Raw genomic sequence first — 144,179 nt, 5'->3', positions numbered from 1 at the left:
TCATCCCTTTTGTTTTAGCAGCTCTGTGCATGTGTGCACTAGGAACAGGCTCCTCCTGCTCCTCTGCCTCACTGACGTCAGACTCTGGAGGCTCTGGAGTCTACGCATCACTCCCAGATAGCCCTGGCCCCATCTCTGCCTCCGATGCAGATCTCTCGCCTGAGCCTTCCCCAGATTCCAGGATGGGCCCATGTTCCTCCCCAGCCTCCTCACTGTCCGACTCTGCTGCCAGCTCCACAGGCCACCAGCGGACCACAACAGAAAGGGAATGAATGGTGGAGGATTTACATTCCTTGCAGTCATCCGGTCATTAGCGCTCCCTCTGCAGAGGGACCAGATGACTGCAAGGAATAAAGATCCTTCCATCCTCCACCATGCAGTCACAACTGAAGAAGCTACTTGGATGAGAAATGAAACGACTCTCCAACGATAAACAATAAAAGTCCAGGTGCCTTTTGAAAAACACCTTTGGGACAACTGTGACCTGGATGACTGAGAATCTCCATAGACATTTTGCAGAGATTTCATTACCCAAACTTAACAGAGACGGAACATTTTCAGGAATCTTGTAAGACAGATTTTGATGCAAGGTCATAACAACCCATGATGCTTCCTCTTTTCCATCTGCATATTTCCAGCAACCCAGAGAAATTCTTGTAACTTAAAGGAGCAGGCAGGAGTAATCTATAGGGGGCAGAAGCTTAATTATACTGACCTTTTAAACCCAAGCTGGTATATAAAGAGCTATTTCACTGCTCTGTCATGGAGTTTGTATATATATTTAAAGACCAAGCTATGAATAGATGCTTTGTAGGAATGCACTCAGTGGTCAATTCACAGGGCTTCTTTCTGTGGGCCCTTTGAGAACTGTAGGAACTGGAAACAGGAGGTGAGAAGTATAGTAGGGGCTACCAAAGGTATGAATGGATGGTCACATCTGGGACCTGGGAAAGGAAGGGGTGATGGAAAAAAAGAAAAGAAAAAGAAGTTTGTTCCACAGATATCAATGATAAGCCAAGGACACAAAGTATCATTCAACTGGGAACATACCAGGGGTGAAATGCTCCCGGTTCAGACCGGATCGCCTGATCCGGTAGCGATGGCGGCGGGTGGTTTGGAGAACCAGTAGCAAAAATCACTGTGCACACACACACACACACATACCATGGCCAGCTGAGCCATGCAATCATCAGAGGCTTTTTAAAAAAAACTTTTAAAAGCATTTTTTCTACAAGCTCTTCGGCCGAAAAAAATGCTTTTAAAAGTAAAAAAAAAAAAAGCCTCTGATGATTGCGCAGCTCAGCTGGGATCGTCAGAGCATTAAAAATGCTTTTCTGATCATCCCAGCTGAGCTGCCTGATTGTCAGAGGCTTTTAAGAGCATTTTTTTCTGCAACCTCTTCGGCCAAAAGCCTTGGTAGTACAGTGGTTTAAAGCACCCTGTTATTAACACAGCTGCCTGCAATTTCTGCAGGTTCGAATCTCCCCAGGCTCAAGGTTGACTCAGCCTTCCATCCTTTCTAAGGTAGATTAAATGAGGACCCAGTTTGTGGGGGCAATAAGCTGACTTTGTATAAATATACAAAAGTATGAAAGCTATTGCTTAACGCACTGTAAGCCGCCCTGAGTCTTCGGAGAGGGTGGCATATAAATAAAAAAAAAAAATTTTTTTTTAAAAAGTAAAAAAAAAAAAAAGTTGGCCACGCCTACTCAGTCACATTACACCTCCCCCTCACAAGCCACAGCCACAGAACCGTGGTAGTAACAAATTTTACATTTCATCACTGAAACATACTTCCTTTGGATTTTATTTTATTTAAGACATGATACCTTTCTTCCATCATGGAACTCTGGATGAGCTCCATAGCAGAACCATGGAAAACAACAACAATATTCCTGAAGTTTATGCCACCAATTCTCATTCAACTTCACAACTGACCTCAGCCCCGCTAGGTAGACCAAACCAAGCAATCGACTTCACAAGAAAACTAGAACTACTTTTATTACTATGGGCTGGGTTAACAGAATATCGCAAGTGTGATTTATTCCTCCCCTCCCCTCCCCTACACACCATGTGAATTAGGGTGGTGGTCTTTTGTGCCTACCTTCTTCTTGTTTTGGATTTAAGCCAAAAAATTTCCCCTTCTTCCTCTGGTAACAGACCTGGTTTATCTCAATCAAGGTCAATTCTCTGTAACTGTAAATTTATTCCCAGAATAGATAGATAGATAGATAGATGATAGATAGATAGATAGATAGATAGATAGATAGATAGATAGATAGATAGATAGATAGATAGGAATATCTATCTCTATCTCTCTATCTCTATCTCTATCTATCTCTATCTCTATCTCTATCTCTATCTCTATCTTTCTATCTCTATCGATATCTATATCTATATTTCTATCTCTATCTCTATCGATATCTTTATCTATATCTATATCATCTAGATAGGTAGGTAGGTAGATAGATGATAGATAGATGATAGATAGATAGATAGATAGATAGATAGATAGATAGATAGATAGATAGATAGATAGATAGATAGATAGATAGATAGATAGAGGTGTGTGTGTGTTTGTGTGTGTTTGTGTGTATGTGTGTGTTCATGGAAGAATAGCATGTTCTTCCATTATTCCTTCCTGGCTTCCCACAATTCAATTGAGTCCCAAAATAAGATTTGTTCATGCTAAAGTATCTGACATTAAATTGGATTTATAGATTCAGAATTCAGAAACATCCACACAACCCATGTTGTGCCATGTGTAAGGATAATGTAAAATGTTAAGAGTGTCAACCCCACTAGCTAGACCAGACCAGGAAATCATTTCTACAGGAAGACTAAAACAATTTTTATTGAGATTATAACAACAGTATTTTGCAAGTCTCATTTTGCGACACCTTTTTTTCCCCTTCTGTGAATCAGGAAGGGATCTGCTTGATCCATTTCTGAATCTTATCTTGTTCTGGACATAAATGCTTCAGCCCCCTTTGGCCAAGCAACAGATCCTGTGTATTTGCATCAAGGTAATCTTTCTTCAGAGATTAGAGAAGCAGAGGTGATCGTAGCCAGGTAAAACCTCTTGTGTTAAATACGTGCCCAACATTTAGAAACTTCATCAGTTTTGCTATAGTCTACACAACTACTAGGTTATATTGTTCAAGCCATGAGAATGTAGTGCAAAGTTAAGGGAGTTAAATAGCATTATTATTATCTGTTCACAATAATGCGAGGTCACAGCTGCCAGTTATTAAGTGGTATTGGCCTTCGTATGCTTTGAGTTCTTCCCCAAAACCTAGGATGTTGTAATATATTAGCGTAAGCGTGGATCCAAGCCCTTTTGCAATTGACAGATGGAAATTTGGTTAAGGCACAGATTTTTCTAAGTTCCATCCAAGGTTGTTTTTTTTTTTGGTAGGGCAGCCAGTGTGCCGATAACCACTACAATCACCACAGCTGCCATCATCTTTCAATTTCAATTTTCAGATCTTGATACTTTGTGATTATTATTATTATTTTATTATTAGTATGCCAGTTCTCCTCCTCCTCCCGGTCTTCTTCCTTTCGTCTTTTTTAGGGATATTTTTTTTTAAGAAAAATCATTTATTGATTTATCTTGCATAAGTATAAATTACAACAAAAATAACAGACTGTGCAGCATTTGTAATCTACAGACTTAGATACACTCTTCCCAACCCTCAATACAAAAAGATTTCTTAGGAGTATGATTTATTATTGCACCCATTAATCTGTGGGGTACCTTCCTAAGGACAAAAATAAGTCTGGTAAAAGTCATATTTTTTTTAAAGTTATATTTTCTTTTAATACAAACATTTCATCTCTCATTAAACAGTGTGTCGTCTGGATACAATTTTTTGTGTGTCATAACATTTAAAACTTACCACCATATTCATTATTTATATCTATTCTTATATTCATACTAATACTTAACATACCTATTATTATAACATTTCTCTTCTTAACTTATTTAGCTTTGTAATACATTGCTTTCATATTTATTCCCTAACCATTGATAAAATAACTTCCATATATTATAATAATCAGATTCTTCCTTTCCTTTAATTGCAAGTGTTAATCTATTCATTTCTGCACATTCTAATATTTTCTTAATCACAGATCATTTTCATCTGTAGGAATCTTTTCGCTTTTCCAATTTTGTGCAAATACAATTCTAGCTGCAGTTATTACACGAATAATCAAATATATACTTTTTAGGGGTATTATTAAGGGTACACATTTTCCTGTCAGTCATGCCCAACTCCAGGGCACGATGCTCATCTGTATTTCTTGGCTGAGGAAGACAACATTGTCTAAAGACAATTTTTGTGGTCATCTGGACAGCATGGCTATACGCCAATAGAACACAGAATGCCATTAATGTCCTACTGAAGTGGTACTTATTTATCTACTCTCATTTGCATGCTTTTGAACTGCTAGTTGTGCAGGAGCTGAGGCCAATAATGGGAACTCACTCCATTGCCCAGGCTGTCAGCACACCAGCTGACAAGCTTAGTTTCTTTAACCCCTGAAACATTGTGCCCCCTGGATTATTATTATTACACCCCCTTTCATTCTTTTGCATCATCATCATCATCAAGATCACATGAAGTGTTAATACCACTTTATAATGCCTTGGTAAGACCACACTTGGAATCCTGCACCCAGTTTTGGTCGCCGCGATGTAAAAAAGATGCGGAGACTCTAGAAAGAGTGCAGAGAAGAGCAACAAAGATGATTAGGGGACTGGAGGCTAAAACATATGGAGAACGGTTGCAGGAACTGGGTGTGTCTAGTCTGATGAAAAGAAGGACTAGGGGAGACATGGTAGCAGTCTTCCAATATCTCTGGGGCTGCCCCAAAGAAGAGGGAGTCAAGCTATTCTCCAAAGCACCTGAGGGCAGGACAAGAAGCAATGGGTGGAAACTAATCAAGGAGAGAAGCAACTTAGAACTAAGGAGGAATTTCCTGACAGTTAGAACAATTGATTAGTGGAACAACTTGCCTCCAGAAATTGTGAATGCTCCAACACTGGAAATTTTTAAGAAGAGGTTGGATAACCATTTGTCTGAAGTGGTATAGGGTTTCCTGCCTGGGCAGGGGATTGGACTAGATGACCTCCAAGGTCCCTTCCAAATCTATTCTGTTCTGTTCTATCATCATCATCACCATCATTATCTTGTGACCTTTTTTACAATGATCTAAGCAATACCTAAGGTTTTGTGACAGATTTATCAAATCCAAATTCATAGTTTAACATACTTTTTTTTAAAAAAAGGAGTAGATTAAGGGATAGTTACCGAATCTTCAGGTGCTTCAGTTCAGATAAATGGATGGAATTATAATGTCACCTTGCAATCTAATTTCCCCATTTACTGTAAATTATCTTCATCATCATGTACTGCCGAACGAATGCGAGCATTTCCTTTCACTGCTAATAAGGCTCTTAAACTTGATCAGAGCAGATAAAGCGCTTCAGCCCAATAGTTGCAATCCTGTCCCAAAATTATTTTCCCATTCCCTTATTTGAAAATTAAATTTCCCATTTGAAATAGAAATTATTCTGAACCCCTTCCGCTATATCTGACAGTTTTTCAATGGGGAGAAATCAAGCATCTTGGGGGGAAAAAAAGATTAATCCCATTAGAGCCATTGTTTAATTCCTACCCTCAGGAATAAATCTCCCATTATTTTGTATTGTTAAAAATGGGTTTTAAATGAATACTATTGTACGGCTTCTTTACAACATAAAAGAATATTAACTATCTATTTTGCTAGGTGATCATAAGAGGGTAACATTGAAATCCAGTGATATCTTTCCTCCAAGATATCTTGGCTTACATATATATCACGATTAAAATTTTATTTTACATTTGTTTTTGTTTTTTTGTTTTTTAAAAAAACCTGGCATTAGGAAATCACAGGGGCTGTAACTAGACTGGGAAGTTGTAAGCAACTCTCAAAAGGCCGTCGCGGTGAACCATTTCCAAATTGCTACCATGAAAATTACAAGGATGTGCCCATTGAATCACCGGGAGTCAAACTGAATCAGAAGGGAAAATGTCAACGTTCCCTTTTATAAAGTAGGATTATTCATGCTTTCAGCACTCTTCAGCAAATTGTAGGAAATAAAGGTTTGGGATACATCATTCAGCAAGTTGGGAGCTGGTGAATTGCCAGTTCTCCACGGTGGGTGGGAAGAATCAAAGCAGAAGGAAACTTAGGGAGGAGGATTTTCCCCCTTCCTCCCCCCACACTCCAATGTGGAAATACGCACAGGTTGCATCTCGGTGCAAAAAACACCTTATAAGGTACAAAATGTTATGCAAAGTGTGAGTTTTGGCAGACGCCGCCTTGTTTCTCAGGGTAACCCATCAAGAGAAGAGTCAGAATGTCTAGGGCTTGGGAAGGAAGACAGAGGCAATATATTCTGAAGCTGATGTGACTTACTCTGAACAAGGAGAAAAAAAAAAAAACACATCGTCTGACTCAGCATACTGGGGTTTCCAGGACATCTTCTCCAGCCCTGTGAGTCAGAGCAAATGTGTTAAGGTTTCATGCAGGCTGCAATCCTAAATGGACGGAGAGGGCCTTTTGCTGATGATGTTTTGTGCGTTTCCAATCCGTGGACGTGATGGGAGAATTAGCAGAAGAGCAGAGTTGGAAGGGAGCTCGGGGGTTCTTCTATCTAGTCAAAGCTCATGCTTGAGCAGGAGGCTCTGTTGTCAGGCTTTGTTTTGAATCTTCCAAATCTATTTAGAAGAGGAAGAATGATCTGTTTGGGGTAGATAACCTTCCTTCCTTCCTTCCTTCCTTCCTTCCTTCCTTCCTTCCTTCCTTCCTTCCTTCCTTCCTTCCTTCCTTCCTTCCTTCCTCCCTCCCTCCCTCCCTCCCTCCCTTCCTTTGTTCCTCCCTTCCTTTGTTCTTTTGTTCTGTTCCTTTGTTCCTTCCTTCCAGGGGTGGGCTGTTGGGGGTTCGCAAGGGTTAGGGAGAACCTCTAGCTAAGATTCTGTGCAGTTCAGAGAACCCCCAAATCCCACTCCTGGCTGGCTCCTCCCATCCCGTCCCGCCCCGCCCTTCCCAGGTGCCCCCACGCGGCCTGTTTTGGATACAGGTAAGTGCAGTGCACATGCGGAGGCTCAGAGAGGGTGAAAAACACGCCTACCGGAAGTTCATGAAGGCCGGAAATGGGCCTGTTTCTGGCCTCCAGAAGGTCTCCGCAGCTTGGGGAGGCTATTTTCACCCCCACCCCAGGAGGTTAAAGAAAAGCCTCTGGAGCCTGGGGAGGGCAAAAACCCACCGTGGTGCAGGAGGCGGACTAGGCCATGCCTACCATGGCCACACAACTCAGCAACTGGGCAGAGAACCTCATGCTAAAATTTTTGAAGCCTACCCCTGCTTCCTCCTTAACTACGGTAATTGCATAGTTTTCATGTACTTTCCTTCTCAAAATTGACAATTCTGGGTCATTACAGCAGGAAAATTTGGCAACATCTTTGAAAAGGGTTCAGAGAGTACGAGAAGGTTGTACATCTGCCACTTAGGGCCTGCCTGTCCAATTCAAACATACTGAGCACACCAATTTAATAGTGCAGCAACTGCTTTAAAGTAATGTAACAATTCAGAACAAGAATCTGAGCTAAAAAAAAGAAGAAGAAGAAAACCTGATGGAATAATCCTTAGACGTTTACCAAGCTGGCAGGAATAGCCAACACTCCAGAAGATAGGCTCAAGATACAGAAGGATCTTGACAGACTTGAACATTGGGCGCTATCTAACAAAACGAAATTCAGTGGTGAAAAAAGTAAGGTTCTACATATAGGCAAGAAAAACAAAATGCACAGGTACTGTATATGTGGTACCTTGTTCAATAGTAATAACTGTGAGAGGGATCTTGGAGTCCTAGTGGACAACCATTTAAATATGAGCCAGCCGTGTGCAGCGGCTGCCAAAAAAGCCAACACAGTTCTGGGCTGCATAAACAGAGGGATAGAATCAAGATCAAGTGAAGTGTTAATACCACTTTATAAGGCCTTGGGAAGGCCACATTTGGAATACTGCATCCAGTTTTGGTCGCCACGATGTAAAAAAGATGTGGAGACTCTAGAAAGAGTGCAGAGAAGAGCAACAAAGATGATTAGGGGACTGGAGGCTAAAACATATGAAGAACGGTTGCAGGAACTGGGTATGTCTAGTTTAATGAAAAGAAGGTCTAGGGGAGACATGATAGCAGTCTTCCAATATCTCAGGGGCTGCCACAAAGAAGAGGGAGTCAAGCTATTCTCCAAAGCACCTGAAGGCAGGACAAGAAGCAACGAGTGGAAACTAATCAAGGAGAGGAGCAACCTGGAACTAAGGAGAAATTTCCTGACAGTTAGAACAATTAATCAGTGGAACAACTTGCCTTCAGAAGTTGTGAATGCTCCAACACTGGAAGCTTTTAAGAAGATGTTGGATAACCATTTGTCTGAAGTGGTGTAGGGTTTCCTGCCTAAGCAGGGGGTTGGACTAGAAGACTTCCAAGGTCCCTTCCCACTCTGTTATTCTATTCTATTCTGTTCTAGATTCTGGTGAAGATGATAGAAGTAGCAGAGATGGCAAAATTAATTTGTTTGCTTAGAGAAAGATCAATGACTACATTTATTAGTGACTGGAAACCACTTATGGACTTTTTTTTGTTAAAAAATAAAAATAAAAAAATGAACTGGTGATTTATGAATGTGATTATTATAAGGGACAGATTATGGAAAGAAGAAAATTATAATAGAACCTTAAAACAGAGAAAAAGATAAATTTACTTAAAGCTGCTGTTAACAAGATTAGTAGTCATCTATACTCTTTTTTCCTTTTTCTTTCTTCTCTATTTCTTTCTTTTACTTCCTTATTACTTTCCCTTATTCTTTTTTCTCTGTAGTTCAAGGTTTATAGTGTTTTTATTCTGTTGAAAACCTTTTTAATAATAAAATCTCAATGCAAGAAAAGAAAGTTACAAGATGCTATACCGATTTCTGTATGGATCATTTCTAATTCCTGCAGTGTAAGCTATAAATGTAACTTGGTATAGTAAATTTAAGTAATTTATACAATGTTTTTCTTTCTCATTTACAATTAGGGATAGTTTATGTTCTTGAGAAAAGTGCATTTCAGGATATTTCCATTGCCTACTCCTCCATTAGGAGCTAAATCTGTCTTTCCACATTGGGCATAAGCAGGTAGGACTCAAAAAGAGTTATTATATTCAGAAACTGGGAGGGCAGGATGTGAGTTTAGAATGTTTGCATAATTGTTTTTCTGTCACATGGCCAAATATTTCTCTAAAAGGATCACCTTGGTGTTGCCCCGTTTAACACCAATTTGGATGATGGCTAGTTCTCTGTAGCAACAGGTAAGCTGTTTGCATTTGAAACAACCCCTTTTAGTAATTTTTCCTCTGCAAGACATGGAAATCTTGAGCAAGACTCTGGATCATAAAAGCTTTTCCATTCCAACCAATCCGGGGGGAGGAGGAGGAGGAGGAGGAGGATGAAGACGAAGGTGAAGAAGAAGGAGGAGGAGGAAGACGAAGAAGGAGGAGAAGGAGGAGGAGGGGGAAGAGGAGGATGAAGATGAAGGAGGAGGAGGAGGAGGAGTGGGAGGAGGAGGAGGAGGAGGAGGAAGAGGAGTGGGAGGAGGAGGAGAATGAAGACAAAGATGAAGGCGAAGGAGGAGGAGAAAGAGGAAGATGAAGATGAAGATGAAGAAGAAGAAGAGGAGGAGAAGGAGGAAGATGAAGAAGGAGGAGGAGGAGGGTGAAGATGAAGATGAAGAAGGAGGAGGAGGAGGAGGAAGATGAAGACAAAGACAAAGAAGAAGAAGGAGGAGGAGAGGGAGAGCGAGGAGGATGAAGATGAAGGAGGAGGAGGAGGAGGAGGAGGAGGCGGAGAAGAGGAGGAGGAGGAAGAGGAATCCACTTGATGCTGCCCACCTTTAAACCACTCTGGGAGACTTACAAAACACCAAACAATTAAAAAGCTATGTGAGAAAAGCAAACAAACAACAAAACCAGACTGGAGCAAGAAAAAGAAGAAAGATGGTGAATCTGGGAAACCTCAAAAATTGCACCAACAACTATCATACAGCAAGGTGGGCATCAACCACAGAGAAGTTGCAGAGGAGAGCAACAAAGACGATTAGGGGTCTGGAGGCTAAAACATGAAGAACAGTTGCAAGAATTGGGTGTGTCTAGTCTAGTGAAAAGAAGGACTAGGGGAGACACGATAGCAGTCTTCCAATATTTGAGGATCTGCCACAAGGAAGAAGGGAGGAGGCAATATATTTTCCAAAACACTAGAAGGCAGGACAAGAAGCAATGGATGGCAACAAATCAAGGAGAGAAGCAATCTAGAACTAAGGAGAATTTCCCTAAAAGTGAGAACAATGAACTGATGGAAGAGCTTTCCTTCAGAAGTTGTGGATGCTCCAACACTGGACATTTTTAAGAAGAGATTGGAGAGCCATTTGTCTGAAATGGTGTTGGTCCCCTGCTTGAATAGAGGGTTGGGCTAGAAGACCTCCAAGGTTCCTTCAAACTCTAGTATTCTGTAACCACCTTAACACAAAGTCTGGAGAACAACCAGGGTTTTATGTTCCTTGAGAATGCCAATGGGGTAAAGGCCATCTGGATCTCAAGGGGAACCTCCTTCCAGAGAGCAGGCACAATGACAGCTTTCCTTGATTTCCCTTCTCTTTTGGTTGTTCTGTGTCAGGTTTATACCACCTTCCCCCTCCCTTTTTTTTTTCTGGAAAACGAACAATATTTCAAGAGGAGAAGGACAGCCCTTTAATCCAAATGGGTTTTCAATTTGGAGCAGTCTTAATAAAGAACATATTGAGCAGACCGTAAGCAGCCCAATAGTTCCACCCAGTGGCTTTTTTGGAAAAAAAAAAAGAGAGAGAGAGAGAAGGAGAATTTAACAGGTTAGCCCAAGAACTAGTGCTGGGGATAAATGGCCTTTGGATGTTTTACAAGAAAATTGTGGACAGGGAAATGAGCTGGAGGATTTATTTTTTCATATTTCTTCAGCAGAAGGAGGAATTTTCCAACATTTCTCAAGGGCAGGTCACTTCCTTAGTGGAAACAGCCACATCGTATTGCAAAACCCAAGGGGAGATGCTCCCTCCTGTTAGCTTTCCATGGATCGAATGGAAGGTTGGGAAACCAAGAAGGCTTAGTAGACAAACCACTGGAGAAATTATTGTATAAAGGAAGGCAAGGCAGCTGTGTAGTGGCACCTTGCCTATTGTATTGGCATTATTTTAATTCTGCTTTTTGTCAGGCCTGGAAGCCATCTTTTTCATGGATCTTCAGGCCTGCCACATTGACTACTGTGGGAAACTGGGAGTGGGGGGGTTGTATGGAGCCAGGGTGATATGTAGTCAAAATAACATTCCTTTCTCAGAAAGTCAAGGACATCTTGCCCTGCACCTGGACGATTGGAACTGGGACGCATCTCCAGTTGGGACGGTGCTTTGATTGGACCATGTGATGGACATGTGGGTGTTGGGCAGGGACTTGAACTTTCATTTGGATGGGGAAAACCTGGAAACGTTCAGATTCGGGTTTTCCCAGATGTGCCAATATGATATCTCTAATAAAATGGAACTTTGAGGAAACTCGAGCCTCGGAGTCTTCTTTCATTGGGGGTATTACTTGGAACTCTAACATTCACCCAAATCTCCTTTAAAATTCAACCAGCTCCCCAGATACCAGGATGCTGTCCGGGGTCCTGAGCCCCGAACATTGACCAGAAACCAGACAGCGTGAAGACTCAGGGAAGATGACATTTAGGTCTTGATTTATAGAGGCTTTATTATGTTATTTTGTGATTAATGTTCCAGGATTCACAGCTAAGATGGGAGGAGGCGTGTATGTACATTTCATAAAACAAAAAAAAAAGTCTTTTTTTATTAAATAAAAGTCTTCCAGGACTTCAGGAGTTGTCATAGAGAGGAGGGGATTATCTCCAAAGCACCAGAGGGCAGGACCAGAAGTAACAGGTGGAGAGATTGAACCTAGAAGTAAGACGTTTTCTGACAACGGAAACAATTAATCAACGAAACAGCTTGACTCCTGGAACTGTGGGTACTCCATCACTGGAGATTTTCAAAAACAGACTGGAAAACCGTTTGCCTGGGTTGTTATCCATTGTTGCCTTGAGTTATTTGTAAAAAAAAAAAAAAGGCAGAATACAAATAAATGAAATTAATAAATAAAAAATTAGTCCCCTGCCTTGAGGTTGGACTAGAAGAGCTCTTCCAGCCCTATGATTCTACGTTGTAAAATAAAATTAAAATGTTGGCCACTTTGCAACTACGTACGTTGTTATTGTTAGTTGTGAAGTCATGTCCGACTCATCGTGATCCCATGGACAACGTTCCTCCAGGCCTTCCTGTCCTCTACCATCCCCCGGAGTCCATTTAAGCTCACTCCTACTGCTTCAGGGACTCCATCCAGCCACTTTGTTCTCTGTCGTCCCATTCTTCTTTTGCTCTCAATCATTCCCAGTATTAGGCTTCTCATCTCCAGTGAGTCCTTCCTTCTCATTAGGTGGCCAAAGTATTTGAGTTTCCTCTTCAGGATCTGGCCTTCTAAAGAGCAGTCAGGGTTGATCTCCTCTAGGACTGACCGGTTTGATCGCCTTGCAGTCTAAGGGACTCACAAGAGTCTTCTCCAGCACCAGAGTTCAAAGGCCTCGATTCTTTGACGCTCAGCCTTCCTTATGGTCCAACTTTCACAGCCATACATTGCAACTGGGAAAACCATAGCCTTGACTATACGCACTTTTGTTGGCAGGGTGATGTCTCTGCTTTTTTAGTAAGCTATCTAGACTTACAATAGCTTTCCTACCCACGTAGGTACAAAACCATAATGCTTTGCCATGGGAAGGTCAGCCAAATTCTATTCTTCAAAGACCTGTTTGAAAATTCCAAAAGTCATTTCTCTTTCATCAAATTCTAATGAAAAACAGTAGGGGAAAATATATATATATGCCGGGAGAATTTTCTACATCGGGCAAGTGAAGTTTGAGTCGCAGCACGACCACAGCTACTCCTACAACTCCAAATGACACCTGCCGATTCAAGAGAGAACGCTGTTGAATTCAGTCTGATTTACTCCTCGACGACGGTTGAAATGTTTTTGTAGCCTTAATAGATATAGCTTTCTCCTCTTACTTTTCTTTCTCTTGATGCACTTTATTCTGAAATAAAGCCTGAAGAACCCTTAAAAACAGAGTATATGGATTAGAAATAAAATAAAAACTTCCCCCACGGTAACATTTACTCTTCAGATGTTTTTTAAAGATGGAAGACTGGCTTTTGGAAAAGAATGTGAAAGCCACATAAGAGTACAAAGAAAAGAATCAAGAGGAACTGTATTGATCTGGCAAAATGTGTTTTACATTTCCCTTATGTAATATTATTGAAGCGAAAGCAATTATATATTCGCTTCCAAGAGTACATAAAGGGAAGGGTACTGGAGATCAAAATATTTGCAGGTAGTTCTCAACTTACAACAGTCCGTTAACTGACTGTTCAAAATTGCAACGGCACTGAAAAAAAGGGAACGATGAACGTTTTTCACACTTTACGACCGTTGCAGCATCTCCATGGTCGCATGAGCTGGTTCATATTTATGACGGTTACAGTGTCCCGGGGTCATGTGATCCCCTTTTGTGAACTTTTGACAAGCAAAGTCTACGGAGAAGCCAGGTTTACTTAACAACTATCTCACTCACTTAACGAAGGCAATGATTCCATTAACAACCGTGGCAAGAAAAGCCGTAAAAATGAGAGAAAATTCACTTAAGAAATCGTCTCACTTAGCAACATAAAATTTGGCGCTCAATTGTGGTCATAAGTCGAGGACTATCTGTATTGGGAGTCCTTACCTCTCCCAAGCTAACACTGATTAAAATTGGCATAAAAAATAACATAGAGTATAAAGTCAAGAATGCTACCAATTCACGTATGGGGAAAGGTAACACAATCCTGCTTCCAAGATCATCCATGGGTGAAGGGATCAAAAACTGAAGATGATGCCCATAACCTAAGGAGGTAATGGACATAAGAAAGGGGTTAGGGCTTTGACTGCCGGTTCACAGTTGCCATGTTGGCATTTTGTGGGTGCCTGTGCCTGCTACTGAGATTTTAATCACAGAGACACCCAGTTTATTTATTTATTTTTGCTTGCTAGGAGCTAATATTAAAGACTTTGAACCGGTGATTTTTTTCAGAAAAGAACCCTTCGCAATCTTAGGAATAAAAAATATCCTTAATGAAAAAAGAGGAAGGAAGGAAGGAAGGAAGGAAGGAAGGAAGGAAGGGGGAGGGGGGACGAGGAGGGAGGGAGAAAGGATGGAAGGAAGGAAGGAAGGGAGGGAGGGAGGGAGGAAGAAAGGGAGGGAGGGAGGGAGGGAGGGAGGAGGGTTGGAGGGAGGGAGGAAGGGAGGAAGAAAGAAAGAGAGAGAGAGAAATGGAGAGATGGAGTGAGGGAGGAAGGGAGAAAGAAAGAAAGAAAGAAAGAAAGAAAGAAAGAAAGAAAGAAAGAAAGAAAGAAAGAAAGAAAGAAAGATGGAGGGAAGGAGGGAGGGAAGGAGGGAGGGAGGGGGAGGAGGAGGGAGGGAGGAAGGAAATAAGAAAGAGAGAGAGAGAGAGATGGAGGGAAGAGGAGAGGAGAGGAGAGGAGAGGAGAGGAGAGGAGAGGAGAGGAGAGAAAGGAAGGGAAGGGAAGGGAAGGGAAGGGAAGGGAAGGGAAGGGAAGAGAAGAGAAGAGAAGAGAAGAGGAGAGAAGAGAAGAGGAGAGAAGAAAAGAGAAGAGAAGAGGAGAGGAGAGAAGAGAAGAGAAGAGAAGAGAAGAGAAGAGAAGAGAAGAGAAGAGGAGAGAAGAAAAGAGAAGAGAAGAGGAGAGGAGAGAAGAGAAGAGAAGAGAAGAGAAGAGAAGAGAAGAGAAGAGAAGAGAAGAGAAGAGAAGAGAAGGAATTCACCCTCTCTTCTCTCTTCTCTTTCTTTCATAAATGCTCTGATTTTTTTTTTTTTTTTTTTACTACAGGATCGGGCCCTTTCTCTGAGGATCCAGACAGACTCATCCTGCCTTGGGTGCTCATTAGTGAAATGTTGTTGCTAGGACGCAGACCGGCCTTGTTCATTGGTTCCCAGGATACGTTTGGAACCAACCAGACGCCAGACGGTCTTGCTGGCTTTTACGCACACAGCAACAAGGTAGTGGTTCATTTTGAGCTTATAATAAGGCATTGATGATGACTCTCCCCGCTTCCCTTCCTCCGATTCCCCTTCTTTTATTTCTATTTTTAACTGGATAAACTAATTTGGTTGGCACACAGCCACATGTGCAGGCACATGTGAAGGAGGCTTGTTTGTGCATTCAGGCTTGCTCACATCGGGCAGAGGGAAGTTGTTGTACATTCCTAGGAAGGTGACAAGTTTGGAGGTGGGTGGGTGGGTGGGTGGGTTGGAAAATTTAGGAAGAAGGGTTCATTTGGATGGCTCCCACAAAGCGACTCTTTGAAGCTGCTATGCCAAGCAAGCAAAGACCCCACTTCTAAAAGGAAGTGGCTACATTATATTGAGGGATGCAGTGGCTCAGTGGCTAAGACACTGAGCTGGTCGATCGAAAGGTCGGCAGTTCAGCGGTTCGAATCCCTAGTGCCGTGTAACAGGGTGAGCTCCCGTTCCTTGTCCCAGCTTCTGCCAACCTAGCAGTTCGAAAGCACTTAAAAAATGCAAGTAGAAAAATAGGGACCACCTTTGGTGGGAAGGTTACAGCGTTCCGTGTGCCTCCGGTGTTTAGTCATGCCGGCCACATGACCATGGAGACGTCTTTGGACAGTGCTGGCTCTTCGGCTTTGAAACGGAAATGAGCACCGCCCCCTAGAGTCAGGAACGACTAGCACATATGTGCGAGGGGAACTTTTATCTTTACCTTTACATTATATTGAGGGTCACGGCTAACAGCTCCATGAGCCTGAAGAGTTTTGACATTGGGCTGCTCCATACACAACCCTCTTCGTGCTAATGAATGAAGCCTTGAAGCAAAAGAAGGAAACTTCGAGGCAACTTCAATCTCCTCTGTACTGCAAAACATTTGCAACGGGTGAGCATGTGCTCGCCCAAGCTGAATGGGTTTTTTTCCCCTCCGAGTAATTTCTCTTCAAAGTAGGAGGGTGATCTTACGTTAGCTAAGAATATAGTAATAGAAGACAGGAGGCTTTTGAGTCCTGTGCCTGTCTGGGGACTGCAGCTGGAAAGATATCTTAAATTCACTGTTCCTTCCCTTTCTGTAACGTTATTGTATTTCCCTTTAGGCAAATGTCTGCCAGGCATTTTCAACCCATCAGAAAAATAATCAGCAAAACTGAAGTCTGCTACGCGCTTCCATACCTGGGCTTGGTTAGAAAGGGTGGAAGCAATTGGCCGCTTTTGAATTTTGGAGAACTGCTTGGATGGGTGGGGGAATATTTATTAAAATGATTTGGAATGAGTGGCTCACAAGTTTTACTTCAATAAGCCAGGCTGAAAAACAATAATCAAACTGCCAAGAAGAGTGAGGAGGAAGAGGTCATAATAAACAACATAATAAACAAGGAAATCTTACTTCGGGTAAATTTGGGTATTTCCATTTTATACATAAATTTCAGCACATCTGTTTCTTTCATTTTTTTAAAAAATCATTTTAATAGCAATAGCAATAACACTTAGACTTATATACCACTTCACAGTGTTTTATAGCCCTCTCTAAGCAGTTTACAGAGTCAGCCTATTGTCCCCAACAATTTGGGTCCTCATTTTACTCAACCTTGAGTCAACCTTGAGCTGGTGAGATTCGAACTGCTGAAATGCATCCAGCAGTCAGCAGAAGTCTCCAGAAGCAGTACTGCATTCTAAGCACTGCGCCACCATGGCTCATAATCGTGTCCTGCTTTCCTCTGCGATGTAGCTCTGACTTCATTATACATAAAGTTTCGGGGTGTGTGGGGTGATGGCTCCATGGTTAAAGATGCTGAGCTTGTCAGCTTGGAAGATGACAACCTGGGTCACAGATCCAAGCGCCGTGCAACAGGGTGAGCTCCCATCACCTGTCACAGCTCTTGCCCACCTAGCAATTCGACGGCATGAAAATGCAAGTAGATAAATAGGTACCACTTTGATGGGAAGGTACCAGCATTCCATGTGCTTCAGTGTATCATCATGCTAACCACATGACCATGGAAATGTCTTCGGGCAATGCTGGCTCCCTTGGCTCACCGAGCCCCACCCTCAAGACTGGAGAGGGGAAATCTTTTCCTTTTCCTTTACACTCCCTTTTTTAGGACCCTGTAATCCCTTAATTTGGGGGTAGACTCATTGGATTGGATGGAGCTGAGCATTTATTGGGTGGATGCCCTTCCTTGCCTCAGATGGAGGCCAAGAAGAGCATCTTACCTTTACCTTTATACCAGTGGTGAAATCTGAACTGGTTTTCTACTGGTTCACTGGCTGCGCATGTGCACTGCAGGCATGCACAGTTTGCACCAAATGCATGTTGCGCGCGCATACACACTACACGTCAAAAGGAGGCTTGGAAAGGTAAGTAGAACAGCAGGGAGGGAGTGGGGAATCAGCTGCGGTGCGCGATCTTGGGAACCTTTTTAAAACTTTTTTAAAGCATTTTTTACTACCAGTTCGGGTGAATAGATAGTAAAAAATGCTTTAAAAAAGTAAAAAAAAAAGGTTCCGACGATCACAGTTGTGCCGCACGATCGTCCAAGCCTTCTTTTTTTACTTTTTTGAAGTATTTTTTTTTACTACCTATTTGCCCGAACTGGTAGTTTAAAAAATGCTTAAAAAGTAAAAAAAAAAAAAAAGTTCCGACGATCAGCTGAGTGATGCGCGATCATCGGAACTTTTTAAAAAACTTTTTAAAACATTTTAAACTACTGGTTCCGGAGAAGTGGTAGTAAAAAAATGCTTAAAAAGTTTTTTTTTAAAAAAAGGTTCCAACAATTGCGCTACGCTCAGCTGATCGTCGGAATTTTTTTTTTTACATTCTTTTACTACTGGTTTGGCAAACCAGTAGAATTTTTACTACCAGTTCAGGCGAACCGGCCCGAACCAGTAGCATTTCACCCCTGCTTTCTACGTAAAGTAAAATTATTCTAAAGTCAAAAATTAACTCCTGGTTAATTTTAAAAGTCTGAAACGGTTTTTCAGCTTCCCAGACTATCGTGAAGCACTGAAATGTCCTGTTGGTTTCCAATTTAAATCCTATCAAGTCTGATTCTACTTAGCTCTTTTGACATCAAGCAAAGTTAGTCACTTGCTGCGGTCATAGTTGAAGTTTCCTGTAAATGGAAGGAAGAACGTTATTTTGTTGGTGTTGATTAGAAATGTATGCTAGCAAACAATCCCTCCACCATAACTGAGTTTTGGTAGTTGTTGGTTGTTTTTTTTTTCCCTGATCCAATTACATTTCATGGAGCGATTCTAAGTCCAGGGAATCAGCCTCAAGGTTGAAATCCATTTTGTGAGCCTTGCCTCTTACTGGAAATTGCTGCTACGAGATAAGAAGAGGTGAAGTTTGGATTCAGAATGGAGGTAGGTGGATTATCAGGTTGCTGGTAAACAGAAGAGCAATTCAGACGATGCCAGCCTTCTTTTATTGCTTGTGGGGGCGGGGAGGCAGGGAGGGAGGGAAGGAAGGAAAAGGGTCACTTCCATGACATCATCATCAGTTATCAGCTCCAGCAGCTGTGATAATATATCTCAATGATAAAAGCTCTCCTTCCCCTTTTGTTCCAATTCATTATGAGTTAAGGTAGTCACTTTGCCCATGCGAAACCAAAGAGTATCAATATTTGCATAAAATCAAGGCACAAACATGCAAATTACTCTCCTGGACTTGATGTAAGTGATGTCCTAGGATTATAAATGTAGAACTTTGCACGGAGTTGAGATGATGTCGTATTTCACTTGGTCAACACTTGGGAGGGTCTGGAGCAGGGGTGAAATCTAAAATTTGTTACTACCGGTTCTGTGGGCATGGCTTGGTGGGGGGTGTGGGTGGTAATGTGACTGGGTGGATGTGGTCAACTTTTTTTTTTTTTTTTTACTTTTAAAAGCATTTTTTTCTACAACCTTAAGAGGTTGCAGAAAAAAATGCTTTTAGAAACCTCTGACAATCAGGCAACTCAGCTGGGATCACCAGAGGCTTTTAAAGGCATTTTTTTCCCTGAAGAGGTTGCAGAAAAAAATACTTTGAAAAGCCTCTGACAATCCCAGCTGAGCCGTGCGATCATCAGAGGCTGTTTTTTTTTTTTACTTTTAAAAGCATTTTTTTCTACAACCTTAAGAGGTTGCAGAAAAAAATGCTTTTAGAAACCTCTGACAATCAGGCAACTCAGCTGGGATTGCCAGAGGCTTTTAAAAGCATTTTTCCCCCCCTACAACCTCTTTGGCCGAAGAGGTTGCAGAAAAAAATGCTTTTAGAAGCCTCTGATGATCCCAGCTGAGCCGGGCGATCATCAGAGGCTGGGGTTTTTTTACTTTTAAAAGATTTTTTTCGGCCGAACTATGGCCCTTTTACTACCTATCACAGTTTCTGCTAATTTATATCGTGTAGGTGGGTTCAAATGAAAATCAATTCTGGGAGTTGAAGTCCACAGGTTGTAAAGGGGCCATAGTAGCCCATCCCTGCCCTACATGGTCACTCAACGATCTTTGCTTCTCTTCCTTCTATTTTTTCAATGGTCCCCAACCAGTGATGGGTTGCTACCGGTTCGGCCCAGATCAGGCGAATCTATAGTGGCAGCGGCGGGAGGCTCCGCCCACCTGCCCGGACATCTCTGTGCATGCACAAAAGTGTTGCACATGTGTGCATGCCCACGAGCAAACCGGTAGCAGCCGAAATTGAAACCCACTACTGTCCCCAACCATTTATTTATTTATTTATTTATTTATTTATTTATTTATTTATTTATTTATTCATATTTTGTCAAGTATGTATTTTATGACAGATACAAGTGTAAACATAATTATAAATACATGAAAAGGATACGAATAAAAGAAAACATTAGGACAGGGACGGAAGGCACGCTGGTGCTCTTATGCACGCCCCTTACAGACCACTTAGGAATGGGGTGAGGTCGACAGTAGACAGTCTAAGGTTAAAGTTTTGGGGGTTTGGGGAAGAAACCACAGAGTCAGGTAGTGCTTTCCAGGCAGTGGTGGGATTCAGCCGGTTCGCACCACTTCGGGAGAACCGGTTGTTAACTTTCTGAGCAGTTTGGTGAGCTGGTTGTTGGAAGAAATTATTAGGGCAGAGAACTGGTTGTTAAATTATTTGAATCCCACCACCGATTCCAGGCATTGACCACTCCGTTGCTGATGTCGTATTTTCTGCAGTCTAGTTTACATCAGTTTATCATGAGTTTGTATCTATTGTGTGCTCTTGTATTGTTTTGGTTGAAGCTGAAGTATTCATTGGCTGGTAGGACAAAGCAGCAGATGATTTTATGTACTAAACTTAGGTCAAGCCATGTCAAGTGATCTTGCAGAATTAGGAGGAATGGGGATTGGAGTCATTTTATTATTAGAAGAAGAAAGGAATAGCCACAACCAATAAGAAAAGATTTCCTTCCAACTCACTTGCTCAGGTTCACTTTGCCTTAGGTCACAGTGGTTTCCTTTGTCTTCTCGCAGAAGGAAGGTCACTAGACTGGAAGTGGAATCTGATTTTAATATTGATGGTGGGGAAAAAACCTTAATCGACAGAGCAGTTTAAAACGTTCAGGGCGAGCCACAAGATATTCACACCTTTGCTTTCCGACACCTTAGCTGCTCTGAATCCATCAACATCTTCTGCTTAGCAGCTGTCTCAGTTTGCCTAAAGACAGAGCTGTCCCTGATCGCTTTCTTAAATCAAGTTCCAGAGAGAAACACCGGAAGCAGGAAATACTGAGTTAAAACAAAGAGGGAAACTAAAAGTAAGCTCCAAATAATTAAACAATTCCTTTAATGTGGTTTTCTCTACATCCATAGGATGGACCGTTCTGAACATACATTTTGGCCGGCATGTTCTCTAGAAATTTTGGGAGTTAGGTCTCTTCCAAGTCCACCTACACAATATAATTTAGCAGAAACTGTTACAGCAGTACTTAAAGGAAATACATTTTGGAGATGCCTTGCGTCAGAGGGAAATGCTGTATTCCAATTGTTTCCGTTTCAACAGCTGCTACTCAGAGGTTGATTTAATAGCAGTTCCCCCCCAGCAATGAGTTCTAATGATGAATAAAATGTTCAATTCAATTTGGTCACCAAGATGGATGTTTGCTCTTAAAGAATATTCTTTCAGATAGACTTTCAAAGAGCCTTGAGGCAAGTCAAGCAATAGAGTTTGAAGAGGTCTCTCCAAAGAATAAGTGATAATCTCAGATTTTTAATTTCATTTCCAAGGCCTTTTCCCACACAAAGTTCTCACTGGAAAGCGGGTAGCTCCAAGGCTGAAAGAACTGGTTGATTCCCTTCAATAATTCAGGAGAGCTTCTTTGAAAATAGAAGGTCAACATAGTAGAAGTTCACCAAACAATCACTAATTGTGCAAACTTAGGAAACTGCCTTAAACCACGTCTGTCAAATCCCGGTCCGGGGTTTGCCTAACCTGGGGGGAGATGGGTGGTGGAATGAGCATTGCTGAAGGCGGCAGCCACGTCGACGAGAGGAGAGACCGAGTTGCTACAAGCTGCAACCTGGCTGCTGCATAGCCGACCAGGGCCACCGCACAGCTGATCGGGGACAGCACACCGGAAGCCGAGCTGACAACCGTCGCACAGTTGATTGAGGCCACCACGCAGCTGATTGGGGACTGCACGCTGAGAGCTGAGCAGCTGAGCTGCTGAGCCAATCAGGTGCCTCGATGTCCCAGAGCAGTGGTGGGATTCAAAAAGTTTTACTACCGGTTCTGTGGGTGTGGCTTGGTGAGTGTGGCTTGGTAAGTGTGGCAGTGGAAGGATACTGCCCATGTCCCCATTTCCTCCAGATCAGCTAGGACTTGGAAGGCAGAGAATAGATCAGTCAGAGGGGGTGGGGGAGCACAGGGAGGTCACACGCACATGTGCTGGAGGGGCAGGGGGGTCGCTTGCACATTTGTGGGGATGGGTGCACAGGGGGCATTGCATTATGTGTGTGGGCACACGCATGTGCCACCCCCCCATGCTTCCCACGCTTTTGGCACATGATGGCAAAAAGGTTAGCCATCACTGCTGTAGAGACTAAGACGAACACTGCTGGCATTTGAAAGTGTGTAGATGTGAGTAGATAAATAGGTACCACTTCGGTGGAAAAGTAACAGCATTCCATGTGCTTCAGCGTATAGTCTTGCTGGTCACATGACCACAGAAAGATCTTTGGATAATGCTGACTCCCTCGGATAGGAAATAGAGATGAGCACTGCCACCTGGAATTGGACTCGACTAGACAGGAGAAACCTTCTATCAGAGTTTGTTGTAGAAATCACACACAGCACACACAGATAACTGATTCAGCAGGATTCATTAACTTCTCTTTATATACATAATAACACATACAATACCAACAGCAGATTCTTCCATTGTGGTAGAGAGTTACAGGCAAAAAAAAAAAACACAGGCAGAGGAGAGAACAGCAGAGATGAGTTTCAGTTTCAATTCAGAGAGCAGACTAGTTTTGTTCCTTTTTGCCCAGACTCAGAGCTACAGAGCCACGCCCAGGCTCCTTCCAGTTTCAGTTTCCAAACAGTCCTCATTGGCTGACTTAGTTGCTATGCCTATTCGTTGGCTGACCTTGTTACCATGTTTCTGCCAGTCATGAATTCTCTGAAACCTTCACTTTACCTTTTAATTCTGAAGCAGCAGTCATAATGTAGGAGGTGAGTGTACTGCAGTATTTGTAACCAATCCTACCTCCAACCCTGCACATATTTCCAAGTTTCTGAACAGGAGACTCTTAACTGAAAGGAGAAAACTGTCAGACAGGTTTCATTGTAGTAGCTTGGGGAAATAGGAAAAGACTTTTGATATTTCATCTTGTCAAACCTATTTTGTGCTTAGGAAAAAAAAAAAATCTTGATCCGCACTCAAGGCAACCTTAGTACTAACAGGAGCTCTAATCTCAAATTTGAGCACTTCTGAGCCGTTGCTACATCCTGTCTCCGACGTGGCTATTTTGAAATGTTCAAAAAACTTTGTATACATTCCTTTCCTTTAAAAACATTTATAGTAGGCTGGTAATCTGATTCACTTGGGTTGCCAGTTACCAAAGGCCTAATGTGGAGCTTGAAGAGGGAAATTAGAATGATTTCTAATTTTGTACTTGGGGGTTGCACAGGAACCCTATGGATTGTACAAACACCAGGGATTGAGATCCTCCTCCTGGTCTCCTTGATGTCCTCTTATTGACGTGAGCCCTTAGGGCGTGATGAGCAAAAATCCTCAGTACCACAGGCAGGTCCTAGTTGACTCCAGAAGCCCCTCTGAAAGATGGAATACACAGTATACAGGGGTGGGTTTCAATAATTTTAGCAAGGGGTTCTCTACCCGGTTGCTGGGTAGGCATCGCCATGGTGGGCATGGCCTAGTCGGCCTCCTGCACCACCATGGGAGGGGATGCATTTTTGCCCTCCCTGGGCTTTGGAGGCTTTTCTCGAGCCTCCAGGAGGGCGAAAATGGCCTCCCCAGGCTCTGGAGGCCCTCTGGAGGCTGGAAACAGGCCCATTTCTGGCCTTCCCAAACTTCCAGTAGGCCCGTTTTTCACCCTCCCCGAGCCTCCGTGCCCTGCCCTTACCTGCATCCCAAACGGGCCGCGTGGGGACTCTTGGGAGGGGCAGGGTGGGGTGGGCGGGGCCATCCAGGAGTGGGAGGGTCTCTGAACTGCACAGAATCTTAGCTAGAGGTTCTCCTGAACCCCTGCGAACCCCCAACAGCCCAACCCTGACTGTATAAATGGTGTCTTCATGACGTCAGCTCAGTGTAATGTGAATCTCTTTAGGATAAGTACGTTGACCCACTGTTGGAAGCGTATTCTGGACCTCGAACCTCCGGATCTTGGAGACATGAAAAAAATACCCAGTTTCAGCCTCTTTCTTTATGCAGGCTGCTTAATTCTTTGGTTTTCTGAGGTGGGTATAATCAGATGATTGAATCGCTTTTAATTCTGCTTTGGAGGAAGACTCACTCAATTTAAGGAAAGAGCTGAAGTGCTCAAGGGTGGGTGTTGTACAGTCAGAGCTCTTTCATTCTTACAAAAATTACCAGGAGACTCATTCACATGTTCAGTCTATGTGCTAATTCGAGACTGCATTCATATCCCAGCCATGGTTATTTTTATCTTAGATTTTTTATTAAATTCATCCAGTTTTATGGGTGGGGGATGATGCCCTGAATCCTGAACTAATCCTAGATCCCAGGTTTCCCTAAGATATTTAAGGTGATGACTGAATTCATGGTTATAGTTATAGTTACACTATAACGAATCATAAAGTTACACTATAGTTACACTATAACACTATAGTAGTACACTATAACACTATTACACTATAACGAATCATAAATCAAACAAAAGGGCTGGATTCATACAGAAAGCCAAACTCCAAACAAACAAACCAGGTTTAAAACTAATCAAACTTCACATGCTGCTCAATTACAAAAGGTATATCTATAGGGGAGTCAAGCTATTTTCCTTTTTTAAAAAAAAAAAATTTTAATTAAGGTTTTATAAGTTAAATAAGAACACAAAACAAAAATACATACAAACATGGATACATTAAGACAATACAAAAGAAAAAAACAAACCAACACTAATTCAGTCCACTGATTGACTTCTGAAAGCTGTTCCATCGGTGGTTGTTTTCTATTTCGTCTATTTTTATCTATACATGTCTATTTTACATATTTACTTATGTAGACATTTGTACATATCCAAGTTTTCTTCTTTATGAAAATATCAATTACATTTATATAATATTTGAGGAGCTGCCACAGAGAGGAGGAGGGGGGTCAAGCTATTTTCCAAAGCACCCGAAGGCCAGACAAGGAATAATGGATGGAAATTGATCAAGGAGAGAGTCAACCTGGAAATAAGGAGAAGTTTCCTGACAGTGAGAACAATCAAACGATGGAACAGAAGTTGCCTTTGGAAGTTGTGGGAGCTTCATCGCTTGAGACTTTCAAGAAGGATTTGGACTGCCATTTGTCAGAAATGGTGTAGTTTCTTGCTTGGGCAGTGGGTTGGACATGACCTACAAGGTCCTTTCCAACTCTGTTACTCTCTGACTAGATTATTTCTGTACCCATACAATAGACTTCCACAGCAAGGTCTCCCAGTAGCCCCAAAGCCCCACCAGTATAATTATTTTGGATTCCCATCTTTGGCTAGGCAAATTCTCACTTAAACCACCTCCTCAAATCCTGATACTGTGGCATTGGTATAGAAGAGCGTGCTTCGACAATAACATACTTATTAAAATGTGAGTTTGCAAACTTAGGGGAAAACATAGTAAAAACCAGCAGAGTTTTCCATCTGCTTGGCTCAACCTTTAAAAGAGAGAGAGGGGGGAGGGGGTGGTGGTGGAAGAGGCCAACTTGCTATGGTTCTATATAAAAAAAATATGAGTTGTTAGAAAATAACACCAGGAGTGTGAGAAAGGGAGAGAGACATAATGAAAGAATCCGTCACTTGACATGCCAATTTTGTTTGTATAGACACAGCAGATGGCACACCAGTCTCAGTCAGGGTCTTACAAGACAATTTGGGAGGTGTGGGGAGGGGGGGAAGATTGGGGTTCTTTATGTTGCTGTTGAAGAACAGATTTTCTCCTGGAAGAACTCCAGGGTTGGGGTTTTCTTCATATCATTGGGTAGGAAAGCTGGAGGTGATGGAGAAGATCAGGGCACTTCCTTCTGAGTTAGGCTTATTATTTACTAGCTGGATACCCGTGCTTGGCTATTTATGACCATTTTTCACACTTACGACCATTGTAGTATCCCCATGGTCTTGACAGATTCTCTCTTTTTTTTAACAAAGTTTATTTACATTTTTAAAAATACAATACTTTACATATATACATGCAAGGTTATTGCAACTAACGTACACAAATCTGCGCCTATACCACTAATACAATCCATTTCATTTCTCTCTCTTTTCTTTCACCCAATTATACCATGAATTCCAACATTTGTAATAATCAGAATCTTTTTGGTTCCTAAGTCATTTCGTTAATCGGTCTGCCTCTGTGCATTCTGTATTTTCCAAATCAATTTATTTTCTGTGGGTATTAATTCGTTTTTCCATTCTTGTGCGCATAATATCCTAGCTGCAGTAGTGATGTGGAGGATCAAGTACCATTTTTCCTTAATTATTTTGTCTGGTTTCATTTCTAATAAAAAAAATCTCTGGTTTCAGCTCTATGTTATATCCTGTAATTTCCACTATCCAGTTCCGAACCTTGGACCAGTATTTGCCTGTTTTGGGGCACGTCCACCACTGGTGGTAGTACGTCCCACTACCATTCCCACACTTCCAGCATGCCGGAGAAACTCCCGGGAACATTCTTGCAATTCTTGACAGACTCTCATGGCCATCATCATCGACAAAGTATATCTGGAGAAATGAAGGCTGCTGCTGAGGCCCCGCCATGATACTTCCTATCCTGTGGTAGACCTGCCCCTGTACTTTGAATGTTGGCATATAAAATTTCCCTCCTTCACCTGTCTGGCTCCAGAAGATGTCATTTGGAACCATCCGTTGTTCTTCCGGGCAGCAGAAAGATAGTCTTTTCCCTTTAAGTGGTGTTACAGTAAAAGGAACAGATTCGTCTGAATTGAGGAGGTCAGGGTAAGAAGTGAGTTGGGGCTGGGACACTATGCTGGAGAAATTCGGCTCACAATCCGTTGGCTCAATGGTGGTTGGTGAATGAAACTCATAAGGGAATATCTCTCCCGCCGCCTTGAGTCTGTAAGCAGTTCCATAGGTGGAAGGCATAGACATTTTTGTGAGGTAGCGATGTTTAATACTGTAAGGAGCCCCAGACCGCTCCTGAGTGAACGTCTGCCAGTTTGAACTGAGGTAACGGAATGTGAGGCAAGTGGCAGTTGGAACAGAGTTCTTTTCAGGTGGGGATGGGGAGTAGAATGTCTAACTCCTTAGCATCAGAGCTTGTTAATATACTGTATATGAATATACTGTATATGAAATACTAATGATCTGATGGTCATTTCGAAAAATCCTTTCTTAGCGAGAATCTAGAAGCCAAGAGGAACATACCTGCCAAATTTCAAGTTTGTAGGCTTTACAGTTCTGGAGATTTTGTGATGAGTGAGTGGATTTCGCTTTTATATATATAGTTTTATTTACATTTCACATTTCTGAACTGCCCATTTCCTTCAAAGAAGGAACCTTGGGTGGTGTACAATAAGACATGAGAATATTAAAATTCCAGGCATTCCTTGATTTACAACAGTTCATTTTAGTGACCATTCAAAGACGCAGCGGCACTGAGAAATGTGACTTATGGCCATTTTTCACAGTTATGAAATGATATAAATTTTTAGCAAGGCAAGCATCATTAAACCCCATTAAAAATTAGTTGGCAACAGTGAAGGGAGAGTTCTCATGGAACCAACCGACCCCATGGCTGCATGTTCCTTGGCGCTCCTCCAGGGGTGGGCTTCAAAAATTTTAGCAAGGTGTTCTCTGCCCGGTTGCTGGGTGGGTATGGCCATGGTGGGTGTGGCCTAGTTGGCCTCCTGCACCGCAGTCGGTTTTTGCCCTCCCTGGGCTCCGGAGGCTTTTCTCCAGCCTCCGGAAGGGCGAAAATGGCCTCCCCAGGCTACAGAGGCCCTCTGGAGGCCAGAAATGCAACTGTTTCCGGCCTTCCCGAATTTCCGGCAGTTCCGTTTTTTGCCCTCCCCGAGTCTCCACGTGTGCCCTGCACTTCCCTGCATCCAAAATGGGCCACGTGGGGACTCCTGGCAGGGGCAGGATGGGGTGGGCGGGGCCATCCAGGAGTGGGATTTGGGGGTTCTCCAAACTGCACAGAATCTTAGCTAGAGGGTCTCCTGAACCCCTGCGAACCCCCAGCCGCCCTCCCCTGGGCTCTTGATGCAATGCCATATTTTAACCCTTTTTGGAAGGCCAGGAAAGTAGAGGACGGCTTCACCCCTGCGGGGAGGGGGGAATATTCCATAAGACAGGGCAACAGCAGAGAAGGACCCCATCAATCAAGAGTTCTGCAACATACCTTCTCCGTCTGGCCGGCTGGAACAGACTGATGTCCTTGAATGAAAAAAGGACATTTTCTTCCCGGCACACATGTAAAATCCTTGGCGTTAGACGAGAGTGAAGTGGCCACTTCAAACCACAAATGCCAGATGAGCCTCCAGAATATTTGCTTCTCTGCTTCCGCCATTTTGGAAGACAGCGACATATGTGATCTGCCTGACTGCCAAGTGCCACCTAAGTTTCCCTGCTGTCGTCATGTTGACAGAGCATCAAAATGCTTTGAAGCAAGTATTAGATTCTGTAATGTAATAAGGACCTAAAAATTACCATATCAGAGATACAAATATCGGTATTTGACAGGGAAGTGGAACAAACGATTGCAAGTTATATACAAATGAAGGCAAATTAGAGCAGAGGTGAAATTTGGGTATTGTGGTGGCGCAGTAGTTAGAATGTAGTATTGCGGGCTAAATTAGTTGACTGCCAGCAATTTGGCAGTTCGATCCTGATTGGCTCAAGGTTGACTCAGCCTTCTAGTCTTCCGAGGTCGGTAAAATGAGGACCCAGATTGTTGGGGGCAGGATACTGATTCTAAACTGCTTAGACTGGGCTGTAAAGAACTATGAAGTGGTATATACCGTGTTTTCCCGAAAATAAGACCCTGTCTTATATTTTTTTGAACCCTGAAATAAGCGCTTGGCCCTATTGTCATGCGCTCAAAAGCCCGATTGGGCTTATTATCAGGGGATGTCTTATTTTGGGGAAAAACAGGCTAAGTCTAAGAGCTATTGCCATCTTATAAAATGCTTACTAAAGGGGAGAAAGAGTAGGCTTCTATTCTTCTTGCAATAAAGAAGTGAAAGTTGGGTATGTGGGAAGAAGCATAAAAGTTGACTTATTAAAGTATTAAAAATAGGTGAAGTTTAAAGTAATATATAAAGGAAGGAGGAATATAACAGAAACAAGAACGGTTTGCAAGGACTGGATGCGATGAGTGAGTGAATGGTGTTGGTGTAAATTAGACTTGCTGCATTTTCTGTTTCTGTATCATTCCTTGATTTCTTCTGGCTACTTTTCTGCATTTTGCAGAAGGGTGTCGTGAGAATTTGCATAAGTACAAATTGGTGGCCTCATTTAGCAAACCATAGATTGAGATTTGGCTCGGTTATGCCACACGGCAGTCAGTCTTTCGTGTTACAGCAGTGCAACAGTAGGAAAAGATGCGGTTCCCGAAATGAAGGAAACTTTTCTTCATGCCTACAGAACAGCTGCAGGAGCTGGAACGAATAGGCCTCCCAACTTCAGATTTTCATGGCAAATCTTTCTCTAAAACTAGCAGGTCTTTAGAGCTCTGGGTGGCACAATCATTAGAATGCAGTATTGCAGGCTAACTCTGCCCACTGCCAGGAGTTCGATCCTGATTGGCTCAAGTTGACTCAGCCTTCCATCCTTTCCAGGTCAGTAACACGAGGACCCAGATTGTTGGGGTGCAATATGCTGACTCTGTAAACCACTTAGAGAGGGCTGAAAAGCAATATGAAATGCTATATATGTCTAAGTGCCATCTCTAAAAATATATAAATCAAATTAGAGCCTGGTAGTACAGTGGTCTAAAGCACCCTGTTATTAAGACCAGCTGCCTGCAATTACTGCAGGTTCGAATCTCGCCAGGCTCAAGGTTGACTCAGCCTTCCATCCTTTCTAAGGTAGGTAAATTGAGGACCCAGTTGTGGGGGCAATAAGCTGACTTTGTATAAATATACAAAAAGGATGAAGGCTATTGCTTAGCGCATTGTAAGCTGCCCTGAGTCTCCGGAGAAGGGTGGCATATAAATCAAATAAAAAAAAATTGAATTTAGTTCTGATTTATGGTACCTTTTAAAAATCTGGCCGTGAACTTACTCCCAATGGCTCAGATGGAAAGATCCATTGTGGCTTTCAGAACTGGGCATCCAAATTCCATTGACTTATCTTCCCCAATCAGCTGTTTCACTTATCAGTATTGATATCATATATTCTAGCATTTTTAAGGGCCACTTAAACAAAGCCCTAGTAACTGGGTCAGAGAAAGGAACGAGATCTCTGAACCAGTGAGAACAGTTACCATTGTTACCTGCCTTCACCACTGAGCCACGGTGGCGCAGTGGTTAGAGTGCAGTACTGCAGGTTACTTCTGCTGACTGCCGGCTGCCAACAATTTGGCAGTTCGAATCTCACCAGGCTCAAGGCTGACTCAACTTCCAACCTTCTGAGGTCGGTAAAAAGATCGATGGGGGCAATATGTTGAATCTGTAAACCACTTAGGGCTGTAAAACATTTTATGAAGTGGCGTAGAAGTCTAAATGCTGTGGCTATTCTGTACCAGCATTTGACATTCACGGATTCTCCTCTCCGCCCTGGCCCACCCATCTAAGTCAGTACACTGATAGCAATAAGGACTCAGCAGACAACTGGATGCAAAACATTATTTATTACTGGTATGTTCAAGGTCATCCTTCGACACAAAGCCGGTGGGGCAATTTCTGTTTTTGCCTGACTCCTTGAGCCATTACTGGACCAATTGGAATACATATACCATGCCAAGCAATAATAGTGACAAAAATACAGTGGATTCTTTGCAGCTTCGAGAACGCTCTGTATTGCACAAATCCATCTCATTATTCAAAAGCTAACACTGCAGGACTCTCCATATTTGTTTCATAAAGACATCATTAACCTTCCCTTAAACAGATGGGGGGGGGGGGAGAACACGAAGATCAAAATCACCTTTCAAAATCACTACGGTATTCAAACTATATTGATTGCAAAACTTTGCAGCAATGACAGGTTCAGATCCCTTCCATGCCCAGTCTTTGTACCACTCCTGAATGAAAGGCCTCGGTAATCTCACACTATTCCGAATCTTCAGCCCATTTTTGACAATTCAGATAGAAGACCTCTGGAACCAATGAATCACATTTGTAATTCAAATTGCTCGAGTTCCGCAACGTTGAGATGAAGAGAAGCCATTTTCCTACCGGTGAAAACCCATTTCATCCTTGTCCCGAAGGTGTTTTTTCAAAAGGCAACGGGACTTTCTTCCTTTTTTCCTTGAGGGCGTTTTGCCTCTCATCCAAGACGCTTTTTCAGTTCTGAAGAATGGAGGTGAATTCAGTCAGATCTGAAGAAGCTTCTGAGATGAGAAGCGAAACGTCCTCAAGGAAAAACAAAGGAAGTCCAGTTGCTGTTTGAAAAAGCATCTTTGGGACAACCAAGATGCTGGATGACTGAGAATCTTGGTAGTACAGTGGTCTAAAGCACTCTGTTATTAAGACCAGCTGCCTGCAATTACTGCAGGTTAGAATCTCGCCAGGCTCAAGGTTGACTCAGCCTTCCATCCTTTCTAAGGTAGGTAAATTGAGGACCCAGTTGTGGGGGCAATAAGCTGACTTTGTATAAATATACAAAAGGATGAAGGCTGTTGCTTAGCGCATTGTAAGCCGCCCTGAGTCTCCGGAGGGCGGCATATAAATCAAATAAAAAAAAAAAAAAAATCTCCATAGAGCAAGTGAAATCCGCCCCGGTTTTATCCAACTCGTCGAACCGGTAGTGCCAGCAGCAGGAGGCTCCGCCCACCTGCCAGGACGCCGTTACGTCCTGGTTTTTTACCATCTGCGCGTGCACGGGTTTTGCACATGTACAAAAGAGGCACATGTGTGCATAGCATGCGCACACATAGCACGCTCCCGTTCCCGAACTGGTAGCGAAGGTGAGTGGAGTTCACCACTGCCATAGAGATACCCATTGCATCCTTGCTTATAGACGGTATCCTCTGTACACAGAATTTAAGTCATCTTAACTTCCCAGGCACTTTTAAGTACAGGGATACTACCTTTTCAACTAATGACCCCTCATCCTGAATTAAGGGCAGGAGAACACTGGTCTTATTTTTTTTTGTGCACACCTTTGATCAGCAGAAAGGAGAACCTGCGAAACTTAGTACTATTCTGTGTCGAGGTTGGTAATAATGAAGGTGACATAGTTCAGCTTGGAACTGGACTTGAGATTGGAGAACCGAATCCCACCGTGGTCTTGAGCTACCTCTTTATTATGACTAACACAGACTTGGCCAACTGTTAAAATTCCTTAGATTGCTGCAGTTACTCATGGAAAAATCTTAATATCTTGGTTCTCAGACAAAGCCCAAGGAAGTTCGGGGGGGGGGGGGGAGAAGAATGCATTTGTGAATTGTATAAAGCTTTTAAAAAAAACAAAAATTGGAAAGCTAGCGATTAAATGAGTCATATCTTTAGAATGAAGCTTCTTAGTGACATTTCCTCAAATCTCTGAGTGGCTTGCCCCAATGAGTGTTTTACTCTAAGGAAAGGCTATCAATATTTGTAAAATAGTGGTAGAGAAAGAATGTGTGGTAGAAAAAAAAAACAGAGCTGCTTGATGAGAGAGGAAATATTTTCTGCCATCTTGCTGGAGATTTTTCTATTTCTTTTTTTTTCATTGTCTAGTTGACTGCCTTGATCTACTGATGCAAACATAAATGCCTTTATTTATTCATTCAACAAACACACACACACACATATATCAAATTTATATTTGCTGATAAAGAAATAAAGGAAGACTAGTATAGCTCTATTTCAAGCTATTTAGCTCTCATCAGCTAGCCATGCCCTTACTCGGATAAGCTAGCTGATGAGAGCTAAATAGCTTGAAATAGAGTTATACTAGTCTTCCTTTATTTATCAGCAAATATAAATTTTATACAAATAAACTATCAACCTCAGAACTCTCATGCAATATCGGCCAAACATTTGGGATGCTGGGGACTGTAATTCTAAAGCAGGGGTCGGCAACCCGGGGCTCTGGAGCCACACGCGATTCTTTCATCCCTCTGCTGTGGCTCCGTCGCCAGTCGGTGCCACAATTTTGAGAGGAGCTTCCGTTTTGGGGGTTGGGAAGCATAGTATGCCAGGAAGAGACTATGGCAAGGTGCGGATTTTCTGGCAGGCTCCACAATTGACAGAGCTTTCGGTTAGGAAAGATAGAGGGAAAAGGACGCTGCGCTAGGAGGAGACTCTATGGTGGGGGAACCGGACTTCTGGTCGGCTCCAGAATTGAACGGGGGGGCTTCCGGTTAGAACCTTTGTGGCTCTTGGGAGTGTTTAAGGTTGCCGACCCCTGATCTAAAGCATAGCAGGTTTCCCATTTCTATTTGAGTAACAAAGAGAGCCTTGAACCAATCAGATGTTAGCACCAGAGACCTATGGGAAAGCTTTTCCATTTGAACATCAAGTCATGAGCAACCGTCAAAAGCGGTGAAGCGGACTCTGTTTGTTCTAGCTTTAGATTTCAGATGGAAGACCAGCATGATGGAACAAGAGAGGCACTTTCCCCTTAACTCATACTTGTCTTTTGAGATGGCCAATTCCTGCTTCTGTTTAATATTCTGGACAGCCTAGTTTAGCTTTGAACATCTGTGGGGTCCCCCTCCCCCCTCTGTGTGTTTGTGTGTGTGTGTTAAGCATCTAATCCTTCAACTGAATTTCGCAACAACTCAAGCTGGGTACAGTTCTACTACTCCAAGTAGTCTTTATTTGCTGCAGAAAGGTATCAAATGTTTTGCCCTAAGTGGTCCCAAACTCCCTTTGGATGTACTCATAAACAGGGAAACTTTCAAAATATGCAAATCGCCCCATCACTAACACAATTAGAGGTAAGAACCCAATCTGGATGGGGAGGAACAGGCTCAAGCTCAACCCTTCCAAGACTGAGTGGCTGTGGCTCCCGGCATCCCGATATAGTCAGTTGACTCCATCACTGACTATTGGGGGCGAGTCATTGGCCCCCACAGAGAGGGCTCGCAATCTGGGAGTCCTCCTGGATATGCAGCTGTCCTTGGAGGAACATCTGACGGCTGTAACCAGGGGGACCTTTTGTCAGGTTCGCCTGATTCGCCAGTTGCGGCCCTTTCTTGATCGGGATTCCCTGTGCACAGTCACTCATGCCCTCGTCACCTCTCGCCTTGACTACTGCAACGCTCTCTACATGGGGCTCCCCTTGAGGAGCACCCGGAGGCTCCAGCTGGTCCAGAACGCAGCAGCGCGGGTAGTGACGGGAGCAGCATGGCGCTCCCATGTAACACCGCTCCTGCGCGAGCTGCACTGGCTCCCAGTTGTCTTCCGGGTGCGCTTCAAGGTGTTGGTTATCACCTTTAAAGCGCTCCATGGCATAGGGCCTAGCTATCTGCGAGACCGCCTGCTGCTACCGACGACCTCCCAGCGACCCGTGCGCTCCCACAGAGAGGGCCTCCTCGGGGTGCCATCAGCCAAACAATGCAGGCTGGTGACCCCCAGGGGGAGGGCCTTCTCTGTGGGGGCACCCACCCTCTGGAATCAGCTCCCCCCAGAGATAAGGAGAATCCAAGACCTCAGTGCCTTCCGTCGCGCCCTTAAAACCCATTTATTTAAACAAGCCGGGCTGGCTTAAGATGAAATTTTTAACTGTTTTTAAATGTTTTAAACGTTTTTAATTGGTAAATGAGTTTTAATTGGGCCAAATTTATATATCTTTTAATTGTTTTTAATATTTGTTCTGCATGTTTTTTTTAATCTGGCTGTACACCGCCCTGAGTCCTTAGGGAGAAGGGCGGTATAGAAATCCAATATAAAATAAATAAAATAAAAAATCTCTTTGCAGCGATTATCCCTGCAGGAAGCATTACAGAATGAACTTAACCACGATCCATTGGGTCTGGTTACATTTCAGGATGTGAATTCATTCCTAGGTGGTTTTACGCAGAAAGAAAGAAAAAAAAACACTACGTAAATCAACCGGAATGTTACACACAGACGTGTATACACAAACACACAGAGTAGACATCTGCACAGCGTTAAGATTGAATACGCATCGCCTTACATCTTTACTCAGCATTATAATCAGATAGTAAATCTAAAATTAGGCCTGGAAGTAAAATTCGATCAGCTTGAAAAGGATCCCTCCCTCCTTCCCTCCACCTGTGCCCCCTCCCCCCCCAAAAGGTCTAGGCCGATTCAGCAATTTACTCATACATCATTCATTCAGCGAGAAAAGGATGGAGAAAGGTGCTTTCTAAAAAGGAAATGGCTTTTCTGGATAAACGGGGGTTCTACCCAGCTCAAGTTGGCAGCTTCTTTTAGCTCAAAGTTCAAAGGCTTAGAGGCCGGAGGTTCTTCAGGCACCAATCTCCACGGTTCAAAACTGATAAAAAAGCTAATTTTGGGCTCGAAGTTTTCTTTGGCACGGACCCTTTGAGAAAAACGGATGTAAATAATGCCGATTCATCGATGCTGAAGACACGAATCCTGGCTCTCTCTTCAGAATTAGCGCCGTCATTTCTTTACCAACTTTTCTAAAACCTTCTGAACCTTCATTTGCAGTCTACGTCAAGGTCCTTGGGCCAGTATTGATCATCCATGTAGCAACTGTCATCGGTATCACCTTCCGGGATGCCGTCTGAAGGGCCCGTGGGGTGACTCGGCGTCAGGAGTTCCTCCCATTGAAACTCTACCAATCTGTAAAGCTCCATAGAAGCTTGAGCGTCTTCAACAGATGAATGCCCGCGTTTGCCAACCTGGGAGGCCAAAAACAAACAAATCCACAAAACTTTATAAGTAAAATCCTCCACTTAGAACCATCCGTTTACCCACCATTTGAAGTGACAATGGCACTGGAAAAAAATTAGGCTTTGGAGCAAAGGTAGTTTTAGCGATTCATCTGCTGGGTGATGAGATGACCTCTGCCTCCCAGCAAAACATTGCAGCAAACAGCAAACAGCCTGCTTTATTTCCATTTTCATTTTCAGCACACCTTGATTAGCACAAGAAAAAAAAAAATCTGATCCCAGCAATTTACCTCCTTGCCCGCGCAGCAATAGGCAATGGCAATCCCTGCAGCCTGAAACAGCCGAGAGTCGGGAGGCCGATCCAATGGACAATCAAGTTGTGCTAATTAGACTGTGCTGAAGCTGAAATAGGCTGTACGAGGATCCTCCTGAGCTCAGTTTTCACCGGCAAAGGGTTGCAGGAGGCCGTCGCAGCCAAAAACTAAGCTCTTTAGTCTGTTTTCTCTGGTAGAGCGCCCTCGACATGAGTGACGTTGAGCTGGCTGTGCCCACCCTGGCCATGCCCACTCCGCCCCACCCCCTGGGGGTCAAACACAACCTGATGTGGCCCTCAATGAAATCGAGTTTGACACCCGATATAGATATTAGATAGAAATCTAGATCGATCGATCATCTATCTATCTATCTATCTATCTATCTATCTATCTATCTATCTATCTATCTATCTATCTATCTATCTATCCATCTGCCTATCGTATATCAAATAATCTCTTATCACCCAGCAGATGGGTTTGGGCAAGATATACGCCCACACACATTTGCTAAACCCCGAGAGGTGACTGGGCAATCACAGCACGTAATTATGTTCATTAGGAACCAAGTGGCACTACAGGATATTCAAGGATCTCAAGGAATATCCCTTGAACTGCAAAAACAACCTTGCATCAAAATAACCCAAGACAAGGTGCGCTTAACAACTTTCAGATATAAGGCAACCGAATGATACTAGGGGTGGGTTTTTTTTGCAGGATAATTCTGCTTTTCAGCTCTTGAGGAAATGAAAGATGGCAAGTTACCTGAATGTTTTTGTGTAGCAGCTGATGAGCTAGGCTCTTGAGAGACATGCTTGGTTTCAGAGTTGATGCAATCTTCTTCTTCAGCAGAGGACACTGACTTGTATCACGCCTCCAGGCTCGGGGGGGAAAGTATTTTAAGGCTCGGAAATCATTGTGGAGAGCATGGCCCACAACTATTTTATCCTTCAAGATCTGTATGATCTAAGAAAGACAAAAAAGGTTAAAATTTGCCACAGTTGTTCAGGAAAGGACAACTGTAGGCTACTCAAACAGGCAGACCAATATCTATTTATCTGTTCGTCTGTCTATCTATATCAATATCAGTGCCATGCCCCTGTCGGAGTCTGAATCCAAAGGGGAAGAGGAACAGCTGACAGAGAGTGCTTTTAAATTTTATATGTTATGTTTTACCATGGCTGTTCACCGCCCTGAGTCCTGTTGCAGAAGGGTGGTATACAAATTAAATAAATAAATAAATAAATAAATAAATAAATAAATAAATAAATAAATAAATAAATAAATAATAATAATAATAATAATAATAATAATAGTATAATAGAGTGACTCCGTTGGCTGTGGAAGAAACTGGGGAAGTGCAAAGTCAGGCTGGGCAGATCAGGGGAGAGGTAGAACAAGGGAGAGGGGGTTCAGATGAAGACCAAGGCCCACCCTCTCCTCATCCTAGGCAGCGTAGGGAGGAACGGAGAAGAGAGCAACGTGGGTTGTGTGGCTTACGAGGGAGGAAAGGGCCCCGATCCTCTTTACAAGGCACAGCTGCTGATGGGAGTTTAAAAGTAGAGGCAAATGGGAGGACCGGTTGTCGGGAACGAACTCTGAGTTCATCTGGTGCTTATCTGAGTTCCTGGCATCCTCCCAACTGCTTTGATTTACTGCCGTGCTACTTCACTTCTGGAATTCCCTATTTTGCTTGCCCTGCTGGATTAATTACCTTGTCTTGCCTTGTGGGATTTTTAGTTGAAAGTTTTCTGTTTACGACGTTTGGGACTGAAGTATTGTCAGCCAAAGACTATTACAGGGGGGTGGAAGAGCTCTCTCCAGGCCGGAGAGTTGAAAGGAACATTGGGGGGCACAGTTAGTGATAATAAAGGGACTCATATCGGTTCTCTGGCTGTTGCCTTTGTGTCACACCTCGGGTCATCACAATCAATATATTTTTCATCATATCTATCATCTTCTATCAATATCTTTCTTTCATCGTATTTATCTATCATCTTCTCTCTTCTATTAATATCTATCATTATTTATCTATCAATAGCTGTTTTCATCATTCTCTGTCTATCATCATCTATCAACATCTATCATCGTATGTATGTATGTATGTATGTATGTATGTATGTATGTATGTATGTATCCATCCATCCATCCATCCATCCATCCATCCATCCATCCATCCATCCACCCTTTGATTTTTTCCAATTAATCTAAACATTTTTTATTTTCAAAAACAGATAGAAAACTTGTAGTGACACTTAAGGAAAACAATTCAAACCATGTCTAATTTCCTGCAACTCAACTGCTGAGCATCCACGAAAATGGATCCAACAATAGAACAAGTGAGAACAAGAAGAAATCAATAAAGTAATTGGGACCCTCAAGATATACAACGGTGCATAGTCTGTGAGGAGGAGAGCTGTAAAAAGGTTAAAACAAAAACTAAACAAAATTGATCAATGAGGACTTAAAATGCCCTAGCTTCTGAATTTTAACTGCTTCCTATTAAAAACAGACAAAAGGAAAATGAAGTAATAGGTGGATGGATGGATGTGACATGAAAAAAAAGCGGAATTGATCAAGCAGAAATGATAAGATCATCTTCACTCATAATCAAGAGAAGCTGATCAGGCATCAATCAATAATTTAGATATCTGAACCAACCAGACAACTGGGAATTCAGGATTTAGCGCCTTTCAACTCTACAGTGCTATGACTGTGGATACAAGTATTGTTGCTTGCCTATCATTCTGCACTTTCTTGCAGATTCTGGTTGAATTATTATTATGCATCTCTCAACCCTCACATTGTATGGATACTCCTAAATTAATCTCTTGCGCTTACCTCACCCTGCGCAATCCTGAAAGAAATTGCTTTTCTCATGTGCTTCCAGGTGATGCCACTCCAGCACGTCCTATAATCTACTATTGGACTTTCTGGAAGAATGTATTTGTCATAGATCACATCACCATCATAGCTCACCACCGTACAGCGTGCCAACTCGCTCGTCTTTCCGGAAGGACCCGTCCCTACCATTTCGCAGTCAATGGCCACACGCGTCATAGATTTCTGAGGCATCTGACACAGGAAGGGACTACTCCTTTTTCTGGGGGAGGCTAGCAGGTTCTGAAGACCTTGGGAAGATGATGGCTGCTTGGTTAGTTCCTCAGAGGAAATGGAGACAGCTTCACCAAATCTGAAAGAAGTCTCCTGAGTTGTCATCACATCCTTCTGCAAAACCTGGCTACTTCCGTTTTCCCAGGACGACGAGTCCTGCATCCCATCCATTTCAGAGACCTCTGTGGTTCTCACAAGATTTTTCTCCTGTGTTCTGGTGGCCAGGTGTCCATTCTGCTCCAGTGCTCTGCGCATCATGTAGCGCTGGTGCTTCCGGCTTTTCTTTTTGTCCTGAGTGCCAGCTTTGTCATCCCAACAAAGTTGATCGAGATTATGACTTAGGTCCCTTCCGGTATAGGGACATTTGACAATCGGAACAGTCATCATCTCCTGGCTACCTACCTGGTTGATCTTTTGGGGGCTAATCGCCCCTGGCACAGATTTGATGCTAGAGGACATCCTACCAAAAAAAAAAGAAAAAAAAAAGAGATGCGACCCAGTTAATAATGTGAATTGAGGAAAGCCCCTGGTCTGAAAATAAGAAAGTCGTCGGATTTTTTTAAAAAGGTGTTCTTTCTGCAAATGGGACAGAATGGATAAAAATCGATTTTTTAAACAAAAAAAATATCTATTTTTTAAATTTAAATCGTATTTTTTTAATTTAAATCGTATTTTTTTATTTTATTTTTTTTATTTTAATAAAATGCTTTTGGAGTAAAAATCTATATAAAGATAGTTTTCTATTTAAGATACATTAATAATTTAGTTTATTCAGCATGAAATGGAGCTTAGTTGTGTAGCATGAGGAGGCTGTATATTTTGCAATATTGGGACTGTCGCAGGGGTGAAATCTACTTACCTTCCTTACCAGTTCGGAAGCACATGCTCCGCGCATTCGCTTCATTCATGCGCATGTCACATGCATGTAAAAAAAGGTAAAAAAACATCACTTCCTGGTTAAAACCAGGAAGTAATGACACCCAGGCAGCGATCGCTACCGGATTGCCGAACCACAGGGAAAAATCGCTACCGGATCGAGTGATCTGGTCCGATCCGATACATTTCACCCCTGGACTGTCGGTGAGTCAACAGCAGATCAGAGGAGGAGCTGCTGTGGGAGAGAGATGACAGTTGCTCTTTAAATCGTGTTGATTTAAATCAAGCCTTTTTACTGGTGATTTAAATCATGATTTAAATCTAGTAAAAAGGCTTGATCCACCCTGAAATGGGAAGACATTGTTCATCTTTTCTATTGGGAATGAAGCATTGTGTCCATATTAGGAAGTCATGACTAGTCATACAACTTATTTAACCATTTCAATTAATGACTTCGCTGTTAAAAGCCATAGTATCATAAACTGTTAATGCTAGTTTGGAATATTTTTGTGTGGTTTATGCAGAACAAATCTACTCTGTTTAATTATCTTATAATTCACTGCAGTATGAGACTCCAGAAAATTGGTTTATTTAAGTGCTAGGTTGCCTTAAATAAGTAAAAATCTCCATAGTGACGAGAATAGTAATAATTTTCCAGCTCTTAAGAGAGATCAGAAAAGAGCATAAATGCACCTCCCAAGAGAAACACTCTATAAGTCTGAAAACTCCATAGGTAAAGACTAATTTGTTGGCAGTGACAACTTCCACCTCCTAAGGCAGAGGTCTTCAAACTTGGCAGCTTTAAGACTTGTGGACTTCAACTCCCAGAATTCTCCAGCCAGCATATCTTAGGACTCCTGCCCTAAGGTCTCTAATGCATGATAAACACTGCATTTAAAATATTAGAAAGGAAAAAAGAAGCAACAGTTAACACTCAAGACCTGTATCTTGTACAGGTTCAAAATAAGTTCTATCAAAAGCTTTTTAAGATTTATCACCAAGAATTTGGCTACAACGTGCAAAGTAAGTTACAAACCAACATAATTAGAGCCGTGGTGGTGCAGTGGTTAGAATGCAGTACTGCAGGCTAACTCACTGCTCACTCCAGAAGTTCGATCCCAACCGGCTCAAGGTTGACTCAGCCTTTTATCCTTCTGAGTTCGGTAAAATGAGGACAGTTTGTTGGGGGGAAGATACTGACTCCGTAAACCGCTTAGAGAGGGCTGGAAAGCACTATGAAGCGGTATACAAGTCTAAGTGCAAAGTGATATTGCTATGGCAAGCTAACTCTGCCTACTGCCAGCAGTTTGATCCTGACTGGCTCAAGGTTGACTCAGACTTTTATCCTTCTGAGGTCAGTAAAATGAGGACACAGTTTGTTGGGGACAAGAGGCTGACTCTGTAAACTGCTCAGAGAGGGTTGGAAAGCACTATGAAGTATACAAGTCTAAGTGCTATTGCTAAGTGCTATAACATCCTAAGGCCCAAAACTTTCATACCAATTTTGGACCTCTTTCCATTTCATGGGGGAGGGGGAGGTTTTAGCAAACAACAAAGAAACATTCCTATCCATACTGTTATCTTTTTTATAAGGGACCGGAGAAATAACTTGTAGATATCCGATGCTTCAGTTTACATCCAGAGCTGCTGCAAACCCATATATATATATATAGTACTTTCATACGATTTAAGCCAAACATTATGGTTTAAGATTACATCTGGAGCTGCTGCACACCTTGTGTAAGTACTTTCATACGATTTAAGCCAAACGTTATTTATGGTTTGCTAAGCAAAGATAACTGATTAGGTTTACACATGATAAAGTTGCTCTCAAGTCTACCTCAAACCAGGTGTCTGCATTATTTTCCAACTTCTGCAAATGTTGGACTTTTTAGTCTAGTCAAGTCGTGTTTCTCACCCTTGCCAACTTTTAAGATCTGTGGGCTTCAGTTCCCAGATACAATTCCTACAGTTGGGGAATTCTGAGAACTGAAGTCCACGCATCTTTTTTAAAAAAGTTTTTTATTTTTCAATTACAAACATAATTATTCCATCTGTCCATCTGCAGTGCCCATCTGGTTACAAACATCTCTGTGCAACCTCATTCACTATTTTCCATCTCATTCACATTCACATAACATTATTTCGCTAAGCTTAATATTATAGTATATCATACATTTAAACATTATAAAGCTCTCCATTCTTAATATCTTATAATAATAATACATTTTAACATTACATATCCTTATTCTCAATATATATTAACAATTTCCTTTTTATTTACATCTTTATCTTAATGTATTTTTACTTTCTCTTCAATCTTCATTTCCAAACTCCTTTTCTTCCCTCAGCCATTGATAAAATACATCCCATATCTTAAAGAGAAGCATTCCATGAGTTTTCGCCTTTGGCATCCAAGTAACAAGCCAGATCTCACTTTTCATTTCTTCTTTCGTTTTTCCCATCCTCCTATGACCAGGATCCTAGGCTACCACCCACCAATAGAATAGAATAACAGAGTTGGAAGGGAGCTCTGAGGTCTTCTAGTCCAACCCCCAATTTCTTCTGCAGAAAAAACAATTACTACCAACCTGCCTTCCATTGAGGACCTGTATACTGCACCAGTCAAAAAGAGGGCTGGGAAAATATTTACAGATGCCTGGCATTCTGGACATAAACTGTTTCGAACTCCTACCCTCAAAATGACACTATAGAGCACCGCACACCAGAACAACTAGACACAAGAACCGTTTTTTCCCGAACGCCATCACTCTGCTAAACAAATAATTCCCTCAACACTGTCAAACTATTCACTAAGTCTGCATTACTATTAATCTTCTCATCGTTCCTATCACCCATCTCCTCCCACTTATGACTGCATGACTGTACCTTTGTTGCTGGTATCCTTACGATTTATATCGACTGTTTCCTAGTATGATTTGATTGCTTATTTGTTCCCTATAACTATCACTAAGTGTTGTATCTCATGATTCTTGATGAACGTATTTTTTTATGTACACTGATAGCATATGCACCAAAGACAAATTCCTTGTGTGTCCAATCACACTTGGCCAATAAAGAATCTAATCTAATCTAATGTAATAAATTAGCACCCACCCCTTTCCTAGAGGAATGAAATATTATGGGAAATATTAAAAAGGCAGAATATTATGTTTCCTTGGACGAGAAATGGAGAAGCATGTTTTAAGGACGAAGCAGCTCCCATCTTCCTGCCCCCACCCTTTGTCAAGGGGCCAGAGGCAGAAACTCAATCTTTGTCAATAGACCATCATCTGCAACACAATAGGACCCATCTAGCAACAGAAACTCACCACATGGCACCTGGGAAGATTACATCAGCCAGCAAGGCTAGCTAAGACCCCCCACCCCCTGGGAGTCTGACAACCAATCAGGATACTCTTTCTGGGTCCCAGGAAGTTCAAAGCCAGAGAGGGCATAAAACCGGGGGACTCAATGCGTCTCATCCCTTTTTTCTATTCAGGAACTCAAACCATGTGATCCTGTCCACCATTAAACTATCTTTCCAAGCAGTCTCCATGTTTCCAGTGTCTTTTTCCCCACTTGGAGCTGAACCCAGAAGGCTATTTCTTCCTACACTAATCTAATCTACCACCAATAGCCTCCCACCGGCCAGTACGCTCCCATAGAGAGGGGCTCCTCCGGGTGCCGTCGGCCAAACAATGTCGACTGGTGGCCCCTAGGGGGAGAGCCTTCTCTGTGGGGGCACCTACGATTTGGAACGAGCTCCCCCCGGAGATACGTAGGATCCCGGATCTGCGCACCTTCTGCCGCGCGCTTAAGACTTTTCTATTTTATCAAGCTGGCCTGGCCTAAATCTTCCCCCTTTTTAAATGTGGAAATTTTAAATTTTTAAATTTTAAATTCGTCTTATTTATAGGGGTATGGGTAAGGCGTTTTAAATTGGGGAGCCATTTTAGATTTAATTCTGCTTTAAACGTATTTTAATTGTTTATATTGTATGTTTTTAATTTTGGCTGTTCACCGCCCCGAGTCCTTCGGGAGAGGGGGGCGGTATAAAAATCTAATAAATAAATAAAATAAATAATCTAATCTAATCTAATCTAATCTAATTCTAATTAATTCTAATTCTATTCTTTAAAAACTTCCAGTGTTGGAGCATTTACAAGTTGTTGCACTGATTTTACACTGGAATTTACAGACCACGATTGATGGGCTCTCAGAAATTAAGCCCAAGTCAACCCAAACCACCTTATCATGACTTACTTTAAGAAACAGAACAAAGGGGCTTTTCCAGATCCTGCTATATAAAGGGAGCTAATTGAAGTCTCAGCCTTTCCTGCGGGGTCTTTCCTTCCCTTATTCCAGGGCTGCCCCTTTCCTACCCAACAGCCCCAGAGCAACTTCCCCCAAACCCCCAAAATTTCTGATTCTCGAAACTTCTCCCCCTCCCCCCCCTCCGCCACGTCCGCAAATCAGCCCCCCCCCCCAATTAGCCTTACCTAGCTAAAGCCGGCTTCGCACGTGTCTTTCCCGGAAGCGGGAAAAAAAAAAAAAACTACTGCTCGTATCCGGACCGGGACGGCGTTGCCGGCCACGCCTCCTCCGACTTGATTGGCTGCTTTGGCAAAGAGAAGGCGGAGTTGATTTGCATCCTAAATCGCCCCCGCTCCCGCGGACTTTTTTTTTTTTAAAACAGATGACTCTTGCCTGCGCATGCTCACACGCGACTCGTGGTGCCTGGAATCGGTGGGGGGCGAAGCGTGGTTGTGCATTGCATCTTACAACTTTCTTTTCTTATTTTTTTTGTAGCTTGACTGCAACGTGTCTCTCTTTTTTTTTCTCTTTCTTTCTCTCTCTCTTTTTCTCTTTCTCTCTCTTTCTCTCTCTCTCTTTTTCTCTTTCCCTTTTTCTCTCTCTCTTTTTTCTCTCTTTCTCTTTCTCTCTTTTCTTTCTTTCTCTTTCTCTTTTTTCTTTCTTTTTCTCTTTCTCTTTTCTCTTTTTCTTTCTTTCTCTTGTTCTCTTTCTCTCTTTCTTTCTCTCTTTCTCTCTTTCTCTCTCATTTTCTTTCTCTCTCGTTCTTTCTCTTTCTCGTTCTTTTTCTTTCTCTTTCTCTTTTTCTCTTTCCCTTTTTCTCTCTTTCTCTCTTTTCTTTCTTTCTCTTTTTTCTCTCTTTTTCTCTTTCTCTCTCTCGTTCTTTCTCTTTCTCGTTCTCTTTTTCTCTTTCTTTCTCATTCTCTTTTTCTCTTTCTCTTTCGCTCTTTTCTCTCTTTTTTCTCTTTTTCTTTTTTTCTTTTTTCTTCTTTTTCTCTTTCTTTCTTGTTCTCTTTCTATCTTTTTTTCTTTCTCTTTCTCTCTCTCTCTCTCTCTCTCTCACACACACACACACACACAGAGCCTTGCGACGCCTGATAGGGCTGTAGGACTGCAGAAACAAAAGGATAATCATCAGCATCATTTTGATGGCATGTGTTGTGCAGTTAACGACGGCAACTTGTGACGTGCTAACTAAAGAAATTACAAGGAAATGGGGAGGGGAGAAATAGCAGGCATTTATGGGAGAGCATCGATGCCTCCGTGTCATCCTTTACGCACACACACACATACATGCATAAGCAAACTCACCCTTTAATAGGATTACTGTACCAGACGCCTAGAAAAAAAGGATGTGTCAGCCTTCCCTTTTCTGTCCTCCGGCAAGCAGAGCCTTGAATTATCATCCAGCTATTTTAAGCGTCTTGGGGTTTGTTTGTTTTTTATGGATTGTTTTCACTCACTCCAAGTTTTCACGGACAGCATGCCAAAGCTACGTAAGAGTACTAAGAAAAGAATCAAGAAAGGACATGTGTTGGAAATGTAACCAGATACCCAAGGACGTATTATCATATATGGTAGACATGTGTGAAAGCAAATATTGGAGAAAAATATATACACAGTTGGAGAAAACGTTAAAGCAACACAATAGACTTTTAAACCCGAAATATTTTTGCTAGGCATAATACCTGAAAAATATGATAAAGGGAACCTATACTTAATATGACCTGTCTTGGCAGCAGCAAGAATTGTATTTGCACAGTACTGAAAAAATGAGGAAATACAAATAGAGGATGATGTAATTAAAAAAAAAATAGATCGTGCAGAAATGGATAGATTGACACTAAAAATAAAAAAAAGATACAGAATACTTTTGAACATGGGACTTGTTTTATAAATGGTTGGATAGCAAAGGTAGAAATTAGGAGTGGGAAAAGTATTATTATATAAAAACAAATTGATCCAGACAGCACGCTGTTCACTAAGCACTTATGTATGTAATGTGAAAATATATCAATGAACTGTTAAAAAAAAAAGAGGACATGTATTGATGGGGCAAAATGTGTTTTACATTTCCCTTATGTAATATTATTGAAGCAAAAGTAATCATATATTCGCTTCCAAGAGTTCATAAATGGAAAGGGACTGGGGATCAAAATATTTGCAGTAGTTCTCGACTTACAACACTCCGTTTAGTGACCAAAGTTACAACAGCACTGAGAAAAGTGACATATGACCGTTTTTCACACTTTATGACCGTTGCACCGTCCCCACGATCGCGTGATCAAAATTCGGACGCTTGGCAACTGACTCACAGTTATGACCATTGAGGTTTCCTGGGGTCATGTGATCCCCTTTTTGCGACCTTCTGACAAGTAAAGTCCATGGGAAAAGCAGATTCACTTAACAACTGTGTTACTACTGTAACAACCACAGTGTTTCACTTAACAAATGTGGCAAGGAAAATCGTAAAACGGGGCAAAATTCCCTTAACACATGTCTCACTTAGCAACAAAAATTTTGGGCTCAGTTGTCATAAGTTGAGGACTATTGTGGTCTTGTAAATTGCCTCCTCCTTTTTTCCTCTGGCTGTCCCAACTAGATCTAGATTAGTTCATTGATTTTCTGATTCCAGCAATCCGCTACAATCTGGCTCTTTCAAATCTCAGATTGCTATAATCTGTAGATTCCAATACTCATTGTAGGTTTCTATAGTGAAATCTGGAAAGTGCCATTGTGGATTCTCTATTATTTACTGACCTATGTTCTTGAAAGTAAAGATGTGTTGGGAAAATATTGCGATTGAAAAAGCAGCCTTTCTGATCCTGGAAGAAAGGTAATTTCATATACATGTACGTGGTGGCTCAGCGGCTAAGACGCTGAGCTTGTCGATCAAAAGGTCGGCAGTTCAGCGGTTCGAATCCCTAGCGCTGCGTAACGGAGTGAGTTCCTGTGACTTGTTCCAGCTTCTGCCAACCTAGCAGTTCGAAAGCACATAAAAAAAATGCAAGTAGAAAAATAGGGACCACCTTTGGTGGGAAGGTAACAGCGTTCCGTGCGCCTTTGGCATTAAGTCATGCCGGCCACATGACCACAGAGATGTCTTCAGACAGTGCTGGCTCTTCAGCTTTGAAACGGTGATGAGCACCGCCCCCTAGAGTCGGGAACGACTAGCACATATGTGCGAGGGGAATCTTTACCCTTACGTCTAACTACATTTCCTTGCAGCTTTTTGCTGTCATTTTTGTGATAGGTGCCAAGAAAGGTAACTAGTGTGTCCTTCCCTTCTCCCCTTTGTTCTCTTTTTTTAATTGTCTCTGTCCTCCTTTGCCCGTTCAAGGTATCTGGTCACCCTACCTTCTCAGCTCTTTGTGTTTTGCCGAGACAACTGTGTGCCTGTGTGGACAACAGCACATAGCAGGCTGTCTCTTGCGAGAGCGACTTTCATTAGCAGCTTTCCCCCGTGTCACATGGAGTGGAAATTGGCTGCAGTTGCATGTATGAAGTCTTCCCAACTGTCTTCTCGGCTTCTCATCCCTTTCCTGAGGTCTGTTTGTAGGTTTCCAATCCGTGCGTGGCTCGCGTTTGAATGGCAGGCAACTGAGATAGGGTTTGTGGGTGCCACTGTCTGCTGAAAAGGGGAAAAAACAGAAAAACACAAGACAAGGAAACAAACAAAGGAAAAGGAAGAGCTGTCGGCCTCCCTTGCAAAAGAGAAACCGATTTGATGACCGATCTGATGAGGAGCTGCATCCTTCATTGTTGACTGGATCAACTTCCAATTTAGACTTACAGGAGTCTGTGCTTTTTTCCCTGCCAATTCCAACCCCCCCCAACAAACTAAGCAACAGCGATCTTCAGATCCTGGCTCAGAAAATTTTGGTTAATGTCGTTGCTCTTCCTCTCCGGGAGAAGCAGTAAGAAAGGAGACATTAGAAATCCCATGACATCTTCTCTGTTTATTTTGTAGAACCACGGCAAACTACAGGAGTGGCCAAAATTGTGGAAACCTTTTGGGAAAAGTTGTTATTTTCTAAAACTAGCTAATAACACCACTTTCTTTTTATTTGGAGGAGTACCCTAAAATTATAGATAAATGGAAAGATAATTTAATCAAGAATGTAGTGCAATAACTTTTATGAAGGATTTGCTATAAGAATAGCAGTTACAGTATAAAGAAGAAAAGTGAAACACGTTGAAAAAAACAAGATATACAAAAATTATCACCATAGAAAAATGAGATATACAAAAATTATCACCATGTCAGTTAATACTGAGTTGGGTAACCTTTAGCATGAATTACAGCTTTACAACGTCTTCCCATGGAGTGAACCAAGTCTTTTAGTTCTGCAGCTGTTATCATGTGAAACCAAGATTGAAGGATTGCTTCTATTAACTGGGTTTTATTGCTGGGTCGCTTCTGACTAACAAGTTTCTTTAGTCGGCTCCATAGATTTTCAATTGGGTGAAGGTCTGGGTTATTCCCAGGCCATTCCAGCAGTGGAATAGGAGTATCTTGAAACTCCAAAAAAAAAAAAAAAAAAAAAAAGTGGTGTTATTAGCCATCAAACCTCAAAAATACACTTTTCCCAAAAGGCCTAAATTTTGGCCTAAAACTATTGTATCCTATATAGGTAGTTCTCGACTAACAATCACAATTGATCCTAAAAAGTTCTGTTGCTAAGCAAGCAAGACAGCTGTGGAGTAAATTTTACGACCCTTTTACAATTTTTTTTTTTTGCCACGATTGTTAAGTGAATCTGAACTACAGAGGTTAGTAACTCAGCGGTAAAGTAAATCTGCCTTCCCCATTGACTTTATTTGTCAAAAACATCGCAAAAAGGTGATTGCATAACCCCGGGACACTGCAACCATCATAAATATGAGTCAGTGGCCATCTCTCCGAATTTTGATCATATGATCATGGAGATGCTGCAAGGGTCTTCAATGTGAAGGGTGGTCATAAGTCACTTTAATCAATGCCATTGTAACTTGGAACGGTCACTAAATAACCTGTTCTAAGTTGAGGCATACCTGCAGTCTACATTCACGCAACACGCTAATCGAGTCTGATAATTTGCAGAAAATTTGGTGAGTGAAAATCTTGGTTTGGGATGGAGAGCTTTGCAAACCTACTTTTTGTGTGTGTGTGTGGAGTGGGGGGAGTTAAGTTTACGATTCCATCCTCTGGAAAACAAATGAAGTGGTTTTAGAGGGTCTGTTGTGCAGCCAAAGATTCAGATCAGGGTTTCTTTTAGATTTATCATTTACATTGACCAGTAACAGCATTCAGGGAAATTCCAAAAAACCCAGCTTTTTTTCCCAGCCTTATAGGTGGGATCACGGCTTCCAAATACATATGATAACCTAAAACTGCAACTCATTTGTGAATGTCATATTCAACGACGTTTTTGTTTCTCCATTTACTGAGTTTATGCAAGAAAAACAAGCACCCGGAATTTGTCTTTTCTTCATGCCAGCCCTTTTTCTATTCGTTTTCCTGGTCACGTCTCATTAATCTTGGAAGAATCCCAGCATGGCAGCATTTTTAACTTGCATCTTTCCTTCTTGTCCTTCAACCCCCTGGAAGTCCAGGGCTGAAGAGAGAGATGGTAATTTGCACTCTCCTCTTGTGCAAATAAGATTTCTAACAAGGACAGGCTCCTGCTGGTTTCGTTGGTGATGGGCTGACAGGAAGACTGGCGGTTGCAAAGGGCTGTGAGGAGAACGGTGCCACCTGACCTGCTTCCTTCTCCTCTCCGCTCAGATACTGTACGGCAAGAGAGGAGTTTGCTGATGCACTGAACAAGGAAGCAGAGCTTTGGATAAAGTTTGGGACACCTTCGCACAAACCACGCATCAGGTTTAACTGGCACGTACCATGTTTCCACTAAAATAAGACCCTGTCTTATACTTTTTTGAACCCTGAAATAAGCTCTTGGCCTTATTGCCATGCACTCAAAAGCCCGATTGGGCTTATTATCAGGGGATGTCTTATTTTGGGGGAAACAGGGTAGTAACGGATGGAGTGTACTGTCCATATCCCGATTCCAGAAAAAATTCTGGTGGTTAGTTTTAGTCTTAAAACCGCCCGAAGACTGTTAACCCTAAGTTAACATTCTGACCAGCTCTGACACTTGAAAGCTTTACTGAAGCAGAAACAGAAATAGTTTTGAACATGGAACTTTTCTTTTTACCAATGGTTAACTAACAGAAACGGAGGTTAGAATCGAAAAAGATATTAAAAAATTTTTGTATTGAAAATTTTGTAAGAGGGATAAATTAGATTCTATTATTACTTTGCGATTAATATTGGTAAGTTTATTATGATTACGATTATGATTAATGTTGTATCTACGGTACTTAAAACTAACTGTGCCCAGACAACAAGCTATTCAGATATGGAACTTTTTATGTGTATTAAAAATGTATTAATAAAACATATTAAAAAAAAAAAAAAGCTTTACTGAAGCGAAGGGGTAAACCTAATTCTCTCCATCTGAGACAAAATCCTCACAAGACATTTTAAAAATGGGCTCTTTCTAATCTCTCTCTCCCTTTCCCCCTCCCTTTCTCTCCCCCTCCCTCTCCCTCCCCCTCTCTCCTTCCTTTTTAAGTGTCACCTCTGCAGATGAAAAGAAAATAGAAGAGAGTGAGCTGTGTACCGCGTTTCTCCGAAAATAAGACCTGTTTTATATTTTTTTTGAAACCTGAAATAAGCTCTTGGCCTTATTTTTGGGGAGGTCTTATTATTTTGGGGCGCATGGAGGAAACCAGAGGAAATGGCGGGGACTGGCTGCACATGTGTTTAAATATTTTCGGGGAGGGCTTATTTTCAGGGGGGGCATTTTAGTGCATGCACTCAAAAAACCCGATTGGGTTTATTATCAGGGGGTGTCTTATTTTTGGGGAAGCAGGGTAGCTATTTGTGGATTTATTTATTGCTCTGGTAGAAAAGAAGTGAGAACCCGAGGAAGGAAGTGTGCACTGCCCATATTCCTTTCAAGAAGGTGGGAGGACATTAAAAGTGACACAGTGATCCCAGACGGTGTGATGCTAGTGCGTAATGATGTATGACTTCATCAGGGAAGGGAGCAACCTGATCAACCATGTCCTGCAAACAAGGTTAGCCTTAATGTGCGCCATGCCTTAATTAGACCTCATATGACATTCTTAGTCTGTTTCGAGTTAACCCACCTTCGGGGTGTCCAATTTATTGAGCCATACAGTAAGGTATCTAATTAGGACACCAAAAGAAAATTAAACCCAATATTAATAAAGCTATCAAGATGTATGAAATCATCTGCTACATCTTACAATAGCACTTAGACTTATATACTATCCACAGTGCTTTACTGCCCTCTCTGAATGGTTTACAAAGTCAGCCTATTGCCCCCAACAATCAGGGTCCTCATTTTATTGTCCTCACAAAGATGAAAGACTGAGTCAACTTGAACCAGTTAGGATCGAACTCCCAGCAGTGGGCAGAGTTAGCCTGCAATACTGCATGCTAACCACTGCGCCACCACAGCTAAAGATACTTTAGTTGTATCTCCTGACGTATGCCTAAGCAACCTTTGAGATTCAGTCATGTTCACAGCTTGAGATGTTTAACAATGTAAAGCTCTTCCTGGAAGACCAGGTGAATCTTAACTAGAAAAGCATTTGCACAATTTTGCCTGGTGCTCCAACAGCACAGCTTCTTAGAAAAGGAAATGTTGGCTTCAGCGAATGAGGAGCATCACCAGAGGTGAGTTTCAGCAGGTTCTGACCAATTCTGGAGAACCGGTAGGGGAAATTTTGAGTAGTTTGGAGAACCGGTAAATACCACCTCTGACTGGCCCTGCCCCCATCTATTCTCTGCCTCCTGAGTCCCAGCTGATCGGGAGGATATGGGGATTTTGCAGTATCCTTCCCCTGCCATGCCCTCCAAGCCATGCCATGCCACGCCCACCAAGCCATGCCACGCCCACCAAGCCACATCCACAGAACCGATAGTAAAAAAAAATTGAAACCCACCACTGAGCATCACTCATTTCTCATATAGGCTACTGCAGTGCTCAGTTTATGTGGTAGCCCTTGAAGACTGCAAGTGGATACTGAAGCAGATTGAGTGATGATGTGTTTTATAAACTTTATTGTCTCAGTCTTACATTCACTGTACAGACTTCCGATTTCTTTTCGGATCCAGTGCAAAATAAGGGGCAGAGGCATGTCTTGTGGACAGTGCAGTCTTGAGGTCCACATTGAACTGACGTTAGCTGGAAGATATTGCAATGTCTTCTGTAGCCAGCAGAGAAAAGGCATTTCAAACCTGCCCTCCTATTGCTTTCCTTTCGAACAGCCACAAAAGCAACAGTGGAGGCGATTGGAAACAGTAAAATTCTTCAGCGCCCTCAAATACTTCATCCATCTTCTCGCCGGGTGGAAAACTAGGATGAAAGGAACCACTGCAGTCAATCCTTTTTGATTCATCACTGAGGCAGGGACCAGACCCCATAAGGCAGACTGCGACTTGTTGTCATGAGATGAGCTACAGAAACAACAAAATCACTAGTCTTCCATAAGGAGTCTGGCAGAGATGCGCAATGGGTCTGCAAGCATGAATTCACTCCCTGTGACATCTGTATTCCCAAAGTGTCAGCAGTCTTCCAGTATCTCAGGGGTTTCCACAAAGAAGAGAGGGAGTCAAGCTATTCTCCAAAGCACCTGAAGGCAAGACAAGAAGCAATGGATGGAAACTAATCAAGGAGAGAAGCAACCTAGGACTAAGGAGAAATTTCCTGACAGTTAGAACAATTAATCAGTGGAACAACTTGAATCCAGAAGTTGTGGATGCTCCAACACTGGAAGTTTTTAAGAAGAGGTTGGATAACCATTTGTCTGAAGTGGTGTACGGTTTCCTGCCTAAGCAGGGGATTGGACTAGAAGACCTTCAAGGTCTATTCTATTCTATTCTATTCTATTCTATTCTATTCTATTCTATTCCTATTCCTATTCCTATTCCTATTCCTATTCCTATTCCTATTTCTATTCTACCCTACCCTACCCTACCCTACCCTACCCTACCCTACTCTACATTCTATTCTATTCTATTCTATTCTATTCTATTCTATTCTATTCTATTCTATTCTATTCCTATTCCTATTCCTATTCCTATTCTATTCTATTCTATTCTATTCTATTCTATTCTATTCTATTCTATTCTATTCTATTCTATTCTATTCCTATTCCTATTCCTATTCCTATTCCTATTCCTATTCCTATTCCTATTCCTATTTCTATTCTACCCTACCCTACCCTACCCTACCCTACCCTACCCTACCCTACCCTACCCTACTCTACATTCTATTCTATTCTATTCTATTCTATTCTATTCTATTCTATTCTATTCTATTCTATTCTATTCTATTCTATTCCTATTCCTATTCCTATTCCTATTCCTATTCCTATTCCTATTCCTATTCCTATTCCTATTCCTATTATAATTTTCCACCCCACTCCACTCCATTACATGTTAGGCAGAGTGTATAAAATCATGAGGGTCAGGGAAGATGGCAAGAGAAAAATGTCTAAAGACTTTTTTAGCCATCTTGTAAAAGATTGGGTTTAACTGGGCACAACTGGGAGACTGTGAAAATTGCCTTCTTTAATTTTTAGAGCGAATTGGATTTTCATTTCAACAGTAAAGAAAGGCAGACAGCTGAGTAATGAGTGATAGAAGAGAAGGAGAATCTGCTAGCCTTGCCATTCTCTGACTTCAGCCTCTATTGTTTAAAGTCCAAGGTTTGCATTGAATGAATGAATGGCAGTTCATTTAATAAATGATGCTTAAACCTATCATGGATTAATATATTGTATGCTTAAAAGATGGGGTCTCCTCAGGCATTCCAGGCACAAGCATGATTGATTGTAAACCAGGGGTGTCAAACTTGCATTGTCACATCATCGTCACATGATGTATCACAACTTTTCCCTCCCTCCTTATGATTCTTATGATTCTTGATGAACGTATCTTTTCTTTTATGTACACTGAGAGCATATACACCAAGACAAATTCCTTGTGTATCCAATCACACTTGGCCAATAAAGAATTCTATTCTATTCTATTCTATTCCATTCTATTCTATTCTATTCTATTCTATTCTATTCTATTCTATTCTATTCTATTCTATTCTATTCTATTCTATTCTATTCTATTCTATTCTACTCTACTCTACTCTACTCTACTCTACTCTACTCTACTCTACTCTACTCTTATTCTTTGCTAAACCGGGGGTGGGCGTGGCCAGCGCATGTCACATTCAGCCCGTGGGCTGCAAGTTTGACCACCACCCCCCATTGTAAACCATGGTTTATGGCTCAGAATCATGAATCCCACCCAGCCAACTATGATTTATTCAGTTAGCCATGGTTGAATCTGACATGTTAATTCAGTTTCTCAAACAGTCTTGCCCCATTGCCTTAGGAAATTTTGGACTTGTTTTCAGCGGTTTCTACATATCCAACTTCTGAAATTCTTACAATCTTTCAAATATACAGGTAGTCCTCAACTTACAACAGTTCATTTAGTGACCATTCAAAGTTACAATGGCACTGAAAAAGCGATTTATGACCATTTCCCACAGTTATAATCTTCGTAGCATCCCCATGATCATGCGATCAAAATTCAGATGCTTGACAACTGACTCACATTTCTGACAGTTGCTTTGTGTGATTCTGGGGTTATGGGGGCGACTCGGCGCTCCCATGTAACACCCCTCCTGCGTGAGCTGCACTGGCTCCTGGTGGTTTTCCGGGTGCACTTTAAGGTATTGGTTACCACCTTTAGAGCGCTCCATTTATTTTATTATTTATTAGTCCAATTTATATGCCACCCTTCTCCGTAGACTCAGGGCAGCTTACAATGCATTATAGCAATAGCCTGCATACTTTTATGTATATACCTGCTTATTAGGCCTTTCTTTATTAGGGCTCCATGACTTAGGACCCGGGTATTTACGAGACCGCCTTCTGCCACCGATAGTCTCCCACCGACCAGTACGCTCTCACAGAGAGGGGCTCCTCAGGGTGCCGTCGGTGAAACAATGTCGACTGGCGGCCCCCAGGGGGAGAGTCTTCTCTGTGGGGGCACCTACCCTCTGGAATGAGCTGCTCCTGGAGATACGGCGGATCCCGGATCTTTGCACCTTTCACCATTCCCTAAAGACGTTTTTATTCCAGAAAGCCGGGCTGGCCTAACTCTTTTAAATTGTTTTAATTCTTAAATTGCTAATTATTGGTCTTAATATAGGGGTGTTTTAATTGTGGGCCAAATTAATTTAATTGGATATTAATACCGTTTTTAAATTTTGTATTTCTTGTGTTTTATCTGTTGGCTGTTCATCACCCCGAGTCCTTCGGGAGAAAGGCGGTATATAAATATAAACAAACAAACAAACAAACAAATAAATTCCCCTTTTGCGATCTTCTGACAAACAAAATCAATGGGGAAACCAGATTCATTTAACAACCAGGTAACTAACTCATCAACTGCAGTGATTCACTTAACAACTGTGGCAAGTTAGGTCATAAAATGGCTTAGGCCCGGGGTACTTGCAGGACCATCTCCAGCCGCTCTCCCACCATCTTATTTATTTATTTATTTGATTTATTTATTTATTTATTTATTTATTTATTTATTTGATTTATATGCCGCCCTTCTCCGGAGACTCAGGGCGGCTTACAATGCGTTAAGCAATAGCCTTCATACTTTTGTATTTTTATACAAAGTCAGCTTATTGCCCCCACAAACTGGGTCCTCATTTAACCTACCTTAGAAAGGATGGAAGGCTGAGTCAACCTTGAGCCTGGTAAAATTCGAACCTGCAGTAATTGCAGGCAGCTGTGTTAATAACAGGGTGCTTTAAACCACTGTACTACCAAGGCTCTTGTACCAAGGTCCTGTGCGCTCTCACAGAGTTGGCCTCCTCAGGGTGCCGTCGGCCAAACAATGTCGGCTGATGACCCCCAGGAAGAGAGCGTTCTCTGTGGGAGCCCCGACCCTCTGGAATGGATTGCCCACCGAGCTCAGGACAGCCTCCGACCTTCTTTCCTTCCGTCGCGAGCTGAAGACGTGGCTCTTTCGTCAACTCAACTGATCCGTTTGGGGGTACACTGTCATAATTTTAAACTGTTTTTAATAGGGTTGCTGATTTTAATTTTATTTCATTGTGATTTGTATTGGAATTTCTCATTTTGTAAGCCGCCTTGAGTCCCCAGGGAGAAAGGCAGCATATAAATCGCAATAATAAATAAATAAATAAATAAATAAATAAATAAATAAATAAATAAATAAATAAATAAAATGGGGCAAAAAACTCATTTAACAAATGTCTCACTTAACAAAGGAAAGTTTGGGCATGAATGTGATCATAGGTTGAGAACTTCCTGCATTGACTTTGGTCCCAAATTTTGCTGCCCTGAGAATTATGATCTCTCCAAATAGAAATGGATTTTTTGGGGGGTTACCTTTTCTTACAAACTCAGCATTTCCAGTTTTTCTTTTGATCTAGTTTTGAATGTTTTTTTTTCCATCCTCCAACATATAATTCTACATTCTTTTCCACCTTTTAAAAAAAAACACCACTAGCAGCTAGTCATTATGGCTTTTCCACCACCAAAGGGCATTTTATTCTCTGAAGAAACACGAAAGGTAATAATTGTCTTAAGAGCAATATCTCACTCTCTTCCCTTTTTCAATCTTTTCACAGCTATAAAAAAAAAATTGTCCTAAATCGTTTTGTTTTTTTTTTAAAGAAAAAAAATCTGAAACATTTTCATGGCCCTTGGTGTCAGCTAATTAATGCTCCCTTAATGACTAAATGGTTTAAACATTGCACAATAACTTCCCAGGAGGCCCTCAAAGGTCACTCTGATTCATAGCAAAACTCTTTTTTTTATTATTATTATGCATGTGGCAAAACCACAAGGTATAGGAGGGGAGACGTAATTATCCATATGTTATTCTTTTGGGAAAATGAAGGACAGGATTGGGCTGCCAAGCTGCTGTTAGGGGAAGCAACACCTGGTTTATATCGCAAAGCAAGATCTGTTAAAATGCATAATTGATGCATAGAAATAGATCACGACAGTCAAAACAAGTACAAACAAGTGGAATTAGCAAGAATGGCCTTTGTTTGGGGTTTGCTTACTGTTAATTCCAGTCTTTCTCACTGAAAAAAAAATATGCTTCATTAAAGAGTAGGATCTGTGAATTTAGCTGCTTGCAAGACAAAGATGGGTTGACATGCATTAAGCCATAGACTGCCTAATTTTCTGAATGTCACAGTTGGGCCATATGTTGCACAGAATGATGAGCCATGGTTTACAAAGCATGTTTAAGTTTACATGTTGTTCAGTTTAAGCTGTCTTGCTAAGCCGAAACCAATCACACCGGCACTTAACATTTTGTGTGTACTCAAGATGTTTGTTTATTAACCTTGATTTATAATTTAGCATTATGAGTGAGATAGTCTGTTACAGCTAGTTCAACGAACCACGATGAAAAAAAAAATATGAAGTTTATGAATTATCCAATTAAACCAAATTTAAAATAAATGATGGCCTAGGATAATTTGTGAGCTGAACTAACGATTTTTTTTTTTTAATTTTGATTTATATGCCGCCCTTCTCCGGAGACTCAGGGCGGCTTACAATGCGTTAAGCAATAGCCTTCATCCTTTTGTATATTTATACAAAGTCAGCTTATTGCCCCCACAAACTGGGTCCTCAATTTACCTACCTTAGAAAGGATGGAAGGTTGAGTCAACCTTGAGCCTGGTGAGATTCGAACTTACAGTAATTGCAGACAGGTGGTGTTAATCACAATGCTATCAGTCTGCTGAGCCACCAGAATTGATATACAGTTGTAGTATTCCCCACTCATGAACCAGATATGAGACTTAACATGCTGAAAGGCATAAGATGGCAATATAATTTTCCCTTTACAGCGTTAATTGTTCTGGATTTAATTTTATAGTGAAGAAAATAACACAATGACATTTTTAAATGATAAGCAATGATGTGGTTATACTGGTTGTCACATTGCACTAATCCATAATACTGCCTTACTGTGTTGTGTGAATCCAGTAATTTCAGTTTGTAAGGTGTGGTTTAAGTATATCATGTGAACACAACACTTTGTGGCTTTTTTGACACATGATGATTTTATTAAACATGATGTAAGATATCCTTACGATTTATATTGATTGTTTCCTAGTATGATTTGATTGCTTATTTGTACCCTATGACCAGGGGTGAAATTCAAAATTTTTCCCTACTGGTTCTGTGGGTGTGGCTTGGTGGACGTGGCAGGGGAAAGATATTGCAAAATCCCCATTCTCTCCCCATTCCTGGGGGAAGGATATTGCAAAATCTCCATTCCCACCCCACTCCTGGGGGAAGGATATTGCAAAATCTCCATTCCCACCCCACTCTGGGGCCAGCCAGAGGTGGTATTTGCTGGTTCTCCGAACTACTCAAAATTTCCGCTACCGGTTCCCCAGAACCTGTTAGAACCTGCTGGATTTCACCCCTGACTATGACTATCATTAAGTGTTGTACCTTATGATTCTTAACGAATGTATCTTTTCTTTTTATGTACACTGAGAGCCTATGCACCAAAGAGAAATTCTTTGTGTGTCCAATCACTCTTGGCCAATAAAGAATTCTATCTATCTATCTATCTATCTATCTATCTATCTATCTATCTATCTATCTATCTATCTACCTACCTACCTACCTACCTACCTATCTATCTATCTAACGCTAATCTATAAATTAGTGGCTATTGTTTAAAAAGTAATGGTAATTTCTAAAAGCTTTTTAAAAATATTTTGTACGTCCCCTTCATTGCAGTGGCATTCACTTAAATGGAAGACTAGATACAACTGTAATATGCTCATCCACATTTCTATATCAAATCACATTTATTACTGGGGAAAAAAATTGTAGCAGCACAGTATAACAATTGTCTTCATAAATGTCTGAATCCTGTCCAAGTAAGGTGTTTTATTCAAGAGGCAGCTGAAAAGCAATCTTCAAAAAGAACATTTTTTAAAAAAATCTACACTGAATTCCAAACTGCTTCATAGGGACGAGAGAAACATAATGTTATCTGGGTTGTGTGACCTGTTTTAACATGCTATCTGATTGAATAGACCAACCATTAGCCTCTTTTGTGTAAGGTGGTGTGTGCGTATGTGTGATTTTCTACTTTCTTTCACTTCTGGAGTTTTCAAGGTTTTTATCTGAGTCAAAAACAAAAGTGTCAGATGGAAGGAAGGCTTTTAAAGGGAAAGCCTTTTTTTTTTTTTTAATATAAATCATTTGTACAACTCCTGAGGTAAAAAATGGTTGCTAATGGCCAAACCTCTAATCAACTCTATTTAGGTGAAGGGAGTTGGCAAGGCAGACCCACAGCGAATTTTGATGTATGTCAGAATTATTCTTAATGGTAATGGCATGAGCTTTAACCAGTAGAGAGATTTTGGCTGAGGCATTTAGGAACAATTCTGATATACACAGAGTTGCCAATAGGCAGGCCTTGACATTCTGCGAATTGCATGTAGCACCTTTAAATCCCCTTTCAACAGCTCTTGGACACCTCTTCCCAAAAGATTGTGTTGCAAAATTGTGGCGAGCGTTGAACAATATCACATAAGAAAAATATCAAGAACCAGAGAAAAATGGGAATGAGGCTTGCTAAGCTTTTGATAGATTTAGCACAATTATTCATAACTATGCACTTTAAAAAACAAGTTTTTAAAAATATAAACATGGCCTTCTTAACTAAATTAGCTCTTGTGATATCTTTCTCTTTTTTAAAAAGACAATTTCATGATATTTTTCAATAAAGTAGCATTGTCATCTTATTTTCTTTAATTTAATAATAATAATACCGTACTGTAAGGTACTTTGGTCAATCAGCAATTGCTATATAATGTTTAATACACGATACAACATATAAATGATAAAGCTAGCTGTCTCTAAGTTTCTTTTATTCTATTAAGATTTAAAAAAATATTTTTTATACTTTAATTCACACTAGCAATAGAAGCTGATTCAAATTTCTGGAGCTGTGGTCAAACATGCATAGCAGTTCACACGACATGCTAAGCCACATATACATGCCAAACAAATGAAGGAGAAACCCGATCAAACTTAGCTTATTATGAGAATGCAACACTTTTATTTAACCTGATAGGCATTTTGTATGATTTCAGCTTTTGGCAATTAGCTTCAGGTTTGGGGAACTATAGCTATTGTTTTAGCATACTAGGTGAACCTATAGTTAGCAGTAAAAAAGGTAAAGGTAAAGATTCCCCTCGCACATATATGCTAGTCGTTCCCGACTCTAGTCATCCCTTTAGTTAGCAGTAATATGGTCTATTTGTTTGGCACAACTTGGTATATAAAGCCTGTGATCTGTTCTCTGGAGGTTAGGTTTCAGTAAATTACATGAGCCCAAGGATCAGCTTTAGCAAAGTTTCTTCAATCCATACAGACCCCCTCAAAAAGATAAACTCACTCGTGCAGCAGCTGCCAAAAAAGCCAACACAGTTCTAGGTTGCATAAACAGAGGGATAGACTCAAGATCACGTGAAGTGTTAATACCACTTTATAATGCCTTGGTAAGGCCACACTTGGAATACTGCATCCAGTTTTGGTTGCCACAATGTAAAAAAGATGTGGCGACTCTAGAAAGAGTGCAGAGAAGATCAATGGAGGCTAAAACATATGATGAACGGTTGCAGGAACTGGGTATGTCTAGTTTAATGAAAAGAAGGACTATGGGAGACATGATAGCAGTGTTCCAATATCTCAGGAGTTACCACAAAGAAGAGGGAGTCAAACTATTCTTCAAAGCACCTGAGGATAGGACAAGAAGCAATGGGTGGAAACTAATCAAGGAGAGAAGCAACCTAGAACTAAGGAGAAATTTCCTGACAGTCAGAACAATTAACCAATGGAAGAACTTGCCTCCAGAAGTTGTAAATTCTCCAACACTGGAAGTTTTTAAGAAGAGGTTGGATAACCATTTGTCTGAAGTGGTGTAGGGTTTCCTGCCTAAGCAGGGTATTGGACTAGAAGACCTCCAAGGTCCCTTCCAACTCTGTTATTCTATTCTATTCATGATATTTTACAACAATAAAGTATTGTCATCATCTTATTATTTTCTATTTAATGATAGAATATTATAAGTGACTTTTCATAAGTTAAATGAAATGAAATGTTTTGGGAGTTTTAATATTTGGGGAGAGAATTTGAGGTTTTATCAGCCTCTGGTGGGTGACATACTAATTCATAGGAGAGGACAACGAGTCAAACTTCAAACATAAAACACCGTTCAGATGAGAAGCAGGAGGGCTTAGAGATAGGCAATTGGTTTCAGCACCTGGACAGCTGCCCCAAATGTTGTACTGCACAATATAATTCATGTTGAATCTGATTTACGATAACACAACACGTAACATACTATGCCTACCCATCCCCCATATTACAGACAATGTGAAGGTCTGACTCATACAACAAAAAGAGACACACTGAACCCCAAATTTCCTCATCACATTGTAGCCTAATATATAAGCTGTGCAAGCCTATATACAAAGGCATGATATCCCTTCCTTGGCATGTCAAAATCAGTTGCTTGACTTTGGGCCAATCCCCAAGAGATGGTGAGTTCTAGTTCCACCTTAGGCATGAAAGCTGGATTGGTGACTTTGGGCCAGTCCCTATTTCTTTCAGCCCATACCAACTTCATAGGGTTGTTATTGTGGGGAAAATAAGAGGAGGGAGGAGTATTAGGTAAGTCAAGTTTTGCTTGATTTATTTTTTAAAAAAATAATAAAGGAAGGATATAAGTAAAGAAAAATAAATAAATAAATACTGATTTGACTTTAGTCCTTTTTTTTGTTTTGTTTTTTCATACAATACACTCTATTTAAATTACAGCTTTTCTACACCTGGCACCTACTCAAGTAGATTGGCCTCCACAAATTTTATATAAACTGCACTGAATGCAGTGGGACTGCCTTTAAGAATTGCTCCATGAATCATGCCGTTTTCTTACAGCCGTTATTTCCAGCGCACATTTTCTACTTGCAGAGTGGTAAATCAATCCAATCCTTTCCTTGATTTCCTTCTCAAGCTTGGGTCTGTTGTTTCAAATCAAAAGGAATACTGGAGGGATTTATTCCCCACCTGCTCAAATTTGTTTTCTAACCCACTTATTCTTATACAAAGAATATATCTGCATGTCTCTATCGATACATTCAAATGGCTTTAAATGGAAACCTTTTAAAGGAGCAGATTCCTCCTCTTTTGACATTTAATACTACTAACCACCATTTTCATTCCAGGTTTCTCATATTATTCACTTATTATTAATTTCTCTAAGATACTCTTCCAGCCTGCTATCATTTTCTGTAAGCATATATATGTGTGTTCAGTTTTCCGTTTCATCTCAGCCTATTTTCTTTCTCTCTCTTCCATATCAAAGCAGGAGAACAGCTGCTTGGCCATCTGTCCATATCCCAAACCTGGACCTGAATTATACAAAAGGTAGCCTCATGCACACAAATTCAATTTAAGGTTTTGATCCCTCCACTCGGTTCCTATCTTGACTTTTCATCAACCACCTGTTTCGCCAGAGCTCTGATTTATCAAAAGACTGTTTGAGAACAGAAGCGCCAAGCAAACAAAAACATTAGGCTTTCTTTCATTCTTTCTCTGCAAAACTTTGAGAAGAGATAGGGATTTTTTTTTTTTGAATAATAAGAGATTAAAGTTCTGGAAAGCATTGAAGGTATCAGAGCTGTCATTTTGATTCTGATTTTCCAATTTTTGTGACTTGGATTTCTGAATCGGACAAATCACGTTGATCCAACTTGGAAGATCAATTCAAGGGGAAGAAACCTTTCTGCTCATGTGTAAAACACAGTTGAATCATTAGTTTGATTCAGAAGCCAGGGATACAGTTCAACAAGTGGATTTGATGATTCCAATTTCTTCAGACCAAACCTCTCAATCAAACCTTTGCATAGATACACTCGCTGAAGTTCAATTTTTGTTTTCATGCAAGCAATGATCAAAACTGGCACATTCCTTCATCAATGAAGTGATGTTGATTTTTTTTAAAAAAAATTGATTTATATGCCGCCCTTCTCCGGAGACTCAGGGTGGCTTACAATGATCATCTAATGCTGCCCGATTGCTCATCCTACTCCCATAGGAGCACAGTTTCTCCGAGGTCATTCTCTGCTTTATCATACCATCCTATCCCATTGAAGAGAATAACGTTTTGCTGAATGAGCTGCACAAATTTAACTGTATAACAAATTAAGACGGAATGGCCAGTGTTCTTGTGTTTGTCTGGAGAGACAAACATCAAGGCCAATCCAGCAATGTGTGTGTATTCTCCCATCTGGCTTTTGTTGATGTTAGCTGTGGATGTTTGCCCACAGAATAAAGTGAAATGCCTGACGAGAGAGAAAGAGAGAGAGAGACAGAGACAGACAGAGACAGAGACAGAGACAGAGAGAGAGAGAGAGAGAGACACGCTGAGAGGGGACAATAGGCATTTAGAACTGGCTCTGCAAAGAGACAGGAAGTGAGAAGAACTATTACGGTTTGCAGGCTTCATTTAAGTTCATTTTTTCTTTCCTGGTTATTTTATTTTATTTTTTTAATCCCCAGCCTAGGACTTTCATTGTGCCTCTCTCTTCCGCCATTCTCAGAAACCTCTTTTCTCCCTTAATCAAAGCCAGATGTGGAATAATAACATCTCAAGATTTGGAGTAGGAGAGACTATGAATGCAGGCAATGTTCCAGCACAGGGGAAGGGAGCCTTGGCAGACGAAAGCTTCTTCTCTGGCAAATAATTAACATGATCATGTTTATGAATGCGGATCAGTAATTCCAGGTAAAGTCTCCAGCCACCCTAATGCAGAATAACAATGCCTCTGCCCTTGCCTGGGGAGTAACGTGCAGAGCAGAGGGCACCACCGATGCCAGCGTGTTCCTGACGTGACTCTAAAATGCCTCATTTCTCAATCCGGGCTTACGAGTGTATATTGTTTTTGTGTCCTTGAGAAGTGATTATTACACAAGCTGGCATTGTTAACTTGTGGCTTTTCATCAATCTCAGTGGAATTTCTCTGCGTGGGTTACTTTTTGTTTGTTTGTTTGTTTCCTTGAAACCATTTACGGCAAATTGGGTGATCTCCCTGCTTTTTTGTGATGCTTTGGGGGGGCAGGAAGATGAAATGCAAAAAAGGGAGTTTCCTTAATAGAGAGGTATAAGATTGTGCCGCTGCTGTTTCAGGCAAGTTGCAGAACATGTGTTTGCAAGCTTCCACAGGGGTACCCAGCAACAGCTTTGTCTTCTTTGCAAACATATGACATGCGATAGTCCATGTGTGTCACGTAGACTATTGTTTGGTTTAGATTTCCCAGACCGAATATAAAATGGACGTGACTCTAAGATGCCTCATTTCTCAATCCTATCTTAATGAAAAGAAGGACTAGGGAAGACATGATAGCAGTGTTCCAATATCTCAGGGGCTGCCCCAAAGAAGAGGGAGTCAAGTTATTCTCCAAAGCACCTGTGCAGGACAAGAAGTCCTGTCTTTCAGGACAAGAACAATGGGTGGAAACTAATCAAGGAGAGAAGCAACTTAGAACTAAGGAGAAATTTCCTGATAGTTAGAACAATTACTCAGTGGAACAACTTGAATCCAGAAGTAAATCTCTTCTTTTAAGAAGAGATTGGATAACCATTTGTCTGAAATGGTATAGGGTTTCCTGCCTAAGCAGGGGGTTGGACTAGAAGACCTCCAAGGTGCCTTCCAACTCTGTTATTCTATTGTTCTATTGTTCTATTCTATCATGAAGCTGAACAAGGACACAGTCTGCTTGCATTGGTACCTTCCCTGGTTCTTTGGATTCCTTGTCTCTTCATTTCCAAATATCCATTTCTTTCTTTCAGGTTCTTAACCTAGCCCAGAAGGCAAAGGGCGGCATTTTGTTATACCAAGGATTGCAAATATCTATGAAGATTTTCAGTCATCCGGGTCATGGTTAGTCCCAAAGGTGCTTTGTCAAAAGGCATCTTTGTTTTTCCTTAAAGACATTTCTCTTCTCACCCAAGAAGCTTCTTCAGTTCTGGCTGAATGGCGGCGGATGGAAGGATCAACAACCAGATGACAGCAAGGAATGTAAATCCTTCCATCCTCCACCCTTCAGTTGGAACTGAAGAAGCTTCTTGGATGAGACGCGAAACGTCTCCAAGGAAAAACAAAATCCAGCTGCCTTTTGACAAAGCACCTTTGGGACAACCAAAGATTACACTTAACTTGGACTTTGAGTGGAGGATTGTTTTCTTTTAAACAAATTAATGGATCCATAACAAAATTTTAATTCGATGAAATTCATTAGGGTTAATAAGTAGCTTTAGGAGCTGGTAGTTTGTTGCCAATTTTGCATGGTCTTGGAAATGAAGTAGAGTGGTTCCAAATAGTATTTATAAGAAGGATTGCCAAAAAAATTCCCCAGCTGTTGTCTATACTGGAAACTGAAAATCCATGTCCTAACAGGAAGAATGGCATCCAGCCCTCTCAATTCCTGACAAATAGAGGGGGAAGAAATGGAGGTAGAGACAGATTTGATTTTCCTGGGCTCCAAGATCACCACAGATGGGAACTGCAGCCAAGAAATTAAAAGATGCTTTCTCCTGGGGAGGAAAGCTATGGCAAATCTAGACAGCATACTAAAAAAGCAGAAACATCACCCTGCCAACAAAAATACATATAGTCAAGGCTATGGTTTTCCCAGTTGCAATGGATGGCTGTGAAAGTTGGACCATAAGGAAGGCTGAGCGCCAAAGAATTGAGGCCTTTGAACTCTGGTGCTGGAGAAGACTCCTGCGAGTCCCTTGGACTGCAAGGCCATCAAACCGGTCAGTTCTAGAGGAGATCAACCCTGACTGCTCTTTAGAAGGCCAGATCCTGAAGATAAAACTCAGATCCTTTGGCCACCTAATGAGAAGGAAGGACTCCCTGGAGAAAAGTCTAATGCTGGGAACGATTGAGGGCAAAAGAAGAAGGGGATGACAGAGAATGAGGTGGCTGGATGGAGTCACTGAAGCAGTCGGCATGAGCTTAAATGGACTTCAGAGGAGGAAAGGCGTGGAGGAAAGTTGTCCATGGGGTTGTGATGAGTTGGACACGACTTCACAACTAACAACAACAAAACAAGAAGAAGCAAACCCAACCCTGTTGACAACTGTCGACTCTTTACAGAGTGTGGATGTCTCTTTTTCCTTCTTTGACCCAGACACCCATATTCTGAACTAATTGTCCCACTGAAGATGGAAAGATCCCCCATATCCTCAACTGTTACTTGGAGTGACCAATTTCCATGGGATTTTCCCTCCACTCACACCTTTAACGAGCTTAATTCTTGGAAGAATAAATTGCAATTACAGCCCTTTCAGGAGCTTCATTATCACTCTGGCTTGGCCTTGTTTGACGAGGCCTTTTTATTGCCAAAGTTATTATACACAAAATGTACAGCTCCGAGCTGCAATTTCCTCTCTGTGGTGATAAGCTAGGGAGCACCCGCTGTTCAATAAATAGCTTTATAAAAAAAAAAAGTCTCCATCTAGGATAGGAGAAAGGAAGGCTAACTTGCCTTTGTTAATGAGATTAATTCTGATGACCCTAAAGGGAAAGGAAAGGACGCTGCATAAGAAGAGGGTTACAGATGGAGTTTGCATCAAGTCCCAACTCTTGCAAAAGAATTAGGCACTTTGACTTTCAAATCTCCTGCTTCTAGGATAATCTCTATTTGTCTGTCTGTCTGTGTATCATCATATAGCTATCTAGCTATCTAGTTTGATCTATCTATCTATCTATCTATCTATCTATCTATCTATCTATCATCTATCTATCTATCTGTCTATCATCCCTCATCTAACTATCATCTATCTATCATCTATTTATCATCTATCTATCATCTATTTATCATCTATCAATCTATCTATCTCTATCATCTATCTATGATCTATCTATATCTATCTATCAACTATCATCTATCTATCTATCTATTATCTATCTATCTATATCTATCTATCTATCTATCTATCTATCTATCTATCTATCTATCTATCTATCTATCTATCTATCTTCTATCTATATCTATCTATCTATCTATCATTCTATCTATCTATCTGTCTATCTATCTATCTTTCTATCTATCTATTATCTATCTATATCTATCTATCGTTCTATCTATTATCTATCTATCTATCTATCTATCTATCTATCTATCTATCTATCATTCTATCTATCTATCTGTCTATCTATCTATCTTTCTATCTATCGATCATCTATCTATCTATCTATCTATCTATCTATCTATCTATCTATCCTACTATCTATCCATTATCTGTCTGTCTGTCTGTCTGTCTGTCTGTCTGTCTATCATCTATCTGGCTATCTGGCTAGTTATCTGAATTGAAGCATCTCCACACATTGTTCAGCAATTGCTTCCTTCCATGCAAGATATGCAGGAACAACAAATGTTGAGTTATGTGAAGCCCATAACAGCACACACACCCAAAAATATCAGGATAGTGCGCACGTCTAAAATCATTAAGACCCAACTGAGTGCAATCCTGTAGATAGCTTACCTTGGCACAAAGTGCATGGAGCTCAGAGATGCTCAGTTCTGGCCAGGGGTGAAATCCAGCAGGTTCTGACAGGTTCTGGAGAACCAGTAGCAGAAATTTTGAGTAGTTCGGAGAACCGGCAAATACCACTTCTGGCTGGCCCCAGAGTGGGGTGGGAATGGAGATTTTGCAATATCCTTCCCCCAGGAGTGGGGAGGGAAAGGGGATTTTGCAGTATCCTTCCCACGCCCACCAAGCCACTCCCACAGAACCGGTGGTAAAAAAAATTGGATTTCACCATTGGTTCTGGCCAAGAGTGTCTCAAAACACAGGGGAGTTTTAATGACTAACCATCAGACAATCGAGAAGTCTCTTTTACCTTTTGGGTAGAAATAGTCTGAAATCCTATCAAACAAAATAAAGACAACCCGCTTTGGTTTCCATCTCTCACCATCGCATTTTTTCTCTCTCCTGGTCTATCACCAACATTAGTACAGCCAACGTGTGGTCCTCATTCATTTGCCAGAACACGGAGAAATATTATTTATTTCTGCACTGTGGAAAAAAAATCCTCCTGGGGTTTACTCTGCTGATGGGAGGCCTCCCTGAAGCCTCCTGGGAGCGAAAACGGGCCGCAGGGGACATGCCGCAACACCCCACACCCTGTTTTGGGCCTAGTAGGCCTGCCTGCACTTACCTGGGAGCCAAAATGGGGCGCGTGGGGACTTTTGGAAGGGGCGGGGTGGCAAGGGGTGGGGCCATCCAGCAATTTAATTACTGATTCGCCCAAACCGGCCCGAACCGGCTGAATCCCACTATTGATCCCCACCTCCAAAATGCTACTGATAGTTTATAGACAGTTTCCACCTGAGCTTCAAATAAGTTGCAATAGGTTCAGTTCATATCTCATGCTGCCAAAACTTTCCCAACTATGAGAGAGTCTGCCTGCTCTACCTCTGCATGAGTCAAAATTCTCTAGGTTTATTATCTTGTAATGGGAGAATCACTGTAGAACACAGTGGGGAGATACACAGGGGATTAATTCATCTGAGCAAAACGGACATTTCTATTGTTGAAGGGAAAAATATCTGTGTAAAAAAAAAAAACAAGCTTTAAATGCGTATCTGTAAAAAAAAAAACAATCGGCAAATGCATCTCTCCCCTTGCAATCATGGCAAGGCTGAATAAATTGCATTAATACACAGGTATTCATGGACGCATACACAACTGTGGAACCCTGTGCTGTTGGCAAGGAAACATCCCCTTCTTAGCAACACGGAGACACGCAAAATTTATCCACGTCGGCTGGAAGCGGAGTAGAAGATTTGAACGTACAACTGCACACACGAACACACGTACAGACCGTAAGAAGCTCTTTCAAAAGTACAAACTGCCTTTGCTAGTGAACTGGGATTCCATCTATTGTTTACAGGAGCTGATCAAGAGGAGCAGTGTGCAGGCCCATATCTGACCCGTAGACCTCACTTAAAATTGAATCGCTGTGGGGAGCCCTAGAACGGAGCTGAGAAAAGATGGAAATAGGAATGGCTATTCCGATCTACCCTTGCTCCAGAATCGCTTTCTAATTCAACATCCTGAGATTCAGAAGGTTGGGATGGAAGATCCAGGGGTGAGATGCTGGGGGTTCGGGAGAACCTCTAGTTAAGATTCTGTGCAGTTTGGAGAAACCCCCAAATCCCACTCGTGGCTGGCCCTTCCCACCCAATCCCGCTCCTCCCAGGAGTCCCCACATGGCCCGTTTTGGATGCAGGTAAGTGCAGGGCACTCACAGAGGCTTGGAGAGGGCGAAAAATGGGCCTACCAGAAGGCCTCCAGATGGCCTTCGGAGCCTGGGGAGATTGTTTTCACCCTCCCGAAGGCTCAAGAAAAGCCTCCGGAGCCCGGGGAGGGCAAAAACACCCCTACACACACTGTGGTGCAGGAGACCAACTAGGCCACGCCCATCCAGCAACCGGGCAGAGAACCCCTTGCTAAAATGTTTGAATCCCATCCCTGGGAAGATCCCTATACAAATCCCAAAGGTGCTTCTTCCAAAGGCAACCGGACTTTCTTTGTTTTTCCTCGACGACGTTTCCCTTCTCACCCCAGAATTTTCTTCAGTTCTGAACCTTCTGAGAACTGAAAAAGCTTCTCGGATGAAAGAAGCGGAACAAGGAAAACCCAAGAAAACCCAGTTGCCTTTGGAAGAGGCACCTTTGGGACAACCATGACCCGGATGACTGAGAATTTCCATACATGTCCCTATGAAAAGCACCCGAACCACACGGAAAGTTTTGAATTCCTAGGTGATTATTATGAGGCATTATTTCCCCCTCCCTCCCTCCCTCATTTATATTTCAACAATAAAACAGGTAAGTTTTTTCTTTTTCAAATTCATAGAGAACAATATAGCAAATGAATAAGGAGTGAGAACTGATGGAAAAATTTAGTTATGTATGTGTGTGTGTGTGTGTGTGTGTGTGTATATACATATACATACATACATACTATACATATATATACACACATATACACACACACACACACACACACACATACATATGATGTTCGTCCATCGTGTTCGAAGAGGACCTTGACATCTAACAGATTGTGGACTGTCCACGATGTGTCTACAGGTGGCTGGTAAGGCCTATACGGGCATGAGTCCTTCGGGAGAAGGGCAGTATAAAAATATAATAAAATCTAATAAAAGCCTTATACATATACACATACACATACACACACACACATACATACATATACACACATACATATACATACACACATACACACATACAAATACACACATACACATACATGCATATATACATATACACACATACATACATATATACACATACATATACACATACATACACACATACATATACACGCATACATACACACATGCATATACATATACATATACATACATACATATACACATACACATACATACACACATACATATACACACATACATACACACATACATATACACATATACACACACATACATATACACACATACACACATACATATACATATACACATACATACATACATACATACATATACACACATACACATACATACATACACACATATACATATACATACATACACACATACATACACACATACATATACACACATACATATACACATATACACACATACATATACACACATACACACATACATATACATATACACATACATACATACATACATACATACATACATACATACATGCACACATACATATTATAACCATATTGAATTCTCCTGTTAGTGCAATTTCGGGTTTTCAGTTTCAATGATATAGAATGTAAAGGATGTATGTTTGCGTTTTTATTTTTATAGTTATAACTGTACACTGAAGACGGCATTTAATTTCATTGTACCATGTGCAATGACAATAAAGTAAACTAAACTAAACCTACACATAAACACATACATACATACACATACACACATACATATACATATATACATACATACGACATACATACACAATCACTAAAATTTTCCATCAGTTGTCACTCCTGCATTCATTTGCCATATTGTTTTCTATGGATACTGCACTGTATATATTTATATTTGTATATCTATATCTGTAAGATATAAACTGATGCAGGAGTGATTTTATAAACCATTCTAAACCCAAACTAGAACTTGACATTTATAGTCCATCTTTTTTTCTGGGAACTCAAAATAGCCAATATAGAGAATGAATCTCTCTTCCTGTCACCCCACAGATATGAATAGCCACCCTATGAGAGACACTACGTAAACTCTGTGCCTGAGTAGTAATTTGAACCTTGGTCTCTCTGGTTCAAGTTGATAATTAGGATAATGGAATCAGTCAAGGTTAAAGTTAGCTAATTAGTTATTAGATCATTTGAACACTGACTGTGTGACATGTTTGAATGCCAGTCTGGGTCAATGAAAACTTGGTTTTAATCTCTATTTGGCCATTATCTCAGCTATAAATCTTGGTTTATAAACCGTAGTCTCTGTGCTCATGCAGCAGACTGAATTAAAACCAAGCCCAATCACCCAGTGGCTTTACACTTTGTGTGTATCAGATAAATATTTCTCAGCTGAATTTACATTACAAGATTGTTCTGAGAATAAAACTGCAGGGAAATAATGCGGAAGGAAAGAAAACTACAGAATGTTTTTCCCCCTCTAAATGCAATTAACAGTATATGTACCCAGTCTGGTTACAGCTGTAATCCTAAATACTTCTACTTAGGTACTAAGTACTTCTATTATACGCTATGGTATAGGGCAGTGATGGCTAACCTTTTTGCTGTTGCGTGCCAAAAGCGCAGGGAACATGGGGAGGTCACGCATGCCTGTGCCCACACCCATAATGCAATGCCCCACCCCCTGTGCATGTGTGTGTGGACCCCCGCACTCCCACTTTTGGCACGCAATCGCAAAAAGGTTACCGGTGGGCCTGGTGGGCCCGTTTTCTGCCCTCCCCAGGCTCCAGAGCCTTTCTAGGAGCCTGGGAAGGGCAAAAACGGCCTCCCCCACCCGCCCAGAGGCCCCCTGGAGGCCAGAAACAGCCCGTTTCCCAACTTCCGGTGGGACCGGAAGGCCTGAAAATCGGCTGGCCAGCATGCACATGCACACTGGAGCTCAGCTAGGGCAACCCTTACATGCCCACAAATATGGCTCCGCGTGCCACCTGTGGCACGCATGCCATAGGTTCACCATCACGGGTATAGGGTTTCTTGCTTGGGCACAGGGTTGGACTAGAAGACCTCCAGGGTCCCTTCCCACTCTGCTATTCTGTTACTAGTAAAAACCTCTCCTATTGTGCCATTTTGGAAAAAAAAAACAAAAACACAATTTTCTACACTGTTCAAAGGCAGACAGTTTCTGCAGACAGATAAACATTAGTTATAAACCGCAAGCTGTTAACGCTGGAATATATGAATTACATAGCACTGGGTTTTGAAATACTTAAAAAAAAAAAGAAAAAAGAAAAACAACAACCCTGCCACCCGTTACCGATTCTTCAATAGATATTCAACATCTAAATCCGCAGCAAAGAAATTTTTGAAATGTCTTTAAGGGGCCGATTCATTTCTGCTCTAGAATTTAACAGCCCAGCGGTGAAAGTTGTTATTCACCTGCATACCCATTAGAGGAATGAGTCATAGAAGTTAGCAGGGAGGAGGGGGGGGGGAAATAAAATTACTATGTTCTGACAGCAGCAGGGGCTCTCCATCCTTCACTTGACGCCTTATGCCACACTGGGCTAGAGGCACATGCTCTGTGACAGCCATCAAATATGACATTTAACGGCATCTCTTTTTCTTGTCACCTCTAGATGGACTGAAACGCTCTGGCGGGTCTTGGTAGAAAGAGCAGACGGGAAGGATTCTGAATCGGAAAGCTGAACCTTTGTCGTGGCACCGGGCATAGGTTGAGGTTCGGCTGCAGGGTTCAAACAAAGGAGACGACGGGGCAGGCTTTGTAAGCAGCGTAATTGCGGGATGAACCTGCTGTGAAATGAGTGGAGCCAGCCAGATGTGTGACTCAGGGCCTGTCTCCCATAGCATCTGCCTTGCCGATTCAATCTTGCAAGGTTGGCACGTTCTAGGCAGGGGTGGGTTCTAAAATTTCTTACTACCGGTTCTGCGGGCGTGGCTTATTTTGTGGGCGTGGTTTGATGGTCATGTGACAAACAATTCTTTAGGATTATTTTTTTTTTTAATTTGATTTATATGCCGCCCTTCTCCGGAGACTCAGGGCGGCTTACAATGCGTTAAGCAATAGCCTTCATACTTTTTTTTTTATTATTATTATTCAATTTATATCCCGCCCTTCTCCAAGTGGACTCAGGGCGGTGCACAGCCAAAACTAAAGCACATATCAATACAAAATTTAAAATTATTAAAAGAATTAAATAACTGTGGCCCCAAAATTTAAAACATTGAAAACTAAAACCCCTTTGACAATTTAAAAAGCTAAAAACTAAAAACTTTGTATATTTATACAAAGTCAGCTTATTGCCCCCACAAACTGGGTCCTCAATTTACCTACCTTAGAAAGGATGGAAGGCTGAGTCAACCTTGAGCCTGGGGAGATTCGAACTTGCAGTAATTGCAGGCAGCTGAATGTTAATAACAGACTATTAGTCTGCTGCACCACCAGGCTCTTTTTAGGTTCGATTTAGCAGAGGTACTGGTCTACCAGGCTTTTAACTGCTTGCAGAGCCGTACTGGTCTACCCATTTGTTCTTGGAGTGTTCTGGTCGCCCATTTGTTTTTGGAGCGCACTGGTCTACCACCACACTGCCTTTTACCACTGATCAGCTGTAGGGCGGCCCTTTGAAGCGCCGCGGCAAGAGTTTAAACAGTTTTTTGCCGCTCTGCCACCACCGAGAGCATCGGAAACCGCTTTTAGGCAGCTTGGCCTCAATTGCCAATCTACCACCACCAAGCGGTTTACAAGGAGCGGATGGGTTCTAGCCGATCAGTTGGGAGGCTTCTTGGCTTCTCAATTTAAAGCTATGGTGTCTTGTTTTTTTTCTCTCTTCTTTGTCAAGTGAGCCCTGATTTTTTCCTTCTAGCCGATCAGCTGGAACTCGGGAGGCAGCGAATAGATTGGGGCCAGGCCAGGCAGAGGTGTTATTTACCGGTTCTCCGAACTACTCAAAATTTCCACTACCAGTTCGCAAGAACCGGGGAGAACCGGTAGCAACCCACCACTGGTTCTAGGTTCCCTTTGATTAAACAATGTCAATCTGTTGGGACTCAGAAGCGTGGCTTCCCTATAGCAGCTTCCCTGCCCTCTGGAACAAGGTTTCCTCTGAGATCTGGATGACTCCCTTCTCTGTTGTTGCTTAGAAGATCCTGAAGATCTGGCACTTCCCCCCAGGCCTTCAGTGAGCCCTTTGCTTCATTGCACCTGCCGTCTTTTGTTTTTCATTTTTATTTTATTTTTTCTGTTCTACTGATTTTATTATCATTTTCTTTGATTGTGGTGGGGTCCCCAGAGTCATTGAGAATTGGGCAGCCTGCAAGATTAATAAATTATGATGGTTGGTTGGTTGCATCGTCAGCCAAACGTTTAGACTGGATTTTAACCACCTTTTGAGTCTTTCCCAAGAGCGAGGGAATAGACAGATGTTGTTGTTTGAAGGTGTGAAAAGTATTGCTATATTATTATTCAGGAAGCCTGGTTCTATAAACAATAGCTTAGCCCAATGTATGAACTCAGTCAAAAATCCCTCTGGTCCAACATGATTGATTTGAAAATTGCATACCTGGTGAGGTGTGATGGCAGGAGACTTAGATAACAGAATAACAGAGCTGGAAGAGACCTTGGGGTCTTCTAGACTAACCTCTTGCTCAAACAGGAGTCTCTATGCCATTCCAGACAAGTGACAATCCAGTCTCTTCTTAAAAGCCTCCAGTGATAGACCACCCATAACTTCTGAAGGCAAGCGTCCCACTGGTGAATTGTTCCCACTGTTAGAAAAACTTTAGGTTGCTTCTCTCCTTGTTTAGTTTCCATCCATTACTTCTTGTTTTCGCTTCAGGTGCTTTGGAAAATAGGTTGCCCCACCTCATTTTTGTGGCAGCCCTTCAAATATTGGAACATGCTTGTCATGCCACCCCTGGTGCTTCTTTTCACTGGACTAGACAAACCCAATGCCTGCCAACCATTCTTCATATGTTTTAGCCATCCAGCCCAGAGATGGGATTCAGCAGGTTCTGACCAGTTCTAGAGAACCGATAGCAGAATTTTTGAGTAGTTCAAAGAACTGGTAAATACACCTCTGACTGGCCCCGCCCACATCTATTCTCTGCCTCCCAGCTGATCGGGAGGAAATGGGGATTTTGCAGTAACCTTCCCCTGGAGTGGGGTGGGAATGGAGATTTTACAGTATCCTTCCCCTGCCACACCCACCAAGCCATGCCATGCCATGCCACGCCCACCAAGCCACGCCCACAGAACCGGTAGTAAAATATTTTGAATTCCACCACCGGTGCCTACCGTCCCTGTCTTACTGTCCCCATTTATCTGTATTTACTAATCATCTTGGTTGCTCTTTTTTTTTTCTTGTATTCTTTCCAGAGTCTCTACATCTTTTTTATAATATGGTGACCAAAAACGGGATAGTATATTCTAAGTATGGTCTTATTAAGGGCGTGTACTTTCAGATTTGCAAGATTTTGCTAATATAGCTTTGCAACAAAGTAGAATCTGCTTATCTGGTTGTGTTTCCTGTCTGGTCTACTTGGTAAGGCTGACATAAATCTTGCAAATGTTATCTGAAAGTACAGTTCTCTTGCTTTACAAGAAGAAGAAAGTATGGAGTGTCCTTTCTTGAGCCTCTTGCTCCACCTACTCTCCAGCGGAGGGCCATGCTGTCTCCTACCTGATTGTTCCCCTAGGCAGCATCTCTTCCCCCCATCTCCCAGGGTCTTTCTATCTACAGAAAGAGAGTCAACAGAATTCCTTGGGGTTGCAAAGGTCGAGAATGAAAAGATTCCTTTATGGCTCAAAGAAAAGCCCTAATGAGCAACTAGGGCTAGTAAAACATTTACAACATTAGAATCTCTAGGAATAAAGATGTTGGAACAGCACATTCCTAGAATCTCTAACGATAACAGATTTTGGAACACCACCTCGCATAAAAACAGAAATGCTAGGTTCCCTACAAATCAGGGCTGTCAAACTCACAATGATATGTTGTTGTCACATCACGTATCGCAACTTGTCTCCCCTTCACTAAAATGGGGGGGGGCGTGGCCAGTGCGTGACACAGCCAGCTTGTGGGCCACAATCGGTGCTTGGTGGGTGTGGCATGGCTTGGTGGGCGTGGCAGGGGAAGGATACTGTAAAATCTCCATTCCCACCCCACTCCAGGGGAAGGTTACTACAAAATTACCCCCATTTGGGGGTACACTGGTATAATTTTAAATCGTTTTTTAATTGGGTTACTGATTTTAATTTGGTATTGTATTGTGATTTGTATTGAAGTTGTCATTTTGTAAGCCGCCTTGAGTCCCTAGGGAGAAAGGCGGCATATAAATCGCAATAAATAAATAAATAAATAAATAAATAAATAAATAAATAAATAAATAAAATCCCCATTTCCTCCCGATCAGTCCGCAAGCTGGATGTGTCACGCACTGCTATAAATGCTTCCGATACTAACTCCAGTTATGGTTCTGTCCTTTACCAGGGAACATATCCAAGAAAAAACAAACAAACCAGCATTTAGTAGACATTTTGTTGATGGATCAAAGTTGCAACAAGGTAAAAGCAGCAATCCATAATTAGCAGTTTTGGAATCAGAACTCTCTTGAAAAAATCTGAAAGCTCGATCCCTTTGCTGCCTCGGAAGCCAAGTACTTAGAAAAAAAACCTTGCAGCTGCTCCCTCCTTGTCTGTTGCAAATTGCATTTGTTGATGCTCAGCTGGAGCTGAAGAGCTGCTTCTGTGTTGGGAAATAGTTCAATTAAATGAAATATTTCCTCAACGATTTAGTTAGAGATAAAACAAGGAAGAAAAACATCTCCCTTGAAACACCTGCCTGTTTACTAGTTTCTGGCGTGGCCAATGGCATAACACCAACCTACATATTATAGCGAGACACAGGTTAGCAAAGATTTACAGAATTAACCACAATGGTTTGTGTTCTCCCAAGCCAGCAATGGATCCAGTTGTGGACTCCAGATGTGGTCCAACTACTTCTAGCTTGTATTCACTATCTGGCCAATTGCCGTAGATTAGCAGCATCCGAAATATTGCTGGTTGTTTCCCTGTTGTAAGGTGTAAATCATGCGCTGTGGAGCTCACCCAACCCACAAACACAAAAGCAAACTAAATTATTATGAGGGACGCACGAGTACACGTCATGCAATGTGTGAACTCAATCTGAAAGACGATTCTCTAGGAGCTGCTACTTAGCTTTTGGGATCTTCTTCAAGTACTGATTTACTACAACAAGTTTCAGCAGACATGGTTACATTTCAAACTATAGGCTAGTTTGGAATCACAGAGTAACAATAGCATTTAGATTTATATAATACCCCATAGTGCTTTACAGCACTTTCTGGGTGGTTTACAGAGTCAGTATATCACCACCAACAATCTGGGTCCTCATTTTACCGACCTTGGAAGGATGGAAAGTTGAGTCAACCTTGAGCCCATCAGGATCGAACTCCTGGCTGTGGGTAGAATTAGCTTGCAATACCACATTCTAAACACTGCACCATCAGGGCTCCTGTGTAGAACAGACTATTAGGGCTACCAAGTCTGACTTTGCTTCCTGCAGGAATCTGGTCTAAAGCATCCTTGACAAAGGGAAAAAAGAGCTGTGGCTGACGCAGGTTAGAATGCAGTATTACAGGCTAATTCTGCCAACTGCCAGCAGTTTGATTCTGATGGCTTAAGGTTGATTGGAAAAGGGGGATGGGGTGGAGAAAGAAAGATTATAAATATAAATGTACAATTATGAAATGATAGATTGGGTAAAATGGGAAAGGAATTGAAAAGAAAGTATATATTATTAGAAAATTAGAGTTGCTCGGATACCAAATAAGGGAAATATTGCACAACAAAGGAGAGAGAAAGGAGAGAGGAGGAGAGGGAGAGAGGAGGAGAGAGGAATGGAAGAAAGGGGAAGGAGAGGAAGAAAGGATAGGGGACAAGAGTAGGAGAGAAGGTGAGAAAGGGGGAAAAGAGGGGAGGAGTGGGGGAGAGGAAGGGGAAATAGGGGAGGAGAGGAGAGGAGGAGGAAGAAAGTAGAAGAGGAGAGGAAGGAGGGAGGGAGGGAGGGGAAAGAAAGAAGAAAAAAATTTAAAAGCAATTAAAAGGGAGGTTAGACCAGCCCAGCCTGCTGGAATAAGAATGTTTTGAGGGCATTGTAAATGATTTTTCCTGTTTTAATTGCAATAATACACATGCTACCAACCGCTTTAAGCTCAATGCAAATCGTTCTAAACTTGACTGTAAAAAATATGATTTCTGTAATAAAGTTGTCAAACAGAATGGAATGTTCTACCTGTTTCAGTTGTTTCAGCTAAAAATTTTTACAGTTTCAATCACAAATTGACTTCCGTGGACCTTACATCATACTTAAGTGGTCAGTAGAGGGAACGTGCATAAGTGCACTAATGTGCCTATCGTCCCTCTCATTGTATTTTTATTTTTTTATTCTTCTTCTCATATATATTTATATGTGTATATGTGTGTGTGTGTGTGTGTGTGTGTGTGTAAAATTTATATTTGCTGATAAAGAAATAAATTTGTTATAAAATGGTTTGTCGTGAATGTATATAAACACACATAAAATGCAGTTTCATAATATATTCATTTTGGTAGCCCAGGAGCAACCTTAATGAATTCATTTGTATGTCTTACAATGTATATACCCTGTTTCACCGAAAATAAGACCCTAGCATGATTTTTTTCAGCATGCTCGTAATATAAGCCCTACTGCCTGCTGCCACCGACGACCTCCCATCGACCCGTGCGCTCCCACAGAGAGGGCCTCCTCAGGGTGCCATCAGCCAAACAGTGCAGGCTGGTGACCCCCAGGGGGAGGGCCTTCTCTGTGGGGGCACCTACCCTCTGGAATCAGTTGCCCCCAGAGATAAGGAGAATCCAAGACCTCGGTGCCTTCCGCCGTGCCCTTAAAACCTTCCTTTTCCAGCAAGCCGGGCTGGCCTAATTTTTTAAGTGTTTTTAAGTGTTTTGTTTATTGTTTTTAATTAATGGGGCCAAATTTATATATATATATATTTTAACTGTATTTTAATATTTGTACTTGATGTTTTTACTTGGCTGTTCACCACCCTGAGTCCTCAGGGAGAAGGGCGGTATACAAATTCAAAATAAAATAAAATAAATAAAATAAATACCACCCCCCAAAATAAGCCCCAGTTAAGATTGTTAGCCAAACAGATGCATTTAGTACTGTATTTCCCCAAAAATAAGTCTAACCAGAAAATAAGCCGTAATGTGACTTCTGGAGCAAAAATTAATATAAGACCTGGTCTTATTTGGGGGAAATATGGGTAGTATATCTGTTGTGGGAAACTGGATTCCTACACTCTGCTGCTCTATGCCCACATCACCAAATATAGGAGCTAGGTAGCTTCCTTCCTTCCTTCCTTCCTTCCTTCCTTCCTTCCTTCCTTCCTTCCTTCCTTCCTTCCTTCCTTCCTTCCTACATACTTACATACCTACATACTTACATACCTACATACCTACACTGTAGTTTGGTGCATTCTTCATCACGGCAGAAAAACCACATTGCCAATTTTCAGCAATCCTGGGGTAGAAGATTCCTCCAGGGACCACAGAAAAAATGATTGGAGGGCCACAGCTTACTGGCTCCTGCTGTAACCAGATCCAAGGCTCATTTTTCCTTGTAAGCCAAGATATTCCTTCCCTGCAGCGAAGCCTTCAGCTTTGCCTCCAAGTAGATACATGTTATTTTTTTTTTCCAAACGGTCCTTTCCAATTTCTCTTTTCTATAATATAAAAGCAAATCTTGAAAGGAAGAATGGGGGAAAACAGCTTGTGGCATGGTTGACGAAAAGAAACAGTAAAGGAATACACAAGAAGAGGAGACAAAATATAGTTTTTTTAAAAAAAGAAAAGAAAAGAAAGAAAAGCCCTATTTCCTTCTTTAAAAAAAAAAAAAAAGATTAAAAAGCAGCCAAAGTATTGAAGGGTAATTATCCCTTAGTTCCAGCTGAAATACAATTAAGACAGTTCTCAATGAGTCTCTGGGAGATTGTGGTTTACTAATTAACAAGCGGATATGCTATGGCCCCTGTCAGGGCAATTAAAGCATGAGACAGCTTCAGGACTTCTAATTACACATCAGACTATGACATGCGCAGCAAAACAAATTAACAAGGAAGCCTAGCTGACATTGGAAAGGGTTTATCTTGCAAGCGGGAAGATACCACTGACCAAGGACAAATGATGGGTGGGGAGGTGGAGCCAGAGGTAGCTCAAGGAGACACACAATGTCACCGCTGCAGATGTGATGCGTGCTGTGTGCTGAAGAGTGGATGTGGGAATTGGTTCATTCACGCTACACGTAGAGTGAAGTTGGTTGTCTCCCTCGCCCCCTCCCACCCCATAACCTCTCCACAAGGGATGAAAGGCTGAGGGAGAAGTCCATTAGTTCTACAGGTGACGGGGACTCTTTGGTGACCTTTGTCTCTTAATTGTACGGAAGCATCTAACCAAGCACTGCAGGTGCCTTTTCAGTAACCTCACCTTTTCTTCTGAAAGATTGGCTCCCAATGCTGAGGAATAGCAATAGCAACAGCACTTCGGCTTGTATACTGCCCTACAGTGTTTTACACATTCTCTGGACAGTTTACAATGTCAGCATATTTGCCTTCAACAATCTGGATCCTCGTTTACTGATCTCGGGAGGATGGAAGGCTGTCAAACCTCAGGATCGAACTCCAGGCTGAGGGCAGAGTTAGGCTGCAATATCGCATTCTAACCACTGACCCTCAGGCATCCTGGGTCCCTTCAGGAAATGGTGGAAGATATAATCAGATACATCTCTGTCCCTGCGGCTCAGGAGAGGTGGACACTGTGGGTCACATAGCAATAGCAATAGCACTTAGCTTTATATACCACTTCATAGAGCTTTACAGCCCTCCCTAAGCGGTTTACAGAGTCAGCCTATTGCCCCCAACAATCTGGGTCCTCATTTTACCCACCTCGGAAGGATGGAAGGCTGAGTCAACCTTGATCCGGTGAGATTTGAACGGACGAACTGCAGCTAGCAGTCAGCTGAAGTAGCCTGCAGTACTGCACTCTAACCACTGCGCCACCTCGGCTCTGTTAAGGAGCACATGCTCCTTAGATGTTCCTTCTACACAGAGATTAGGAAAACAACATATCCTGCCAATAACTGCTAGGTATTCTGGCTGTTCCGATATTACCTATCTTCAGTGGCTGCTTAAGGATGAACAGCCCATAACCACAATGCAGGTGGCCAGATTCTGCGCAGCAGAACTGGGGATTCATCGCAAACACGTGTCTTCTCCACCATAGTTATGTTATATAACAAATGTGGCAAACCCTCTGCACTGCTTAGCCTTTTCCCTTTTAGCATTGAACCTGCAACGGGCCATACAGTTTATGGATTGTAATTTTAGTATAGTTAAAGATAAAGGTTCCCCTCGCACATGTGTGCTAGTCGTTCCCAACTCTAGGGGCGGTGCTCATCTCCGTTTCAAAGCCGAAGAGCCAGTGCTGTCCGAAGACATCTCCATGGTCATGTGGCCAGCATGACTCAATGCTGAAGGAGCACAGAGCGCTGTTACCTTCCCACCAAAGTGGTCCCTATTTTTCTACTTGCATTTTTTACGTGCTTTCGAGGCACGTAAAAAAATGTCCCAGCTTCTACTAGATTGGCAGAAGCTCAGACAAGTAACGGGAGCTCACCCCATTACGTGGTGCTAGGGATTTGAACCGCTGAACTGCCGACCTTTCCATCGACAAGCTCAGCATCTTAGCCACTGAGCCACCACACCCCTTTTTGTAAAGACAGATCATGTATAATTGACAGACTGGATTTTATTATAGATTTTAGTTGTTATTTATTATTTTATACTAGAATTTTTTAATTGTATATTTACTGAGAGTTTTTATTGGTTCTGGTCTCTGGTCTAAGGCAGTGGTGGGTTGCTCTCGGTTCGGTCTGGTTCTATAGAACCGGTAGTAAAACTGGCGGGAGGCTCCGCCCACCTGCCACGATGTCATAACGGGTGATCTGCGCAGGTGCAGAAGCGCGTGCCTGCACGCTCCCGTTGCGAACCAGTAGTAAAGGTAAGTAGAACCCAACCCTGCTAAGACTGTAATAAACGGATTAATCAGATACATCTGGGAAGGTGCCAAGTTGTGATCTCTGCTTTGAATTCCTTAGCTACAGGGATAGTGCCATTCTCTTGCCCATGGAAAGTGTCTTCGTTGGAGTTCTCCGTTCCATACATCGCTTAGCAGCCATGGATGGGGAGCCATAACATTTCTACCTCTGGTAGGCACTGATGAACCACTTATCATTCTAATGATCCCCCCAGGACCATATTAGCAACACTCTGAGCCTCCTGTAACTTGACATCATTATTGATTATGGTCTGAGAAACTCTCTACATCACATCTGCCTTATCGTGCTGTCAACTTGCGAAAGTAAAATGGGTACGAAATCAAAGACTGATTCGATTGCCTTCTCCTACAGATGCTTGACCAGAGAGAGGGATATCATTAACAAAACATATGGGGTCTGATTCAAACAAATTCCCTAGAATAGTCAACCTAAAAGATAAGATGGGATATTCAGCTACGGAGCTTTTTTTCACTGCAGCCCAAACAGGTTGGGTCAATCTCTCTCTTTGGCCACTTCCCCTTGAAGTTGTCTTCCTCTTATTTCCGGTCCATTAGTGACATGGGCTTAATGTATCCATTTTGGTGTGAAAGGAACGTTTTCCTTCTTCTTCCAACATCCAAAGATGTGGAGACTGTAGAAAGAGTGCAGAGAAGAGCAACAAAGTCGATTAGGGGACTGGAGGCTAAAACATATGAAGAACGGTTGCAGGAACTGGGTATGTCTAGTTTAATGAAAAGAAGGACTAGGGGAGACATGATAGCAGTCTTCCAATATCTCAGGGGCTGCCACAAAGAAGAGGGAGTCAAGCAATGGGTGGAAACCAATCAAGGAGAGAAGCAACTTAGAACTAAGGAGAAATTTCCTGACAGTTAGAATAAAGTGGAATAACTTTCCTGCAGAAGTTGAAAATGCTACAACACTGGAAGTTTTTAAGAAGAGATTGAATAACTATTTGTCTGAAATGCAATAGGGTTTCCTGCCTAAGAAGGGGGTTGGACTAGAAGACCTCCAAGGTCCCTTCCAACTCTGTTTATTCTATTCTATTCTATTCTATTCTATTCTATTCTATTCTATTCTATTCTATTCTATTCTATTCTATTCTATTCTACTCTACTCTACTCTACTCTACTCTGTCCAAAGGCAGGGGTCAAGTATATAAGCATCTTCTTGGGCTTGGTTATCCATTGTCTCAATGTCATGCCAGGGAACTACAAGTGCTAAAAAAAAGAACAGAGATAGAGATCAAGAATGGGGATAGTTTATTTTCCTGCCCAAGTGATATTTCAATCTAGTATGGGAGAAAGACTCATCCCTTCAGATAAATCCACATCAAAGTGTCCTCTGCTTGACTGGAGGCAGTAGTTGCAAATGCAACAAAATTGGGAGCACTGCAAGGCAAGAGAAGGGCATCAAAATCTCATCAGGAGCGCCCTGGGGTCATTGACTCATAATTAAGAGCAGGCCATGAGGCAGTGCTAACCAAGTAACCACAACTGCTTTACACAAATTAGGGATGCCGCTGTGGGTTAATCGAATTCCTCGCTGACTAGGTGAACATTGTTGCACCAGGAATGGCTGCCAGAAAAGGATTTTAATCTATTGAATAAGGAAGGCGCAAACCCAGTAAATTGTTGCCCAACTGCTAAATATCAATAGACAAATCCATACTTCTTACTCTTCCTTCCTTTTATCTTTAACTCAAATTGAAACCTAATTGCTTCTCACATGCAAACTCCCACACTTAGCCCTGGAAAGGTTCAACAATGTCTATGGAGATTCTCAGTCATCCAGGTCATGGTTGTCTCAAAGGTGTTATTCAAGAGGCAACAGGACTTCCTTGTTTTTCTTTGAAGATGTTTCACTTCTCATCCAAGAAGCTTTTTCAGCTTTGACTGCATGGTAGGGGATGGAAAGTTTTATACTCCTTGCAGACAGCTGGTCGTTTGCATTCTTTTAGAGAATCCTTGAGGCCACCTGTAGGTTTATCTGTGTTGTCAGGGTCACCTGCGTAGTGCAAATTGTTGTGAAGCCTTCTTGGAACTGTCGAAAGGACTGTGTTGTAGACTGGAGAGAGATGATGTTGTATCCCTCCCCCTCTGTTGAGAGCGGGCTCATTTGGAGTTAAAGTTCAGTACTTGCAAATCTGATCTCTCCTGAGTTTGCTCAGCCTGCTTCCGAATGATGTTTATTCCAAGCGTTGTTTGCAGGGGTGGTCGCGGCGTCTTCTTCTGCTTAAAGCAGAAACGTCCCGGATCCAGAGCTCTGTCGGGCTTCCAGGGAGCTCTCACCCTTTGAGCCCCAGAATTGTTCCTGGGGCTCCTTGGGGAGCTCTACCTACGCCTGTCTGCTCTCTTCCTCCCCTTTTCCTGGGGAGAAAGTTTTCAAGCCGCTAGACAGCTAATTTGCGCTGTTCTAGCGGCTTTACGAGATCGCGGGGCTGGCGATCACAAAAGGAGCATCTTTGGCGCCTGCGGTGCCACCGCAAGTCCCATTTCCTAGCATCATTGCAGAGCTGTCTGTCCATCACGTCTCCACTCAGCTGTTTTGGCATGCATAGTTCTCAAATTCAGCCAACTGAGAGAACCTGTTTTTTTGTTTCTATCTTCCCCTCCACTGTGGCAGGAATAAGATCTTACATTCCGTGATTTATGCAGCCACTTTCAGGAATCCCTCTGATTGCCCATTTTCCAGAGTGATAAGCTTGCTCCCTGAAGCTGAAATCTAACTTGTGTCAGGGTTCCAAGTAATAGACCCATAGAAAGCAAAACTCGAGGCAAGTAGATTCCTCAAAGAATAGCTTTATTGGCTATAGCATATTGGCACGTATCTGGTGAAAACCGACTCTGAAGGTTCCTGCAGTTTTCACCTAATTAAAAGTAAATTAAAAAGTAAATGTACAGTATGATTGAAATTGAGTACATTGTTATCTTTATGGATATAAATCAATATTAGAATCCTGTGTATAAATGACAAATTGAAGTCAGGAAGAAAAATGGATATGTAAGAAATGTTTGCGGATGCGAAAATGTTGGAAAGAAGAAAATTGTAAAAAAAAAAATCTTTTTTGTTTTTAAAACAAACTGTTTAATAAAAAATTTTTTTTAAAAAAAAAGTAAATTGAGATAAGTCATATTCCAGAGAGTAAAGCAGATTCCAATTAAAGCTATAATGATCATTGTACAGAGGACCAAACATCTAGCAGTGTGCAACGCCATCAGTCCATGGCAAAGTCCATTCATAAAGAGAGAGAGAAAGAGAGAGAGAGAGAGAGAGAGAGAGAGAGAGAGAGAGAGAGACAGAGACAGAGACAGAGACAGAGACAGAGACAGAGACAGAGACAGAGACAGACAGACAGACAGACAGACAGACAGACAGATAGATAGATAGATAGATATTAGATGTAGAGAGATAGATGATAGATAGATAGATGATTGATAGATAGATAGATAGATAGATAGATAGAGATTAGATGTAGAGAGATAGATGATAGATAGATAGATAGATAGATAGATAGATAGATAGATAGATAGATAGATGATAGATAGATAGATAGATAGATAGATAGATAGATAGATAGATAGAGATTAGATGTAGAGAGATAGATGATAGATAGATAGATAGATAGATAATAGATAGATAGATAGATAGATAGATAGATAGATAGATAGATAGATAGATAGATAGAGATTAGATGTAGAGGGATAGATGATAGATAGATAGATAGATGATAGATAGATAGATAGATAGATAGATAGATAGATAGATAGATAGATAGGGATATAGGTATTACTTTATGTAATGTATTTTAATGGTTTTTAAAAATTCTTTTGCATCCCACTCTCCTGATGCTGGACCATAGTAAAGGCTGATTGATTGAGGACCAAAGAACTGGGTAAGAAATCAGGAAAGGGGAAAACTGCTTATTGTAAAACATGAATACACAATGTTTCGCAAGATGAGGAGCAGTAGTGAAATCCAAAAATTTTTACTACCGGTTCTATGGGCGTGGCTTGGTGGGCATGGCTTGGTGGGCATGGCCAGGGAAAGTTAGTGCAAAATCTCCATTCCCACCCCACTCCAGGAGAAGGATACTGCAAAATCCCATTCCTTACGCACTCCTGGGGGGAGGATATTGCAAAATCTCCATTCCCACCCCACTCTGGGGCCAGCCAGAGGTGGTATTTGCCAATTCTCTGAATTGCTCAAAATTTCCGCTACCGGTTTTCCAGAACCTGTCAGAACCTGCTGGATTTCACCCCTGATGAGGAGGGTGTATTATACTTTGGTTTGATAGGTCAGGAGCTAGATTCCAAAAAGTAGTGGATGGAATGATAAAAAACAATTAAGCTGGGTTTCATGTCATTTCCATATAACTAAAGTGAACACAGAATGGAATAAGAGAATAACAAAGTTGGAAGGGACCTTGGAAGTCTTCTAGTCCAACCCCCTGCTTAGGCAGGAAACCCTACGTCACTTCAGACAAATGGTTATCCAACATCTTCTTAAAAACTTCCAGTGTCGGAGGATTCACAACCTCTGGAGGCAAGTTGTCCCACTGATTCATTGTTCTCACTGTCAGGAAATTTCTCCTTAGTTCTAGGTTGCTTCTCTCCTTGATTAGTTTCCCTCCATTGCTTCTTTTTTTTTTTTTTTTTTTTTTTATTGAAAAGGTTTTCAAATACAAATTTTTCCCCCTTTTTCCCCCCCTCCCCCCCCTCCCTAACCCCCCCTCCCCACCCTTCCCCCCCTGTGACTTCTTCGTAACAAAAAAAAACCCTAATTCATAACAGATTACTTACTCCCTCCTCAAAATACTGACCTTTACTTACTAAAAATATTATAAATCCCCCTTTATCCATACATTTCAGAAAAGAAGAAGAGAAAAAAAAACAAAACAAAAAAAAACAAACACATTATACTATAACTATTATAAAATAACTCTAATTTAGCATAATAGTGTTTTATATCTATGCATTATTGCAACAATTCAAAACCACCTTCCACTTTAAAACTATACAATAAGTCCTACTTTAATAACATTTCAAAGCGGGCTCCCCATAAAATCTAATTTAACATTTATTCCACTCTATCCATTTCCTCCACTCCCCTAAATGTATCACTTAAAAATCCCTTTTCTTAAACTAATCAGTCTGTAGCTAGCTTATTCACCCACTGTCTTACAAATTTACCATACACAACAATTCTTGATATCTTTAATTCACTGCCCACACTACTTAAAAATATATATATATATATATTCCATTATATCTAAATAAAAAAAGAAAAGACAATAACTTTAAATTTATAGTCCATATAATATCTTCTTGAAGTCTTTCCACTGGATTGTTAAAACCAACATCCATAATAGGGTGACATAGCTTGCGGATGCAACAGTTTATTCAAGATCTCCAATCATATCTGCCCCCATCAGTAGTAAACATCTTCTTATATATATAAAAGTAAAAACAACCACCCGAGTGACATTATAATTGTATTCCATATAATAATAATTGTGGGTTTCATCAGGATTATTAATTTCCATCATCGTATTGGGTAACAACCCGATCTTCTGCATGTCCCAATGTGATTCTCTTGCCTTATAATTCAAGATAATTATAATATATTTATCAACACAAAAAGAATTTTCAAAATAGATAATTCAAAACCATCAATTTGAGGCTCTTTCCATGTCCCAAAATTACGGCAATGCAGAGATCTGCCACTATCCTCAGGATGATATTGACCAATATGTCGCCTCCTCTATGTTTTCACATAATCATTCATATTTTAAAATCACTGGCTTCATTGTTGCTTGGGTTAGAAATTTCTATTTTTGTACAACCTATTTCTTTTTTTGTTTTCTTTTTTTTGTGGGTTTGACCTCCATCCTAATTTTTTGTGTCTCGCATTTCTTTTTTATCCCTTGTATATCCTCTAATTGGTTTCCATGCTTGTCCTTGCCTTGATAAGTCATCACATTAAAATCAGATGGCACTTCTCTCAAATTTGTAGATAATCCAGCTGGGGTATCCGATAAATCCAAAGGCAATTTATCTGGTACAGTCTCTGTCTTTAGTTCCAGCTCCTTCTGCTTATCCTGTATTATATCTGAAGACGTTAAATTCATTTTCAACCTATTTTGATAAAATTCTTCCGCCCTTTCAACAGTATTTAACTGGTATCTTTCTCCTTGATATCTCAATATAATACCAACTGGGACGTCCCACCGGAATTGAATATTTCTCCTTTTTAACTCAGACACCAGAAAGCCAAATTTCTTCCTTTCCATTAGTATCTTAGGTGGGAGTTCCTTGTAAATCCAAATCTTTCTTCCATACAATTGCAAATTAGAATTGAAGGAATTTTGCACAATTTTATTCCTAATTTCTTTATCTGAAAAATAGATTACCACATCTCTAGGCAATTGCCTTTGCTTGGCAGTCCAAGAGTTTATTCGATAAGCTCTGTCAATCCTACAAAACACTTCCTCAGGTTGAATCTTTAAAATCCCAGCTAGAAATTCAGAAGATATTTTCCTTAAGTCATCTCTGTTATTTTCCTGCAAACCTCTAAGTCTTATTGCATATTCTGTGAAATTATATTGTATCTTTAGAACCTCTTTTTGAATCCTCTGTTCCAGATATTCTACATTACCAGACTTTTGGTCAGCATCCATTTTAAATTTTTCTTCTGAACTATAATCCTGAATATTTAACAAATCATTTTCAATTTTTTGAATTCTATTGTCCAATTTATCTTGAATTTCATCCATTTTTGACTCTAGTAAATTAATATTTGTATCCAACCGAATCATGAATTCTGGCAATTTTAAAATTTTTTGCTGCAAAAAGTCAAACTTGGATTTCACCAATTCCTTAGTTTCCTGCTTAAATTTTTCAAGTTGCTGATTCACAATCTCATCCCTTCTTTCAATCTCCTCTAAGAGAAATTCTATTATATTAAAATCAGGTTTCTGGGACTGAAGAGTTAAAACATATTGCTTTAAATTCTTGGTGGGGGAATCCCCCCCACCTATTTGTTTGTCTGACTTCACAAGCCTCAGTGCCATGTTTCCGCCTAAGCAGGCTTTGTTAGAAGAAGAAAAAAAAAAAAAACAAGACAAAAGACTTCCAGCCAGCAACACTCAAGCCTCCAGGGAAAAAAGAGAAAAACAAAAACAGGAGCGGAGTTTTGTCTACAAATGTAACCAGTGGTATTTATTCCGCTACATTGTAATAATAAAAAACGGAAGAACTTTCCCTCTCAAACTCTTCTCCAGCCGCAGCAGACGCCATTTTAAAAAGAAACTTTTTTCCTCTTTCTCTTCCTCTATTCTCTTAAGTAATTTTTAAAAGATAAGTAAAATACTTGCGCTTCAGTATTACGGGTCCAGCTCACATTTTCTTTGAGTAATCTGTCGAATTCGCAGGCTTGCTTTTGACGCCTGGCTCTGCATTAGCAGAGGTCTCCCAAAGCCCGGAGCAACGGCTGGGGATATGGGGCATCTCATCCGCTCCATCCCAAAAGTAAAAGAAAAACTTTTGGGACTCTGCAGAGAGTTCTACCCACCCCTGCCGGCTCTATCTCCGTTTCCTCATGGGAACGGAGTTTTTTCGAGCCGCCGTTCCGTTGTGAAGGCGGCTCTAACAGGCAGTGGAAGCTGACGATCCCAAAGGAACGTCTGGCGGCGGCCAGCAGCAAACAGGAAGTCCGCCCCTCCATTGCTTCTTGACCTGCCCTCAGGTGCTTTGGAGAATAGCTTGACTCCCTCTTCTTTGTGGCAGCCCCTGAGATATTGGAACACTGCTATCATGTCACCCCTAGTCCTTCTTTTCATTAAACTAAGACATACCCAATTCCTCCAACCATTTTTCATATGTTTTCACTTCCAGTCCCCTAATCATCTTTGTTGCTCTTCTCTACACTACGGTCTTTTTCCAAGCCAAGATTTTGCAATTTCCATATCAGATTGTTTTTTTTAAAAAAAACAAAAACAATCCATAATAGAGAATCAGGGACTGCATGTAGCCTGGGAACTCATGTTGTGCATTTCTGATCTACATCATAGAAAATATATTTTCTAGAACCCTGAAAAAGCAGTTGATGAAAACAATTACAGGGGTAAGTGGCGGTTAAAAAAAAAAATACAAAGTACCCTCTTTTCAATACTTGTTCTACTGAGATAAACAGTCATCATCCAATTATCTCTGCAATTATTTGGCATCAATGCAGAGCTAACTTTCCATACTGCAGATGATTAAAAAGAAATGGGGAGAGGACAGCAGGGGGGGAAGGGAGAAAGAAAGAAAAGAAAAGAGGACTGTGGATTAGTACAGCAAGCAGCTCTTCAATATTGCCCCCAGAGCCTGTTTCTTGCTGCATCCTGCTATGTATGATGTCACTTGTAACCTAGGCTATAATCTGAAAAATTAACAAATCATTATGTTTTCATTGGTTTTTTTCCATAGCACCACTGCTTTCTCGCTGCTTCTTCAGGCAGATAGATTCTTCGGGGTCGTCTTTCTCCGACCTGGGTTCCTCCAGAGGGATCTGGTTTCAATCCAAGAATTGGTATGTGTGGTCTAGTGAAGACTAAATAAGTAGTATGTGTAGACTAGTAAGACTAAGGGACATGGTGGCTCAGTGGCTAAGACACTGAGCGTGTCAATCGATAGGTCGGCAGTTCAGCGGTTCGAATCCCTAGTGCCGCGTAACGGGGTGAGCTCCCATGACTTGCCCCAGCTTCTGCCAACCTAGCAGTTCGAAAGCACATAAAAAAAATGCAAGTAGAAAAATAGGGACCACCTTTGGTGGGAAGGTAACAGCGTTCCGTGCGCCTTTGGCATTTAGTCATGCCAGCCACATGACCACGGAGAAGTCTTCGGACAGCGCTGGCTCTTCGGCTTTGAAACGGAGATGAGCACCACCACTAGAGTCGGGAATGACTAGCAGATACGTGCGAGGGGAACCTTTACCTTTTAGTCTAGTGAAAAGAAGGACTAGTGGTCACATGATAGCAGTGTTCCAATATTTGAGGGACTGCCAGAAAGAAGAGGAGGGGGCAACTTATTTTCCAAAGCACCAGAAGGCAAGAAAAGAAACAAAGGATGGACACTAACCAAGGAGAGAAGCAACCTAGAACTAAGGAGAAATGTCTTGCCAGTGAGAACAATTAAGCAGTGGAACAGCTTGCCTTCAGAAGCTGTGGGTGCTCCATTACTGGAGGTTTTTAAGAAGAGATGGGACAGCCATTTGTGTAGAATGCTATAGGTAGGGTCTCCTCCTTATACAGAGGTTTGGACTAGCAGACCTCAAAGGTCCCTTCCAACTCTGTTATTCTCTTATTCCTCTGTGACGACACCAAGACCCAAAACTAGTGCAAAGTTGATGTATTAGGACAGCCTTGCCCAATCAGGTTGCCTTCCAAGTCCCAAAATTCTCAGTACTGTCCATGAAGGCTAGAAGTTCCCGGAGATGAAAAGTGCACATTTGAGGAATTTAATCCTGAAAATAGAATGGCCAATCTGGGTATCATCAGCTGCAAATGAAACATCTGGCTAGGCAAGGCATGATGTCCATCTTCTAAGCACACTAAAGTTCAGTCGAGTCTACATCATTGGCTAAGAACATAAGCTTGACTTAATAAATGAAGAGAATCTTACTATGTCTGTTCCTGTTTGTGTAACTGATCTCATAAAACATCAAAGGAAGGGTGGTTAGTGTTTTGGATGAGAGGCCAACCTTTAGACTGTGGGTGACAAAATGAAATAAATGACCCAAAGAAAAAGCAATGGAAAAGCATTTCCTCTCTCTACGCTGTATGGACACATCTATGTAACCAGATGCAGATAAGCTTGATTGAGTCTATGATGAAGTCCTACTGAGCCTCAATAAGTATTGACTTCTTCTTAGTCAATAAGTATGGTACATCTTGAGCATGGGTCAGAGCCTGGCAACATTTCTGCTTCTAATGGCCACAAATAACATCGAGTCATAGATTCAGAGAGTTGGGAGGTGGTCTTGGAGGATATCTAATCCAATCTCAGTGCAGGAAACTTCATGCCATCCCACAAATGGTTTTCATGGGATTGGTACACCTATGCCAATGAGAACCCCCCCCTCCCAATGGAAATCAGAGGTGGATGAGCTCCTGTGTCCAGAGATGGTACTCAGCAGGTTCTGACCAGTTCTGGAGAACCGGTAGTGGAAATTTTGAGTAGCTTGTAGGAAATATGACTTTTGCAATAGAGTAGTAAATGTCTGGAACAATCAACCTGATCCTGTTGTTAGTCTCTCTAATCCCCATACCTTTTACTGCAAACTGTCTACCGTGGACCTATCATGTTTCTTAAGAGGTCCCTAAGGGCAGTGGTGGGATTCAGCCAGTTCGCATCACTTCGGGAGAACCGGTTGTTAACTTTCTGAGCAGTTTGGCAAATTGGTTGTTGGAAGAAATCATGAGGGCAGAGAACCGGTTGTTAAATTACTTGAATCCCACCACTGCCTAAGGAAGTATGCATAAGCGCACCAGCGTGCCTTCCGTCCCTATCATACTGTCCCCATTTATACGTAATCATTCTATATATTTATGGCTATGTTTTGCCAATTTATATATTATTATTTTTTGTGCCAAAAAATTTTCATGTGTCCATGTCTGTGTCTACTTTGTTACTTGTTTTCTTATTTGTTGACAAATAAATAAATCAACAACAATAATAATAATAATTTGGAAAATCGGTAAATACCACCTCTGACTTGCCCCGCCCCCATCTATTCTCTGCCTCCCAAGTCGCAGCTGATCAGGAGGAAATGGGGATTTTGCAGTAACCTTCCCCTGGAGTGGGGTGGGAATGGAGATTTTACAGTATCCTTCCCCTGCCATGCCCACCAAGCCACGCCCACCAAGCCAAGTCACGCCACACCCACCAAGCCAAACCATGCCCACAGAACCAGTAGTCAAAAATGTTGAATCCCATCACTGCACTATGTCCCCCTTTTTTTGTAGCCCTTAGAGTTATGTTGCATGTGGCTCAGGGGCTAAGACGCTGAGCTTGTCGATCAGAAAAGTCGGCAGTTCGGCGGTTCGAATCCCTAGTATAGGTCTCCTGCGTGAGCAAGGGGTTGGACTAGATGACCTCCAAGGTCCCTTCCTTACTGTTACTGTTACGTTAAGCTCAGCTCCACTTACAACTGCTGAAAATTAACATCAGAGGTTCCTGTCCTCGCTGAAAGTGCTAAGACATGAGCACAGCTTGAAAACGAGCACGTAGGCCTCTCTAACACACACACACACACACACACACACACACACACACACACACACACACACACACACTCTAAGAGTTCCCCTTGGCCACCAAAGGCTCACCCCAACTGAACACGCAAAAAAAAAAAATGATAGCAAATCCCCAAGTACTAGCCATGATATAAAAGACTATTTGGAAAGAATCAGTTTGATGTAGTGGTTAAGGTGCTGCCCTAGAAACCAAGAGACTGTGAGTTCTAGTCCCACCTTAGGCATGAAGGTCAGCTAGGTGATTTTGGGCCAGTCACACTTTCTCAGCCCAACTCACCTCATTAGGTTGTGGTTGAGGGAGAAAAAGCGGAGGAAGAAGGAGTATTATGTACGTTTGCCACCTTAATAGCAATAGCTCTTAGACTTCTATTCCACTTTACAGCCTTCCCTAAGCGGTTTACAGAGTCAGCCTCTTGACCCCAACAATCTGGGTCCTCATTTTACCCACCTCGGAAGGACGGAAGGCTGAGTCAACCTCGAGCCTGGTGAGATTCGAACTACAGGGGTCAGTCAGCAGACGTAGCCTGCAGTACTGCACTCTAACCCCTGCGCCACTGTGGCTCATAAGTTACTTATAAAGTAATAAAGGTGGATGAAAACTAAATCGATTTGAACAGACTTTATACTGAACCACAAATAACACCCTTCGTGAGCCAGAATGACTCATCCCACACCAAGCTCTAATGCAAAGCAGGAATCCCTTGCTCCGTCTTTCAACAAGTTCTCCTTGTTGAAAACTTATTTAGAATTCCCAAGTTGGCATTGGGTAGTCATTACAACTTGATGAGTTGCATGGAAGCCCTCAAGGCTGCTGGATGGAGCTCCTAATTCTCCCTGGTGGGAAATCTCAAGAACAGAGAAACGCAGCTGTCGCTTTTGCTGAGCTCTTGGCAATGACATTGGAAAGCCCAAATGTGTTCTCCACAGCCTTGACACTTGCAGTTGCTCTCTCTCTCCCCCCCCCACTCTCTCTCTGGAAAAAAAAAAATCTGTTGCCATGGTTTTCCCAAAGACAACACATTTGTGCCCCCTCCTCTATTCCCCTCCCACCACCCCCATCTGCCTTAACCTTGTGGCAGCAATGATGATGCTTGTCTCGTTCAAAAGGCCACTTCTTGTAACCATGGAAACAATTAGATTGTCTTTTATTTTACTTTGAGGGTTATTGTAGCTAGAATGGCCAAGGTTTGTTCTCTTGAGTTTGGGATATTCCGATCTTTGTGGAGCAGAAAGCTTGTGCTGTGATGATCAAAACAGGTAAGCCGTTAGAGCTCTGGGTGTCAACCATGATTTTGATGAAAGGAGAGAGTAGCTGCCCTGGGATTCTTTCTTCCTTCCTTCCAGCTTTAAGTTTTCTTTCGAGGAGGACAAACATAGACAAAAGTGAACCTTTACACTTCCCTCCCAGACAATAATTGGAACCACAGAAAGCCATGGCTTCTTTTGAACATAGTTTCTTCAGTAAGCTACTGTCTCCTGCTTCAGACAAAACCTCCCTAAAAGAGAAATGCACAGCCAAATTGACCAACAACTTGAATAGAATAGAATAACAGAGTTGGAAGGGACCTTGGAGGTCATCTAGTCCAACCCCCTGCTTAGACAGGAAACCCTATACCATTTTAGATAAATGATTATCCAACGTCTTCTTTAAAAATTCCAGTGTTGGAGCATTCACAACTTCTGGAGGCAAATTGTTCCACTGATGAATTGTTCTCACTGTCAGGAAATTTCTCCTTAGTTCTAGGTTGCTTTTCTCCTTGATTAGTTTTCACCCATTGCTTCTTGTCCTGCCTTCCGGTGCTTTGGAGAATAGCTGGACTCCCTCTTCTTTGTGGCAGCCCCTGAGATATTGGAAGACGGCTATCATGTCTCCCCTAGTCCTTCTTTTCATCAAACTAGACATACCCAATTCTTGCAATCGTTCTTCGTATGTTTTAGCCTCCAGTCCCCTAATCCTCTTTGTTGCTCTTCTCTGCCCTCTGCCTTGTTTTAAACTATAAGTGGTGTCTTTTCTTCCCCAACTCCAGCAACAAACCATGTTACTAATCCAACAGCTAATGCAGTGGTGGGATTCAAATAATTTAACAACCGGTTCTCTGCCCAGCTGATTCAAGGGTGGGATTCACACAACCTGTCCAGCTAGAGCTAAAGACTGAATGGCGTCCTTTGCATTACATGATAAGTTTGGTTAATAACAATCTTAGATGGCTCTTTGTGTCTTAGTATGCTGCAGAAATCCGGACTAATTGGTGAATTTATGGTTCAGTGTTTTGCCGGAACCAAAAAATAGCTTGATTCAATAACCAGGATAAACCTATGTGAAATATGCATACGATTCCAAAGCAAAATGAAAAAAAACCAAAATAAAACTTGCCTCTAATACAATACTCACTATGACACATGCCCAACATTTGCCTGTGTCAGCTTTGGAAGCCATATTAAGCCGGAAGCTTCCATGCTGCCACCTTCTCACGTGTGGGAAAATAGGAGGGGAGATTTAGTAGAGGGGTTGTCTTTAGACATAATAGCATTCTTCCTGTCAGAGAAGGAGAAGGAGTGGTCAGAGTGATGTCTCGAGATGGGACGGATGGTGATTGGAGCCTGTGATCGACTGAGGACTGAGGGGATGGTTTTGGGGGTTTTGATTTACTGAGGGAAAACCCGAACCTCTCAGATTCAGGTTTTCCCAGATGTGCCAGTTTACCTATTCTAGTAAATAGAACTTTGAAAAATGCTTGCTTCGGAGTTTTTACTTGGAGTTGGGGGGTTTTCTGGAATGCTGACAGTCTGTTGTTATTAGCTCCTATCATATGAACTGACAATATTCTACCACCTTTGCTTTGCGGAATAATCTAGCTCAGAAGAACACCAAGGACTAGCCACATCAATGCCAACAAGCGTTACTATTCCTCCTAATCCCGCTGTTTTGACTGCTGTTTTTGCCTCTCTGGAAAACGCATGGGTGTTCCTGCTAAATCAACTGAAGTGCAAAAATTAATCAACAAGCATTTTCTTCAACCCTTATCTTTGACTAGTTTCATCAGAGGAGAGAACTTCTCCCACTGTTAACTAAACATCAAGGAACGGTCTTGCTGGGCACCAGATGCTCCAACCACATCTTGGATTTTAACCACCGTTTTATTTTAGTATTAGTATTCAGGGTACCGAGTATAAATTCCAACAAAGATAGGAAACCACATTTTCATTTCATCTGTGTCTTCGGGATGCAAAGGTTAGACAGAAGACAGTATTCTCAAATACAGCTTGTCTGCCTGGAATCCGCATTGCATATCGGACATTAATACGATTGAGCAGGTCCAGAGGTATTTCACGAGAAGAGTACTCCACTCCTCTGCTCACAATAGAATCCCTTATGCCACCAGGCTTGAAATTTTGGGTTTGGACAATCTGGAACTGCACTGCCTGCGGTCTGATCTAAGCCCCAAATTGTCTGCTACAATGTCTTACCTGTCAATGATTTCTTCAGCTTCAACCTCAATAATACATGGGCAAACAATCGGTACAAACTCAAGGGAAACCACTCCACACTCGATTGCAGAAAATACGACTTCAGCAACAGAGCGATCAACGCCTAGAATGCTCTACCTGACTCTGTTGCTAAATCCTCAAACCCTCACTGCTTCGACCTTAGACTGTCTACCATGGACCTCACCCCATTCCTAAGAGGTCAGAAAAGGGGGTGTGCATAAGTGCACCAGCGTGCCTACCAGGGGTGAAATCCAGCAGGTTCTAACAGGTTCTGGAGAAGTGGTAGCGGAAATTTTGAGTTGTTAGGAGAACTGGCAAATACCACCTCTGGCTGGTCCCAGAGTAGGGTGGGAATGGAGATTTTGCAATATCCTTCCCCCAGGAGTGAGGAGGGAATGGGGATTTTGCAGTATCCTCCCCTTGGAGTGGGGTGGGAATGGAAATTTTGCAGTATCCTTTCCCTGGAGTGGGGTGGGAATGGAGATTTTTGCAGTATCCTTCCCCTGCCATGCCCACCAAGCCACACCATGCCCACCAAGATCCAGTAGTATGCCATGCCCACAGATCCGGTAGTAAAATAATTTGGATTTCACCAGTGGTGCCTACCATCCCTGTCCTACTGTCCCCATTTATTTTTATCATTTCTTTTGTTCATGTCCATGTTCATATTCATACCTGCTATCTTGTACATGTTTGACAAACTAATAAATAAATAAATAAAATAAAATAAAGAAGAAGGCACAGAAGAGACTGTACTTCCTGAGAATGCTCGGGAAGATAAATCTATCTCAGCATCTACTTCTGTCCTACTATCGCAGCACCATTGAGAGTGTCCTGACATACGGCATTCTTGCATGGTATGGGAGCAGCTCTGCAGCGAACAAAAAAGCTCTACAGAGAACCATTAAAACTGCCCAGAATATCATCGGGGTCCAGCTATCAGCCCTGGACGACATCTTTGCATCTCGCTGTTTGAGGAAGTTGCATAACATTCTCAGAGACTCTTCCCATCCTGCTTACAATATTTTTGGACTGTTGCCTTCTGGCAGAAGATACGGAACAATTAAAACTCGGACCACACGTTTTCTGAATAGTTTTTATCCCAGAGCTATAATTGCACTCAACAATGAACTAAAGGGCCACCATCAGTGAGCTGTTGGACAGCATTACTTGGTCTGTTGTGTGGATGTTTGGGTGGTTTAGGGACGGGGAATTTGTGGTGGGTGGGGATGTGTCTGGGGATTGTTATGTGTGTTGGACCTGGTCTTTGGGTGTTAACTGAATTTCGTTGTATGGGTATACTGCGTATATAGGTACAATGACAATAAAGTTATTATTATTATTATAAATAATGAGAAAGACACCACAGTGAAGAAGGGGAAAACCCACTGCTCCCAATAAGAAATCAGAAATTCAGGTGTGGGCAGGGGTGGGTTCTACTTACCTTTACTACCGATTTGCAACAGGAAAGTGCGCACGAGCTTGTTTCGCTCGCATGTGTGCCGAGCTTCTGTGCATGCACAGAAGCTTCTGCACATGTGCAGATCACCCATGACCACATCCGGGTGGTGGGCGGAGCCTCCCGCCGATTTTACTACCTGTTCTTGTGAACCGGTCCAAGCTGGGGGCAACCCACAACTGGGTGTGTGTTTGTGTGTTGTGTACCTATGTGTATTTGGAGCGGGAAGACAAGGAGAGTTGGGAATTAAGGACTGGAAACAAACTCAGAAGCAATGGATGTTTGTCACAGAATTGGAGCTCTTTCCCATTATAAGGACTTCTTGACAATGGCAGGACTTATTTAGGTGACTATAAATAATCCAATTTTTCCCCCCACTCACTGTTGTAAATGCAACAAGGCTGGGTTCTGAACAGACTCAAGTTCCATCTGTCTCAAAAGGGAAAGAGAGGGGGTGAAAAGGCAAGCCAGAGACTGATAACAGAATCAAACATTTGCTAAACATTGGAAGGCAAGGGCAGATGGTTGAGACTGGCGGAGTACGGGAGGGAGGAGAGAGAAATGAGACGAGAAGCTGAAAGGCAGGTGAAGGAGAACAACAAGAAAGAAGGAGCATTTAACTGTTAAGTTCTTTCATTTTCCCCTTCCCTGTTTTTCTCTGCCTGCTTGAGGTTCAACGATAGGCAAAGAGAATGAAATTAACCCATCTGACAATACAGTTGTTCAATTAGTAACATGGTTGTTAAGTGAATCTGGCTTCCCCATCTGACTTTGCTTGTCAGGAGGTCCCAAAAGGGGATCATGTGACCCTGGGACACTGCAACTGTCATAATTATGAGTCAGTTGCCAAGGGTCTGAATTTTAACCACATGACCATGGGGATGCTGCAGTGGTCGTAAGTGTGAAAAATGGCCATAAATTCCTTTTTTTTACAGTGCCGGTGTAACTTCAAGTGGTCATTCAATGAACTGTTGTAAGTCAAGGACTACCTGTACTAGCAACATTTGTGTAATCTCATTCTCCTCTTCACTTCCTCACCCTAATACTTTTTGGAAATTAAATACAATAAAAAGGTAAAGGTTCCCCTTGCACATATGTGCTAGTCATTTCTGACTCTAGGGGGCAGTGCTCATCTCCGTTTCAAAGCTGAAGAGCCAGCGCTGTCGAAAGACGTCTCCATGGTCATGTGGCTGGGATGACTCAACGCCAAAGGCGCACGGAACGCTGTTCCCTTCCCACCAAAGGTGGTCCCTATTTTTCTACTTGCGTTTTGTACATGCTTTCGAACTGCTAGGTTGGCAGAAGCTGGGACAAGTCACGGGAGCTCACCCCATTACGCAGCACTAGGGATTCGAACCGCTGAACTGCCGACCTTTCGGTCGACAAGCTCAGCGTCTTAGCCACCAAGCCACCGCGTCCCTCTTTAAATACAATGGGGTGGAACAATCCTGAACTTCCAACCGCTGACGATGGAGAATGAAAAGCAACAACATCAATCTAATATTTTTGAACGTCTCTGCACCATTCCAATTCTAAAACTCCTCTCGGCTTCCTGACACATGGCCAGATTCAGGGTGGAGAGCCGCGTTGAGTGGCTGCTATCATTGATGCCAGACCAGGCGAGAAAGATGTAGCTACTTCTGTATTAGCTTATCTTTAAGGGGACAGGACGCCGCCTTCTATTGAGATGGACCTGTTGGCGTATCTAGCTGGGTCTTATCATTGTTGACTGGCAAAAGCTCTGAAGGATTTTGAAGCAGGGCTCTTTCCAAGCTCAGCCTGAAGATGCTGGGATTTCATTCATTAAGCTTGATTTAGGGGCCTTGCTACTTTCACAGAAATACGGTCATCCTGTTAGTGTTATCTCTTGCAGGATGAGAGCCATTATGGCTGTTTCACTGAGCACGACTTGATTATCCCATCAACTGAGGTGTGTTTTTTTTTAATACAATCATTACACTTCTTAAAGTAAAATATGCCTTGCAGAGATATCACCGCTGCCTAGAACAGGGGTCGGCAACCTGTGGCTCTGGAGCCGCATGTGGCTCTTTCATCCCACTGCTGCGGCTCCCTGTTGACAGTCAGCTTCACAATTGATAGGGCTTTCGGTTAGGACAGGTAGAGGAAAAAGAAGGACACTCTGGTGGGGGATCCGGACTTCCGGTCAGCTCCAGAATTGAAAGGGGGCTTCCAGTTAGGACCTTTGTGGCTCTTTGAGTGTTTAAGGTTGCCAACCCCTGGCCTAGAGTAACCGCTGGAACATCATACTTCATTTTCAGAGCACTTGGTTTCTACTACTCCTTTGGTACTATAAGTAGTAGAATGAACGGTTCTAAATCCATTCCCAAATTTTTGGGATAACCTGAGAAATGTCTGTGGAGATTCTCGGTCATCCAGGTCACACTTTCCCCAAAGGTGCTTTTTCTAGAGGCAACTGGATTTTCTTTGTTTTTCCTTTGAAGACGTTTCGCTTCTCATCCAAGAAGCTTCTTCAGTTCTGAAGTCAGAACTGAAGAAGCAACTGGATTTTCTTTGTTTTTCCTTTGAAGATGTTTCGCTTCTCATCCAAGAAGCTCCAGTCAGAACTGAAGAAGCTTCTTCAATGAGAAGGGAAACGTCTTCAAGGAAATAACAAAGAAAATCCAGTTGCCTCTTGAAAAAGCACCTTTGGGAAAACCTGAGAAAGATGTATTTCTATAACCCTGACCAACCTCTGTCCAGTAGCTAGGTGTATACATTGTACCAAGGTAGAAAAATAAACTTTGGTTTGCGTATGACGTGTTATATAAACCCAGCTGTTGTGATACAGAAATAATAATATTGCTTACCATTGTATGAGCAGCTAGTATTAGTTCAGATACCATGCTGGTTTGCATAAAGATGATTTGTTATAATACAAGTAACTGGGTTTGCAAACAACATACTATTCGTGGTTTAGAAACTACAGTGCCTGTATTCACACGATAAGCCAAACCCCCAAAAAGATTTATTTATTTATTTATTTATTTATTTATTTATTTATTTATTTATTTTATTTTATTTTATTTTATTTCTATACCGCCCTTCTCCTGCGGGACTCAGGGAGGTGTACAGCCAAGATAAAACATTGCATATAAAATTTAAAAACAATTTAAAAAACAATTAAATAATTTCGGCCCAAGATTTAAAAACAACCCAATTAAAACCGAATTCAATTAAAACTGAGAGGATGGGATCAAGCCAGCCCGGCTAGATGGAATAGGTGTGTTTTCAGGGCCCGACGAAAAGTCCGGAGGTCTGATATCGTGCGTATCTCAGGGGGCAGGTCATTCCAGAGGGCGGGTGCTGCCACAGAGAAGGCTCTCCCCCTGGGGGTCGCCAGCTGGTACTGTCTGGCCGACGGCACCCTGAGGAGGCCCTCTCTGTGCGAGCGAACCGGTCGGTGGGAGGCTATTGGCGGCAGAAGGCGGTCTCACAGATACCCCGGCCCTAAGTCATGGAGCGCTTTAAAGGTGGTCACCAACACCTTGAAGCACACCCGGAAGACCACAGGAAGCCAGTGCAGCTCGCGCAGGAGAGGTGTCATATGTGAGCGCCCCGTCGCTCCCATAATCCCCCGCGCGGCCGCATTCTGGACCAGCTGGAGCTTCCGGGTGCACCCCAAGGGAAGCCCCATGTAGAGAGCATTGCAGTAGTCCAGGCGGGAAGTGATGAGTGCTTGAGTGACCGTGCATAGGGAGTACCGATCCAGAAAGGGGCGCAACTGGCATATCAGGCGAACCTGATAAAAAGCCCCCCTGGCCACGGCCATCATGTGCTCTTCTAAACACAGCCGTGCATCCAGGAGGACGCCTAATTTAGCACGAAGTATGAAAACAGCCAACGAATTAAACAGAACAATATTCTTACCTGCTATAAATCAGTGTTTTCCATTCCTCCCCAGTCAATTCAAGGACTTCCCGAGCGACTATAAGTTATCCAAATACTTTCAAACACCTTTTTTTTTTTGTAAACAACAACAAAAAAAAATTGCACACCTCCGTTACTAGTTGGGTGCTGATTTTTTAAAGAAAGATTCTTAATATTTTAATTGCCGTTCTGCCTGTTTTTAGCTTTTTTTTTTTTTTAAAATCTACCGCGGAGCATTTTTTGTTTTTGTTTTTGGGTTTTTTTGTTTTAGCCTTGTTGATTAGCAAGTAATTATGCCTGAAAGCCTGCTTTGACAGCCAGGCTTGGTTAAAAAAACAAAAACAAAAAAAAACAAAAAAAAACAGGGGAAAAAAAAGCCATTTAAAACAAAACAACTGCTTGCTTGCCTACAGTTGTCAAGGAACACTAGTGGTTAAAAGTTGGCACTGCTCCTTAAGACGTTGTTTTTGGAAGTGAGGGCGACGCTTTTCCTTCACCAATGTTATAGCCTAATGACTGTTTCCCGGAGAACTGCAATAATTCTGATGTTTACTGCTGTGACATCGTAAGCTTGTAATCGCGGCCCCCTCCTCTTCCTCCTTTTCCTCCCCTCCCCATCTGCTGCCATTGTAACGAAACTGACAAATGGGGACACATTGCAGGATGCCCATCGTTAGTGTAATTAGCAGCCTCTACACTGGGGACTCTGCTCTAGGGGGTGGGTGTACGTTGGAAGGAGGAGAGAGAGAGAGAGAGAGAGAGAAAGAGTCCGAGAGAGAAAGAGAAGGAGTCAGAGAGAGAGAAAAAAAGAGAAAGAGAGACAGAGAGAAAGAGAGAGAAAGAGAAAAAGACAAAGAGAGAGAGAGAGAAAGAGTCAGAGAAAGAAAGAAAGAGATAGACAGAGAGAGAGAGAAAGAGTCAGAGAGAGAGAAAAAAGAGAAAGAGAGACAGAGAGAGACAGAGAGAAAGAGAGAGAAAGAGAAAAAGACAAAGAGAGAGAGAGAGAAAGAGTCAGAGAAAGAAAGAGAGAGACAGAGAGAGAGAGAGAAAGAGAAAAAGAGAGACAGAGAGAAAGAGAAAAAAGAGTCAGAGAGAGAAAAAGAGAGAGACAGAGAGAGAGACAGAGAGAAAGTCAGAGAGCGAAAGAGAGTCAGAGAGAGAGAGAAAGAGAAAAAGACAAAGAGAGAGAGAGAGTCAGAGAAAGAAAGAGAGAGTCAGAGAGAGAAAGAGAAAGAGAAAGAGAGAGAGAGAGAGAGAAAAGAGTCAGAGAGAGAAAGAGAGAGAGAGAGAGAGAGAAAGAGTCAGAGAGAGAACGAGAAAGAGTCAGAGAGAGAGAGAGAGAGAAAGAGAGAGAGAGAAAGAGAGAGAGTCAGAGAGAGAGAGAGAGAGAGAGATAACCAAAATGAAAATTTTAGGATGGAAAGGGGTGTACATCAAGGCGGAAAGAAACGGTATTCTGCGGTCATTCCTCAGATTCCTTCCTGCTGGTAAAAAACTGGATTGTTTTTTTTTTTTTAAGGAATTTAATGAAAGAGAAATTCTTTCCTTCTGTTCGTTTCAGAACTCTTCCTGTAACAATTCGGGGAGATGGGAGTGGGGGAATCCTTTTAGGTATGCATGAAATATACAATCCACCTATCCATTGTTGTGTGGCCCAGAGATGGACAAATGCCTGTTTGTTTGGGTTTTTTTTTTTTTACATTAAATCTCTGCATGAGTGCAGCTGGGATAGTTGACGTTACTTCTCTCCATGCCCGGTAGTATGAAACTTTAACAAGAATTTTAAGAGATAAGAGAAACCGACATTTGTGGCTTTTAAAGAAGATGTTGCTTTTTAAGAAGATGTTGGATAACCATTTGTCTGAAATGGTGTAGGGTTTCCTGCCTAAGCAGGGGGTTGGACTAGAAGACCTCCAAGGTCCCTTCCAACTCTGTTATTCTAAATTCTAAACTGCCTCTAGATGTTTGTTGCTTGAGTAGGGCAGCTGCCCTACTTTGTCTCATGATAGAGCCAATCCCTGGATAATAAACCAATCAAATATTTGGCTTTGTTTTGTTTTAGGATGCTTTCTGACTACCCCACCTACTCTTCCTGCCTTTCTGTCCTTTAATGCTAAATCAGGACTAGAATCATAAACTGTTAAATCAGACAATAAGAGACTCCATAAAGAAAAATTATGGAAGAGGGGGGGACAAGCCACAATTCATGATAAAGTCCTATTTTATCTTTGTGTTGAAGAAAAAGGGAATCTTGTCAATATTCTGCTTGGGGCATGTTTATCTTCATTGGACGGCAGGTTCTAGCCAAGTCATCTGCATTGTATTGCTTATCAAACCCCAAACAACGTTTTTCTTTGGCTCCGTGTAAACAGGTGACGGTACGATCAATAACCAGACAAATCTTTTGCTCCAGTTGCCTTCCAGCAGAACCATGTTCTTCTCCTAAAGCAGGGGTCTGCAACCTTCAACACTCAAAAGAGCCATTTGGACCCATTTCGCACAGAAAAGAAAACACCGGGAGCCACAAAACCCTTCCCGTGCCTGACTATTTCCTGAGCAGCCACAAAACTAGCATATGTAGTTGAATTAAACGTTCTGTTTTCTTCTGAAATTTTTCTTTTCTTGAATTTATCCATGGTTGGCCTACCGGGGGTTGAAAAGCTCAATAAATTTTGTGCCAGCGGGTGTCACACATTGGCTGTTGTGACGCATATTTTGAGTGACAGGGAGCCGCAGCAGAGGGGTGAAAGAGCCACATGCGGCTCCAGAGCCGCAGGTTGCTGACCCCTGTCCCAAAGACTCCTCTGCCAACCTCCTTCTATGTATTTGGAAGGCACCACTAAAGAATCTCAGTTGAACAAATGCTTCTTGTACTTGGAAGGCGAGTAGAGTTTGAAAATGGCTCCTTTTAAAACCTTGAATAACATTCAGAGCAAGAAAATGGTGATGGAATAATAGTCTTGATTTCAAATCGTACCAAGCACATAATCCAATCCACTTAATTGGGATGATTTTATCCAGTTTTCAAGCACTCAAAGACTTCATTGCCTTGATAGGTTCTGTTATTGTTCTTCTGGGTGAGAATAAAAGAGTGAGCAAAATAATCAAGTGAAATTAGGATGCTATCTGTTCCTCACTCCTAGGTAGGTAGCTTTGCTTCCTTCCTCCCTTCCGTCCTTCCTTTCACTCCTTCCTTCCTTCCTTCCTTCCTTCCTTCCTTCCTTCCTTCCTTCCTTCCTTCCTTCCTTCCTTCCTTCCTTCCTTCCTTCCTTTCCTTCTTTTGTATATTTAATCTCATACATTTTTGCTTGCCATCTTTCTGTTATTTCTTTGCCCTTTCTCATCCTTATTTTAATTTATGTCATGCAGCAGTTTACTTAATGACTTCAAGCAGGTTTATTTTTGTTTTCCTCAAGGAAAAATATATATATATAGATTGAATCGACTCTTATCTTCCTGTGCATCAATTCCTGTCTGCCTTCCGCATTTTAAATTCTAGGAATACTCAATTATCTATCATTTTCATTCAAATCAAAACAAGTCTCACACACATTTGCAATTGTGGGTGGATGAGTGGCCCCAAACCCCACAGAATTTTGAATGGCACAATAGTAGGAACGAACAACAATTTATTAGGCTACTGAATTAAATAGGTTTCACAGGATGGGGAAGGGGGAATTTTTATCATTTGTGATGCAGCCCGGAAATAAGTGTAATAGAAATGATGGCGCCCTAGAATGATACACAATAACACTAAAGAATATTAATGGAAAATAAGGGACATTAAATAGCAATATACTAGTATTGTGTAGAAAGGCTGTGATGGACAAGGACAAACTCAGAAAATATCATAGAACCTTTTCAGATAGCAAGAAGGACAAAATATGTGGAAAAAATATGCCTGTCTACAAATACAGGTTTGTGAAACTTGAATAAAGAATGGTGTGCATGATACTTGCGACTGAAGCAACGCTGCTTCATAACAGCATTTGGATTGTGAATGCAAATGAACCAGCAGAACTAAGATATAAATTAGTGTTAACACTTTGGATAAAAACTAAGTTTGTTTGGCATGGATTGCTTTCAAAAGATGGGAAAATTTAAAACCAAACGAATGGGAATTATCTGAAATAAGTAATAATAAAGATAATGATAACAACAACAATAATAATCCATATCAACCATTAGCCCCAGTCAATGGTATTTGTGATACATTTTTAAATGTTCAGTTGACTAAGTTTCGTGTTTAATAAATAAAAGAGATAATAATATCATCATCATCCTTAGTTAGGACTTGAACTGTTAAGTTTTTGCCAGTCTCAGACTGTGAATCGAATTGAAGATTAAATTAAAATAATAATAATAATAATAATAATAATAATAATAATAATAATAATAATAATAATAATAATAATAATAATAATAATAATATAAAAACTGTGGCAAGAGAGGCTTTTCCATTCACAAAAAGAAGGTTCAGATATAATATAATAGCAAATAAGGAATACATTTGCTTGAATAGAACGCACTAAAGGGAGAAGGAAAACATTTATTGTGATACAAATACTTTGTCATCAAGTAAACCAGGCTACATGTGGCAATTTAGCTAAAAGAATGGCTTGCTTAATTCCCTTCTGAATTTCTTGCCAGCCACTCTGTTTTTGAATTTTTTTTTGAAGTATTGCACACACTACAAAGAATGAGACGGTGGATGGAGATGGACTAATTATGGATTAGCCCAGATTGAAGAAGCAAAGGAGTCATTCTCCCAACATAAACAGCATCCTTCTGGCAGGAAACCAGCATGTGGGAGAAAAGTCTGGCTCTATCTTCCATATACATCATAGACGGTTTAGAGCAAAACAAATCCTCAGAATTTCTCATCTCTCTTACAAATACTATTATTCACAATGTTCCCAACGATGTTTTAGAGAACAGCTCAAATGTCAGCAGCGCCCCAGAAAATGGATGGAATAAATATTTTTTTCACAAAACTGGACCTTATGATCATCTTACCAAGAAAGACGGAGGGAAATAAAAAATTAAAGGCGGAATTCATTGATCATGCAAAATACAATTGCTGGGTTTGTATAATGTCTTTTGGCCCAACGTGATGGCCCGGTTCATACATTTTGTTAAAACAACAACTGGGTTTCCAAAACCACATTGAATGAAATTACTCTGATTGGTTTTAATTACGGTAGTTTAACATGTTATGTGGACCCACTCATAAAGCTAGAAGGGAATATTTAAGTCCAATGCAGTTACATCCCCGATTAGTGGCTGAATGTTTATTACAAAGGATGATATCTAACAGGTTACATCATTGCTTACTTCGCCAGATCGTAATTCTTAAAGTTTACATTATTAAAGAAGGGTAAATTTTTCAGTGTAGGATGATTTAGCTCAGCAGGTGATGGTGCATAAAGCAAGATCTGGATGTTGATGTGAGATTAAGCCTGCTAAAACTAAGGAGGCCTGTTGGACAAATATCCCCAGGACCATTTTTATCCCATCATCCCCATAGTAGAAAGAAGGAGACACAGGTCTAATGAATATCCAGAACTCATAAAACACATTTTTACTTTTTGCATTCTGACCCAATTACTATTTAAAATACAAATCCACCTGGGAAGGATCTGATACGCAAAGAATATTGTACTGATACAAATAACAACATTAGTGAATACCATACGACCCTGTATTTTTTTTTAATAAAACATCTATTTATTTGAGTCTACCTTCTGAAAAATCAAAGAGAAAGATAGCAAAAAAAAAAAAAAAAACCTACCTGTAGCTGAGCCGAGTGATCATCTTCCTCTGATGAAACCAGTGCCCTGTGAATCTAAGAAAAGAGGCTTTCCCAACCACATCTTCTTTTCCAAAATATTTATTCCAGAGTGGTTCTGTTAAGCCTTTAAACAAATATAGCATCAGTCTTTATGACACATACTCACCAAAGTGGCTGATGGTATTCTGTATTGACAGCATCACTTCCTCCTGTCCTATTCCTCCTGCCAACATGTTTGTAACACTCGCCAATAAGTACCATGTCTGTTGAAAGCCCCAAAGACCAACCACATCAAACATGACATTGCAAAGACTTTTCGGTGCCAAAGGCTTTGAAGTCTGCTTGGTGCCAAATACCAAGCATTGCCAAGAATTTATCGACTTGGTATGACATTTTTTTCCAGCCCTTGATCTGTACCGTGAGCCAGTCTGCATGAAACTTGCATGGCAGATTGTACGGTACAAATACAATACTACAAACTTTGCAAGGCAGCCTATAGTTCCCTAAGTTTTGGATGAATGGATACCCAAGGGATATCTCCTCTTAAACTATTTTTCTAAAGAGGTTACTCTTAATAACGGCAAGGCAACCAAGATAAAGATTTCAAAAAAAATGCCTCTCTCAGAAAGGAGCTGTCCAATATCGTGGTGCTGAATGATAGCCCCCGTTCCTGGAAGGCACATGTTGCCTAAGAGCTGTCCCCAGAGAAAGTACTGATATTTCACCCCAAATACATCACCTCCCCTAGACGGCTAACTTCCAGACAATTGCAAAACGATTGATTTAGAAAAACCAACCACCTTTTCTGCTGTGGAGTTTTCACCACTTAAATTTTCGCTAATTATCATGCCATCTCTCCTGTCACAAAAGCGTACCATTCATTTAAAAATGCATCACTGCAAACAATTATGACACAAAAGCATACCATATAGATTTTTAAAACCATTTGTCAATGACATTTCAAGGAACATATCTTCTACCTGATAAAGAGTAAAAAATGTGTTAACAGTGTTTTCCCCTCCGTCATAAGACAGTGAATAAAATAAATGGGGGGGGGAGATTCAGGTGGTCCTAAAATGAAGCATTTTAAAGATCAGTACACCAATACTTGGTGTATATTTATCTTGGAAATATTCACTTGTCTAGGCATCTTGTATTATAGATAGGAAAGTCCCCTGATATTTGTATAATTTAATGAAGCTTCACTTATTATTTCCTGAAGGTTTTGTGGTTCTGCTGTTTTGTGAACCACTGTTTTTTTTGTGTGTGTGTTTGAACAGAGAAACTGTATTGCTTTTTGGTTGGCATTAAGGAATGAAAAGGGAACCTGATGCCTCTAATTTCTATTGAATGTAGAATCAAAAGCCTGGACCGAGATTCTTCTCAGCATAAACCATTTGACAAACAGCAATCAGATAATTGAGAATGACAGTGACATCCAACACAATCTCTTTGTTAGCTCCTAGGGTGTGATTGTTCTCCAATTCAATTTGCACCACAGAGAATTCAAAAGAAGCAGTTTCTCCCATCTTGTACACACAAAAAAAGAAAGAAAGAAAGAAAGAAAGAAAGAAAGAAAGAAAGAAAGAAAGAAAGAAAGAAAGAAGGAAGGAAGGAAGGAAGGAAGGAAGGAAGGAAGGAAGGAAGGAAGGAAGGAAGGAAGGAAGGAAGGAAGGAAGGAAGGAATCGTGACAAACTCCAGGAAATGAAGAAAGAAAAAAAAGACTCCAAGATTAGATTAAAGCACGACACTATCATCAAATTTGAGAAAATCAATTACTGGGATTTAATAAATTCTGCGAAGGGGCAATTAGTGCCCCTTTGCAAGAGATTACCTTGTAGTATCATTAACAGCTTTGATCTCAGAACAGGGAAGGGGGACAAAGTAAAGGAAAGGGCTTTGAAAGGATGAAAGCCAACAGAAGAGAAGAAAACTCAGTTTCGCTACCCTCAAATGTAGAAGAGGTATTTTATGATCAAAGGGCAAGATAGTTGGACAAATGTTTAAAGTTTCAGAAGATTGTTTGATTATTATTTTAACATCCCAGTTTTTCTCCAGGAGCTCAAGGCTACTTCCCTTCATGTTACACACACACACACCCCTCACAAGAATAACACTGTGCAACAGAACTGGGCTGAGAGTGACTGGCCCAAAGTAAACAATAGCTGAAGACGGGAGTTGCAACTGAATCTCCCCAATACACACTTAAACCACAATGACTCTTGAAAACTTAAAGAAATATCAAGAAGAAAGAAAGAATAGTTATCAATACAGGAATAATGGGGAGAAAGGTTTTATATATAAGATTTACAAAGAGTGTATGGCAAGGTACCTCTAATGATTGGATTCCACAGAGATGGGCGTGAAGGAAAAACTCAAATTCCATAATTTATTGCAGTCACACCCTGTCTTTACATCCTTCAATCAGGATGAAAACAAAGTCATCCAACAGAAAACACACTATTAGAGCAACAGCAGCAGAAAGTCGACAACAAGGATGAGAGCACACCACGGCGACAAGTCGATCTAATATTCCGAGAGAGCGATCTGAAACCATCGATCCTGAAAGCATCTGCTCAAAATCTTTCTCACATCTTCAACTTTTTTTCCCCAGGGGACAGGTTAGGAGGTGGAGGTTTAATGCTGTCTTGTTTCTTAAAGGGGAAGCACATGGGAAGGAAGGGAAATGCAAGCATTGTCTTCAGTAAAGTTTGGAACTCCTTCTTGGTAGCTGAAAAGGGGAGTGGTGGACTCCTTTCCTGTCTGCTGGGCTTTGACAGATTGCAAGAAATGTTCGGCAAGCAAGGAGGGAGACTAGAATGATCTGGATCGGTATCCTGTTTCTGACAGCAGCCAGCCAGATGCCTTTCTGAGCACTCATTAAAGGCAGACGAACAACTTTTCCACCAGTTCGTTTTGCGTCAAGCCCTGGATACTTCAAAAGAGGTTGGAGGTGATGCAAATAGATCCTACGGATTGATAATGGCTCTAACCTCTAACAAACTAACCACGTTCAGACTAGGCTTCAAGACAAGCAGCTGCCATCAAGCTGCTCTGTACCTAGACTCACTGACTAGTTAATGGGAGTTGGGTGTCTGCCCCACTTGGAGAGCAAAGACATAGAATATTTCTCTCTGCTCCTTTTGATGGTCACACACATCAATTCAAGAAATAAACCAAACAAAATGATTTTTGTTTTTTTGACATGGATCAACAGATCGGAATAAATTTCCAGAGGAATACTTGGGGCGTGCAATTGCCCTTAAGAGAAACTCAACACAATCAACCCACTGGAGCTGTGTCCTGAGTGACAGGTTGGTGCCTGGTCTCCAGCGAAGAAGAAATTCTTTCCTAACACATCTTCACATCAGGGAGGTGGGTTCTCTCTCTTTTTTATCTTTTTTCTTTAAACCACCCCCCTGTCTTTCCCCATCTACTGAAATGCTGAGGCAGAAGAAATGAGAGAAAGTGAGAGAGAAGAAGAAGAAGAAACAAACTTACCTCCAGGTTCATCCCAAAGCATTGCAATGGGATGAATGAGTTGCATCATTCATTCCCGAGGTCTCCTCCGGGATGAGATTTCTGTCCAGCGTGGAGATTTTTTTTTTTTTGGTCCTCCTTCAGGATGCTTCTTGGGCTGTTTCTCCTCAAGCACGCGGGGCTGTGTGAGAACAGGGAACAAGCGCTTTGTTCCCTGACAACCAGGTTCAACACATTCATGAACCAAGCTGTCAGAATCGAGCTTGGTTAGAAACGGGGAGAAAGGGGGAGAAATCTGTGAATGTAAAGATTACAGGAGTAGAGCCCGGGAAGAGGGGGGGGAATCTTTTCCCACAGACACACAGAGGCAGACCACACAACTCGATTCCATCCAGTGGGAACCTGTCTCTTTAAAGGCTCGCTCAACCCACAGGTGGCCTCCATCACCAAGGCGAACATACATGACGTCATGCTGAAGAGGGCGGAGTGGCTGCAACGTGTGTGCCTGTGTGTGTGTGTGTGTGTGTGTGTGTGTGTGTGAGGAGGGAGAGGACTCCACTTCAGAACAAAAGCCCCCTCCCAAAGATGCAGCCATGACAACTCAGTTGTTAATGCCTGCACTCCAGCCATTTTGCAGCTGCTCAGCAAATCTCTCTCGGGTTCTCCTAGAGAAAGAAGGGGCTGCGTTGAAATACATATTAATATATAGCAAATTAATATGTTCCCACAGACCTCTCTCCCCACCCCCACCCCAAAAATAGGAAAAGTGGAAAAGTGCAAGATCACCCTAAAGTTGTAAGCTGGGTTTGAATGTTATTCTAAGCGACAGCTTTCTTCAGTGAGACGTATTGAACGAACCGCGAATGGCTGCGGGTTCACACAAAATTCTAAACTATGAATGATGCTTTTTGAATGACTCACACCCTGGTCAGCACTTCTTTACCCTCCTACCATCGGGAAGGAGATATAGAAGCATAGTCAACCGCACAAACAGGCTGAAGAACAGTTTTTATCCTTGGGCTGTCAGACTCCTGAATGTGAAATACCATCATAACTATGTAGTATGATGGACTTGCAGGGCCGGCGCAACGTGTAACATGTTCACACTGGGGCAATAGGACTGGGTGTTTTGTTAATGTGATTTATTGGGTTAGGGATTTTCTGTCCTCACTGTGAGTTGTATTGTGTTGGGGCGGGGGGGGGGGGTGAACTGAGGGAGCTCCACCAATCTCATTATACATATGTTGTGCAGTGACAATAAAGGTTATTATTATTATAATGGGTAGGTTCCTACAGAATGGCCAAAATCAAACTGTGCTGTCCTTTTGTGTGAAATGGGCCACATAATGACTGTCTGAAGTGCTAATTGGATCCTTCCTCCTACAGTTATGCACAAACCCACTCTCACGTGTCTCTACAAGTTTGAAGAATGTTGGCTATAAACTTAGAGGAGTGATTCAGGCCTATTTATCTCCATCTCACCTCCTGCTCGGCTCTTATATGCCTTATCGTGGCACAAAGATTCTGTAAAAATGTCCTCTCCCTTTTGTGACATTGTTTTCATCTCGTCGTGAAAGGAACACTCTTAACTTATCCTTTGTTGGAGTGGAATTGCAGTCATATTCTGATACAGCCAGAGGTGGGCTGCTGGGGGTTCGTGGCAGTTCGGGAGAACCTCTAGCTAAGATTCTGTGCAGTTCGGAGAACCTCCCACTCATGGCTGGCCCCGCCCTGCCCACCCCTCCCCTCCCAGGAGTCCCCACGCGGCCCATTTTGGATGCAGGTAAGTGCAGGGCATGCACAGAGGCTTGGGGAGGGTGAAAAATGGGCCTACCAAAAGTTTGGGAAGGCCAAAAATGGGTCCGTTTCTGGCCTCCAGAGGGCCTCCATAGCCTATGGAGCTGTTTTTGCCCTCCGGGAGGCTCAAGGAAAGCCTCCAGAGCTTGGGGAGGGCAAAAACGCCCCCCCCTCATGATGGTGCAGGAGGCTGACTAGGCCACACCTACCATGGCCACACCCACCCAGCAACCGGGCAGAGAACCCCTTGCTAAAATTTTTGAAGCCCACCCCTGGATACAGCCCACCGATAGCCACCAGCTTGGCAAAATCTGCTAAACTTTGTTACTCATTACTGTGAAGGGAAATCAGAGGACTGGAGTTAGAGTCTAGAACAGAAACTGGACAATAAACGCAAATAGGAATACAAAGGTTCTTACCAATAGCTCTTTCATGACTAGAAGGAAGTGCCAATAGCAACAGCAATAGCACTTAGACTTATATGCCACTTTACAGTGCTTTACAGCCCTCTCTAAGCAGTTTACAGAGTCAGCCTATGGCCCCAACAATCTGGGTCCTCATTTTACCCACCTTGGAAGGATGGAAGGCTGAGTCAATCTTGAACCTGGTGAGATTCGAACTGCCAAATTGCAGGCAGCCAGCAGTCAGAAGAAGTAGCCTGCAATACTGCACTCTAACCACTGTGCCACCTGGGCTCTCAAAGGACACACTATTTTGTAGTCTTTTATTTAGACATGGGTTAGCACCTAGCAATAAATGAGAATGCAATTTGTTTGGCTTCAGGTTAGTATAATGGTAAAGGTTTCCCCGTCCAATAATGTCCAACTTTAGGGGATGGTGTTCATCTCCATTTGCTAGTTGAGGGAACTAGAGTTGTCCGAAGACATTTCCATGGTCATGTGGCCAGCATGAATATATGCCAAGGCGAATGGAACACCCAAGTGGTACCTATTAATCTACTCACATTTGCATGCTTTTGAACTGCTAGGTGGGCTGGAGCTGGGGCAACTAATGGGAGCTTAACCCATCCTGTGGCACTCGGGTCTCGAACCTGGGCTGTCAGCTTTCCAGCTGACAAGCTCGGTGTTTAACCACTGAGCCATTGTGTCCACACAAATAATCTTCAAGCAAACCATAATTCTATAGTTTAGAGCTACTAGAAGTGGGTTGCAAAAATCCGGATGTCCACCAGATGACTGTAAAGAGTTACAATTTGCATATCTTTTTGCTGCCATCTGGTGGTCATAAGGATTTGTAGAGTTCAGATCTGGTAGCTGCAGTGTTACATACGAACTAGGTCCCTGCAGTTTTACCCACAATCCATATTTAAACCAGCTATGATTTCAGCAATCATAGCTGGTTTAAATATAGTGAACTCAACTGAAATCAGGTGAACTCAACAGTTCTGAACTCAACTGAAAAAGTCCTGCTAATCTAAGGAGCCTCAGAGTTCTTGGGAATAGAGGCTAAAAATTCTTTGTTTGTTTTAAGCTGAGTAGGGAACATGCAACCTTTTCGATGTTGCTGAATTAAAAGTTCCAGCTAATCTGAAGACAAAGAAGACAAAGAAAGAACCCTTAGTACTGTAGCTTAACTTCAGTTAACCTGTTGCCTAAAGCAAGAAAGTGGCCATTTCCAGTTAGCATTAAGTGGATTTTGAAATAAGTTTAGGTGTTGATTTCAAATTCCAGTTAATACTGACTGGATATGCAGGCTGCTCAGGGGTTAAGCAACATAGCCTAAGCTCAGATAAATCACTCACAACGGTTTATGAGCTGTGCAAAATAGGTTTAAGATGATGACATACATTCTCATTAACCTACCAGCTTGCCTTAACTTAGTCTAATAATCTCTCTAGAGCCAGTCACCATCCTTTAAAAAGTATTTGCAGATAGCTACCGTATTTTTCAGAATATGAGACGCACCTTTTTCCCCCGTAAAGAAGCTGAAATTTTGGGTGCATCTTATACTCTGAATGTAGCTTTTTCGAAGCTTTTTTTCAGCCCTAACGAGGTGCTAATGAGTGAAGCAATCTTCCCAGCTTTGCCTGCTCCTAATGAGGTGCTAGCAATCTCCATGCTTTGCTTCGACTCTCAGCTGTTCTTTAGAAGCTTTTTTTCAGCCCTAACTAAGCGCTAGCCGAGTGAAGCGATCTCCCCGTGCTTTGCCTGCTTTTTTCATTGCTGCTTCCTCTCAGCTGTGCCTTAGAAGCTGTTTTTTTTTTATATCTCCAAGCAGGGGATAAAAAAACCCAGCAAACTAGTGCTGAAGTAGACCAGACTAAGGACGCTAGCCAGATGAATACCTGGTAGGCAGATTTCCCCCCCCCTATTTTCTCCCCAAAAACTAAACTGTGTCATACTCTGAAAAATACGGTAAATTTTTTTTTTTTAAAGTAATAAAATTTGGTGCAGGGGCGAAATATTTTGGATTGACGCAGAAGGTAAGCCTCCTTAACTATGGAATTTCACTGGATGACTCAGCGGTCCATCCAAAGGATTCTTTTTGTGTGAAAAATTGGAGGAAGAAGTGCTGTACATGCAATCTTCTTCTCACAGAAGAAAGTTGGGAAATAAGTCCAATGAGGAAACAAGGTCCAGGGCTGTGCTCTAAAAGACTATATTTGAGGTTAAAGAACCCAACTCACTTTGGACTAGCTTACACACAAGTTATTTTTTTTTCCTGCAGACTTACCATATTTTTCAGAGTATAAGACACACCTTTCCCCCCCTAAAAGGGGGTGAAAATTTAAGCGTGTCTTATACACCGAAAGTAGCCCCGCCCACCCACTGGCCCCCACTCTTTGGCCTCTGCCTCGCAGCAGTTACCTCCTTGCAGCAAACAGCAAGAAAAAACAGTTCCTTTCAGCTTCAGCACAGCCTAATTAGTACAAGTTGATTGGCTCGGCCTCCCGACTCTCAGCTGTTTTGCTCTCAGCTGTTTTGCACAGGGCTCTGCTACTTGCTGCAAGGAGGTAAATTGCTGGAGCAGTTTTTTTTTTCCCTTGTGCTAATCAAGCTCTGCTAAAAACGAAAATGAAAGTAAAGCAGGCTGTTTGCTGTTTGCTGCAACGAGGCAAAATTGCTGGGAGGCAGAGGCAGATTTCTTTTTCTTCTTTTCCTCACCAAGAAAGATAGGTGCGCCTTATAGTCAGTGCGTCTTATTGTCCAAAAAATACGGTATATTCATTTAAATTTATGTTTGCTGCCATTAATATTGCTCAGTTTACACACGGATCAAGTAGAAGCAACTATTTCCATTTCTTCATGAGATACTTAATCTGAAATTTATGTAAGAGATGACCAGGCTAAGACCGAGGGAGGGGTCAAATGCATCATCAGTCATGACAGGGGTGGGTTCTACTTACCTTTACTACTGGTTTGCAATGGGGCTGTGCGCAGAAGCATTTTGATGATGTCGGGGTCGGTGGGTGGAGCCTCCCGCTAGTTTTACTACCGGTTCTATAGAACTGGTGCGAACCGGGGGGCAACCCACCACTGATTCATGAGTCCCTGCACGCCCACCAGAGATCTAAGCACAGCCCACCTTGAATGTCTTTCTTAGGTCCTGCTAATTTCCCTTAACTGTGTGTTGGTCAGATTCTTGTAGAGATCTTAAACTTGCAATAAATCTTTATACTTATTTGAACTGCCTGGATGTCCTGATTTCTCCAGCATTTAACAATTTATACACTTAGACATCACACAGGAGCATCCACGGGGGGATTAAAAAAATGTTAAGATGGCAGGGGTGATCATATCCACTGCTATGACCAAGCACAGTCCCTTTATACATGCATTACACAAGTGACATGTTCAACTGTGGCTTCCATGACATGTTCAACTGTGGCATGCTTGCAGCCAACCTAATTAGACTTTTTGACCTCCCGTAAACACCGTTAACATGCTGTACGTATAAAATCATAAAATTAACCTTAGTAAAGTAAATCAAGGCTAGTGTCCAAACAGACACACTTAGAAGATTCACGAGCGAACACGTTGCCTTACTCCAGTTCCTCAGTGTTTCATGTTTAGTAGTGAAATGAGAATGAAAATTCTTTTAAGGCTGAGACGGACCTAAAGCCATAAAGTTGCACAGGTTCCCCGCAAACCATGGAAAAAATATAAAATTGTAATTTTTAATATCAATGGTAGAGAAAAACTTATTATTTTATCTTGGCTTAACCACTATTGAAAGGCGGGAGTTTAAGGACGTTGGAGATCTTGGTGTTCCCTTATTTAGCACTCTCCAAATGCCTTGGGATTTTGAGACTTCTCATGCTAACTCATCTCGTGAACAGCAAGCAGGGAAAGTTAAGAAAATAGAAAATGCATTCCAGAAGCTCCTCTCTAGCAAGGAAACACTTTATAATTCCTTGGTAAGACCACATTTGGAATATTGCATCCAGTTTTGGTTGTCCTGATATAAAAAAGATGTTGAGACTGGGGGTGGGTTCTACTTGCCTTTACTACCGGTTCGCAACGGGAAGCACAGATCGCCGATGATGACATCCGGGGCAATGGGCGGAGCCTCACGCTGGTTTTACTACCAGTTCTTGCGAACCGGTCCGAACCAGGGACAACCCACGACTGGTTGAGACTCTAGAAAGAGTTCAGAGTAGAGCAACAAGGATGAGTAGGGGCCTGGAGGCTAAAACATAGGAAAAACAATTGCAGGAATTGGGTATGTTTAGTTTTTTTGTTTAGTTTTTTTTTAATTTGATTTATATGCCGCCCTTCTCCGGAGACTCAGGGCGGCTTACAATGCACTAAGCAATAGCCTTCATCCTTTTGAATATTTATACAGTCAGCTTATTGCCCCCACAACTGGGTCCTCAATTTACCTACCTTAGAAAGGATGGAAGGCTGAGTCAACCTTGAGCCTGGCGAGATTCGAACCTGCAGTAATTGCAAGCAGCTGGTCTTAATAACAGGGTGCTTTAGACCACTGTACTACCAAGGCTCTTGGTAGTTTAATGAACAGAAGGACAAAGGATGACATGATATCAGTGTTTCAATATCTAAGGGGCTGCCACAAAAAAGAGGGGACCCATCTGTTCTTCAAATCATCTAAAGGCAGGACAAGAAGCAATAGATGGAAACTAATCAAGGAGAAAAGCAACCTAGAACTAAGGAGAAATTTCTGGCAGTTAGAAGAATTAATCAGTAGAATGACTTGACTCTACAAATTGTGGGTGCTCCAACTCTGGAGGTTTTTAAGAAGAGATTGGACATCAATTTGTCCGGAATGGTATAAGCCTATAAGGTCTCCTGCTTGAGCAGGGGGTTGGAATCGGTAGTGAAATGCTTCAAGGTCTGCTCCCAGTTCATTTCACTACCAGTACTCTGCACACAGGGATGCGCGGTGCACGTCAAATGCACACTTTGCATGCAGGCGGACCGCAGGCGCTACTGCACTGCACTGAAAAAGGAGGCTTAAGAAGCCTTTTCTAAGGTAAGTAGAACAGCGAGGGAGAGTGGAACAGCTGTGCTCCGCGATTTAGATTCACTAGGAAGCAGGATTTCATGCGACACAGCTGATCATCAGAAATACTGACATTTTTTTTTACTACCGGTTTGCCCGAACCGGTAGCTTTTATTGCTACCGGTTCAGGAGAACCGGTCTGAACCGGTATGATTTCACCCCTGGTTGGACTAGAAGACCTCCAAGGCCCCTTCCAACTCTGTTATTTTGTTATTCTGTTAAGAGAAGCCTTGAAAAATTGTGTTCCATTTTGAGCCGTGCTGGTGAGGCAGCCTTCAAGTCGTGTAGAACTTTATAGGTCAAAACACACACTGTTAGAACTAGAGTGGTAAATGCCAAGGAATAGGTGCAAATTGCTCTCCTAGGATGCTCTGATTACCAAAGATATGCATTGTACGCACGGAGTTGTTCTCAGTGTGCCATCCCCTGATGAATCAGTTAGTGGCTAATGTCCTCTCAGACCTTCAGCCAACTGCATTGTTCCATCGTTTAGTATTTGGATTTGGGAAGCCTTTTGTCCTTAAACTCACATAAGTGCATTTTTTTTTTAAAAAAAAAATCTACTTGTATCTCAACAAGGGGCAGATGGACCTTTCATAATTACAAGCCCATATTACTTAGGGTGGAACTTTAAGGCTCTGGGTCTACATACAACCAAATTGCCAGGTAGTTGTCATAAAAAAAATGCATTCATGATTTGGTTGCCTGGAGGTGCACACTAAAGAAAGCTTTATTGGCATAATAAAGGTAAAGGTTCCCCTTGCACATATGTGTTAGTCATTCCCGACTCTAGGGGGCGATGCTCATCTCTGTTTCAAAGCCAAAGAGCCAGCACTGTCCGAAAACATCTCCATGGTCATGTGGCCGGCATAACTCAACGCCAAAGGTGCACGGAACACTGTTACCTTCCCACCAAAGGTGGTCCCTATTTTTCTACCTGCATTTTTTAGAACTTTAGAACTGCTAGGTTGGCAGAAGCTGGGACAAGTCACGGGAGCTCATCCCATTATGCGGCACTAGGGATTCGAACCACTGAACTGCCAACCTTTTGATCGACAAGCTCAGTGTCTTAGCCACTGAGCCACCGCATCCCTATTGGCATAATAGTGATGTGTAAAAACTATCCTGCACAAAGTCTACAAATCTAAATATAACAAAGAAATGGTTGCATTAAGCAACAACCATCGCAATGAAGGTGTAATCAATTAATGGTAGAATTCCCAATTTTCCATGTAGAAAGTCCATGTTTTAGTTCCTGGAATCTTTAGGTGGTTTATAAAAAAAATCCCAGCCTGAAATTCAGAACAGCCTTGGTCAATCACTGTAGGCAACGCATGATTAAAAGGATCATACAGTGGGAAGACAGCTTCTTAGAATTCACAAGATCCGAGGAACGAATTGCCCCATTCAATAATGGAATAATAAAAAGCATAGCTTGATTAACTGATCAGTAAACCTTTTTATTAGAAAAATGCATGATGAAAGACTAAAAGTTACATGCCATTTATTTGTCTGGTTTGGTTATTGACATATTGACAGACTTTAAAGCAGGGGTGAAATCCAGCAGGTTCTGACAGGTTCTGGAGAACCGGTAGCGGAAATTTTGAGCAGTTCGGAGAACCGGGAAATGCCACCTCTGGCTGGCCCCAGAGTCAGGAGGGAATGGGGATTTTGCAATATCCTTCCCCCAGGAGTGGGGAGGAAATGGGGATTTTGCAGTATCCTTCCCCTGCCATGCCCACCAAGCCACACTCACCAAGCCACACCACGCCCACCAAGCCACACCCAGAGAACCGGTAGTAAAAAAAGTTGGATTTCACCACTGCTTTAAAGTTTTCTCTAAGTCATATATTGTTTTACCATTATTTATTGAACAAGTCAAAATTGGTTTTGTGTTCACCCATAACATAAGCCATAAACGATGACTTCCAAATCAGACAGCCCAAATCAAATAAATCGCATCATATATGAATCAAATCTAACCCTCATTTCAACTTTTGGGGAGGTTTATATTTTTTTTGCAATCGGCTTAGTTTCCACCAGACAACAACCAAAAATGTCCTATTTTATCTCACCATCCCACCATTTTATTCTCCTCTGTGGATAAATGCCAATTTAGGATTAATTTAATTGAATGGTGATCCCTGAAGACATTTATTTCATCAAAAAAAAAGTACTTTTAAGGGGTCCGTTTTGTTATGAGGATCATTGGTGTGTGTGTGTGTGTGTGTGAGAGAGAGAGAGAGAGAGAGAGAGAGAGAGAGAGGGAGGGAGGGAGGGAGGGAGGGGGAGAGAGGGAGGGAGGGAGGGAGGGAGGGAGAGAGAGAGAGAGAGAGAGAGAGAAGAGTAGGGTGGGGGAGGCTCAGCAGCTTGGAAAGTTCCAAGATAGATTTCCTCTGGTGAGAGGGAATTGTTTCTCCTCTTGAACCAAGAATGGCTCCTTTCCTGGAGAGTGTTAATGGTAGCTGTTTGAGGAGTTGGAGCCTAACACTCAATTTGATCAATTCTGATCAAAGACACTTTGTTGGGTACGGTCTGCAATTGTTGAACAGGAACTGAACATCGGAGGCTTCTACTGTATACAGGACAAAAGTATCATTTCTTTTTACTCTGGTTTTCTCACTTTGCTCTTTTTACACTCCATTGTGAAGAGAAGGACCAGGGGAGACATGATAGCAGTCTTCCAATATTTGAGGAGCCGCCACAGAGAGGAGGAGAGGGTCAAGTTATTTTCTAAAGCACCTGTAGGCCAGACAAGGAATAATGGGTGGAAACTGATCAAGGAGAAATTTAATCTGGAAATAAGGAAATAATTTTCTGACAGCGAGAACAATCAACCAATGGAACAGAAGTTGCTTTTGGAAGTTGTGGGAGCTTCATCATTGGAGGCTTCCAAAAAGAGATTGGACTGCCATTTGTCAAAAATGGTGTAGGGTCTTCTGCTTGGGTGGGGGGGTTAGATTACATGACCTACAAGGTCTCTTCCAACTCTGTTAATCTATTAAATCTGCTCCATGCCCACATTACCAAGTACAGCAGCTAGGTAGCTTTCCTTCCTTCCTTCCTTCCTTCCTTCCTTCCTTCCTTCCTTCCTTCCTTCCTTCCTTCCTTCCTTCCTTCCTTCCTTCCAACCTTCCATTCTTTCTTCCCTCCCTCTCTCCACTTTTTTGAAGTCACTCTTGCCCCATGCCTTTTACTGTCTATGCCAGGGGTGTCAAACTCGATTTCATTGAGGACCACATCCAGGTTGTGTTTGACTTTGGAGGGCTGGGGTGTGTGTGGCCAGGGTGGGCATGGCCAACTCAACGTCACTCATGTTGGGAGCACCTGTGGTGGCCTGAGGGATCTGCCAGCAAAAACGGGCTCCCGAGATACGTTTTTGGCTGCGATGGCCTCCTGCAACTCTCTGCCAGCAAAAACAGAGCTCAAGAGGACCGTGTGCAGCCTTCCCGAGCTCCATTTTTGCTGGCAGAGGTACCATGGGCCAGTCCTTTGCTGTTTCCAAGGCGACCCCGCGGGCCAGATCTGGCCTCCGGGACTTGAGTGTGACACCCCTGGTCTATGCAGTGGGTAGAAGACAAAGCCTCCAGAATCTAGAACTGAAAATAATATTTTTTTAAAAAAAACACACACACAAAGATTGTGGACACTTTCTTCCTGTGAACTGGTCCAACCTTTACGGTACTGCTTTCTCCATCCAAGCGTCCTCGGAAATGTAATTCATGGAATATGCTAAGAATTTACAGTCTTTGGGCTTCCCTGCAGAGAGGAAATTACTGTGAAACAAGTTTGAGTTGGTAGTGTAAAGAGACGCTTTCTCAACAGGGCTGGTGGAAACTGTTTTTTCCAGCTCTCTTCACTGATGGAAAAACAGCTGAGCCCAATGACATGAGTCTTTCTGGATGGATAATAATTACTGCTGTTGCAAATGGTCAGAATGCTCTTTGGCATACATTTAAGCTTGAATCAAACAGCCACCTCTGTGCTTTTGGCATTTCAATCATATTTGGCTTGAGTTTACCAATTCTAATGATATGGTATTAATAGCTAGATGATGGACTTTAAAAACACGTTGACTTGATTCAATCAGGCACGTTGTGTCTTACATCTGTTGTTGGTGGAGAACTTACTCAGCCACTTGTCTGCCAGTCTGACGTTATAAGCCAAGATAGTCTTCGTACGATTTGCTGAGTAAACCATAACTGGCTGGATACATGTTGAATTCCATAAAGCAAACCAAGATAGCTGAGCAGAAAGAGTATGCTAAACCCTCCAGAATTCTACTCAGTGTTGGATTCATATGGAGCATGAGTTCAGCCATTATGGTTTGTCAACTATGATTAATAGTTTATTCTGTGAACCAAGCCAATTGCCAAGACCCGGTAGCCTAGAGGTGGAGCTCTTGCCTCACAATCAGGAGGTTGTGAGTTCGATCCTAGGTAGAGGCAGATGGAGGGTCTCCTGCTCGAGCAGGGGGTTGGACTCGATGACCTGCAAGATCCCTTCCAACTCTGTTAATCTGTTAAATTGTAGCCCACACCATAAACCATGACTGAATAAAAAAAAAGGCTACTATGTTTCCCCGAAAATAAGACCCTGTCTTATATTTTTTTGAACCTTGAAATAAGCGCTTGGCCTTATTGCCATGCACTCAAAAGCCCGATTGGGGCTTATTATCAGGGGATGTCTTATTTTGGGGAAAACAGGGTAATTATGATTTCAAATTCCCAAAGAGGTAACTAACTAAGACGTAGAATAGGCTGCCACGTGGGATCAAATCAAGGTCTCATCAAAACCATCTATGGCTATTCTTTATCAATGCTTTCTGTGTTCTAATCTAATGGCATAATTCTAGCTCAGTTTCCATATTGCCACCATTTCTCTTTGTTCGTTTATTAAGCCATTAGTTCTTTGATCATTATTTCTGATGACATCCACAAAGTCTAGGAAATTAATTCCCCTACCTCTGTGTCAGGCCTAGCATGACATTTTTAAGAAGAGTTGTTTCTTGTCTATCATCTATGATTTGTCAGAATGCTTTCCTCTGTCTGAACTAATACAAAATTCAATCCGTCATCAATCAAAGTTATTGCTTTACTGGGTGCAAAGGTTGGATTCCTTCTATTATGATGGGTGGGGGTATGTGTGTGAGTGAGAGAGAACAATTTACATATTTTGCACCTAGTATGTTGTATTGCTTCATTTGGCTGTTATTCATTTTGGAATCTTATATCATTTAACCTTTCCCTTCCATCCCATTTTCATTCTGCCGTATCTTTTTTTATCCAACATTTTGTTATAGCCGATGGCGAAAGCAAATGGAACTTGATTTAGTAATAACAGCATTGCACAATAAACAGTATCCTCTCCTATTTATTTGTACAAACACACACACACACACCCAAGTGCACATTCACAGGATGAGCTGGAACCTGGAAATCAGGCCTTTTTGGAGAAGAGGAAATTAGGTGCGTTTGTTCTTGCAAAGAGAAGATTGGCAGTCAATACGATAGATGAGTCTAGTTGCTCAGCCCTTTCTCGTTGATGCTTTAATGTGTGTTCCTGCATTGGAAAAAAAAAAGCTGGATGTTTTAAAGGTATTAATTGGTCCTTTTCAGTTCCATCAATAGCCAAAGAAACAGATGGGGGGGGAGAGAGACGAGAAGAGGAGAGGAGAGGAGAGAAGAGAAGAGAAGAGAAGAGAGAAAGAAAGAAAGAAGAGAAGAGAAGAAAAGAGAGAAAAAAGAGAGAAGAAAGAAAGAAAGAAAGAAAGAAAGAAAGAAAGAAAGAAAGAAAGAAGAGAACAGAAGAGAAGAGAAGAGAAGAGAAGAGAAAGGAGAGGAGAGAGAAAGAAAAGAAGAAGAGAGAAAGAGAAGAGAGATAGAAGAAAAGAGAAGAGAGAAAGGATAAGAGAAGAGAAGAGAAGAGAAGAGAAGAGAAGAGAAGAGAAGTTGAATTCACAATTTCAGCAAAAATTAGTTTGATCCTGAATGCAGCCCATTGGTTTCTAAATCACAATTTACAGCCTAGTGGATTGTGGGAACTTAACCGTGTTTTAGTCAACCATCATAGTTTCCAGCAGTGTGAAAAATCCAGTCACGTGTGTATCCTGTAGGAACCAAATCAACATTAAGTCAACAGCCCCACTTGGAGCACTGATTCACACTTCAGTGAAGAATGTTTTGGGAAACAAATTTGTAATACGTGACTCGACGGCTCACCTTAGGAGAACAAATTCTTGCTTCTGAAGAGGAACATTTATGCTAAACGATATGACTCCTGTTGTTTCCCTGTCAAAGATGGATAGATAAACATGTGTCGGTGTGGTAGAACTATCTGCAGAGTTAAGAATGTAAAAATGTTTGGTCAAGCGTCCAGATTCTCACAGCGGTCAACTAGATGTTTCTGCTGGTAGTGGCTTCTTCTATGGCTCTGATTTGTGGCCATCACTAGACTTGTTGTACATTATCCTTATGTTGTTGTCAGAACTATCCACTTACTTCATATATGGCAGCTGCAGCAAAGATAGAAAAATACAGGAATATATACTGTACAGGGGTAGACTGTGGGTTCTTTCTTTCTTTCTTTCTTTCTTTCTTTCTTTCTTTCTTCTTCTTCTTCTTCTTCTTCTTCTTCTTCTTCTTCTTCTTCTTCTTCTTCTTCTTCTTCTTCTTCTTCTTCTTCTCCTCCTCCTCCTCCTCCTCCTCCTCCTCCTCCTCCTCCTCCTCTTCCTCCTTTCCCCTTCCTCCTCCTCCTTCTTCCCCTTTTGCTTCTTCTTCTCCTTCTTCCCTTCCTTCCTTCCTTCCTTCCTTCCTTCCTTCCTTCCTTCCTTCCTCCCTTCTGTTTTCTTCCACAGCAACTGAGGTTATATGATTCCTCTCAGATGACTGAAATGCCAGTTAACAGAATGCTTCAAAACTTAGGTTAGGGTTGCTTGAAGTAATGGCAAGGGCCTCCATCATCCAGCCCTACAATCTTCCTCTACTATATATACATTTTTTATTTATTGCTTAGTTGTTTATTATTTATGAGCCACCCAAATCTCAAGACTTCAGGGTGCTTACATCTAAAAGACATTTATATCTGCCTTTTCTTCAAGAGATCCAGGTAATTTGTATGTGGCTTTCCTGACAGTTTAAGAATTAGGCTGGACTGCAAGGGGTTGACGGACAACAAGGTCATTCCAGTGAGTTTCCATATGGAAGTTGGACTTGGTTCTTTAATTTCTACACCATGTTGGCTTTCAGTTCTTCTCCTCTACTGTCATCTACTGTCATAGTCCTTATGATTTCATTTCACTTCTAGTTTAGGCCTTCTGTTTTGTGGCATTACATGGAACAGTTCTTTTGATGTGGGGCAATTTCTTATCTCCTAGAAGTACAGAAAGAAACCAGGAGAACAAAACCCACCATTTCTACTCCCAAGTGGAGATCATTCTGGACTGTTCTTCAATCCAATTGTTGTCTGAAAGATTCAGATTAACAGAGTTGGAAGGGACTTTGTAGTAGAGCTGAAATCCAGCAGGTTCTAACAGGTTCTGGAGAACCGGAAGCGGAAATTTTGAGTAGTTCAGAGAACCGGCAAATACCACCTCTGGATGGCCCCAGAGTGGAGTGGGAATGGAGATTTTGCAATATCCTTCCCCCAGGAGTGGGGAGGGAGGGGATTTTGCAGTATCCTTCCCCTGGAGTGGGGTCGGAATGGAGATTTTGCAATATCCTTTCCCTGCCACGCCCACCAAAGCACACCCACAGAACTGGTAGAGAAAAAATGTGGATTTCACCCCGCCTTATAGGTCATCTAATCCTACCCCCCCACCCAAGCAGGAGACCCTACACCATTTCTGACACAGGGCAGTCCAGTCTCTTCTTGAAAGCTTCCAGTGATGAAGCTCCCACAACTTCCGAAGGCAACTTCTGTTCCATGGGTTGATTGTTCTCACTGTCAGAAAGTTCCAGGTTGAATCTCTCCTTGTTCAGTTCCCATCCATTATTTCTTATCTGGCCTTCGGTTGCTTTGGAAAATAGCTTGACCCCCCCCTTTCTCTCTGTGGCAGCCCCTCAAATATTGGAACCCCCGGTGTCCTGTCTCCTCTGGTCCTTCTCCACTTATGCCACCTTCTCCATTTGCCTCACCCTTTCCTGCCAGTTCCTCTGAAGCATCAGCAGAGGAAGTGGCTGTTTGAGCTTTATTTTAATGGCGCCCAGCCTCACCGAATCCCAAGCCAAGCCAGAGAAGCAGAAAAGGTGCCCCTTCCTCACCAGGCAGGAAAGTTCAAAGGTGGGGTTAACAGATGTCCTCTATCAGCACTGGAGCACCTGAGGCAGGCACGGTGCTGCTTGTTTAACAGCGTCATCAGTAACTGATTATTGGCACGAGCAGGGAACATCTGTTCCATTTAACAGAAATGGCTACGCAAACCCCTTTCTCTCACCTGACATCTTCCCTGGATTTTATTGAATCTTTGGGCCCATACAATTACCTCTAATTTCATTGCTGGCCTTGTGTGAAGAAAAGCGCTTTCCCCCCGGAGCCTCGGCAAAGACACAGAGGTTGATGGCCTCTTCCCTCTATCTCCATCGTTGCCCTTTTATTGGCTGCATAATGCCAACAAATGTATCTGTAACCGGCTGGATGCCATTCGTCTCATGGCTGCCTTGGTTTGCCTTGGGCACCTGGCTGACTAATCCAGAAGGAACCTTCTGCTTCAAAATTGTCGCTGTCTCGTTTGCCACGGAGAGAGAGAAACGCCATCATGGCAAAGAGGAACAACGAATTAGACAGGTCCTGATCAGAATGACCTGCTTTCTCTTTTTTGACTGGTTGATTGGGTTGCTTTATTTATTGGGAGCGTTGTCTATCTTGCTTTGCTACAATTTCTACCCTTAATAATGTTGCAATGAAATCTCCTTTGTTGGTTTTCTAAGTTTTTCTATTTGATGCTCAAGGTATTTGAGAATTTCTTCCAAACATTTATCGGTGATGTTTGTAAGCTTCCTTGAGTGGCAAAGCAGGGCATAGCCACCGTTACGGTTGTAATTGTTACCCATCTTTAGATAGAATAGAATAGAATAGAATAGAATAGAATAGAATAGAATAGAACAGAACAGAACAGAACAGAACAGAACAGAACAGAACAGAACAGAATAGAATAGAATAGAATAGAATAGAATAGAATAGAACAGAACAGAATAGAATAGAATAGAATAGAATTCTTTATTGGCCAAGTGTGATTGGACACACAAGGAATTTGTCTTTGGTGCATATGCCCTCAGTGTACATAAAAAGACAAGATACATTCATCAAAAATCATAAGGTACAACACTTAATGATAGTCATAGGGTACAAATAAGCAATCAAATCATATTAGGAAACAGTCAATATAAATCATAAGGATACCAGCAACAAGGTTACAGTCACGCAGTCATAAGTGGGAGGAGATGGGTGATAGGAACGATGAGAAGATTAATAGTAATAGTAATGCAGACTTCGTGAATAGTTTGATAGTGTTGAGGGAATTATTTGTTTAGCAGAGCGATGGAGTTCGGCAAAAATCTGCCTTTCTGTCTAGTTGTTCTGGTGTGCAGTGTTTTATAGCATCGTTTTGAGGGTAGGAGTTGAAACAGTTTATGTCCAGGATGCAAAGGGTCTGTAAATACTTTCACAGCCCTCTTTTTGACTCCTGTAGTATACAGGTCCTCAATGGAAGGCAGGTTGGTAGTAATTGTTTTTTCTGCAGTTCTAATGATCCTCTGAAATCTGTTTCTGTCTTGTTGGGTTGCAGAACCAAACCAGACAGTTATAGAGGTGCAGATGACAGACTCAATAATTCCTCTGTAGAACTGAATCAGCAGCTCCATGGGCAGTTTGAGCTTCCTGAGTTGGCACAGAATCACCATAAAACCCATATTAAAAAAATAATTTGAGAACACCCCCTCTTGATACTTGCCTTTGGAAGGTGTATAGAAGCCACTTGAGAAAGGACTGTGTAATGAAAGGAGAGTTTAATCACACACACCTTTATCACCTTATAGTCTAAGTGCAAAGTTTATCTGTTAAAAATCCTCTTCTCTCTTGCACACCCTCTTTCAAATGAAATAATAGAGAAATTTCATTTGAATTGAAATGTTGCACACACTTTCTCTTTCATCAAATGAAAGAGAATGAAAACAGATTAAATTCTTTTCAGAGAAATTGTAGACTTCTCTGCCTTTCTCACATGTACAACGGAAATGAGATCTGGGAAATAAATTTGAGATCCTACTGGTGCAGTAGGTTAGGTGCTGGACTAGAAACTGGGAGACCATGAATTCTAGCCCTCACTCAGGCACAGAAATTGGTTGGGGACCTTGGGGCGGCCTGTCTCTCCTCTCCTCTCCTCTCCTCTCCTCTCCTCTCTCCTCTCCTCTCCCCTCCTCTCTCCTCCTCTTCCTTCTGTCTCTCTCTCTCTCCCCCTCCTTCCCTCCCTCCCTCCCTCTCTCACATACACAAACACTCATCAGAAAATCTGCTTCTTTCAGGATTATCTGAAGCTGCTGCTGCGGGATAGAAATAAATAAAATAAATAAAAACTAAAGCACTTTTTCATTTTGGCCTCCCATTGGTTATTTCCTCCCTGTTTTAGAAACTTAATTTTGTTGCTGCCTCTTATTAGAATTTTCAATGTTTAGAATTTTCATCTGTTTACAGCAGATGATTTGAGTGGCTTGCATCTGTGTGTGGACGCATGCGTGCTGGGAGTTGCATTCATCTATGTTTGCGTTCATCCACCCACTCTCTGAAAATTGTAAGGAGTTTGCTTATTTTTTTCCCCTTCCCTGATATTGGATGGATGGCTTGTTTTTAGTAAACAGAAAACAAGCTAAAATCAGCTAATGAGTGAGTGGGGAGGGAAAATAACATTTATATTCTCAATGTGCTTATATTTATTTGTTTGCTTATTCTGCTAATTATGGTAAGTATTTAAGGAATTTGTGAACACAGTTCGTTTGTCTTTGCTTTTTTAAAACGTCCCAATTCCTTTTTTCCCATTTAAATAACACAAAATACATATTTTAAGCCCATCAGTGATGCAATATATGTAGTTTATTTCTTCTACTTCTTCCCCACCCCCGCCTCCAGAAAGAAATACAGCTCATATTCAGTTAGGTAAAGGGAAATGTTCCCCTCGTACATATGTGCTAGCTGTTCCCGACTCTAAGGGGCGGTGCTCATCTCTGTTTCAAAGCCGAAGAGCCAGTGCTGTCCGAAGACATCTCCGTGGTCATGTGGCCGGCATGACTGAACACCAAAGGTGCACGGAACGCTGATACCTTCCCACCAAAGGTGGTCCCTATTTTTCTACTTGCATTTTTTACCTGCTTTCGAACTGCTAGGTTGGCAGAAACTGGGACAAGTAACGGGAGCTCACCCCATTACGCGGTGCTAGGGATTCGAACCGCTGAACTGCCGACTTTTCGATCGACAGGCTCAGCGTTTTAGCCACTGAACCACTGCGTCCCTTCACATTCAGTTATTTTCCATTAAATCAGAAGGTGCTTTGAGGAGAACCTCTGAGTCCAAATACAGTGTCTGAGGGCTAAGGTTTCCTATGCTTCTGTGTATGATAGTTATAAAATGAGGCCAAAGGATACCCCTCATATCTATAGAATTAAAGATACAAATAATCATCTGAAGAAAATTAATGGATTCCCCCCCCCCCACAAAGTCAATGCAATAACCATATTGGGGGATAAATGATAGAGCTGCAGTCCAGCAAAACTGAAAGGCACTAAGCACCACGCTAGAAAGCAAAAGACCATGAGTTCAAGTCCTGCCTTAGCCATGAAAGCCAGCTGGGTGACTCTGGGCCAATCAACAAGGGGTGGTGAGTTCTAGTCCTACTTTGGGCATGAAAGCTGGCAGAATGACTTTGGGCCAATCACCAGGAGACAGTGAGTTCTAGTCCTACTTTGGGCATGAAAGCTGGCAGAATGACTTTGGGCCAATCACCACCAGGAGATGGTGAGTTCTAGTCCTGCCTTGGGCATGAAAGCCAGCTGGGTGACTTTGGGCCAATCAACAAGGGATGTTGAGTTCTAGTCCTGCCTTAAGCATGAAAGCTTAAGCTGCCAGTCCCTCTTTCACGCCGTGTGGTGGTTGTGTGGAACATAGGAGAAGGAAGGTGTGTTGGCTCTGTCTGCCACCTTGAGTTATCTGTACAAGTAATAAATAAATGAAAAAGAATTTGGTTTCCCACCGTGGCCAACGAGATGCCTCCAGAAAGCTCCTTTTCTCCCCCAACTCCCAAATGGTGACGGGAAAATGAAATCTCATCCCTGCTGTTTCCCCTGCTTAGCAACTGATTTTCCGAAGTCTGCTTCTTATGGATATGATTCCATTAATACTGATAGGAAGAACCTCGGAGAGAATGGCTATTTTTCCTTTCAGGAGTAGGGACCAGCGCTACGTGATGTGTTTTCCTTGCTAAATGGAGCAGACTGTCCAATTCTACTCTAGTAGTCAATTAAAAGGGGTGGGGGTGGGGAATCAAAATCCTAGTATTGTTCGGCAACCATCTCCCTCCCCGTCTTCCTTCCATCCACCTCCACGTCTCTTGCATGTCCTCTGCTTCTGAAGTAGCTTCAAGTGCCTATGTATCTTGCGCTGGGAATGCATAACAAGGCACTCAGCTTAGGGGGAAAAGAAAACCAGCCAATAGCCAACAAATGGATCTGAAGAGACTTCTAATATTTATCTTTTCAAAGGAGGGGAGCGGGGTTTGGAGACGAGGAACTGAAGTGAAAGATGGACAGTCTTTTTGCTCCAGCACTCTTGACTCCCGTTTCCTTTTCTCTCAACCCCTCTGTTATTGCCATCCCTTCCGACCATAAGGCAAAGGGGGAGAAGAAGGTTAGGGGGAGAGCTAAAAGCTCCGGTGTATAATACTTGGATGAGGCATAGCCTGGAAAGCAGGGGTGAAATCCAGCAGGTTCTGACAGGTTCTGGAGAATTGGTAGTGGACATTTTGAGCAGTTCGGAGAACCGGTAGTGGAAATTTTGAGTAGTTCGGAGAATCGGCAAATACCACCTCTGGCTGGCCCCAGAGTGGAGTGGGAATGGAGATTTTATTTTATTTTATTAGATTTTTATACCGCCCTTCTCCCACTGGACTCAGGGCGGTGAACAGCCAAGAATAAAAACATCACATACAAAATTTAAACATTTTTTTAAAAAAGAATTAAACAATTTTTGGCCCAATAAATTTAAAACACCCCAACGAAAATCAATTAACAATTAAAAATATCTAAAGGGGGAGGGTTGTTAAGCCAGCCCGGCTTGATGAAATAAAAGTTTTAAGGGCAAGTTTTAATTTTGCGGTATCCTTCCCCTGAAGTGGGGTGGGAATGGAGATTTTGCAGTATCCTTCCCCCAGGAGTGGGGAGGGAATGAGGATTTTGCAGTATCCTTCCCCTGCCACGCCCACCAAGCCACACCACACCACACCACGCCCACCAAGCCATGCCCACAGAACCGGTAGTAAAAAAAAATGTGGATTTCACCGCTGCTGGAACGTCCCAGAGCTGCAGGCTAGAGTTGAAAACCAAATTGTTAAGAAAACTCCATGGATGTTGCAGGATCCAATGTTGGTCTGGTCACTTGGACCACAGATTTTGTCTTCTGAGCTTTTGGACTTGTGCTGGAGCCCCTCCTCAGGGAACTTCTTCTTCTTCTTCTTTTTTTGAAAAAAGTTTTTTACTTTATTTCTTATAAATATATTGTAAATGTACATTCTCTTATCCATAATTAATCCTGCATATACATATATTTTCTAAAGAAAAACAAATTCTTTTTAATTATATTCAGTGTTGCTCTTCTTTCCTTTCTTCTCCCTTATTTTACAACAGTCCTTCTTCTCTTCCTTCTCTCTTTCCCTTTCCTGCCTTCTTCGATCCTTTTCTACTTTCTTCTTTCCTCCTCTCCTTCCTTTTCTCTCTTTCCCTTTCCTTCCCCCCCTTCTCCCTTCTTTCTCCTCTTTCTAGCCTTCGCTTCTACTCTTTTTCCCTTCCCTTTCTTCCTTTCCTTTTCCCTTTCTTTTGTTCCTCTCTCTCCTTCTCCCCTCCTAACTTACCTCTACTCCTCTCTCCATTCTCTCTCCTTTGTTGTCCAATATTTCCCTTATTGGTATCCAAGCAGCCCCGATTTTCTATTAATATATACTTTCTTTTCAATTTCTTTTCTATTTTACCAATTACACATATATCATCATGGTTGTACGTTTATTTAGTAACAGATTTTTTTCTCCCCCCCCCATCCCCCTTTTCCAGAAATTCTCATGGAACTTCTCTCTAGCGGAGTGATTGGATCCTGCAACCTTATGCTGGGACACGTATATTTGCCTTCATTCATTCCATGGATGTGTCCAAGCACTCACAAGGAACAAAGCTTGATTCAAAGATCATGTTCCTTTTGCCCCAATTTCAAACAACATCTCAAATGTACAAACAAAATTTGAAATTGTCCTCTAAATCGGGGTCCCCAACCTTTCGGACCTCAGGGACCACTAACTTCATAATTTTAAATCCCACGGACCACTAATATGATCTGCCTAGTGACAGGCTGGGTGAGTGTGGCTAGGTGATCATGGGTGGGTGTGGCCAACTTGATGTCACTCACGTCGAGGGGCGCCTCGCTGGCTTCTACTCACCCCTCTCCTGCCAGCCACTCTTCGCCTGCCCGCCTGGGCTCCTTAGGGCCCCAACAGGAAGCAGTTGTTGGAGCTAAGCAGCCACCATGAGAACGAGTTGGCCAAACAGTTCAGTTCACATTGGATCTGTCTGAGAAGGAGGCTCAGCAGAAGCACCTCACTGAGGACTAGGAGCATAGGCTTTCCAATAAGAGGGAAGATCTGCGGGAGTACAAGGCCAGGTACCGGCACCTGGAGGCTCAGCGGGCTGAGATGGTCAGCCAGTTCCAGGCCATGATGCAATTGCACTGGAACAAGGCCTTCGCCACCAGTGGTGCTTCCCTCCAGCCTTCATCCAAAGCCCCATACCAGGAGGCTGAAGCAGACCCCAAGTCACAATTTCTACCCCCCTGCGACCCACACAAAAAGACCCTGAAGGGGGAGACTCTCTGCAGCAACACAAACGTTCATTGCACGTATCCGGCCCAGGGGCTGTAGTTTGAGGACCCCTGATTTAATGCAATATAAAAAAATGCAAATAATTTTTCTGTGGACCACCAAAATTTTCTTGCGTACCACCAGTGGTCCACAGATCACCAGTTGGTGATCACTGCTCTAAATTATGCTTCTCCAAGCACCTCTTAGTCAACTGCCATTCCACAGGAGCAATACAGGTCCTAAGCTGGAACTGTGGAGAGCTGATTTCTTGTAGGGTTAGGGAAAAGAGCTCTAGACAAAGGTTCTAGAACTGAAAAGGTCTCACCCTCAAGAGATTATAATGAAAGCTTCCACAATTTAATTTTCCTTGAATGTGTCCTGCATCATTAAAGGACATTGATGAATAAGGTAACACCATGGAAATTATTAGGTGAATCCCATCATCTGAATGTCATCTTCAAAAGATTGCTCCTTTATTGGGCCCTAGAACAGAAGCAAATGGAGAGAGGGCCCATCAAAAACTGTTCTGGCAGAACACGGAATTGGCAACGTTCATTATGGATAGTGGTGGGGGAGTAAGTATTTTATCTGTACATTATCGAACAGTGGAAAAACATCTACTGACGTCCTCCTTTGGAGCTATTCCTGAAGTAACTTTTCTCCCATTCTCTACTGTTTTTCTTATAGTGCCTGGGAACACAATAACTGATCTGCTGTGTTTTATGATGAATATCCTATGAATTGGTACCCATTGTAACTTATTCCTGCTGGCTATGATTAGACAAGACCAACCCCTGGTTCTGATTTAGCACATTCTGGTATGAAAATCAGCAGCTTAGCTTCCCTTCCCCTTCTCCTTCCTGTCCCTCTCCTCTCCCTTCCCTTCCCTTCCCTTCCCTTCCCCTTCCCCTTCTCCTTCTGCTTCCTGCCCCTCTCCTCTCCCTTCCCTTCCCCTTCCTGTCCTTCTCCTCTCCTTTCCCCTTCTCCTTCCTGTCCTTCTCCTCTTCCTTTCCTTTCCTTTCCTTTCCTTTCCTTTCTTTCCCCTTCCCCTTCCCCTTCTCCTTCTCCTTCCTGCCCCTCTCCTCTCCCTTTCCTTTCCTTTCCTTCCCCTTCCCCTTCTCCTTCCTGTCCTTCTCCTCTCCCTTTCCTTTCCTTTCCTTTCGCTTCCTTCCCCTTCCCCTTCTCATTCCTGCCCCTCTCCTCTCCCTTTCCTTCCCTTCCCCTTCCCCTTCCCCTTCCCCTTCCCCTTCCCCTTCCTGTCCTGCTCCTCTCCTCTCCTCCTCTCCTCTCCTCTCCTCTCTTCTCCCCTCCCCTCCCCTCCCCTCCCCTCCCTTCCCTTCTCTCCCTGTCCCTCTTTCCTTTAGTATCATGCCATTTTCAGCAGCATGTCTACAAGCAGGGACTTTGTATTATTGATGGTTGTGGATCGCTGAGAATGAGAAATCAACAGATAGCAAATTTGTGACTAAGTGTAACGGTACGATTATTCCAAGGCATTTTTTTTCTACCAATGTTGTTTAATGGCATATGGAGTTAAAAATGGTTTCGCTGCAAGGGGGAAGGAACCAGATGTACCAAAGCAGAGAAGTGATCTTCAAGATTTCTCCAGACCGGATTTGCCCAACCCTCATCCTTTGCAGATGCATTGCACCACAATCCCTCCTGATTCCCACTGGGGAAAGTATTTAGCTGTTGACAATGGGGATTGGAAGGCTCATTGCCTTTCTGAAAGAAGGACCAGAGATCAAGACGTACAATCTTCATTTAAACTCAAACAACAATGGACTGAAACCAGTTCCGGGAACAGTTCTTGGAAACTATTGAAGTCGGCTTCAACAATAGAAGCACAGCCCCCAGATTCTGCTCACCTGGAGACAATGCAAACAACCAGTGGGCTCGCAATGCAGGTTAGAAGCAGCCAAGAGAGGAAATCTGCAAGGAAAGCAATGGATCGGGGAGTTGCATTATCTGGTTGCCATGGGGGTTGGCACTGATACTCTTCTGTGGCAAATTTATCCCCTGTGTTGCCCCGCAGCTCATTTGTTCCTTGCACCTGTTCTAACAACAGCACTTATCTCTTCCTAATACCCCTACCGATGCTGTTGACTTGAGGGATATTTGCCAAGAGAAATGAACTAGCCAAACACAATTTAGCGGGCTTGAGATTGTATGAATTGGAAGCCATTCAATTGCCAATGTCCCACAAGGCTCGAAAGGCTGATACTGAACCCACTGACACAAAGGCATCCATGCCAGGAAAATTGCGCAGGGAACTTTTTTGTAGATAGGGAAGTAGAATTGCGCAGTCCGTACATTGCAGTGTTTGAAATTACTTGGACTTTTTAACCACCGTTTAATCTACGCAGGGTTTAGGTGCACAGGCTAATTAATATTAGTCCGTAAAACGGAGGGAAGACAGGCATTGGGAACGTTTGCCCTGTGTGTGTCTTTTAATCTCAGAGCTTCTGCTCTTCTGTGTTAGAGGCTGGGGGGCAGAGGAGGGCAAAAGACACCCCCCTTTTTTAAAAAAAGGTCATCAAGCCCTACATCACGGGTGTTGAACTCGTTGTATCACGTTGATGTCACATGACCAGGGATGGGGTTCAAAAATTTTAGCAACTGGTTCTCTGCCTGGTTGCTGGGTGGATGTGGCCATGGTGGGCGTGGCTGTTGTGGTCCGCCAGCAGTCTGCGGAGCTGGCAGCAGACTCGGACAGCGATGAAGCTGAGGAAGAACATGGGCCAGTCCTGGAGGCTGGCGAAGGCCCAGATGAGGGCTCTGCGTCGGAGGCAGAGATGGGGCCAGGGCCTTCGGGGAGTGAGGTGTGGACTCCAGAGCCTCCAGAGACTGTTAGGAGTGAGGCAGAGGAACAGGAGAAGCCTGTTCCTGATGCACGCATGAGAAGAGCTGCCAGAAGGTCAAGAGCAGCTCAAGCAAAGAGGACGACTCGGGAGTAGGGCCAAGAGATGATTGGCCCCTCCCATAAGGCTTAAAACAGACCAGCAATGGTATTTGGGCTTTGCCGGAAAACAACGTTGGTTGTTTTTTTTCATATGGTTTGTGGAATAAATTGCAGGCACCCGGCAGTGAGCAGAAGTAGCCTGCAGTACTGCGTTCTAACCACTATGACACCACAGCTCTTAGATACAATCCAATAGCTTTGGGCTGTCTGTCTATGATATTAAAATACATCTAGGCCGGTGGTGGGTTGCCCCCGGTTTCAGACCGGTTTTATAGAACCGGTAGTAAAACTAGAGGGAGGCTCCGCCCACTGAGCCCATCGTCATCAGAACGCTTCTGCGCATGCGGCCCCATTGCGAACCGGTAGTAAAGGTAAGTAGAACCCACCCCTGGTCTAGGCTACACTATTCGGCCTATGATAGACAAAATGCCTCCTCTCACTTTCTGTATATAAAAGTCACCAGGTCTGCCAGTTTAATCTTTGTTTGATCATTGTGTTGGAAGTGTTGGTAGTACACTTCCACTTAGGAGCCTTGGTAGTACAGGGGTTTAAGGCACCCTGTTATTAAGCTGGTTATTAAGACCAGCTGCCTGCAATTACTGCAGGGTTCGAATCTCGCCAAGGCTCAAGGTTGACTCAGCCTTCCATCCTTTCTAAGGTAGGTGAAATGAGGACCCAGTTTGTGGGGGCAATAAGCTGACTTTGTATAAAATATACAAAAGTATGAAGGCTATTGCTTAACGCATTGTAAGCCGCCCTGAGTCTCCGGAGAAGGGCGGCATATAAATCAAATTAAAAAAAAAAAGTGTGTCTTTGCAATCCTAGAAACAGCGCTGTAGTTCAACGGGTACATGACAAACTATAAAGGAGCTATCTCTCCTTTGGCATATTGGTATCCCCTCCCAAAATCCTGTCTCTTGAAGCAATTGTTTCCATTTGGCCAATGAAAGGGTTGGTCTTGCATTTATATGTATTATCATTAATAGCTGAATGTTCCTCTGAATGATCTGATGATTGCATCATTATCAAGGCCTGGATAAAATCCAGTTGGTATTTCTTAATTTGTTTCCTTCTTTCTCTCCTTTTTTTTGGGAGGGTGGGGGGGGGCTCCATATTCGCTGTTAGGCCTTTTTATTAAGGGTGTGAAGATCAGTTCATATCTGATTGGATAAATTGATTCGATTCAGGTCTGTCATTGATTTGATTTGGAGTTCCAAACTGGATGGTTGAATTCAGGAGATCTTAATTTGGATTTGATGGAGAACCTCATACAAAGAGAAGACATCAAACGGTCGGAGCCATCTGGATGCTACTAATTTGATTCAACAGTTTCATCATCCAAATCAATGACCCAATTCAGAAAGACAAGCGGGCTTGTAAATTATGTTGAATCAAATCTTCACATTGCCTTATCTTCTTCTGGCTCAGAAACTGTGTCTTAATCCAGTGGGATCTCTTTGCCTTCTTGATTCACTTGGTCATTTCTGTAGGATCTACATTGGCTTGGCTTATTGGGAGGGGGAGTGGTCAAATAAAAATCTTGCAAAAACCTTGAGAATAACGATGAAAGCATGCTGGGAGCTGCTTGGTCTTCCCTGCCCCCACCCCACCTGCAGAGAAAAAGGAAAGAGAGAGAAAATTTGCCCAGAATTTATGAGGGCTGACCTTTTCCTCCATACCCTCCACCCACCTAATCTTCTTAAAGAAATCTTCCCATCCACACATCTCTTGTATTTCCTTCAAGTATCATAATTTGTTAAAGAGCTCTCTCTCTCTCTCTCTCTCTCTCCATCCCTCCCTCCCTCTCCCCCCTCTCTCTTTTCTCCCTCCCCCCACAACAAACTCTCTTGAAGAAGAAAAGTGAGGGAGATGATATATCTAGGCTGTCCTATCTGGAAAACAACAGAGTTGGAGACATGGATTTGCAGTTGGACTATTTTCCCCCTAAACTGGACCCTTACAGTAGCTATTGTTTTTAATTCATCTACCACTCTCATCAACACATTCTGCTCTGCCAGAAGGGTGGGAGGCATGCTTTAAATCAAGGATCCTTATTCTGTAGTTTAAAGCAAGTTAGAAGTAAACAAGTGAGGTCAACTGTGACTAGATGGGCTCATCTTGAAAAAAATTATTCCAATGTCCTTGGCTGAGCAGTACTTGAATGAAAGAGGAGAGAAAGGAATGGAGCAAAGCTGCAGGCATCCACAAATAGTACCTCATCTCCCTTCCTTCTACCCTCTTGCTCTCCGTTCTCTTTTCTCCCTCCTAGAACTTCGTGGTGCATTAGATATTTCAATTAGCAATCCAGTATGGTGCAGAAGCCACGACTTCACACATGTGCAATTTTACGGCTTTTTCAGGTATAACTGAGAGCCAATTTAATGTAAGGGTGAAGGTGCCAGCCTAAAAATCAGGGAACTATGAGTTCTAATCCCACTTTAGACATGAAAGTTGGTGGGTAGCTTTGGACCAATCATTCTCTCAGCTCAGTCCACTTCAAAGGGTATTGTTATGGGGAAAATAGGAGGAGGAGGGTTTATTAGGTAAGTTTGCCATCTTGAGTTACTTATCAAGTAATAAAGGTGGGGTAAAAATCTGATAAAGAAGGAAAGGAAGGAAGGGAGGAAGGAAGGAAGGAAGGAAGGAAGGAAGGAAAAAAGAAAAAAGAAGAAAGAAAGAAAGAAAGAAAGAAAGAAAGAAAGAAAGAAAGAAAGAAAGAAAGAAAGAAAGAGAGAGAGAGAGAGAAATGTTCATTTCAGGATATTCCAAATCTAATTTCTTGAGAAAGCTGCTTCCTTATTCACCCTAGTTGATGGTAAGAGTACAAGAAGTAAATGACACATCAGAAACACACATCGGTAGCTCTCAAAAAACTTTCTGATAAATGTTTTTGACCTGACAGTTTTATACCCACTTTATATAAGGTCCTCAAAACTTTTATGTAGTTTTCATGTTAGGTATCCTTTTATGACAGATACAGATACATTTTGAACTATTTATATTCCTCAACACATGCCTACATCGCAGGTATAACATCACAGCTTTTGGAAATGGGACTGAAGCAGTCGTTGAAAGATTACCGCCCCCCCCAAAAAAAAACAAAGTCTAGATTTTTTAGTTAGATGACAAGAAGGAACACCCAGCAGTAGAGGCACTTTGGTATGTGTGTGTGTGTGTGTGTATACGCATTTTCTCTAATGTCCTATTTGCTTCTTTGGGCACAAAGAACCTCTCCGTAAATTAACAGATGTTATGTGTTCAAGATAAAAATTCAGGGCAAAAAAAGGTAGCCATAGAACTAAAGAACTATCAAACAATAGCAATCAGATGTTTTTTATTGGGTATTAATTTCACCTTTTTTCAGCTTTTTTTAATTTGGGATAGAATCAGTGTTGCTCAAACTGACAGAAGTATAAAAAACTGAATTAAGATCAAACATATAACTCAAACAATACATAATTTCTGAAGTCTGGGAGAAGCAATTATGTTTTCTCTGCTACTACTCCTGAATGTTCTATATCAGGGGTGTCAAACTTGATTTCATTGAGGGCCACATCAGGGTTGTGTTTGATCTCGGGGAGGCCAGGGGGGGCATGGCCGGGGTAGGCATGGCTGGGGTGAGCGTGGCCTGGCATGGCCAGCTCGATGTCACTCGTGTTGGGGGCACCTGTGAGGGCCAAGTGCTAAGGCAGGACTTCCCTCAGATCCTTCCTTCCTTCCTTCCTTCCTTCCTTCCTTCCTTCCTTCCTTCCTTCCTTCCTTCCTTCCTTCCTTCCTTCTTTCCTTTTCTTTTTTTTCTTCCCTCTTCATTTTCCTTTCTTCTTCCTTCCTCTCTTTCGTTATTTTTCCTTCCTTGTTCTCTTCCCATCTTCCCATCTTTTTCTTTGTCTTTCCTCTTTTCCTTTCTCCTTTCCTGTCCCTTCTTGGATGCTCAAATGCAAAAGGGGAAACAATTCTCCTTTTGTTTTTTTAGTTTTTTTATTATCCCTCTGCCAATGAAAATGGAGCTTGGGGGAGGGAGCATAAGCTGCCCTCCCAAGCTCCATTTTTTTCTGGCAGAGGGATCATTTTTTCTGTTTCCAGGGAAGCCTCACGGGCCAAGTCTAAGCACCCCATGGGCTGGTTGTGTCTTCCGGGCCTTGAGTTTGACATCCTTATTCTATATTGTTGGTGCCCATAGACAAGAAAGTTTTTCTTTATCTGCTGTACTTCTGTCCACACTTATCTTCTTTAGAGACAGGCAGTTATGCAATTACTAATGAACCATTTGTATGTTTGGATAAATATAGGTCTAGAAAATCTCAAGTCAAGGGTAAATAGGCCATCCATTGATCTTTTAAAACACTTGTGGTTGGAGAATTAAATGACATGGATGAGCAGAATCTGAGAGAGCAAGCTGGATCTAAAAATTGCTACCTGTAATATAAACCCAGTTCAATTGTTTTGTTTCATAATATTAAAAAATGGAAGACTTTGATTTAAGTCACTTGTGATCAATGTAAGAGAACCCTGGTGTTTTGCAATTGGATTTCTAACAGTCAATACACAGCAGGGATATTGATCCTGCTCACTTCACATGAAAACATATTTTCCAAACACTAAGCCAAAACAAAATTTGATCTGTTTCATTGACAGATCAGAGAGCAAAGTGAGATATATGTATACACACATACACACACACATACACACACACACATTTACTTTTGCCTTTCTTTTTCACGTAATCTTCAAATACTTTGGGTGTTCAAGGGAAAGGCTTCAACAAATCTGAATCATCATCCCAAAATTGGTTTGGTGGACTTTTTTTTTGGGGGGGTGTTTGCCCAAAATAAATTATATGTTTTGAGATAAAACATATCTAAAAAAAAAAGAAGATATGAAAGCTAATAACATTGTGAGCAACACATGATAATCAAATGTATTGCTGTCTTTAAATTGCAATCCCAACTAAGTCTCATTCATTTCTTAATACTTTCTTGGTGCATTAACTTGGGGTTTTCTACAAGGTTATATGTACTGTAGTGATAGTAGTTGAACTGCTTTCATAGTAAGTTCTTCAGTTTACATAAACGAAACATGAGACTAGATCATTAGACTGCACTGGTCCCAATGGGAAAGGAGCATGGATGATAAAAAGTTAAAAAAATATTTTCTGGTCATTAAACTGGGAGTCATATATCATAGTCCTCAAAAGTTTTGAAGTCCAAGTTGGCAATATGCCCTGTGTAGCGTGGCTCCTCTCTTTCCATCACAATCTGTTTACTGTGTTGCCATTTTCAACCTTATGTCTCCACACTCAACATTTCTAGTCTGCATAGCAACTACTACTTGCTGCAGAGGTTGGCAGGTGTAACATGTAGAGGATACTAGGCTGGTGTGTATGCGTTCATGTATGTATGAGATGTGATCGTGATGCCTTAGGTTGTCATGGTATCCTGCTAGGTAGCAGCTGTGGTGGCAAGGCATCCAACTGATGAGAGTGGTTGGCATGGCAACCTCAAGGGGGCCTGTCTTTATTCTGCCCATACTTAAAAGGTTGGAGTGGGGAAGGTCTTTCTTGGAGTGGTTATCCTAGGGGCCACATCTGTTGGTTCGTCTATTGCCATATAGCACATCATGAGGCCCATCTTCAGCCACTGAGGTGCCTTCTGGAGGAGAGGGCGGCTCCTTAGATACCAGGAGCGCTCTTCCTGCCTAAGAACCGCGTTGCCATGGCGCCAATTTCAACGGAGATGCGGTTGCCATGACAGCGACGCAGCAGGCGAGATTAGAAGGGACCCAACGCGCGTCGCGCCCTCCAGGTCGCCAGGGGGACGCTGCCTCGGCGCAGCAGAGACGGAAGCGTAGTTTATAAAAAAAAAAAAAAAAAAAGACAATCACGCGGAGTCGTCACTCTATCATCCCCCCCTCAGTTTACTCTATGGTGCGAATGTCGAGCTTCAGAGCCGAGGCGGGCCTAAAGTCAGCTGCGGCGGACTCGTTGGTGGGGGTTAGTTAGCCCCGCCTCCTCTGGCGGAAAGATGGCGGCCGCCATCGCTGTCGAGTGAAGCGGTGGAAGTTCGCCCCGTCAGGAGCGAGTTGGAGCGGGAAGCATCGAGGTGGGGCTCTCCCCTTGCCGGATCCACCCGGGATACGCGTGGAAGCGCTGGCCCCGTGTGTGGGGAGGGGGAATCGCGCTTCTCCACGGCAGGCGTCCTTATGGGGGGGAAAAGGGGCTTCAGTCGCCTCCCTAAAAAAACATAAGGGAGGGAAATGTAGATTGAAGCCAGATCCTCCCCCAATGCCAGCCTCTGGCGAGC

General features: G+C 42.1%; 2 protein-coding genes across 8 annotated transcripts in view; one reads left to right on the top strand and one right to left on the bottom strand.

Moving 5' to 3' along the window:
• Nucleotides 1–30,757: 30,757 nt before the first annotated feature.
• Nucleotides 30,758–112,928, bottom strand: LOC117669898 (apoptosis-enhancing nuclease-like). Of its 7 annotated transcripts, none has more exons than XM_087878360.1 (6): nucleotides 112,556–112,928; nucleotides 109,220–109,316; nucleotides 45,823–46,016; nucleotides 39,049–39,781; nucleotides 36,973–37,173; nucleotides 30,758–35,905 (listed from the first exon to the last, which is right to left on the bottom strand). In XM_087878360.1, exons 3-6 carry the CDS (start codon nucleotides 45,915–45,917, stop codon nucleotides 35,702–35,704), a joined length of 1,233 nt encoding a protein of 410 aa, XP_087734486.1. In that variant the 5' UTR covers nucleotides 45,918–46,016; nucleotides 109,220–109,316; nucleotides 112,556–112,928; the 3' UTR covers nucleotides 30,758–35,701. The 7 variants fall into 7 exon arrangements, with proteins under 7 accessions (XP_087734486.1, XP_034280561.2, XP_034280560.2 ...); XM_034424670.3 differs by lacking the exon at nucleotides 109,220–109,316 and adding an exon at nucleotides 109,054–109,177; XM_034424669.3 differs by lacking the exons at nucleotides 109,220–109,316; nucleotides 112,556–112,928 and adding exons at nucleotides 47,869–48,139; nucleotides 52,531–52,990.
• A 30,476-nt stretch (nucleotides 112,929–143,404) lies between these two features.
• The window catches only part of DET1 (DET1 partner of COP1 E3 ubiquitin ligase), a 19,262-nt gene continuing 18,487 nt past the window's right edge, over nucleotides 143,405–144,179 (top strand). The window contains exon 1 of the mRNA XM_034424678.3: nucleotides 143,405–143,978. The gene's annotated coding sequence lies outside the window, so the exon portion shown is untranslated. The remainder of the gene's footprint in view (nucleotides 143,979–144,179) is intronic.

The sequence above is a fragment of the Pantherophis guttatus genome, chromosome 13 (genome assembly GCF_059756535.1).
Source record: "Pantherophis guttatus breed Tessera chromosome 13, ASM5975653v1, whole genome shotgun sequence".
Taxonomy (NCBI): Eukaryota; Metazoa; Chordata; class Lepidosauria; order Squamata; family Colubridae; genus Pantherophis; species Pantherophis guttatus.
Note: the sequence above shows the minus strand (reverse complement) of the source record. Positions and strands in the feature narration are given on the sequence as shown.

Coding starts and splice junctions, on each gene's coding strand:
- LOC117669898 (XM_087878360.1), bottom strand. CDS start 45,917: ATGATAATTCAAGGCTCTGCTTGCCGGAGGACAGAAAAGGGAAGGCTG. Junction 39,782..45,822: donor TACAGTAATCCTATTAAAGG/GTGAGTTTGCTT, acceptor TTTTTTTGGTAG/GATGTCCTCTAGCATCAAAT. Junction 35,906..36,972: donor TGCTACACAAAAACATTCAG/GTAACTTGCCAT, acceptor TTGGCCTCCCAG/GTTGGCAAACGCGGGCATTC.